Raw genomic sequence first — 121,896 nt, forward strand, 5'->3', positions numbered from 1 at the left:
ATGGCCCTTTTAAAGAAATTACCAAAGCCAAAAAAATCTAAAGTCTCAAACATAAAATTGTGGTTAACAGTGTCGAATGCTTTATAAAAATCTACAAAAAATATAAAACTTTCACTATCAATATACTCATTATAATCAATTAAATCTAGAACCAAACGAATGTTATTACTTATATGTCTGCCCTTCATGAATCCTGATTGGCAATCATCTATAATTTGTTCTAAGCAGTTTTTCAATCTTTCTGCAAAAATAATAGCAAATACCTTAATATCATTATTAAGCAAAGTAATCGGTCTCCAGTTGTCGATAAGGGTAGTGTCCTTATTAGCCTTTGGTATCAAACTAATCAATCCCTGGCGTAATGATGGAGGTAACTCGCCACGTTCTATAGCTTCATTAAACACACATAATAAAAATGTAGATAATTGTTCTTGAAATTCCTTGTAAAATTCGCTAATCAAACCGTCGTTACCCGGAGATTTATTATCTTTAAGTTTACTGATCCCAGATCTAACTTCATCTATAGAAATATCTTTGTCGCACAATAACATACAATCCTCATCTATACATTTGGCATTTGCTTTAATGCTATCTAGAAATTGTCTTATGTTGCCATCAACCTCTTTACTATATAACGTCTGATAAAAGGTTGATATATAATTAGAAATTTTAACAGGATCTTCAGATACCTCCCCATTTATATTTAGTTTTAATAGAGAATTTAGCTCAGTGTTTCTCTTTTCTAAATTAAAAAAATATCTGGAATTTTTCTCCCCTTCTTCAAGCCATTTCCCTCTAGACCTTATAAATGCCCCTTTGGCTTTATATTCATACATCTCGTCTAACTGTAACTGTAATTCAGATAACCTGAGTTTGTCCTGTTGATTCGTTACATTATTACTTGTCAAATTAACTATCTCTTTTATTACTTGTTCCTCTCTAGTCCTTTTAGCCTGTGCTATTATTTTCCCTCTAATAATGGCTTGTTTTCTTATAAGATACTTCATGTACTCCCAATTGCTACCAAATTTATTTGAACTCTTTGCATTGTTCCAGCAACTCAAAATAATAGTTTGTACTTCCTTTTTAAACAGGTCATCTTCCAATATTGCCTTATTTAATTTCCAGTGTGTTCGTTTTCTTACATTATTATCAGCATTTCCAGATAAGTCAATAACTAGATAGATGACTTTATGGTCAGTAAGGACAGAGGTTTCTACAGTAACATGGCTTACTTGATCTTCTAGTACACTGGATATGAGCCAAAAGTCTATCCTAGACTGTTTACTTCTGTCACCAGAACAATTTGGATTTCTTCACCACTACTACTAACCGGTTGGATGACGCATTAGTGATACTGAAAGCTGATTGGCCTTGTGGTTATATATGCGGAAAAAGGGCCAATTTAATTAATTTATATGATGTCCGATTTATTCTCCCTTGTGCCTTTTTGCGCGCATTTTCCACGGGTTTTAATAATAAAACTGTTCTGAAAGAATGAATATCATATAAAAGAAAACGTCAACATTAAATTTGTAACTGTTTAATAAATCAGAGTCCATGTGCGCGTGCATGCGTGATTCGAATTTAGTTGCTAGGAAGGTTATGAATTCTGACTGCGTATATATTTACACTCGAACCGATCGCTGTCTGTACGTGCTTTATAGTGTTTTAAAATCTTAGATGCTGTAGCGACGCATGTTATGAATGCTGCCTATATTTACACTTGAATCTTGCAGTGATTCAAATTTTAGTTGCTATAGTGACGCGTTTTATGAATTCTGCAATCTGCATGTATCCACAATTCCCGATCGACCGCTGTCTGTTGTTTGAGAGACGAGGGCGAGGCGACTTAACAGACTTTTGCTGAGAATTTTCTGTGCGAAACTTGAGACTTTGAAGCTGTTTTCTGGATTTCTGAGAGGAGACTTTTATTCTAGAAGGACATCGGAGAATATATCCTTTACATTTGTGAAAGCGTCATATAATTTCTGAGAATAACTTGTTACTTTTATTTCTTTGTTTGATATTTTTTCAGGGGAGTATTTCTGAGGAGATTTATATTGTATTGTGTTGTGTTGTGTTGTGTTTTGTGTTCTTGATTTTATTGCAGTTTGGAGGAGATGTCGATGGCTCACGATCAAATGATGGGCGAAAGAGGAGGTGAGTGCTTTAATTTTTCATTTATGGTTTATGGTATGATGTTGTACAATGACTGACTACATTAATTTGAAGAACCCATTTGATCACATTTATTTGATTCCTTGCATGCGAAATAAAGTTTTGAATTTGAGTAACTTAACTGAAGTAAAAATGTGTAATTGACCACAGACATTGATTGCTGATTATTACTATTATTAAAATATTACTAACTCTGTGATCTGTGAAATATTCCATCCTAAGATCACTCCAGACCCAGGAGCGCTGCTTTCCCTCAGACGGCTGGTCAGGAGGTTTGGAGACCCGGTTCTGGTGACCGTGGAGATTCGCTGCCCAGAGATGGACGAAGTAAGTTACACAATTTCCTTACTTGAGTGAAAGTAAGTTACAGATACTACTGGTCAAATATTACTCAGTTAAGTTACAAGTAAAAGTTGAAAAGAGTTTTTAAAAGTACTTAAGTATCAAAAGTAAATGTCAATGCATTTTATTATTGTTGTTTGTGATAGTTACAGTACCTTGTGCCTCTGAATCTAACGTTATGCCTGCCTATACCTACCCTCATATCAATATGAAATTTATTTCTAGAACACAGTTCCTGTAGTGGGATTGAATGTGAGATTGAATAAGTGCTCTTAATAACATCCACAATAGTTTCGGACACCCTGTTTCGGGCTGTTCCCTCAAATAGTGCCCTATTTAAAGTTTTTTGGCTTTTAGTATGAATATGTCAGCCACTGTTATAAGCTAGTGTGCTCCAAAACAATGACAAAATGTGCATTTAGAAGACCAAACCCAGCGCTGAAAATGAAAATCAGATTGATGTCAGAATCCAACTTTCTACTCAAGGACCTTGACAGAAATGTAGTGGAGTAAAAAATACGATACTCGTCTTTCAAATGTAGTGAAGTTAAAGTAAAATGGAGACACAGACACTATAGCCAGGATGTCCTGATACTATGCCACACACTGTAGCCTATCAGACAAGCAAGTAACATCTCAAAACCAATCATGATAATTGGGGTTGTGTTTATTAATGAAGCCTCAGCCTTCAAATAAAAACAAAAAATTTGTACAATGCCATTACATCTGCATTGAAAATAAAATACAAACTAGATGTACCGCATGGCGGTACAAAATATGACCGCCGCTCAGGCCTGCACTGGCTTTCCACAAAAAGAAATGACGTGGAGCAATTTGGCTGTATTGCGTGTTTATGTATATACCTAAAAAAAGTAGTAGTATGTGCATGTCTGTCTGTGTGTGTGTGTGTGTATGTGTGTGTGTTTGTGTATGTGTGTGTCTGTGTGTGTGTGTGTGTCTGTGCGTGTATGTATGCGTGCGTACATGTGTGTGCGCGTGTGTGTTTGTGTGTGTGTCTGTGCATGTGGATTTGTATGTGTGTGTGTATGCAGTGGTGGTTCTGGACCACAGTAACTGGGGGGGCCAGGCAGGGGCCACTTGTGTTTTTAGGGGGCACACCTTTAACATTCATCTTAACCTATTTTCAGTATTATTTCAAGTCATTTTTCACCATGTCATGCATGACTGCAATCTCTAGAAAAAGCTAATAAATTATATTAGCTAAGCTAATAAAACAATTTCAATTCAAATTAATGTTTCATTATGTTTAATTGTAGTGTGATATAATGATCAATAATAACACATTTTTAGCATCTAAGCACATCTAGGCACTTTTTTACACCTGGGGTGGGCGATATGGCAATAATATCATATCACGATTTTTTTTCAGGAAAATCACGATTTTATCACAATTCTTTTTTCATGTTGGTTTTACTATTTTGCAAGTGACTGAGCATTACAGCCAAACTAATGTCCCTATTTTAAAAAAAACAATGCCTTATAGGTAACAAAATATAAAATAAAAAAGAATGGCAGACATTTAGGCCAAAGTGGCGAAGATAAAAAATTGTTGTCATTATTGTCTTTGTTATTAAAAATTATGAACAGAGATACATATTACACATACACAACTTAATATACAAATGAAATAAACAGTGCTTTATTTTTTCAGCTATAGGTGTATTTAACAGTAGAATTGAAGAAAGTAATTAAATAAACAAATATGAAAATAAAACACAACAGACTTAAAGTTCTCAGTCAAGAGCAGTGAATGATTTCCTCTGTGTGTTTTGTTGTTTTATTAACATTAAAGGGATAGTTCTCCCCCAAAAAAGTCATAATTTACTCTCTTAAGTTGTTTTAAACCCGAATAAGTTTCTTTCTTCTGTTGAAAATAAACGTTATTTGAAAGAATGTGAGTAACCAAACAGTTGATGTACCCCTGTGACTTCCATAGTATATTTTTTTCCTACTATGTATGGAAGTCAATGGGGACCAGCAACTGTTTGGTTTTGGGTGAACTATCTCTTTAAGGACAAGCGGCAGCATGTTTATTATTAGGGCTACTGTCTCTTTAAGAACTGCACGCGACGCGTCTAATATACACGCATATGACAAGCAGATTTTAATTAATTTTCTCTGTTTGCTTTCACTTTAGACATAACCAACTTTGTTTATGTAAACATTGTCTGTATTTGACAGTATTAGCGCAATATAAGACTCAAAAGATAACTTAGTCCAGTAACAGGCTTTTAGTGCATGTGCGCGTCGAATGTACGCGCTCAGTAAAGCGCATATTTGAACAGCGCATCAGCAGCGAATGACATGTTTAACCGGCAAGGCTTTAAAGCACATGCAAATAATGAACTTTTGTGAACTGCAGTGTCCCGTTCCTCTGCGTTAACATTTGATGTGAATATACGTCGTGCTGCAGTGTAGCCTATAGATGAAGGCGCCGCAACTGATAAAATGCGCAGTTGTTTGGTGTGATTTTACGATTCCAAATTTAGGGGGGCCAGAGGGGGGCCAAGCTTGTTGACACAGGGGCACTGGCCCCCCCCGGCCCCCCCCTGGCCCCCCCCTGGAACCGCCACTGTGTGTATGGGTGTGTGTCTGTGCGTATGGATGTCAGTGTGTGTGCATGCTTGCGTTTGTTTGTATTCCTGCATGTGTGTGTGTGACAGTTAGGGTTGCCAACTTCAGAAAAGGAAAATGCGGGACAATCGTGGTTATTTATAGGAAAATGAGGGACACTCAAAATATTTGTACTGTATCACACAGTGTACGTCATTTCAGTGTCTGCAGTTAAGTTTGTGTTTAAAAGGTTATCAGACATAAACACATTTGTATTGCTTAACCTATTTATGTATTTAATTCTAAAAATAATTTTAATGTCATACATGAAAAAAGTCACATTACAAACAAACCATAGTTCAAAATAACAGCATTTATCTAAAATAGAAAGCTTTTTTAACATTATACACTAGGCTTACAGTTCAAAAGTTTGGGGTTAGTAAGATTATTTTTTGGGGAAAAAAATAAAGAAAGTAATTGCCTACTTTTATTCAGCAAGGATGCATTACATTAATCAAAAGTGACAGTTAAGATAATGTTACAAAAGCTTTCTATGTACTTTCTAAAAGCTTTAAAACATTAATAATAATCAGAAATGTTTTTTGAGCATATTATTCCCTCAGGTAGATTACATGTTTTCTTGCGTGGCTGGATGTTAGACTCATGAACAATAATCACGTTGTTTGCATTCGCCAAAATTGATTAGCCGAAATCAAAACGTGGACAGTGAAAGGAAATTACCGTTAGCGCGAGACGAGTCCGGCTTGAAGCGGAAGCGACCAGACGGCAGAGGATGTTCGCAAATCAAACAATGATTTGTCTCAAAACAGTGATTAAAAAAAGCTGTGATTGGATGATGACAGGTGTCGGTGATCATTCTCAAGTGTCGTGGTCAGCACTGCTGCTGTTGCTGTTGTATCAGTCAGTGGTTTATCAGCTTGTCAAAAAACGGGACACGGGAGGTCACGCAAGGGACAAATAAATTAGGCCCAAAATGCGGGACGTCCCGCCTAATTCGGGACAGTTGGCAACCTTAGTGACGGTATCATCCTAAACTAGCAACCCTTCGCTCAACACCACCATCTACAGGCCGATGAGTGTACAGTCACTAAATGTGCACATAAATGAATTTATTTTATACCCCTCCATGGATGAAATTCTACGAAACTTAGCATACCCCCAGATAGGGTTGGGTATCGTTTGAATTTGAACGATTCCGATTCCGATTCCAATTCCTTGTTTCGATTCCGGTTCTTAACGATTCTCGATTCCGATTCTTTTAAGAGGTAGGGTCAAAAAAGTTTAGATCAATTTTAATTCTATGAATTTTTTACTTTTTATGAACTTTACTATGAATTTCTCACAGGGCTGTTTTCAACTACAGTACAATATAAATATCAAATCTATTTTAAACAATTTTTTTAGGATATTTTAAATGAGCTAGCTAACCAACGGTCTTTCTGAAGGAAATAGTCTGACCTAAATGGGCTATCAGGTAAAATAGGCTAAATAAGGTTGTTTACACTCATGTGTAAATGTGTTTTCATCATTTATTTATTTATTTATTTTACGTTCGCCGGCATCGCGCGCAGTTTTCAAACGAACGAGCAGAGGACGAGAGAATATGGTTGTAACTTGCAAGATACCGAAGAATAAGAAAACATCATATAAGTACGTTTTTAAAGTTTAACGTCAGGGTTGTTTGCTCTGAATACATTTTATGAGGCACTGTGAGTTAATAGGGGAACGTGAGTAAAATGAATCCGATCGCTCAAACCACTTCAGGAGGTGGCCTGGGCCGCATTCCAGACGAAACTGGACAAGTGTAAATGCATCTGGTTGTTGAAACCACATATGTAAATTGTCCTCCTCCCAAAAATGCAAAAAAAATAAATAAATAAACGTGTGAGAGCGTGTTATAGGCTATGTAATGTAATAGCCAGATACGACGATACTGGAACACGCGCGTCACCGCAGATGAGAAGCTGAGCATCTGTTCATTAAGCCAACGTGCAAACTATCGCAAAGTAAAGTGAAAGTAAGTCGCAGACGCTTAACACATAATCATCATCATTAAAAGTAAAGAAAGAAATGATCTTACCAGGGCTGTTGTCACTCTCTCTTATTGCGGTCTTTGATTTTGAAATTAGCTGATGATCAATAAAATGCAGCTCATATCTGTTGCTTTCAGTGACGTGCACAATCTGCATATAGCGCGGGAATTGAAGATCGGATTTAAATCCGTTTCGCAAAAACACATTTATGTGACCAGGTGTAAATGGAATCGTTTTGATTAATCAGATAGCTATCCAATCTGAGAAAACGCATGAAGTGACCAGGTGTAAACAGCCCCTAACAGCGGTGTCTTCTTCCGGTCGGCAGACTGGGAATCGAAACTAGGAATCGAACATCTCAGAACTGCATTTTTTGGGTTTGGTGGGGGCCCAGCGCGGGGGGGGAGTGGCCCCCGGGGACCAAACGAAATTTTTCCGTAAAAGTCTAGTGGGGCTACATGCCCACCAAATTTCATGTTCCCCGGTGTTTCGGTGTCCCTGGTATCGTTGACGAAAAATTCAGTAGATGACAAAAAAAACAAAAAAAAAAACTTTGACAATCCCTATATGACCGCTTTCGCTAGCTACGCTAGCGGCGGTCATAATAATGAAATGTCACTGCCCACAGAAACCCCAAATTACACAAACTTGTAATTATAAAACATACATAAACATACAAAACATAAAAAAAAACATACAATACATAAAGTTACTGTATAACAGGGGTCTCCAACCTTTTTCCCTACCTCAAGGGATACAATAATCTTTTTGAGTTTGTTATATAACATGGTGCTTTTTAACTTTACCTTTAAGTTTTTTTTTTTTTACTTTTGACCATAATATGCGAAATAATAAAATATCTTGAGATCTGGTTCTGGTTCAGACAGTTTTAAACAATTCCTGAAAAATTATGAAAATATATATTGATTTTTTTTTCTCTATAAATCTATAGTATGTGTTATCAAAAACAAATATTTAGTATTAATATAAATGCAAAATAAATAAACTGCCATAACTTCTAAACAAAAACATTACTGCATTGATTACATTTAATAACATTACGTTTAATAACAACTTAATAACTTTAATAACATGACTATATATAAAAGCATTTTTAATATGAATATATACAGGCACATTTCTGCCAAAAAAAGTTTGTTTTACTACAGTCTTACTACAGTAAAGTTGTGGAGTGAAATGTTTTCTAACTGGTTTGTTCTTGGAACAATGTTTCGCCTGTTTTTTCATCTGTCTTTTAACTAACTTAAATCACATAGTCATCTGTGGGTTTATAATAGAGAATTCTGCGCTGAATTGAAATGCTTCTCAGTGGATCGCGCAGCTCTGTGTAATAATGTTCGCGTTATCGAGATCAGCCCTGCTTGCTTTGGCCGCGCACAGATCAAACAAGTTTCGTTCCGCTTTTTGAGCGTTTCCCATTTGATGTTTATCAGACGCAACTGCTATAAAGCCTACTATAACTTATAACTATTCAAATATAATGTAAGCAAATTTAAAAGTGCAATAGCTAGGTAAGCCTTATAAAACTATTAAGTCAGTGGCTAGTAGGCCGACTCTTTTTTTTTTACACGTAGCATATAAGTGATCGTATTAGTGCCCCTGCTGTTGGCTGTTCATATTGCTTTATTAGACTTTTTTTTTGTGCCGACGGCCCTCGGTTGGACGGCCGTTCTGGACTTTTCCAGAACGCACAGATTGTCAGTCCGTCCCTGCTCAAATAAATGTACTTTGTTACTGTCCACCTCTGCCGCTGCCAGACCCGACCCAGAGCCAGGATCGTCCTGGATATTTAACATCTCTGTCTTCTGAGTTTTCTGTTTCTGTGTCCACAGGTCAGGCTCGCGGGACGAGGGCGAAGCGGAACCCAGATGATGGACGTCCGTCCACTTCGTCTAAACACTCTCGCAGAGGTCAGAATAGGCTTTTAATAAAGAAGTAATGGCTTAGTTTCTATTTCTATTTTCAATGGCTGATTTGTCAACTAAAGTAACGGTAACACTTTATTTTGATGGTCCCTTTTGAACATTCTGTCGACTATAAGTAACTCTGCAACTACAGATGGGTCTAATAGTTGTTTTCATTTGTTTTTTCTTCATTTCAGAAAAAGCTCCAGAACGTACGAAGAGACCTGGTTGTCTCCTCAGGATCTGGAGGGCTTTGAAGGCTGTTTTCTGCTGCTGTTCCAGTAGTGCTGTGGATGTTGTGGAGCCTTTTATTCTGGAACCATCATCACCTGCTCCAGATCACTCCGGCGTCAAGCCAAGTAATGGTAAATCATTATTTCTCCAACATTTTAAACTGTATTACTTGTTTTCCACTCAAAATAAGGCTTGTTTTTACAGAATATTACAATTATTTCCCCCATTATAATATTATTTTCTCGACCAGCGCTGACTAGCAACAGACACTCTACTGACTATAAGTAACTCTATTCTAACCCTAACAGTCTACTAATACTCTAGTAATGAGAGTTAGTAGACATGTAGGTGTAATGTTACTTATAGACTTATAGAATGTCTTAAAGGGACCAAAATAAAGTGAAACCAAAGTAACAATTTGATGTGACCAGCACTGACATTGATAATTAATATTATAAATAAAAAAAGAAATAAAAAAACAGTTTTTGATGTCTGAAATGTTCCATCCTCAGGCCGCTCCAGATCCTGGAGAACTGCTTCCAGACATTCTTCTCCGGGCATCGCGTCATCCTCATCTTGGTCCCTCTCTGAGACCCATGTCGAGAGGTGGTGTAGAGAGCCGTTGAGTCTGAGCAGCCGAGGCTCGTACTGCGCCGAGTGGAGGTGGAGTGGCGATGGATCGGAGTCCAGGTCCGACAGCCTCGAAGGGTTTCTGTGTCCTCCACTGCCGGGTCAAGTTTCTGTCGAGCCAACAGAGACATCAACTGGCCGAACTGCTCAGGGTGCCGTGGAGGCTTCTCCAGTGAACAAGAGCTCAACAGGTGAGACTGAAATAAGGCTGGGCGGTGTAAAGTCTACAGAGAGAGATTTTGCTATTTCATGCATAACTGAGTCAAGTTTTTAACATGTCCGATTTACTGTTGCTCGACCAGCACTGATATTTTTTAAATAAAACAATGGATCTAGCAAGCTAATAATTGTCTCATATTTTTCTGTTTGTTTTTCAGAGTCCTTTGAGTCTCTCTATAACGTGGAAAAGATGATTGGATCTGGAGGATTTGGAAGGGTGTTCCGGGGAACGCGCAAATTTGATGGCAAAAAGGTAAATCTTACTGAATTGGACAAACATTTTGCTCTTGCATGCATCAAAACACATTTAAACAATTTGCAGATGGTTTAATACTAAGTACAAGGTGCTTGAATACTGTTACTGTCATTGAAACTAGGTTTTTGTGTGTGCAGGTTGCCATCAAGCGGATGCGCAAGATTGACAACGATCGCTATCTTAATATTGTAAGTTGGCCAAAACCTGAATGTGTGTGGAGTTGTTTAAGTGCAGATTACTGTAGTTAATACACCCGTAGGAAGCATTAGGTATAAGGCCCAATCCCAATTCTATTTTATACCCCTTCGCCTACCCCTAACCCTTGCCCCTTGAAACAGAGTGTCAAGGCATAGGGGTGAAAATATTCCCCTAAGAAATGGGACACCACTACTACACCGTTACATGTCATTATACATCGTAGCTAGCACCTACGTCACAGGAGATGCGCCAATGTTTATCACAAACTTCCAAGATGCTGTCATCAGCTGTAGTCTTGCGTGAGTTACAGCTATTTTTTGTATTTTTCTTCTGAAGTTTGCAGAAAACAACAGAGATGACGATATCTTCGACACCTAAAGCTGCGTTCACACCAAACACGAATAGAGCGTCTGGCGCGAGTGATTTCAATGTTAAGACGCGTTTACGCGCATCTGGGGGTCTTGCGGCGCGAATGAGTCGTTTAGTGCGGCGCGGTGGACGCGAATTCGCCTCATTCGCGCGCCCACTTCGCTTCAAACTTTTGCTTTTTACACGCGTCATATTGTTAACGAACTTCAACGATTTTTTTGCAACCGTTTCTTTGAAGAACATGACCGTAAATATGAACACAAGATTGAATGTGACAAAGAAAATTATTATTGGCAGTCATGTTGCGTCTGTAGCCGGTGTATGCAGGTACATTTCTCATACCCCTTCGTTTGAAGTGTGGTCCCGAAAAATCTTCGTTTCAAGGGCTATCTGGCCCTTCCCCTTCACGTGCACACGCAAAACAGAGGGGAAGGGGAAAGTGAAGGGGTAAGGGATAGAATTGGGATTGGCCCTAAATGTGATCAATAAGCCTAGAGGCACCAAATAACTTTGAGCTGAAAAGGCTCTTTTGAACGCATCTAAAAAGATCATAGAATAGTACATTTCAAAATGATGTTTTCTTCAGATTTTTACCCAGCAAACCTTCTATCTGCTTCTTCTCTCTAGCCTGGGCATCCCGAACCTCTCGTTACAGAAGTGGCGCTGCTGATGATGATGAGGCGAGAATCCATAAGCCCCTTCGTCATACAACTGTACGAGTGGTTTGAAGATCCTAAAGGATTCACTCTGGTCATGGAGTATCCCGAACCCTGCGAGAGCTTGCTGGACTCAATCACTCGTCAGCCTTGGAGTGACTGGTTCTCACGGGTCGTCATGATACAGGCTGTGCGGGCAGTGCAACACTGCATCCATCGTGGTGTTTTCCATAATGACATTCATGCGCAGAATTTCCTGTTGAAGAAAGACACGATAGACCTCAAGCTGATAGACTTTGGCTGCGGTCAGCTGTTTAGTAGTGAAGGCTACGAGAGCAACATATACAGGGGTGAGGAAACCTGAAGGTAGTGACTTACTAAATATTTGATGATGCTTTAAAAAAAAAAGCTCAACGATGTGCAAACGTCTTTCTTACAGGAGTTCCGGGTTACTGCCCACCTGAAGTCTTTACAGAACCTCGATTCCACGCCGTCCCAGCAAATGTCTGGTCTCTAGGAGTGTTGCTGTACGAGTTGTCGAACACATGTCTCCCTTTTCTTAATAGAACGGAAATCACACAAGCCAAAGTTATATTTCAGAACCGCAACTTATCCAAATGTGAGTGAATAATGATGATAACATTGATATAAACACACATAAAGCAAATGATTTGTACAGAAAGTTAAAGGTTGAAGTGTGTCAGAATTTTTAGATATAGCTCAACGTATAGCGAAAATGTCAGGTCACATGGTCATGACTAACCAGCTCTCTCCTTATTAAAATGTGTACAGACTGCAGGGATCTGATTAGACAGTGTCTAGCCCGGGATCCAACTAAACGCCCCAGCTTAGAGCAGATGTTAGAACATCAATGGTTTGATCGTCATCTACACTAGATTGGAGAAGTTGAGGAGATTCACTCGATCAGTTTCAGGTGTGAGGAAGTTTAACAGGCAGAGGAGGATTATAATCTTTTGTCTTCAATTCTGGATTATTTGTAGTGAGATTTTCAAATTTGTGTTCATTAGTATTCATCGTTATCTTACTGTGATTGTGCATGTTCTTGTCAAGAGGATACAGTGTTGCTTCCGGTTCCTCCGCCAAAGATTAAGCTCTCACATAGGGGTGAGTAAAATGGCTGGGCTGGTCCAGTGGTGTAATTCAGTCATCAAACTTAAGGGAATGGTTGGCAATATGAGTTTTTCTGTCATTTAAGTTGCTGATGCTTCTGGTTTTGGAATTTCTTTTAACAACCTCAGGACAAAATGCAATGCTGCTCCAGTTACCTGCACCCCCAGAACTGGCTAACACCGCCATTAGACAACCAGAGAGTCCTGCATCTTCAGACAGTAATTTCATGTTTTTATTTATTCTACTTTACAATGCAAATGGAATATAAAGTATTTTTAAGTCTGGGCTCAAAACAAAGTCTTTCAACCTTCCTGTTCCTTTTTCAGTTTCTGGATGTTCTCGTCCAACGCTTCACCGTTCACCCACAAGGTCTGAATCATCAGAAGCATTTAGTCCAGAGTCAGCCAGTAAGTCAGTAAACATTTTTTTTACTACCCTCTACACACACCTTGGCAATAGAATCGCCATTGGCTAGTAAATTTCTTCATGTCCATGATCAGTTGCATTCTTCATAGTTGTCAATTCTCCAACCTCAATTATTGTAATATTACTTTTCAGTGAGCTTCAACGCTTTTTTTGTTTGTTTTTTTCAGGATCTAGAGGTTCTCGCACACCTCAGCGTGGAGTTCGAAGGCCATCACAGTCCGGGAGCAGAAAAGGTAGGGCAGTGAGTCCATGATTAGTTGCATTCTTCATAGTTTTTAAAGACAGCTGCTCCTGCAATAATGTCAATAAGTGAGGTAGGAGAATTAACAACTATTTCAATGAGCTTCAACGCTGTTTTTATTGTTATTTTTCTTCAGGATCTAGGTGTTCTCTCACACCTCAGCGTGGAGTTCGAAGGCCATCACAGTCCGAGAGAGGCTTATTCCCCATGTCTCAAGCTAGTACGTCCATGGTCAATATTTATTATTTAGTATCATTCTTTAATAATCATAAAGTAAGATTTATAAAATACTTGACAAAAATAAATGAATGTATTTTCTTCCACAGAATACCAGAAGTCAGTGCTTGGAAAGCTAGTTGAAATTCTAGATGAGATAAAAAGAGTCGGGAGGCACTATGAGCCCCTGAATTCTGCTGTCCATGTTGCTAGAAACCTTAGAAGAGTTTGCTCAAGAAGAGGCACATCTCAAGGACCGCAACCTCTGGGAACAAAGGGTAAGATTTATACAGAAATTGGACTAAACTATGTCAATTAGACTAGACCCCCCCAGTCTCCAAAAAGTCTAAATGATCTATATTGTACAAAAATATTCTTTTCTAGTGCATCTGTTAACATGCACAGCTTTATAGAATGTGTAATTGAGGGACACACAGTGAAGGCGTATTTTCATGCCTTTGTATTAGAGGTGTACTACTGTCCCATAATATTTTGCATGGACTCAACATGTATGGATGAGTCAACATGACCAGTTCCCATTTAAGCTCAATCTGGCAACAATCAGTATATTACCAACACCATGGGTTTATTCATAATGTATTGAGTGTCTTTTCATGTGTCATGTACAGGTGTCCCAGCTCTCAATGGTGGGAGGGAGGAATGATAAAGACTGCGTCCATAAAGTGATGGACAGGTATTAAACAACTGTCACATGCTCAGAATATAGAATGTAATTATGCAGTTACATTTTTACTCATTGCCTGCTCTGTTTGCCCTCCTCTTAGCACATAGAAAATCAAAAATGCGGAAAGAGATGATTCATTAGGAATAATGCAAGCATAAAGGAATATTTGTAGAATGTAGGCGTGGACCTCACCCTATGATTTTGTGCATGTATTCTCAGGCTTTTCACCAACAGCCTAATGGCTTCTTTCAACATGAAGGGGCGCGGGGTAGCAGTGCGAAACAAGCCTTCCAGGATACCATTTTTTACTCTGTGGTAAAAGGTAACTGCATTTTTCATGTTTATATATATATATCTAATTTAGCTTACCAATTGTATTTCTTTTGGGAAGGTATGCAAATCCATGCAATTGTTAATTGATTAAATGTAAATACAATGTGTAGTGGGAGCCTTAATGATGTTATTCATGCACCATCTAATATATTTTCTTTTGCAGCTGCAGTAATGAAGTGGAGTAAAACTGCCACAGAAGTTGAAATCAGGGCTGCTATGGCTGAGACACTTGAACATGCTCCCGGGAGAGCTGGAGCTGGAGGTCGCAAAGTGTGAACATTTGTAGTGTCAATTTTCTGAGTTGTGTTTTGTGTTGACTCTTGGAATGTGAAATCCGTGTTTTATTGCACTATATTTTATTTAAAATGTGCTGTTTTAAGTATAATAAAGCTATTCTCTCTTTAAAGCATTTATTTCATTCATATTTTAATCTAAAATGTTATTTGGCATGTTGATGTGTTGGGACTTGAGAATTGACAATTGTCAATAGGCATCGAGTAAACGTTGAAGATTGACGTGTTTTCAATGTTGAAAAGTTGAAAAATGTTTATATTTTATTTAACATTTGTATCTCTTGAATTGAAATGTTGCATGTATATTTGTAATAAATGTGAAAGAAAATCGTAAATGGGCTTTTTCGTTTGGACTTGTTTTGGGATCCTTTATTAATTTGGATGTATTTTTTTATTATTAATATGGATTTATTATTATGCAACAATAACAAATACAAAACAGTAACAAACAATAATAGACAAAATAGATACAAATTAAATGAAAACAATATCACAGGCAGAAAAATGGCACATCTTTCACACTGTTTACATGTCTGACATTTATGTATATTGTGACATTTGTTAAACGCTATTTATGATGGTTTATTATTAATTTTGACCATCCTTGGTCGTCAGTGATATATTGACTCACTCACTCATCGCCATCTACTGGTGTAATGATGGAACAGAGAGGAGAAGAAATCAGGAAAGGACTCTGAAATATGAGTGTTTTTGCTGCTAAACAGACACTGAAGAGGACATAACTGGACAACACTATTACATCACATAATTAACTATTATCTTTCAGGTCATTAGTGCAGTTATTCAAGTCATGGTCCCGCAATAAAAATAAGAGTTACACAACTGGCTACTCGTGGCCATACACAGATTGGAGGAGTTTCACTTTTATATTTTATACACTTTTTTTATATTTAGTTTTAACGAAATGTCCCTACAAAGATGACAGTATCGGAAATCCTTTTCCCTCTAGAACCATTTTTGGGTCCCCATGAGGAAAACAGCTTAAAGGCGTGGTATAATGGCCTTTTCACAAGATGTAAAATAAGTCTCTGATGTCCCCAGAGTGTGTATGTGACGTTTTAGCTCAAAATACCCCACAGATATATTTATATAGCATGTTAAAGTTGTTACTTTTGAGGGTGAGCAAAACCGCGCCGTTTTTATCTGTCCCTTTAAATGCAAATGAACTCCTGTGTGTGTGTGTGTGTGTGTGTGTGTGTGAGAGACTTTTGACCTGAATACGCACCGCATTATGGGGACATTTGGGTTTATGAGGACAGAGGCCATGTCCTCATAAATCGACAGTGTACATGATCTTGAGGGGCACATTGTCACGTGTGACATTTTTTTCACCTCCTAATATGCTCCTGGCACAGAGCTCTTACGAAGAAAAATAAGGATGCTGGGTACTGTGCGAAAAAGAGGGTTTTCACGACGCGTCATCAGGCCGGAAGTCGCCATATTGGAGGCACTCCGCATCACAACAAAGCACAGGCACTGAAGTATATCCCGAACGTCGTCAAGGAAAATGTTTCAGGTTGTACCAATAGGACAGATCGAGAAAAACATTTGGAATATTATCGACTTCCAAAAGTTATTAAAAACCAGGGAGAGGAATGCCAGAAATTATCAGAGGAAAGGAGGCTTTTGTGGTTGGCAAAGATCTAACTTACGTGGGAAAAATCTGGACAACATCCGGATTGGTTCTGCACATTTCTTGTCAGGTATTGTGAAATGTTGATTGCAGCGGCTCATAACATTTCCTATTGTAATGATAATAATATTTTTAATAGTAAGTAGTAAAAACAATTATTGCTTTTATTGTTTTTACTGTGTGCTTATTTTACTGTAAAGCACTTTTTAAAATTGCTATATAAATAAAGCTGACATTGACATAATATAATTCATATCAAGCTACTGCATGTGGCATTAATGACTTAATATGTTATTCTTATCGTTCTTAAAATGTAGAGCTAAAATGTGCTGTATTTCTCATTATATTCCAGGTAAAAAGTCTGACCTTTACCAAAAGGATGACCCAGATTGGGTGCCATCTGTTGGACTGACAGGTCAGCACGGAGGTTCACCTCAGTCAACCAAAGAAACAGGGAACTCACGCTACAAGCGTCGCATGAACCGAACCCAGCAGAGACTGAAGGCTGAGACTGATGATGACCCCACCACAAGTGATTATGTCAGTGATCATTTTTGCTGCACAGGGGCTCAAACTGAATTGACTGGTGATGTCATTGAGGCTATGACCACTAAACTTCAAAGTCTTAGAACTGAAAACATTCAGTTGAGCTCTGATGTTGCACATGTGTCCACTTCCTATGACCAAAGTGCCTTTGTTGATAAGGATGAAAAGGTTTTATTTTTCACTGGCCTACCTACATACCAGATACTGTTAGTACTCTTCACATTCCTTAGTCCCCACCTCCCTGTGAGGAAGTCACTTGATAAGTTTAAGCAGTTGATGCTGACATTGATGCGTCTTAGGCTTAATGTTTCCACAACCTTCCTGTCATATGCATTCAACGTGTCAATAGCCACTGCTTCAAGGATAGTCACTGATGTTTATTCGCATGAAGCCACTTATCATATGGCCAGAAAGAGATCAATTGCAAAAAACCATGCCAATGCAATTCAGGAAACATGTGGCGTTATTATTGACTGTTTTGAGGTTTTTATAGAACGTCCGTCTAACCTTATAGCCAGAGCAGAAACATGGTCTTCCATAACACAATTAAATTCTTGATTGGTATTACACCCCAGGGCACAGTCTCCTACATTTCAAATGCATGGGGAGGGAGAGTAAGTGACAAATACATAACTGAAAACTGTGGACAAACTTTTTGGACAACATACTTCCTGGTGATCTAGTTCTTGCTGACCGTGGCTTTAATATTCAGGCCACTTTAGGTTGTAGAATGGCTCATGTACAAATTCCAGCCTTCACTCGTGGAAAGTCACAGTTAGCTCCTGTTGACTTAGAAACCACAAGGAAAATTGCCCACGTCAGGATTCATGTAGAGCGTGTGATTGGTTGTGTGCGCCAGAAATATACTATTTTGGGCGGAATATTGCCAATTGATTTCTTGATGTGCAAAGATAGTGATGGGTATTGTACCATAGATAAGATTGGACTTGTCTGTTGTGCTCTGGTGAACTTTTGTCCATCAGTAGTTGATTTTGACTAAAGTATATTTTTATATGGACTTTGCCAATAAAAATATAAATTAATCTATGTCTGGACTTGTCTATATAGCCTAAAATGATCTATAAATGATTGTTAATTTACAGTCATTAAGTCATTGTTTTGTTGTGGACGACAACACACAGCATATCACTATCATCAGAACACAGATTTATTAAAGGAAAAACACACTTTTATCAGAACACTTATAAATTATACACTACTATAAATTATACATTATAATATAGTGCAATACACTAACTGTAAACACAATTTTGTATGTAACTTGAGTATAACTTTTTTTTGTCAGCATAGCTTTACAAAAATCTCACCAACTTGAAATCAAATGCCAAAAATATTTAAAGAACGTCACATTTTCAAAAAAGGTGCACAATTCTAAATGAATTAAATATAATTTAACCTACATTAAAATGAAGTGCAAAACTTCACAGCAGCCAACTAAAAGTTTTATTTTTCGTTTTATTACTTTGGAGTAGGGTTGCAAAGGGGCGGAAAATTTACGGTAAATTTGGGAAGTTAAACTGGGGAATTTTGGAAATATTCCATATTAGAAACTTTCCATGGGAATTTAGGGGAACTAACTGGGAATTAATTGTAATGTAATCGATCATTATATCATATCCAAGCATAAATGTAAACAGAAGTCATAAGAAAACATCCATGCAAAATGTTTTCAACAGATATTTTAACAGATTTTTTTGTAAGTAGTACAGAACAAGTTTTAATTATTTTATTGAACAATCACTTGTTTCATGGAATAACAAAAACAGGAATATTGGGTTAAATTAGAGCCCGACCGATATGGATTTTTGGGCGCCGATACCGATAAAAAAAAGCCAGATACCGATATATCGGCCGATATTATTTATGTGTATATTATAATACAGTAGCAATATTATTTATGTGTATTATAGTACAGTAAGTTTGGACACACTTTCCAATTGGTGTGTACAAACTTTTGATGGGTACTGTATATAGAATACACAGTATAAACAGAATAAACATATAAACGTTTTGCAATGATCACTCAAATGTGGTGATCAAACACTTGTGTGACAAAGATATGTAATGGGGGCAGGGTGAATGATAGAATGAGAATTTGAGCTGTAACCAAACTAGTTTGCATTGCATTTTATATTATATTATATTCTAAATACTGTTGCATAATTTTCACTAACGACTTTGTCTTTTAATTTAGTCACGTTATTTAAAACATAACTTGTATCAATAAATATATCAAAAGTGTCACTGACAAAACCTTATCTTCTATTTTTAATCTTAATTTCTCTAATATCTACCAGTGGAGGAAGAACTCAGATCTTTTTAGTAAAGTAAAATTAATAATATCATAATGAAAACGTTTATAATTACATATGTACAGTAGTTTTATACTATTTTAAATAAGTAGCAAGCAAAATGTACTAAACGTGAAACTAGGCTACTCTTAATGCAAAATGGCCCTATATAAAGTGTTATAATTATATAAATTATTGGAATATTGCTTGATGTTGTAACGTAGCAGAATGAGCTTTAACACTGTGTCTACTCTACACCGGACGCGGCCGTTATTTTTTGCCACTTTTGCCAGTTCTTTGTGACAGCTTTTAGGTGCTTTATTGGCAGCGCCATCCTTACATAAATCACCGCACGCTGCATTTTTTTTAAATATTAATTTATCGGCCATTATAAATGCCGATACCGATAGTTAGGAAAATGCCTAATATTGGCCGATAATATCGGCCCGCCGATATATCGGTCGGGCTCTAGGTTAAATATTACTCATCCCCCAACCCCACTCAATCAAAAATGCACCCCCATCCAAAAATCCCCACAAAGTCCCATTCAAAACATATTGCAGGAGGCAGAGAAAAACAGCCATATGAGATAGCTAGCATCTGCCTTATGTGGTAAATAAAGTTATGCTAGCTTATTTAGCATCTAACTTATCAGCTTGCTATCTACTAGATGAATACATTTGTATGTGATATTTGCAATTTAAACATTCACTAAATATATTTCCCCATAATATCATCAAAACTTACTTCACTTTGTTTAGTCCACAGGCTCAAATGTGTGCCTTCAATAGTCTTGTGCTTTGGGCTTCTGTACATGTGATGGAGGCATGCACAGTGCCAGTAGGGGGTGTGGCCTCAGTAGCCATGCAGTAAGCAGTGTGCTATGTGCATGTGATTGAGGAATGGCATGGATATTCAAGTGTATTTGAATGGCATCTGTTTGTTTTAGTCAAGATTATGCTAAAATATACTTTCTTCAACTATATCTAAGTTCCCTATGAAGAGCCAACCCTCAACTTTGAAAATTCCCAGTTTATTCCCGTTTATTCCCATAAATTCCCTTAAATTCCCATTAATTCCCATGGAAAGTTTCCATCTTTGAAAATTCCCAGAATTTTGCAACCCTACTTTGGAGGTTTCTTTCCTTTTTTTTGGCAGAGACTGGGGTATCTTTTGGCACTGTGGGCAATACCATTTTCCCTTTGGTGCAATCTTAACATTAATGCACGAGTAGTGAATCCACTTAATATGACATTTTGCATTATCACATAGAATCATCTTTCCAAACTCAACCTGGCCACAGAAACACCAGGTTTTTTCTTGGTCACTGGCACTTGCAGCAGCACAACCAGAGCCATGTGATTCAGCTGAGGCAAATATTCCAGGTTGTGAGGACACAGTGGCCATGGTAGATGAAAGCCTTGTGTAAAACTTGCCAACTAACTCTGGCATAATGGCTGTGTCGAAAATGTTCTTGCTTTTCTGGCATATCATACCCCAGAACTCTTCATCAAATAAAAATTGCTCAACATGCAAATCCTTTTCTGTCCAAACCACAAAATAGGCAGATTCCAGTTTGCACACCCCAAGTTGAGTTTGCACCTGGTAGAAATACTGGTGGTTTCGGTTAAGTGTCAGTTTCCCTTCACCGTCCTTCTCCAAGTAAGATACACTCTCTAACTTGTCACTTTTCACACAGAATTATTCTCAAGGCTATAGCCTACAACACAGTCCTTGCTTCAATGTCTTTTTACAACAACAACTTCTTTTTAGGTTTAATAGCGGTTGTCAAACTTTCTTTTAAGTCACTTTTAATGTTGTAATTATGTTGTATGATGTAGTTTATATTACCCTTGGCCCTACAGTATGTGTGTTTTGTTTGTCTGTTTAGTTTACTTTTGTCCCTTTTAATGTTGTTGTTTACTAGTTGTTGTCAGCAACGGTTGTGGTAAAGCACACGGAGATGAAGATTCAGGCAAACAGCCTTTAATAAACTCCAAAGACAAATCCAAGAACAGGTAATCAAAGTAAACACAACCTTAACACAAATGAGATCGGACAAATGACAATTGGAAAGACTGTCTGCAACTAAAATACAAGGCAAATGAGGGTAATAATGACAAACACCTGTGATCATTAAATGAATCTCCATGACAACTTATAAGTGGCGGGAAAACTGGTCAAAGGAAATCAGGAAACGAATGAAAACGAACTAAAAGTGAATGAAAATGGAACTAAGACAAAAAATAACTGAATGTCTGAAATTTGTATACATTTGTACTTTTGTTGATAAACCTAAAAATAATAATAATAATAAATTCTTGTAAACGCGGGGGAAAAAAACACACAACTTTCACACATTCTAATTGACAGATTGTTGTTGTTAATGTTATTTCAACAAACAATTTGCTTCGTACACTTCGTACACTATCATTCAACTGAACTGGGCAAATGCATGTCGAGAGTTTACACAACACCTTTTTCAACAAAAAACGTATAACCAGAGAATGTCTAATAAGGCGAGAAGTTTCACTCTCAGTACACTTCCGGCTTCTGAACTGTTGCAGTTCCACTCTGATTCCATATGAGGGCGCTCACAGGACGAGTGCAGAATGAATGGAGGTCTATGGCGCTATACACATCAAAATCCACTTTTCTCAGGATATAATTTTTTGTCTAGTAATTTGAATGTTGTATTCGAAAGGAGATGCAAAGAAATTACACATTGCTGCTGGGTGTTAGATTTTTTAGAGTCACTTATTTGCTTTAAAAAGTATTTTAAAGTGTCAATGACGTCATACACATCGTACGACCAGAGATACTGCTTTACGGCAATCCTTCAGTCACTTTGGTGCTTTCGCGCTCTGCACTTTCTTTTCACTCGAGGCATCGACAACACAGCTGACACAGGTAAACACACGTGCTAGAAGAGTTTTTGTTTTGTTTGTTTCTGGTCCCGCTTCAGATGCCACGATGCCATCAAGCGGTATCTCTGTTCGTAATCAGTCCTTCACTGACCAATCAGCGTTCATTAGCAGAATGCTAGCGTGTTATGGGCAACAACAACTCTGTCGTATTCTCTAGTTTATTGCGTGAGTAAAAAAGCACACACCTCCCGTGACCTCTTCCAAGATTCACATTTATTGAACTCCCCCACAATGCCCCCTCCTGGGCAGAAACAGTACTCAGGATCTAAACCATGTAACATTATGTTATGTAGTACACGTTAGTTCCACTACATAGATTATCCCACATCTCCCCTTTTAACAGAAGCAATAATAAATAAAAAACAATGACATATTTTCCTTAGTAGACATCGCTTAGAGAACAACTCAACGAAGAGCAATAAACAATATCTTTTGTACAGATAAACATTACCTGAAAACTGTTCATTCCAGGCTACGAAAAGTTATGAAAACACATTATCAACAGATACACATGTATATATTTTTTTTCAACATACATCAGCAACATTTCTCCTTTCTTTCTTTTTTCTTTTTTTTTAGCCACTGAAGGGGAGTAGTAAACTGCTTGACTACTGTAAGAACAGTCCCCTGAGGCTACAGTGGAGTGACTATAAATCCAGTCTTTTAGGTTTTACGACTGGCCTCCCAGATCTGGTTCTGGTTACTGCTCCTGTTGGACTGACAGAATATGTTTGGGGTGCCAGTGCATTTTGTGTCTCTGTACTGTTCTCGGACAACTGGGAACCAGCATGGGTGTCACACCCACCCTCCTTTACATCCATAGGAGAGAGGAAATGACGGTTCCTACGAACAGTTCCATGAGGCACATCCACTCGGTAAGAACGGGGTGTTGGATGTTTCTCCACCACAGTTCCAGTCACCTTTTGATCTGTGACCCACACCTTATCGCCAGGTGAGAGCTTATTCAGGTCATGCACTCTATGCCGTTTGTTGAAATATCTCATATCTGTACTTCTTTTCTCTCTCTCTCGAACACTTATAGCGGTGCCATCAGGTAACAAAGGGTCCAGCAGTCTCGGGAGGGTTGGCACCGTAGTACGAAGACGGCGTCCCATGAGCAACTGGGCTGGGCTGTACCCATTGTGAAGTGGAGTTGACCTATATGACAGTAAGGCAAGGTAGGGGTCTTGCTCTTTTTTGAGGAGGTTTTTTACGGTCTGTACAGCCTGCTCAGCTTCTCCGTTGCTGCGTGGATGCTTCGGGCTACTGGTGACATGTCTGAATCCATAAGCACCTGCGAACTCTGAGAAAGTGCTGGATGAGAACTGTGGCCCGTTATCACTCACTAATGTCTCCGGGATGCCGTTGCAGAACTGGTGAGTGAAAGATCTGCCAACTCAACATAACGTGAATAGTAATCCACAACTAAAAGATAAGTTTTCCCTTTCAGGACAAACAGATCTGTCCCTAGCTTTTGCCAGGGCCTCTCAGGAAGATCCAATGGGATCAACGGTTCAGTGTGATTAGTGCGCTCTTTAATGCAAGCATGGCATTTCAGAACCAGCTCGTTCAACTGCTGGCTAAGTCCCGGCCACCACACACTTTGCCGTGCACGTGCTCTGCATTTAACTACGCCTTGATGCCCTTCGTGGAGCCTGTCGAGAACATCATTCCGCAATGCAGAGGGAATGATGAGTCTTGTACCTTTCAGAAGAAGACCGTCATGAACAGATAGGTAAGCTCGCTCAGACCAGTAAAGCTTCTCAGTCCCTGTACAACAACCTGACTCAGGCCATCCATCCTGACACATTTTCATGACATTTGAGCAAACACTGTCTGATTTGAGGTGCTCTCTCAGGTTGTCCAGGAAAGATTGACTTGCTGGGAGATGCTCCACAATGCTGTCCACGTAAATGTTAGTGCTCTCCATAAACTCGTCATCCACGATTTCTTTATGAGCAGGTAGCGGAGCATGTGACAGAGTGTCAGCAGTCCATAAGCTCTTTCCAGGAACATGAGAAATCTTGTATGAATAGCGCATCAGTCTCATACGGAAACGCTGGATGCGGGGAGGAAGGGCATCCAAATCCTGGCCACCAAGGAGACTCAACAGTGGTTAATGATCGGTTTCCATATCAAAATACTGACCAATCAAAAAGTCACGAAATCTCTCACATGCCCAGGTCAGCCCAAGGGCCTCCTTTTCTACTTGCGCGTATCTTTGCTCAATAGGAGTAAGAGACCGTGACGCGTAGGCAACAGGTCTCCAATCGACACCTTCTTTTTGCAGCAGGACTGCTCCCAGTCCATACGATGATGCGTCTGCAGATACTTTGAGTTGCTTGTTTGCATCGTACAAGGCCAGCACTGGAGCAGATGACAAGTCTTCTTTCAAGTTCTTAAAAGCTTTAACTTGTTCTTCCCCCCAGAACCAACAATTTTTCTTGGACAGGAGATCTCTGAGTGATTTATCTTTTTCCGCCAGATGGGGAATTAATTTTCCCAGCTGGTTGACCATACCAAGAAAACTCCTTAGCTCACTGACGTTTGTTGGCTCTGGCATCTCCTGGACTGCTGCGGTCTTGGCTGGGTCTGGTTGCACTCCTCTGTCTGAGATAATGTGGCCAAGAAACTTGACTACACGCTGCGACAAGGCACATTTGTCTAAGTTAAGGGTGACGCCAGCATTTTCCATCTTTTGGAGCACTGCGTGAAGGCGCACATCATGCTCCTCTTGAGAACGCCCCCACACCAGCACATCGTCCATGTGACAGACCACACCGTCCAGGCCCTCAGTGACTTCAGTTACCATACGATTTTGGAAGTGCTCAGGTGCCGATGCGATACCGAAGGGCAAACGATTGAAGAAATACCGCCCAAACGGTGTGATGAAGGTCGTCAGCTTGGCAGACTGCTTTGCTAGAGGTATTTGCCAAAATCCCATGTTTGCATCTAACTTGCTAAAAACACAAGCTCCCGCTAACAACCCAAGAGTCTGTTCAACTGAAGGAAGTATGAATTTCTCCCTTCGCACTGATTCGTTGAGCTTTGTTAAGTCAACACAAATGCGTGGATCACCTGACTTTTTAGGCACCACGACAATGCCTGCACACCACTCTGTGGGTTCTTCCACCCTGCTTATGACCCCCATCCGCTCCATGCGTTGTAGTAGCATTTTTTACTTTTGGCATGAGTGGAAGAGCGATGCGTCGTGGAGTTTTGAGGGAAAATGGCACTGCTCCTGGGCTCAGTTCAATGGTGTAAGGCCTCTGTAACAGTCCTAGCCCACTGCACAGCTTTGGATATCGTTCCTGTAGTGTGTGAATGCTTACGCCATCGACACGTGTGACAAGACCCAGTTTGGTGATGGCGGGTCTACCCAGCAGTGGTGAATGAAGACTCTTAACAACATACACATCCTCCAATATGTGCTTGTCTCCTTTCAGAAGCAGCATGTTTGAAACTCCAATCACGCTAAGTGGTGAACATCCAGGTCCAAGTAAAGGCTTGGTCACTCTCTGGAGTGCTGGTTTGTTGCCTTCTTTAAATATCTTGTGGAACACATGGTCTGGCATAACAGTGACATCAGCGCCTGTGTCGATTTTGAACTGTACTTCACAGTCTTTTATTTTAATATTGATCAGCCAGGGGTCACCCTCGGCAACCACAGTGCCTAAAAATATATCAGGGTCTTGTTCTTGAATCTCATTCATCTTTTTGGATGAAGCACACACCTTTTGGTAATGTCCCCTCTTCCCACAGGCATGACAGAGTACCGTATTTGCAGGGCAGTGCGCTTTCAGATGAAATGGGCTTTTTCCACACTTGTGACATCTTGACTGACTGTTTAAATTTGTCTTTTGCTCCATGAGCATTTTTGACTCTCTGCCTGCTTTGAAATGGCTTGCTTTTACTTATGACTCTATCAACAGAGTCAGTTTTGGCATTAATGCATTCACCACGCAAGTTACTCTGCTGCTGCTTCACTGCCTCAGTCTGTCTCGCCATATCAGTGGCCTTTTCCAGCGTTAGATCTTCATCTAACTGCATTCGCTCTGACAGACGTATATTAAACCAACGACTAACCTGTCTCTGATTAATTTGTCGTGCAGTGTCCCATATTTGCAGTGCTCAGCCATGGAATACAGTGCAGTCACAAAGGAGTCGACTGGTTCGTTTTCTCCTTGTTTTCTCATGTTGAAACGTGCTCTTTCATAAATTACATTTTTCTTCACAACAAAGAACGCGTGAAAACCCTCTTTCACTGCGTCGTAACGCTCACTGTTTTCATTTGTCAAATTCAGCCCCTTCAAGATGTCGTCCGTTTCATCGCCCATACAGTACATGAGTGTATTTATTTGATTGGCTTGCGTGGAAGTATGGAGATTACTGGCCTGACGGAAACGTTCGAACTGTCGGATCCATTTTTCCCATTCGGTAGGTTTGGAGAAGTTAAATGGCTCAGGTGGCTGGATGCTGAACGCACACGGGCTCGGCGCAGGCGGCTCTCTCCCCCCGGCAGCTGCATCACCTAGAGCGCGTTGTCCTCCTGCCGCTTGTTCCATGACTTTGCGACTTCCAACTTATAAAACTTCACTCTACTCCGAAACAAAACTTCTTCCGCAAGCTTAGAGTATCCTACTCTGACACCATGTCGTATTCTCTAGTTTATTGCGTGAGTAAAAAAGCACACACCTCCCGTGACCTCTTCCAAGCTTCACATTTATTGAACTCCCCCACAATGCCCCCTCCTGGGCAGAAACAGTACTCAGGATCTAAACCATGTAACATTATGTTATGTAGTACACGTTAGTTCCACTACATAGATTATCCCACAAACTCAACCTGTAAGAAATCGAAAGGACATAAGTACTCGTTCATTCAACTTTCAACCTATAACCCATGAACTTGCAAAACCTACAATCAAATCTGAGATTTCTCAACGGCAATCGGGTGAAAGAGACAAATTTAGCCGTCTAGCCCCATAGACTCCCATTCATTTTGCACTCATGGGCGATCGCCCCCAGTGGAACTCTGGTGGAACTACAACCAAAATTCGGTACAATAAGACTTAATAGGGTGTGGGCAGGCTCTCCGTAGATGGGCTCTGGTATAACTTTTTATGCGTTTTGGCCGTTCATTTACACGACAACCATCGTTTTGGGGGCCTGAAAACACAAACTTTTGAAAATGGGTTTCAAAATGCAAGCTTTTGAAACCGATACCATAACTGTCTATGTGTAAACGACAAAAACTTGAATTTGTGAAAACAGTGACGTTTGCTTACATGTTCAGTCTGTCGGCGCTAGTGTTTCTTTACAAAGTGACATCGCCAACTACTGGCGTGAGATAAATGAACATTCTTTTAAACGAAAGAACCCAAATTAAGATCAGAAGAACATGGGTTAACACTTTCATTCCAGCCATCTAACTACTCTCATCTCAATTTTCTTTCTTTTCTTAGTTTTCCTTTTTACTGTAATTTATTCCTGTGATGCAAAATGTCATACTTTTAAATGTTTCTGCTCGTCTACATGGTTGCTAGTCTGTCTGGTCTCTTCTCCCTTCGCTCTCTACCTTTGTTCTTCCAACAAAGCTTTGTTCGGGTCTAAGATTTTAAACTCAAATGTTTGTCCAACCTCCTGGAAAAGATCTGACCAATTAGACACTGTCTTTATTTGAGAGGTGGCATTTTCTTCACTTCTCATCGTAAATCATGCGTTATCTGTGATCTCCTTGCTCTCCAGCACTAGCAGAGAGAACAGAGGCCACAGTTTAGACATCATTACTATAAGAATACAAAACATTTTACACAGATTTCAATCAAGCCATCTTTTGAATTAAGAACATATGATCGTATTGATAGGAAACAAGACACACTTTCATTCAAACATCTAATAGTTATAACAAATCATGACTTATATATGGGATCTAAGCCTATTAGACACACATATAGGTGGTAGACACAACATAGAATTATGTAGTTGCATGATGTTTGATTATAAGTCCATCGAAAATTGTTCTGGGATGATTTTATGTATTTTTGTAGGTAAAATCTCAGTCTCTGTGGTTTGAAGAGATTTTACACCCTGGGTCATTCAGAGGTCCTTAAGAAAAAAGGGGTCTGTTTTGTATATCTGTCGTGGGGTCACGCAACCTCTGGTCGGGCACTGAGCTGTGCCATCTCTGAACCAATCAGTCTTTTCAAAACCATCTAACATTGACAACGGTCTTCCTTTAGTTGCTTTAGTTGCCCATAAAGTTCTTAGACTGGCTGGAGCCTGGATTTTATGGCTCTGGATTGGTGATTTGGGGTCTGTAATGTTGAGTTCTGTGTGGAATTATGTTTGAACAAATCACCTGGAAGATTCATTTGTGTTTGGTTCGCCCTCAAATCCTACACCAACATTGTAAATAAAAGAGCAAAGTGTTGATTAGAAAAGTTAACACGTCATCTCAACTGCCGTTAGAAGCTCCGGTTGCTCTAGAAATAAATTTGTGTGTATGACTGCTCATGACCATTGGCTGCTCCAGTCTGAGAAGTTTTTTGTTTTTCTTTATATTTTATGGGAAAAAAATGATGAGATTGTTGTTGTCAGATTTAATTGGTGATTTCAAATCTAACAGTTTTCTAATTTAACAGTTTTGGAGAATTGGATGTTTCCCCATTCAGAGAGATAGGAGCTGCACTTGGATGCCCAAGAGGCATTTCAAAGATGGCCGCTGAGTGAAATGACTTTGGCTAAAGCCAGTACAATGAGCAAGGAACAATGCAAACTTGAACTAAGGCTAAAAAAATGTTTTGTTTTACTTCACAGCAAGTCAGCTGTCAACATGGCAGCAAAGAGAAAGACACAGGTATAAAATGTTATACAATACAGTTAGCTCTTTGCATTGCTAGTCTATTACACATTGTCATCCATTTGGAAAGTTCTCATAATATTGATGTTTATATTTGTTTCAGTGCTGTTTAGATTTTTAGATGTTTAACAATTGTTTTGCATTTTAACATTTAGACATTCTCTGTCCAAGTTAAGTAATTAGTTCATTTCTAACCAGATTTTACATTTGTACAGAATGTCCATTCCATGCGTCTCTGGACGTATTTCCAGTGGAATTTGTACCCAAGATGCTTCTCAGAAAGGTTGGCATTAATCTGTATTTCAGTCTGTTAATGTTGTGTGTTCCATAGAACCGGTGAAGTTTTCATGTACAGAACATTAATTTAAATAATTTATTAAATTAAGTCATTACTTTATGTTTTTGCTCAAACTATGAATGGATCAGTATCCAAAAAATATTTAGCTCTGTTGTAATGTTAAGAACTCCACATTCACTGTATGTTAATGTGTAGGGTACTTTATTGCAAAAAATAAACATCTGGAATGGAATTCATATTTGAGAGCATACGGTTAGAAGATCACACACCAATACCCAAACAATGATTAATAAGGTGAAGAATTGTAAATTCATATTTTAATATCAAATATTCTGTACATTACTACAGCGAATATAACATATAATCTAACTATATAACATGTAGAGTTCAGGTGTATATTTCCATTGCTTCTGAATATGTTAACAGCAGTTGTTGAAGTTGCTCTTCAGTCTGAGTGGCATTTATGGGTCAGTTTTGGTTAAGATGATAAGAATCCTAAATGATGAATTGGACCAAAACCTGCTGTAGTGTGGGTATGTTGGAGCTTTGCTTGTGGAGAAAGGTCTTTTTAAGTGGTCGTGAAAGCTGTCTGTGAAGGTTAGGGGTTAGTTTCTGCTGTAGTAGCATTCACCTTTCAGCACGCCACCTTTCGTTACGTACATCCCTCGACCTGCAGCGACCCCTGCCTCTGTCTCTGTGCTGGTGGTGTTGCTGTACCACAGTAATGACACATGAGGATGGTGGCTTTCCGTGGTGCTTTGTTAAGTTTTTGATGAGTTACGGTAAATGCTTTAAAAATGTAGTAAGTGATGTAATGATATGTAAAGATTGAAATGTAATGATGATTTGCTTTGTAATTGGCTCTTTATTTTTACCTAATGCACAGGGACGTAAAGAGGTGTTGGTGCACTGGTTGCCTTGTCCATCCTGGTAAGAATAAGTAAACCTACATGGCATCTTAATTCACCTCTGTACATTTCTCATTTATTGATTGTTGTTTTTACTTTTTTCCCAGTAAGAAGACATGGCCACACACACCTGGCAGCCTGAAGATCATGTTCAAATTACTCTCACTCAATGTTAAGTTACCGGTACATGAAGACAGTTTTTTGTTTGTTTGTTTGTTTTTGAACCACAGTTTCTGTTATAGTGGACAAATAAAGGTTTGTGTTTTCACTATGTCCATTTACATCTTTTGGCCTTTAAAAAAACACCACATTTTTATGCCTGAAATATCCAGGAGCTGAGCTAATCCCGGCTACCACAGGCCAAAGGTAGAAAATCACCCTGAACAGGTGACCAGTCTGTCACAGAGATGACACACACAATAGAGCCTCTAGTTCCTGATTAACTATTCCTGCATGTGCGGAGGACACTGGTGAAACCCACAGCAACACTGGGGAAAATATCAATCAGGAAATATGGAGTCATTTGTAGTCTTGCTCATAGACATTTTTGAATGTAAGCCCATTGTGTGTGTACAGTATAATATATATATACTTGTCTATTCATTAAATATATGGATATGAACAACCATATTCTCTCTAGACTAGAGGCTAGATGTACAAGGTATATTATATTAGCACATAGACACAGATTGCTCCAAATGGGCCCAGTGAGTTGAGTCTAGAGAAAGTGAAGTACCACTACTGCATTAATGCATAAGAACATTTGGTAAATGCCATAGTAGAATTATCAAATATTTACCCTTGTATAGTCAAACAATGCTTTTAATAATACAAAACAGAGAAGTTTTTCAAATAATAGTGCTTACACATCCCTTCTGATCAAATTCAGTTGGGTGACAAAAAGTTATAATGTATAGAAATTTGTGGGAGGAAATAACTGTTTTGTAAAAATATTATTTGTAGTTGTGATAGCAATCCGTCTAAATTTCCATCTTTGTTGCTTCTCCGTCTTTGGGTGAGCGTGATTTGAACTCGAATAACATACCGTAGTCCAGCAACTTCCTTTCAGCAAAGTTTAATAACAAAATTAACTGGAAAATGTTACACGGTCAAAAAACTGTATCGCTCCAACATTGCATCACAAGAAAAAACTAACCGTCATTGCCGGAAATGACATCATCGTCAATACGAAATATTATATTACACATATAAAATTATTTACTCTTAATTATTTACTGATTGCTTGATACACACAATTATTTATTCCACATCTACATAAAGAAATGTGATTTATGGCTCTTACACATCCGGCCCCTAATTGGTTGGGCAGGAGAACAAACAATTACTATAAACATTCTAATACTAAAGAGCCATTATACTTGAACATTTATGCATAAGAAATAGCTTAGTTCTTCACCTTTTCTTTGATTATCTTACTCTTGATAGTTCTGTTAATCTGCAATCTTAAATTGCCTCTTGAATTAAGCACAACTTATTTACAGGTCTCTCCAGTGTATTTGTCTTGGTCTTTAACTTTACACGACGTACCGTTCCATTGGAGTCTGGTAAAGTTTGAATTACTCTTCCCATTATCCATGAATTGCGAGGTGAGGAACTGTCCACAACTAACACCACATCACCAGGTTCAAAGTTCCTTTTAAATCTTGACCATTTGCTGCGTTCCTGCAGAATGGGCAGGTACTCACGAGTCCATCTTATCCAGAACAAGTCTGCTAGATACTGGACTTGCCTCCAACGCTTTCTCACATATTGGTCCTCCTTGTTAAAGACACCTGGTGGTAAGCTTGGTTGAGTTTTCAACAACAATAAATGGTTAGGCGTCAGAGCCTCAAGGTCATTTGGATCTTCTGATGTACTAGTTATTGGTCTGTTGTTGATGATGCTTTCCACTTCACACATGATAGTATGTAGACTGTCATCATTGATAGTTTGTTCCTTTAAGAGAGTGTTGAGTATCCTTCTTACAGTACGGATTTGCCGCTCCCAAACACCACCTTGATGAGAAGCAGTTGGACTGTTGAATATCCATTCGATCCCTTTTTGTAACAGTGCATTTTCGATTTTGTTATGGTTCAAGTTGCTCAGTGCTTCTCGCAACTCTCTTTCTGCGCCGACAAAATTTGTGCCATTGTCCGAGCGCATAACTGACACTTGTCCTCTTCTACTTATAAAACGCCTTAAAGCGTTTATGCATGAATCAGTGTCCAAACTATCAGCTATCTCAATGTGTACTGCTCTGATTGTTAGGCAAGTGAACAACACTCCGTACCTTTTTACAGTACTCCGGCCCCGTTTTACCTCGAAGGGTCCAAAGTAATCCACGCCCACGTTCGTGAAAGGGGGTTTATCAGGTATCAATCGGTCTTCTGGCAAACTCGCCATTTTTTGCTCTCCAATTCTTCCATTGAATCTGCGACAAACTGAGCATTTATGTATAAGCTTCCGAATTGCTGAGTTGGCTTGTGGGATCCAGAATTTTTGTCGGAGAGTGGATAACATGTAGTTTCTACCAGAGTGACCACATCTTTGGTGAATGTCATTTAAAATGAGAGTTGAAACCCTGGAACCTTTTGAGAGGATTGCAGGATGTTTAGATTCCTCTGGCATGGCTGCTCTGTTGAGTCTACCACCCACTCTTAGTATCCCATCTTGAAGCACAGGATCAAGCTTGTACAGCTGACTTTTCCTCTTAACAGGAATATTTTTTCTCAAGGCCTCAATTTCATTCTGAAATTGTTGTTTTTGACTGTATTGAATGAGCTGAATTTCAGCTTGATTCAAGTCCTTCAGTCTCAGTGACTTTTTCTCCATTGTTGATCTGTATTGTTGCATCTGCTCCTGTAAAAGGGATGATTGTTTTTCTGGATCTTTCTCTGATTGTGCAATGGATTCTTGAAACTGTCTTCTTGCTTTACATAATTGTGACAGTGTTTCCTTGAGTCTTAACATCCATGCCACTGCCTTTTTCAGACTAAACCAGCTTGAGTAGTAATGAGTTAACTTACTCAGAATATCATTGTTTTCTCTAATGTTGAGAACGTTGACCTTAAATTCACCTTTGATTTCAGGGTCTTGTTGTGCACCTTGACTCATTTGATCCGGTCTTTGTGGCCATTCTTCTTCTGGTTTCAACAAAAAGTTGGGCCCTTTAACCCACGTTTCCTCTTGTATAAAGTCCTTCGCTTTAAGACCTCTGGTAGCTTGATCTGCAGGGTTTTGTGTTGTTCTGACATACCTCCACTGTAACGGAGTAGTAGCATCTCTTATCAGTGAGATCCTGTTTGCTACGAACGTTTTGAAGCGTGCACTCTCATTGTCAATGTAGCTAAGCACTGTAGTGCTGTCTGTCCAGAAAACAGATTGCTGTAATGGGATTTGAAGCTCTTGTCTTAGTATTTTGTCTACCTTGACGGCTATGGTTGCTGCTGTCAATTCAAGTCTAGGGATTGTGATTTGCTTGAGTGGGCTAACTCTTGACTTACCCATCAACAACGAACAATGTTTTTGATTTTGTTCATTGGTAAGTACCAGATAAGTTGCTGTGCCGTAAGCATTCTCGCTGGCATCAGAGAAATGATGCAGCTGCGCTTCTGATGTATTACCAAACTTCTCTGGTTTTACACACCTTTTGATCTGGAAGTCTGAGAGGTAATTTAGATCTTCCAACCATCTGACCCACTTATCAGCACGCTTGCCCTCAATTTGTTCATCCCATCCATATCCTTGTTTGCACATATCCCTTAGAAGGAGCTTGACTGGTAGGATGAGTGGCACCAGAAAACCAAGAGGATCATAGATTGAATTAACAACCGAGAGGATACCTCTTCTACTCAACGGCTTCTCCTGTACCTTGATGTCGTATGTGAAGGTGTCTTTTTCTGTACACCACTGCATGCCAAGTGCTCTCTCGATGGGCAGAGAATCCTGATCCAAGTCCAGGTCCTTTATTCCACTGGCCCTTTGTTCTTCTGGGATGGACAATAATACTTTCCTACTATTGCTTACCCACTTTGTTAAGCAGAAACCTCCTTCAGCACACAAATTTCTAACATCCTTTGCTAAGTCAATTGCTTCTTGTTCTGTAGATACAGATTTCAAGCAGTCGTCCACATAGAAATTGTGCAAAACTGTTTCAACAGCCTTTGGAGATGCTACATCCTTTCTGTCCTCTGCTGTCCTTTTCAATGCATAAGAGGCACAGCTAGGTGACGAAGTGGCTCCGAATAAATGCACCATCATCCTAAATTCTTCTATAGGTGCGTCTAGATTGCCCTCTGGCCACCAAAGAAAGCGAAGCAGATCTGCGTCCTCCTCAGGAACCCTCACCTGATAGAACATCGATTCCACATCTGCCATCATGGCTATTGGTTCTTCTCTAAATCTGGTAAGGACACCAACAAGCGTGTTTGTGAGGTTTGGACCTTGAAGCAATTGACCGTTCAGAGACATGCCTTGAAATGAAGTAGTACAATCAAAAACCACTCGAATTTTGTTTTTCTTTGGGTGGTATACCCCGTGGTGTGGTATATACCACATTCTGCAGTCACTGCGACCAAGCTGTTCTGTGGGAACTTTAACTGCGTATCCTTTCTCTATTATGCTCCTCATAAAGCTACTGTAGTCTTCAAGCAAACTTGAGTTCCTTTGAAGCTTTCTCTTCAAGTTAGCTGCACGCAGTTCAGCCACACTTCGATTGTTTGGCATATTGACTGCTTCATTTTTCAATGGTAGTTTCACACAGTAATGTCCATTCTCAAACGTAGTCTTTTCCTGCACCGCTTGAATGAACTGTTTGTCCTCTAAGGACATTTCCTCTTTCTCTTCATAGTGGCGCTCTGGAAAATCAGAATTGTACTGCTGAATCAACAATTGCTCTATTTCCACCACTGAGAGCCGATTAACTGAATGATGAGGCAGTTTGGACTTTTCTGAAGTGTTGCTTTCTTTTTTGATGGGTCCGTTCACTACCCATCCCAGTGCAGTTTTTACAGCATACGGTCCATCTTGTTGACTGTTTATGATGTACCACGGTTCCATTGCCTTTGAATTGTTGGCTCCAATTAGAAGATCTACATTTGCATCGATATTAGGTATGCTTACTTTGCTTAAGTATGGCCATTTTCTGATGTCTTCTTGTTTAGGAATGTTCTCATTTTGAACAGGGATACTGCTGTGTGTGAAGACTTTAGGTAACTCAAAGTACTTTGTGTCTTCCAATGCACACACTTCCAAGTCTGTAAGGATGAAACTGTTTACCAATTTCTGCTCTCCTGGCTTATCTTGACACATAGTGCTCAGTAGAATCTGCGTTGGCTTCCCTTTCAGGTTCAGTTTCCTTTGCAATTCCTCAGTACAAAATGTAGCTGTACTTCCTGCATCCAAGAAAGCATAAGTTTCTACATATCTGTCACTCCTGTTTGACTTAACCTTTACTGGCACAATTGACAGCACACAGTTATCTCCTCCAGATTCTGTGTAATCACCTGATTGGTGGTTAAGCGAGACTTGGGCACATGAGATCTTCCTGTCTGGTATTTCAACATCTTTTGTTCCTTTTTGGTTCTCCTTAATGTGTAGAATGTCTGGATGTTTTTGGGAACATTCTTTACATTCCATTCTCTTTTTGCAAGTTTTACTAATATGGCCTTGGGTTAAGCATCCAAAGCATAAGCCTTTAGACTTCAGAAATTCCACACGCACCATATGTGGCTGCTCCTTTATTTCACTACATGACTCAAGAGCATGATCCTTTGTGCAATACATACATGGTTTCTCAAAGGCATTGAGCATTTTGGGTGGGCTGACCTGTTTCCTTGACACATATTGAGATTTTCTTTCCTCCAAGCAAATGTTGGTAGCAAAGCTACTCCTTGTTATTCCTTTTTTAGTAGGATATTTCTCTTTCTGATTCACTTTAGCTGCCACAACATTGCGATGGTCTATTATGTCACCAAAGAGGGGGTCCATGGCCACTTTAGCTTGACGATCTATGTAGTCAACCAAATGAGTAAATCTTGCTCTTACTCCTTGTCGCTCTTTGATGTCGTAAGCCTCTGATCGCCACCTTTCTTTCATCTTGTATGGTAGCTTTGAAAGTATAACTCTCATATTAGTAGGATTGTCCATTTCCTCCCTGAACTCTCCATCTTCCATTGTATTCCGACAACCAATCAGGAACAGAGCATATGCACTCAAGGCCTTTCCATCATCAGGCTTAATCTGAGGCCACTTTAAAGCTTTATCAATATAAGCACTTGCTATGATTAGCTCGTCTCCATAATGCCTTTGTAGCAATCGTTTTGCTTCTTTAAAACCTTTGCTTGATGACATATATTCACAGCTTCTAACTATCTCTTGTGGCTCTCCAGCGGTGTATTGTTCGAGATAATATAGCTTGTCTTTTTCATTGTCTGTCTTATGTTCTATGGTATGCTCAAAGGACCTGATGAAGGATTTGAACGTCAGTGGATCACCAGTAAACACTTGGATGTCTTTACTTGGAAGCTGAATTTGTGTCTGCTGTTTCACAAGCAATTCTGTTAATTCATTTTGCTTCTGCATAATTTGAATAATGCTGTCATCTGCTTGACGATTACTACTGTAGTCTGTGACTCTTGATGTGTCTAATTGTAGCGGTGCAAGAAACACTGGACTTGGAATGGCCTTCATTTTACTTTTCTTCTCAGATAAATGACCTGGTGAATCATCAGTCTGCTCTGTTTTCAGTTCTTTTGGCTTCTGGTGGACTCCCCTTCTTGACTTAGATTGCATGCTGTGGCTGCCATCTTCTGAGATTTCATGTTCTTTCAGTACCTTTAATTTAGCATTGCTTTCTGCAAGCGCTGTTTCTATTTCAAGTTCCTCCATTTTGGCTATGAGCTGCATCTTTTCGATTTCTAGTTGTTGTTTTTTCTTTAGGGAAGCTGCCCTTGCTAGCAGGGCTGCACGTTTTGATTCTTCACGTGCATATGCAGATGATACGGAGGAGGAAACAGATCGACTTTCTATATCTGAATCACACTGCTTTTTAGATTTACTCTTGTACACAGATACTTGTGAGGCACTGTCATGAGGCGAAACATCATCCTCCATATCAACATTGTCATCTTGGCCTTTTTTATCACCAACAGCAGCAATCCAGTTTTTTGTTTTATTTTCAAAAAGTCTCATGGAATCCATTTTAGGCTGAAACCAATTTTGTTGATCTGCAATCCTTTCATCTTGAGGCAAAATATCTTGAACTTGTACATTTAAATCCTTAAACTCGGTTAGCAATTGTACAAAGTCAAATTGCATCAAATCTTGTACATTCTGCAGATTATCCTCATCAATCATCAACTTTTCAATGGTGTTGATTTTACTGGTAAGAGATGATAATTTCGCTCTTCTCTGTCCAATGCGTCTGTGTAATTGCTCCTCTAATGCTCTTTCAGTTGGTTTAGGCGCCCTCTTGTGTTCAAAAACTGCAACGTTATCCTCTTCTCCTTCAGCCATCTTAATTCCACTAATGCACAAACTGCTTGCACACGATTAAAAGCACGTGTGCATTTCAGCTTCTTCAAACATGCATTTGTAAATTTAATAGCTCAGTTGTTTAAAGTCCGTTACCTCAAATAATGGAACTTCGATGAGTGACAACGCTTTTCTCTGTGACGCTGTTTAAATCCACCGTAGCATTTAAGCACCAATGTCCACTATTCATAATCCACGATACGTTAAAGTGTTCATTCACAGACGAGCCCTTTTTAACGTCCTTGTCACGGATTCAAATGCGCGCCGTCCGCGCACCTTCAGTTTCACTTTCCATATCCACCGAGCGAGTTTTTTGACTTTCAATGTGATAGCAATCCGTCTAAATTTCCATCTTTGTTGCTTCTCCGTCTTTGGGTGAGCGTGATTTGAACTCGAATAACATACCGTAGTCCAGCAACTTCCTTTCAGCAAAGTTTAATAACAAAATTAACTGGAAAATGTTACACGGTCAAAAAACTGTATCGCTCCAACATTGCATCACAAGAAAAAACTAACCGTCATTGCCGGAAATGACATCATCGTCAATACGAAATATTATATTACACATATAAAATTATTTACTCTTAATTATTTACTGATTGCTTGATACACACAATTATTTATTCCACATCTACATAAAGAAATGTGATTTATGGCTCTTACAGTAGTCTTATAACATTGTATGTTATTATAGTTTTTTATATATGTTCATTTTATATATATATATATATATATATATATATATATATATATATATATATATATATATATATATATGCTCATTATAGTTCAACTGGTGAGATAATAATGGAAAGGTTGAAGGGTCCATTTCCAGGAATACACTATAGATACACTAAATATTACAGAAGCAGTTTGGTCAAGAAATACTGCAGCGCTTTAATAATTATTACTATTACTATTTAATAAAAATGACTAATTTTTTGTAAGCAAAGAAAAAAATCTTTTGCTGCATCAGGTTAAACCCACAATGCAATCTGTCGTTTTAGTTTGATATTTAATGGGGGCAAATTTATCAAGTTTATAGTTAACTGGGTAGCAATTGTGAACAATTTTAATAGAAAATTCAACAATAATTTGGATTTCTTCACCACTACTACTAACCGGTTGGATGACGGTGAATTTTATTCTAGAAGGACATCGGAGAATATATCCTTTACATTTGGAAAGCGTCATATAATTTCTGAGAATAACTTGTTACTTTTATTTGTTTGTTTGATATTTTTTCAGGGGAGTATTTCTGAGGAGATTTGTATTGTGTTGTGTTTTGTTGTATTGTGTTGTGTTTTGTTGTGTTGTGTTTTGTGTTCTTGATTTTATTGCAGTTTGGAGGAGATGTCGATGGCTCACGATCAAATGATGGGCGAAAGAGGAGGTGAGTGCTTTAATTTTTCATTTATGGTTTATGGTATGATGTTGTACAATGACTGACTACATTAATTTGAAGAACCCATTTGATCACATTTATTTGATTCCTTGCATGCGAAATAAAGTTTTGAATTTGAGTAACTTAACTGAAGTAAAAATGTGTAATTGACCACAGACATTGATTGCTGATTATTACTATTATTAAAATATTACTAACTCTGTGATCTGTGAAATATTCCATCCTAAGATCACTCCAGACCCAGGAGAGCTGCTTTCCCTCAGACGGCTGGTCAGGAGGTTTGGAGACCCGGTTCTGGTGACCGTGGAGATTCGCTGCCCAGAGATGGACGAAGTAAGTTCCACAATTTCCTTACTTGAGTGAAAGTAAGTTACAGATACTACTTGTCAAATATTACTCAGTTACAAGTAAAAGTTGAAAAGAGTTTTTAAAAGTACTTAAGTATCAAAAGTAAATGTCAATGCATTTTATTATTGTTGTTTGTGATAGTTACAGTACCTTGTGCCTCTGAATCTATGCGGTACGGGCGTCACGGTTCGGTGCATGAATATACACGGAGAATACACGGTATAAAAATAAATATAACTCGCGTGCAAACTAATTAATGCGGAACTACTGTTAGATACACGGGTTCTTTAGGGACACTTAATTTGTAGCTCCGCCTTAAGCTCTGAAGCAGAGCTGTGTTTTTCAACGGCTCTGCTCTGAAGCTCCGTGGCAAGATGGACAGGCTGCGATGTCAAGTTTGCAATTGTGTGTGTGTGTGTGTGTGAGTGAGTCCGTGCTTGCGTGCTCGCGCGTGTGTGTGTGTGTGTGTGTGAGAGAGAGAGGCGCGGGCGCGATCGAACAGTGGAAACATAAAAACATACTCCTCATTTTGTTTATAGGATCTCATTCAAACTGCAAAGTGTTTACTTATTTTTACTCGCAATAAAACACAATTGTGCTTTTGTCAAACTGTAGCCTACTACAACTGTCACCCAACACAGTAAGTTACACCTTCTACATTGATTAAAAAGAAAATCAAATTTGTTGATAAAGTCAAATGGTAGTAGGCTAATATTTTATACAGAAATAAATTATTTATAATTCAGATGAGAATAAAGTTAGTGTTAATTAAAATTGTAAGGAAAAAAATATATTGATCTGAAATATAGCAAATTAATTTTAAATTCATTCAGGTACAATTACCAAACATATCTCAAGGTCTTTTTGTCTTTTTATTAATTTAATTAATAAACCAATTATATAAAACCATTGTCAATGCACTACAAATAAACTGGTTCTATGCCTTCACTTTATTAATAAAACTTATTTAAAAAATACAAGGCTTAAGGCATTTATTTTCCTTTGGTGGTACAGCCTGAGACATGCACAATTAAAAAAAAAGTGCCTTCTACATTTTTGTTTTGCTTTTCCCTCCATTGTACCGAACCGTGATGTCTGAACCGAGGTATGAACCGAACCGTGACTTCTGTGTACCGTTCCACCCCTACTGCCTATACCCACCCTCATATCAATATGAAATTTATTTCTAGAACACAGTTCCTGTAGTGTACCAACCTTTTTGTGGGCTACCTCTAGGGATACAATAATCTAGAAGGGCTACTTGTTTGTTATACTCAAAAATATTTATTATACATATAACATGGTGCTTTTTAACTTTACCTTTAACTTTTTTTTTTACTTTTCACCATAATATGCAAAATAATAAAATATCTTGAGATCTGGTTCTGGTTCAGGCAGTTTTAAACAATTCCTGAAAAATTATGAAAATATATATTGATTTTTTTTTTTTCTATAAATCTATAGTATGTGTTATCAAAAACAAATATTTAGTATTAATATAAATGCAAAATAAATAAACTGCCATAACTTCTAAACAAAAACATTACTGCATTGATTACATTTAATAACATTACGTTTAATAACAACTTAATAACTTTAATAACATGACTATATATAAAAGCATTTTTAATATGAATATATACAGGCACATTTCTGCCAAAAAAAGTTTGTTTTACTACAGTTTTACTACAGTAAAGTTGTGGAGTGAAATGTTTTCTAACTGGTTTGTTGTTCCGCCTGTTTTTTGCTGTTTCATCTGTCTTTTAACTAACTTAAATCACATAGTCATCTGTGGGTTTATAATAGAGAATTCTGCGCTGAATTGAAATGCTTCTCAGTGGATCGCGCAGCTCTGTGTAATAATGTTCGCGTTATCGAGATCAGCCCTGATTGCTTTGGCCGCGCACAGATCAAACAAGTTTCGTTCCGCTTTTTGAGCGTTTCCCATTTGATGTTTATCAGACGCAACTGCTATAAAGCCTACTATAACTTATAACCAGGGGCGATTCTAGGATTTTCATTTTAGGGGGGCTCAGCCCCCAATGAGGGTATGATTTAAAAAAAAAAGTTAGTTTATGGTCTAATGCGCATTATTAAGTAGTTTCATTCAATCATCCAGTAACTTGCATATGGCAGGGTTTTATAATCACTGAGGTGCCAAATGCGAGGTATTTAGGGGGGTTCGGGGGCATGCTCCCCCGAGAAAATTTTGATTTCTCTGATCTACATATGTGCATTTTAAGATGTTTTGAAGGCCAAAAAAATTGAATAACAACAGCTTTAAAACCATGTGCGGGTAGCTGTTTTTTTTCTCTCCTCATCAGCATCACACTCTTTTTCTCTTTGTTTTTATCTTGCTCTGTCTCTTCCCCTCCTAAAGATGAGCTTTGACTGATATAGGCTTTTCATTTTTGTCTGTCAGTGAAGAAAGTAAACATAGGGTCAACTGATAGGTTGATTTATGAATCATTTTCTCAGACAAAGCTACCAGGAAAGCTAGGTAACTAAGTTTATTAAATTCATTCACAATATGTACACATTCATTATTGATCTAGGCCTAATACATGGCCGTAGACAGGGCTTTATAATCAAAGAGGTCATAAATGTGAGGTTGTTATGGGGTTAAACATTTTTATTTCTCTGATATGTGCATTTCAAGACGTTTGAAGGCCAAAAAGGATAAGAAATAGATTTAATACCTGCTCTCTCCTCATCTCCATCACTCTCTTTTTCTCTCAGTCTCCTGATCTTGCCCTGTCTCTTCCCCTCCTAAAGCTGAACTTTTTTAATTTACTGAAGGCTACAAATTGTATTATATTAATTCTCAACATGTACACATGCATTATTAATCTTGTGCCTATGAAAACAGCTTTGTTAATGTTTCTTGTCCCCTCACAATGACATAATTACACGTTATATAGGCCTATTTTCAGCTCAAAATGGCGAAATTAGACACAAGTTTATTAGTTTTCTAATTATTTTTGTCATTCGTTTAACATTTATGACCTAAAAAACTGTCAAATATAAAATGTTTAGTTTAGCTACCTCAGTGTCTTAACTCGCACTTGACCGTAAACTGAAGCGTCAGTCGTGCTGCTAAAATTCCATGTAAAATTCGCGCTCAGCAGCTTCTGTGAACATAAAGCCCGCCTACTTTGATTTGATTGGTCATCTCAAATATTCTGACACTGACGAGAAGTGAAAGACCAATGAGGCTCAGATGAACAAACACACACACACACACACGCGCGCCTGTTTCTGACCTGCGCTCTGCTTGGCGCTGCTGCCGACTGAAGATGAAGAACATTATTTAACCTTGTCAAAGACAAAAAAATATATATACAGTATATATTTTTAGAATAACATTTCTTACTCCAAGTTTTAGGGGTGCTGAGCTCCTTTTTAGGGGTGCTGAAGCACCCCTAAAAAGGGGCTAGCCTCGCCCATGCTTATAACTATTCAAATATAATGTAAGCAAATTTAAAAGTGCAATAGCTAGGTAAGCCTTATAAAACTATTAAGTCAGTGGCTAGTAGGCCGACTCTTTTTTTTTACACGTAGCATATAAGTGATCGTATTAGTGCCCCTGCTGTTGGCTGTTCATATTGCTTTATTAGACTTTTTTTTGTGCCGACGGCCCTCGGTTGGACGGCCGTTCTGGACTTTTCCAGAACGCACAGATTGTCAGTCCGTCCCTGCTCAAATAAATGTACTTTGTTACTGTCCACCTCTGCCGCTGCCAGACCCGACCCAGAGCCAGGATCGTCCTGGATATTTAACATCTCTGTCTTCTGAGTTTTCTGTTTCTGTGTCCACAGGTCAGGCTCGCGGGACGAGGGCGAAGCGGAACCCAGATGATGGACGTCCGTCCACTTCGTCTAAACACTCTCGCAGAGGTCAGAATAGGCTTTTAATAAAGAAGTAATGGCTTAGTTTCTATTTCTATTTTCAATGGCTGATTTGTCAACTAAAGTAACGGTAACACTTTATTTTGATGGTCCCTTTTGAACATTCTGTCGACTTTAAGTTACTTTGCAACTACAGATGTGTCTAATAGTTGTTTTCATTTGTTTTTTCTTCATTTCAGAAAAAGCTCCAGAACGTACGAAGAGACCTGGTTGTCTCCTCAGGATCTGGAGGGCTTTGAAGGCTGTTTTCTGCTGCTGTTCCAGTAGTGCTGTGGATGTTGTGGAGCCTTTTATTCCGGAACCATCATCACCTGCTCCAGATCACTCCGGCGTCAAGCCAAGTAATGGTAAATCATTATTTCTCCAACATTTTAAACTGTATTACTTGTTTTCCACTCAAAATAAGGCTTGTTTTTACAGAATATTACAATTATTTCCCCCATTATAATATTATTTTCTCGACCAGCGCTGACTAGCAACAGACACTCTACTGACTATAAGTAACTTTATTCTAACCCTAACAGTCTACTAATACTCTAGTAATGAGAGTTAGTAGACATGTAGGTGTAATGTTACTTATAGACTTATAGAATGTCTTAAAGGGACCAAAATAAAGTGAAACCAAAGTAACAATTTGATGTGACCAGCACTGACATTGATAATTAATATTATAAATAAAAAAAGAAATAAAAAAACAGTTTTTGATGTCTGAAATGTTCCATCCTCAGGCCGCTCCAGATCCTGGAGAACTGCTTCCAGAGATTCTTCTCCGGGCATCGCGTCATCCTCATCTTGGTCCCTCTCTGAGACCCATGTCGAGAGGTGGTGTAGAGAGCCGTTGAGTCTGAGCAGCCGAGGCTCGTACTGCGCCGAGTGGAGGTGGAGTGGCGATGGATCGGAGTCCAGGTCCGACAGCCTCGAAGGGTTTCTGTGTCCTCCACTGCCGGGTCAAGTTTCTGTCGAGCCAACAGAGACATCAACTGGCCGAACTGCTCAGGGTGCCGTGGAGGCTTCTCCAGTGAACAAGAGCTCAACAGGTGAGACTGAAATAAGGCTGGGCGGTGTAAAGTCTACAGAGAGAGATTTTGCTATTTCATGCATAACTGAGTCAAGTTTTTAACATGTCCGATTTACTGTTGCTCGACCAGCACTGATATTTTTTAAATAAAACAATGGATCTAGCAAGCTAATAATTGTCTCATATTTTTCTGTTTGTTTTTCAGAGTCCTTTGAGTCTCTCTATAACGTGGAAAAGATGATTGGATCCGGAGGATTTGGAAGGGTGTTCCGGGGAACGCGCAAATTTGATGGCAAAAAGGTAAATCTTACTGAATTGGACAAACATTTTGCTCTTGCATGCATCAAAACACATTTAAACAATTTACAGATGGTTTAATACTTAGTACAACGTCAGGTGCTTGAATACTGTTACTGTCATTGAAACTGGGTTTTTGTGTGTGCAGGTTGCCATCAAGCGGATGCGCAAGATTGACAACGATCGCTATCTTAATATTGTAAGTTGGCCAAAACCTGAATGTGTGTGGAGTTGTTTAAGTGCAGATTACTGTAGTTAATACACCCGTAGGAAGCATTAGGTATAAGGCCCAATCCCAATTCTATTTTATACCCCTTCGCCTACCCCTAACCCTTGCCCCTTGAAACAGAGTGTCAAGGCATAGGGGTGAAAATATTCCCCTAAGAAATGGGACACCACTACTACACCATTACATGTCATTATACATCGTAGCTAGCACCTACGTCACAGGAGATGCGCCAATGTTTATCACAAACTTCCAAGATGCTGTCATCAGCTGTAGTCTTGCGTGAGTTACAGCTATTTTTTGTATTTTTCTTCTGAAGTTTGCAGAAAACAACAGAGATGACGATATCTTCGACACCTAAAGCTGCGTTCACACCAAACACGAATAGAGCGTCTGGCGCGAGTGATTTCAATGTTAAGACGCGTTTACGCGCATCTGGGGGTCTTGCGGCGCGAATGAGTCGTTTAGTGCGGCGCGGTGGACGCGAATTCGCCTCATTCGCGCGCCCACTTCTCTTCAAACTTTTGCTTTTTACACGCGTCATATTGTTAACGAACTTCAACGATTTTTTTGCAACCGTTTCTTTGAAGAACATGACCGTAAATATGAACACAAGATTGAATGTGACAAAGAAAATTATTATTGGCAGTCATGTTGCGTCTGTAGCCGGTGTATGCAGGTACATTTCTCATACCCCTTCGTTTGAAGTGTGGTCCCGAAAAATCTTCGTTTCAAGGGCTATCTGGCCCTTCCCCTTCACGTGCACACGCAAAACAGAGGGGAAGGGGAAAGTGAAGGGGTAAGGGATAGAATTGGGATTGGCCCTAAATGTGATCAATAAGCCTAGAGGCACCAAATAACTTTGAGCTGAAAAGGCTCTTTTGAACGCATCTAAAAAGATCATAGAATAGTACATTTCAAAATGATGTTTTCTTCAGATTTTTACCCAGCAAACCTTCTATCTGCTTCTTCTCTCTAGCCTGGGCATCCCGAACCTCTCGTTACAGAAGTGGCGCTGCTGATGATGATGAGGCGAGAATCCATAAGCCCCTTCGTCATACAACTGTACGAGTGGTTTGAAGATCCTAAAGGATTCACTCTGGTCATGGAGTATCCCGAACCCTGCGAGAGCTTGCTGGACTCAATCACTCGTCAGCCTTGGAGTGACTGGTTCTCACGGGTCGTCATGATACAGGCTGTGCGGGCAGTGCAACACTGCATCCATCGTGGTGTTTTCCATAATGACATTCATGCGCAGAATTTCCTGTTGAAGAAAGACACGATAGACCTCAAGCTGATAGACTTTGGCTGCGGTCAGCTGTTTAGTAGTGAAGGCCACGAGAGAAACATATACAGGGGTGAGGAAGCCTGAAGGTAGTGACTTACTAAATATTTGATGATGCTTTAAAAAAAAAAAGCTCAACGATGTGCAAACGTCTTTCTTACAGGAGTTCCGGGTTACTGCCCACCTGAAGTCTTTACAGAACCTCGATTCCACGCCGTCCCAGCAAATGTCTGGTCTCTAGGAGTGTTGCTGTACGAGTTGTCGAACGCATGTCTCCCTTTTCTTAATAGAACGGAAATCACACAAGCCAAAGTTATATTTCAGAACCGCAACTTATCCAAATGTGAGTGAATAATGATGATAACATTGATATAAACACACATAAAGCAAACGATTTGTACAGAAAGTTAAAGGTTGAAGTGTGTCAGAATTTTTAGATATAGCTCAACGTATAGCGAAAATGTCAGGTCACATGGTCATGACTAACCAGCTCTCTCCTTATTAAAATGTGTACAGACTGCAGGGATCTGATTAGACAGTGTCTAGCCCGGGATCCAACTAAACGCCCCAGCTTAGAGCAGATGTTACAACATCAATGGTTTGATCGTCATCTACACTAGATTGGAGAAGTTGAGGAGATTCACTCGATCAGTTTCAGGTGTGAGGAAGTTTAACAGGCAGAGGAGGATTATAATCTTTTGTCTTCAATTCTGGATTATTTGTAGTGAGATTTTCAAATTTGTGTTCATTAGTATTCATCGTTATCTTACTGTGATTGTGCATGTTCTTGTCAAGAGGATACAGTGTTGCTTCCGGTTCCTCCGCCAAAGATTAAGCTCTCACATAGGGGTGAGTAAAATGGCTGGGCTGGTCCAGTGGTGTAATTCAGTCATCAAACTTAAGGGAATGGTTGGCAATATGAGTTTTTCTGTCATTTAAGTTGCTGATGCTTCTGGTTTTGGAATTTCTTTTAACAACCACAGGACAAAATGCAATGCTGCTCCAGTTACCTGCACCCCCAGAACTGGCTAACACCGCCATTAGACAACCAGAGAGTCCTGCATCTTCAGACAGTAATTTCATGTTTTTATTTATTCTACTTTACAATGCAAATGGAATATAAAGTATTTTTAAGTCTGGGCTCAAAACAAAGTCTTTCAACCTTCCTGTTCCTTTTTCAGTTTCTGGATGTTCTCGTCCAACGCTTCACCGTTCACCCACAAGGTCTGAATCATCAGAAGCATTTAGTCCAGAGTCAGCCAGTAAGTCAGTAAACATTTTTTTACAACCCTCTACACACACCTTGGCAATAGAATCGCCATTGGCTAGTAAATTTCTTCATGTCCATGATCAGTTGCATTCTTCATAGTTGTCAATTCTCCAACCTCAATTATTGTAATATTACTTTTCAATGAGCTTCAATGCTTTTTTTGTTTGTTTTTTTCAGGATCTAGAGGTTCTCGCACACCTCAGCGTGGAGTTCGAAGGCCATCACAGTCCGGGAGCAGAAAAGGTAGGGCAGTGAGTCCATGATTAGTTGCATTCTTCATAGTTTTTAAAGACAGCTGCTCCTGCAATAATGTCAATAAGTGAGGTAGGAGAATTAACAACTATTTCAATGAGCTTCAACGCTGTTTTTATTGTTATTTTTCTTCAGGATCTAGGTGTTCTCTCACACCTCAGCGTGGAGTTCGAAGGCCATCACAGTCCGAGAGAGGCTTATTCCCCATGTCTCAAGCTAGTACGTCCATGGTCAATATTTATTATTTAGTATCATTCTTTAATAATCATAAAGTAAGATTTATAAAATACTTGACAAAAATAAATGAATGTATTTTCTTCCACAGAATACCAGAAGTCAGTGCTTGGAAAGCTAGTTGAAATTCTAGATGAGATAAAAAGAGTCGGGAGGCACTATGAGCCCCTGAATTCTGCTGTCCATGTTGCTAGAAACCTTAGAAGAGTTTGCTCAAGAAGAGGCACATCTCAAGGACCGCAACCTCTGGGAACAAAGGGTAAGATTTATACAGAAATTGGACTAAACTATGTCAATTAGACTAGACCCCCCCAGTCTCCAAAAAGTCTAAATGATCTATATTGTACAAAAATATTCTTTTCTAGTGCATCTGTTAACATGCACAGCTTTATAGAATGTATAATTGAGGGACACACAGTGAAGGCGTATTTTCATGCCTTTGTATTAGAGGTGTACTACTGTCCCATAATATTTTGCATGGACTCAACATGTATGGATGAGTCAACATGACCAGTTCCCATTTAAGCTCAATCTGGCAACAATCAGTATATTACCAACACCATGGGTTTATTCATAATGTATTGAGTGTCTTTTCATGTGTCATGTACAGGTGTCCCAGCTCTCAATGGTGGGAGGGAGGAATGATAAAGACTGCGTCCATAAAGTGATGGACAGGTATTAAACAACTGTCACATGCTCAGAATATAGAATGTAATTATGCAGTTACATTTTTACTCATTGCCTGCTCTGTTTGCCCTCCTCTTAGCACATAGAAAATCAAAAATGCGGAAAGAGATGATTCATTAGGAATAATGCAAGCATAAAGGAATATTTGTAGAATGTAGGCGTGGACCTCACCCTATGATTTTGTGCATGTATTCTCAGGCTTTTCACCAACAGCCTAATGGCTTCTTTCAACATGAAGGGGCGCGGGGTAGCAGTGCGAAACAAGCCTTCCAGGATACCATTTTTTACTCTGTGGTAAAAGGTAACTGCATTTTTCATGTTTATATATATATATATATATATATAATTTAGCTTACCAATTGTATTTCTTTTGGGAAGGTATGCAAATCCATGCAATTGTTAATTGATTAAATGTAAATACAGTGTGTAGTGGGAGCCTTAATGATGTAAGACGTGGTTTATTCATGCACCATCTAATATATTTTCTTTTGCAGCTGCAGTAATGAAGTGGAGTAAAACTGCCACAGAAGTTGAAATCAGGGCTGCTATGGCTGAGACACATGAACATGCTCCCGGGAGAGCTGGAGCTGGAGGTCGCAAAGTGTAAACATTTGTAGTGTCAATTTTCTGAGTTGTGTTTTGTGTTGACTCTTGGAATGTGAAATCCGAGTTTTATTGCACTATATTTTATTTAAAATGTGCTGTTTTAAGTATAATAAAGCTATTCTCTCTTTAAAGCTTTGTTTCATTCATATGTTAATCTAAAATGTTATTTGGCATGTTGATGTGTTGGGACTTGAGAATTGACAATTGTCAATAGGCATCGAGTAAACGTTGAAGATTGACCTGTTTTCAATGTTTTCAATTTTCATTTTCAACCTTCAGTGGACCGTAATTAGACGTTGAAGATTTACGTCTATTCAACGTCTAATAGACGACTTTTTGCTAGCTGGGAATGTTCTTGTTATAGTCAAAGCACCTTCATTTATATAGCGCTTGATACTATACAGATTGTTTTAATGCAGCATCCCTGTAGTAAACAGCAAAATAACAGAATCAGTAAACCAAACAGAATTCAATTCTGTTCTAGCTCTAAAAAAACATTCATGAGTTGACTTGTTCATATACTCTTTGTTTTGGATAGGAAATAACATGCTTGCTGAGAGCTCCGAGCTCGAGACTTGACCCGAAGCCAGAAGTCCAACACCAACCTGACAGAAACTCAGAACGCGTTTATTTTGTTTAACGTGTTTATATTTTATTTAAAGGACAAATCCAGTGAAAAATGAACCTGGGGGTAATTAACACATGGTTACCGAGTCGATCGTTCCCTGCGATGCGTTTTCATGAAAATCGAATGTAAAGAGTTTTATCTCTAAAAACAGATTAGCTCATAACGCTAGTATATGGGGCACAGAGTAAGTAAAAGTAAATCGCTAGTTAATACCACTAACAAGGCTCAAAATAGCCTCACACTAACACGGTAGCATAATGAGGGTCCCTACATGCAAACCGAAGCATTGAGAACTTTGTAAGTGTACAGACAGTTTAATAAGAAGATACTTTATAAAGACAGTACATTACGCGTTTACATGCAGGAGCCATCTTGGAAAACAGTCTCGACTAATCGATGCATGCTATGATTTTTTCTCATATTTCATACTGCATGACAGCATGGGCACAAGCCGCTCCCACTACAACTAAATGCATAGGTTCTGCATACAACCGAGCAATAAAAATTATGGATAAAAAACCAATACGCCACCATCACTGTACTATCCTTAAGAAATATAATTTAATGAATTTTGAGAGCTTTAGTAATTTTAGCTTTCTTAAATTAATTCACAAGTGCATTATCATTTAGCACCTGAGCCATTAAGTTCATTTATTGAGAGACAAAGCAGCATTCGAGTCACTAGGAGCTCCACAAATCATGACTGTAATATTCCATACTGCAGAACCAGCTTTGGTCAGACGACCTTCTCTGTGAAGAGCTCCAAACTTTGGAACTCAATACCATTTGACATCAAGACTGTACTTAACTTTAAAGTGTTTACTTTCAGGCTAAAAAACTGGTTAAAAACAAACCAAAAGTGTACTCATTTTTAATTATGTAAGTAGGTAAGAGTTGTATATGATATGCATGTCTATACATCATGTTTATATATCTTTTTTTTTTTTTCTCTTTTTTTTTGAGGTAGTGTAGTATGTAAATTTTACTGGTAAATGTTATTGTGTATAAAGGCCCAACCAGGGACAGGAGTTGTTTATATATCATGTTTATATTGTTTTAAATTGAAATAGTGAAGTATGTAAATTTTATTGTGTTTAAAAGCCCAACCAGGGACAGGAGTTGAAAATTAGCTTTTGCTATAAACTTTTTATGCAGCACTTCAGTGACAAGCTTTGCTTTGACACTATGTTTGTTTGCATTGTCCCTGTCAAATAAATAAATAAAAAAGAATTAAAAAAAAGAATTGTGAAAATACACAATTCTGAATGAAAAAAGACTTTGACATGTCAGTAAATATGCATCTTATGGCAGTTTTATTTACACAATACACACAAAGGTACAAGATTTGCAGACAAGCCACCAATAGGCTTTCGAAATGTGCTCACATGTTCTCAATTCACCATTTAGGTTTTTTTTTTAACTTCATGCTTAAGTTCATATAAATATCTTTTATCTTTACATCCAGACCCAAACTTAAAAAAAAAAAAAAAAAAAATCTCATTTAGAAATGAAATTCAAAATGCTTTGTGATGATTGATGTACACTATAATGTTCAAAGGGTTGGGGTTAATGTGTCTGAAAGAAGTCTCTTCTGCTCACCAATACTGCATTTATTGGACCAAAAATACAGTAAAAACAGTAATATACTTTTGCAATTTAAAAGAACGGTTTTCGATTTGAATATGTTTTAAAATGTAATTTATTCCTGTGATCAAAGCTGAATTTTCAGCATCATTACTCCAGTCTTCAGTGTCACATGATCCTTCAGAAATCATTCTGATTTGATGCTCAAGAAACATTTCTGTTTATTTTTGTTCAGCTTCACATTTCTGAGAAAACCATGATGGATTTTCTTCAGGATTCTTTGATGAATGGAAAGTTGTTTCAAAAAGATTTTTCTTTACTGTATTTACTGTCACTTTGATCAATGTAATGCATCCTTCCTGAATAAACACATTCATTTCTTAAAAAAAAAAAAATTCTTACCTCAAATTTTTTGAATGGTAGTGTAAGACCAACATAAACTCAACATGCCCAGAATCTCATTCAAAGCATAAAAAAAGTCTCAAAAAAGTTGCCACAGAACATATGCTTTGGAAGAAACTTCATTTTCAATCGATTCCAAACTCTAAAACACCATGTGTCAAACACAATCTGAAAATAAGAGGCAACATCTGATCTGTGGCAAAGGTCATAAACCGAGGTCCAAACGTCCTGCAGCCGAACACCGAAACGAAGCCACGCTTTCACACAACCAGCCAGAGAATGGAAAGCCCTTGAGCCGAGACATGTTTGACTGGATATACGCTGATATACGCTCATATACAGCTATAGCTTATTCACTGGCAGAGGTAAAGCAGCACTGAAGCATCAGGACCGGCGCGGCTCGATCCGGTGGGACAGCTGGGATAGCGTGCGCTGGTTGTCAATCACACCAATGTGACGCACATAGCCTCGCACATCCTGATGGCTTTTACCTGTCACCTGTGGCGCTTCTTGATCTATGGATACCAAAGAGAGAGAGAGAGAGAGAGAAATGCATCAGAATCAGCTGACCTGAAACATGATTCTGATATGAAGTTCACTGTTGTCTTACTGAATGGCTGACTTCGGCAGTATCTCATGATTCGGACTGTGTTAGCAATCATTCTCTGGAAAACACACACAGAAACATTCAGGACGTCTCTTTTAAAACTGTCTCTGAGATGGAGAGATAGATTCCTTTGCCAGACTCACCATTTTCTCAAAGTTGACCAATCTTTCGGTAAATGTCTTGTTGCCCTCGTGTGTGAAAGTCATATCTGAAAGAGCAATAACGCAGATGTTCAACATTTTAAGCACTGATGAAATCTGCATATTTTCTGGGTCATAATTAAACTATACAGTTCTTTGAAACATTCTGTTGTTTGTTTTGTGGATTTCATTGAAATGTTGCAGTTACTGTAGGCTCTCATTGCTTTGTACTGCATGAATTATATATCCCAATGTACAGCATGGAAGAAGTGCAGGAGTGCGAAGTTAATGTCTGAACACAGCCTTTTCATTGATTAAGAATGATTTTTAATAATAACAAATAACACATTTTTTAAATCAAAATAATAATTATTGTTAAATTATCTTAAAATATTTTCAATGATTTGACCATTTAACCATAAATATTAACACCAGTTTTAGATCAATTATAAAAAATCTAATTATCTAAAACTCAATAATTTAAATTAGAAACATTTAAATTTGGACAAAATTTATATATATATATATATATATATATATATATAAATTTTGTCCAAATTTAAATGTTTCTAATTTAAATTATTGAGTTTTAGATAAATATATATATATATAATTTAAATTAGAAAATGTATTTATTATATATAAGATTTATTATTTATGTTTAATTATATATCTGAATTTATGAATATTTATTTATATATAAAAAATAATATAATTATCTAAATTATATAATTATCTAAAACTCAATTATTTAAATTAGACTAAATTTATTTATTTATTTATTTATATTTACATATATATATTATCTAGAGGTGTGTGCTGTATTCATTTATTAGTGAATTAATTAGAAATGTGGAAAATGCCACTAAATCATGTAAATCATGAGAAAATGTGTGACACGCTTTAATAATTAATTTTATAAGAAATGTAAACAAATATATTATGCCTTATATTATGCCTTAATTAATGTATGAATTTCTTCATGAAACATTTAAAATATAGAGTTCCCATACTTTCATTTTTCATAGCTGTGCTGACTTTACTATTATTCAAAAGTGTTGAAAATGCCACTAATAAAGAGCATGTTTTGTTGGTGCTTGTGATTCCAGTGTAAAGTTCACCTTTAATTAATAAAGGCATGAAAGGGATGATCGGCGGCTCTAACTTGGCCATTGTAAGTCGATACGCTCTGTGATTTCTGGAGGGATCCTGCAATGAGAAAAACAACGTTCTCTTTAAGCATCTGTAATACTGGGTTAAATGCTTAGCTTACCAGAGGCTGCCATGTTGAACTCACCATCAGGTTTTCAAACTCTCCATAAAACTTCTTGAACTTGCTGGGCAGTTTCTGTGAGAGAGCAAACTCTTATTCTGTGAGAGCTGAATCAGTGTTAAACATGCCGTGTCTGTTATGTGTGTGTATGCTGAAGTTGTGCGCATGTGTGTAGTGAATGCTCACCTCCCATGTCTGACTGAGTCGACAGACTGCAGGGTTTCCCAGTCCCATGATAATGGCAAAGAAGGAGTTCAGATTCTTAAACTCTTTACAGCTTAAAAAGAGCAAACACACAGAATTTAGAAAAGTGCAGTCTGAACACCATAGTATCTGTGCTGATTAATCCTTACACACACGAATGCTTCGCCAATCATTTTTACATATTCTTTAGCAACACAGATCTATATTAACATGGACGGATCTTTAACTGTCACAATAGTATACAACTTTCCTGATATTTTAATAACAATTACAATAAAATTATAAAAAAAGAATTATAAAGATATTTGCTACATTTTTGGAACTTGGAATGGTTCACTTTGAGCGGATGCTTTTTACATTCATCACTGTCCTCGGCAGAGCTCACTTCCCAGTACATTCAGCATCTGGCTCATATTCGCCATCATTTCTCAAAATCATCGTTTTCAACATTAGTTGAACGATCATTTTTACTGAGTCATCAGAGATTAGATTTTTGTAGCGCAGAAAAAAATAATACTTACACTACTACATTTAGCGGGTTGTGGAAGCTTGTTTCCACCCCAGAATAAAACATAATTATTACGTTAGAATTACGTTATATAAAGTCGCTATTGTGTGTTATAGAAATGAACTCGCAATTATGACTTTATAACGCACAATTGCGACTATTCTGAGAAAATATGTCAGAATTGCGAAATATAAACTTGCAAAAAAAAGTCAGAATTGTGAGTCTATATCTCGCAATTTTGACTTTATAACACACAATTGCGACTTTATAGCTCACAATTGCGACTTTATAGCTCACAATTCTGAGAAATTAAGTCAGAATTGCGAGATGTAAACTGTAAAAAGTCACAATTATAATTTACATTTTTTTTATTCTGTGGTGGAGACAAGCTTCCATAGCGGGTCGCTAGCAACCCTACAAACTGTCATTCTTTTGTAAGTTCATTTTTTTCTTGTTATATTGTTTAAAATGAATAGTTTCAGGAATACATTAAAAAATGAGGGGGGAGAGTAGTGAATGACGTCCCGGGTCGAAAATGACCCGAGGTCTGCGTTTTCAGGGTTAATACACATCACACACTCTCTACTGTGACACACAACTTAAAACTATATTTAAAAAAAAGATAATATAATATTATTGAAATAAAAGTCCACTTAAGTATACTTGAAGTACACTTTCATGACTGTTTCTTAACACAACACACTTAAGTAGACTTTTAAAAGGTGCCCTTTGTAATAATGTCAAAGTACAAATTTTACTTTAAAAGTACATTTTAAATGATTATGTTTTAATAAAATTTAAGTACACTTATTTTCAGTTGTGAGTTCATCACTACAAATGCCTAATTACAAATATATTTAAAGTTTTACTAGAAATTTTGTTAGTTTATTTTAGTTTACCATAAACACTTATCAGTCCATTTGCAATACACTTTAACCATAATTTAAGTAATTATGAAATTACAAGATGCACGTCCTATACTTAAGTGGGTCAAAAAAGTTCAACTAACGTCATTATATGTCAATTTTAACTTTTAACATTGCAGTTAATTGTTAAAAAAATATTACATTAACTCTGCAGAATAAAATGATTCATCACACACATTAACGTCACATGTTAGTAAAAACCTCAGAGACTCACTGTGCTGCGATCTTGATGAACTTCTTGAGCAGTTGTACGCGTTTGCTGAGCGTGGGACACAAGCAAACCTCTGTGACCACCCAGAGCTGCACCTCATTAAACCTCCGCAGGAACAGATCCAGGTTAGCCGTCGTCTTCTTGAAATGCGGACGGCCAAACGTGTGGTAGATCAGCTCATGCTAAAACACACATGCATACACATTTACTAAAACTGACTACCAGTTTAGACCTGGTGGTTAATAAATGTAGGTAACACTGTGATTGTTACACGTTACATGTAGTTACTATAGTAATAACTATAAATTATGCATAATTACATGCAACAGAGCCTAACCAAACCCTATGTAGTAACTAATATTACTCAGTACTTAAATGTATAATTACACTGTAACAAGGAGACACCTTAAAATAAAAAGTGTAACCTTCTTTTGAAAAGAGTACTTAAAGTCCCCCTGTGCTGAAAATCAAGTTTTTAATGTTGAATATGTCTATGTGGTGTTTTTAATATGCTTTAAGACAAACCATGTGTAAATTCATAAGTCGACACCATTACTGAGTATTTTCTCCTTAAAACTGCAGTGAACCAAAGACAGTCTCAAAAACACGCTTTGAAATCGCTGGTGTTTCTGACGTCACAAACTACCTTGTAACCAATCAGATCAACGTGTGATCGTCAACCAGTGGATCTCTGAGCTGAGTGAGTGAGTGGAGGCGGGGCTCATTTGCATATTCATAGAACCGCGCATACTAAATGAGGCAAGAGTGTAGAGTTACAATTCAAGCTATTTTAAGGCATGAAGATTTTTTTCAAGGAAAAAACGTTAAAATATGGTGATCAAATATGAGTTTTAAGGGATACAATTATTGACTACAGGGGGACTTTAAGGAAATTATATACTTTTTTATAAGAATATATGCAATTAGCTGAACTAACTGCACATTTATATGTAATATGATAATTACCGTACTTCTATTGTCTTTGAAATATGGTTAAAGTTTACTGCTAAATGTACTGACAAGCATTTATGATAAACTAAAATATACTTTAATGTAATTTCTATTGAAAAGTGTAAGTTATGCATTTAAATGTTTGCAATTACACAGTTAAGCTGCAATTAATTATCATGATTCAACAATACAGTAACAGTAACACTTAAGGTATTATTGGTACGGTGTATTTATATATTTGAATACTGAGTTATAATAATTAACTACATGTTCTTACTATAGGGTTAGGGTAGGATTGGGGTTTGGTTGAGGGTTAGTTGCATGTAATTATGCATAATTTACTGTTATTACTATGGTAAGTACATGTATCATATGAAACAAGGACACTAAATTAAAGTGTTACCAAGAAAATTGACATTAAACATTATTAATCTGACATTATAACAATTTTGACATGGTTGCTGTCAGGCTTCTGGGTGGATGATGAAGTAGGAGGCGAACACGAAGATGAAGGATCAAAGGTTTTAATTCTCAATAACAACGGTACACGGAACAGGGAGCGTGTGCTCAGGAACAGACTACCTAACATTAAACAAACCTAACATAAACATTGACCGACCAGTGATGAGTGAACAGAAGGAACTTAAATACACAGACAGATGAACACAAGACAGGTGATGCAGATGATGATGATGACGAACAGGCGGGTAATGAAGGGAGTGAGTTCAGGTGTGGAAACAAGGAGGATTCTGGGAACTGTAGTGCAGACAGGACGATGACAGACGGTGAATGTGACATTACTCCCCCCTCCCGGTAGGCGCGTCCTCGCGCCGTAGAAAGACCAAAGGGGTGGGAGGGTGGGCGCCCTGGAGGCTGACGGGGAAGACAAGGCAAGGGAGACAAGGCAGGAAGCCTCCAGGGCGGAGCAGACTGTGGGTGTGGTCACGGTGGAGCAGGCTGTGGGCGTGGCCAGGACGGAGACGACCCCTCGGGCGGCCACGGCGGTGAGGACCCTTCGGGTGGCCACGGCGGAGAGGACCCTTCGGGTGGCCAGGGCGGTGATGTCCCCTCAGGCGACCACGGCAGTGAGGACCCTTCAGGTGGCCATGGCGGTCCGGACCCTTCGGGTGGCCAAGGCGGAGAAGACCCTTCAGGTGGCCACGGCGGTGAAGACCCTTCAGGTGGCCATGGCGGAGAAGACCCTTCAGGTGGCCATGGCGGAGAAGACCCTTCAGGTGGCCATGGCGGTGAAGACCCTTCAGGTGGCCATGGCGGAGAAGACCCTTCAGGTGGCCATGGCGGAGAAGACCCTTCAGGTGGCCATGGCGGAGAAGACCCTTCAGGTGGCCACGGCGGTGAAGACCCTTCAGGTGGCCACGGCGGTGAAGACCCTTCCGGTGGCCATGGTGGTGAGGACCCCTCAGGTGGCCATGGCCCCTCGAGTGGCCAGGACGGAGCCCTATGGCCCCCCCCAAAAAAATACTTGGGAAAAGTCCCGGGTACCAGAGAGGGTTCGGTGCTGGGCAGCGACGAGGGCTCGGTGCTGGGCAGATCCAGCGACGAGGGCTCGGTGCTGGGCAGATCCAGCGAAGAGGGCCCGGTGCTGGGCAGATCCAGCGATGAGGGCTCGGTGCTGGGCAGATCCAGCGACGAGGGCTCGGTACTGGGCAGATCCAACGATGAGGGCTTTGTGCTGGGCAGATCCAGCGATGAGGGCTTTGTGCTGGGCAGATCCAGCGATGAGGACTTTGTGCTGGGCAGATCCAGCGATGAGGACTTTGTGCTGGGCAGATCCAGCGATGAGGAGGGCTCTGAGCTGGGCGAAACCAGCGGCGAAGAGGGCTCTGTGCTGGACTGGACCAGCGGCGAAGAGGGCTCTGTGCTGGACGGGACCAGCTGTGAAGAGGGCTCTGTGCTGGACTGGACCAGCGGCGAAGAGGGCTCTGTGCTGGACTGGACCAGCGGCGAAGAGGGCTCTGTGCTGGACTGGACCAGCTGTGAAGAGGGCTCTGTGCTGGACGGGACCAGCTGTGAAGAGGGCTCTGTGCTGGACTGGACCAGCGGCGAAGAGGGCTCTGTGCTGGACGGGACCAGCTGTGAAGAGGGCTCTGGGCTGGACGGGACCAGCGGTGAAGAGGGCTCTGGGCTGGACGGGACCAGCGGTGAAGAGGGCTCTGGGCTGGACGGGACCAGCGGTGAAGAGGGCTCTGGGCTGGACGGGACCAGCGGCGAAGGCTCTGGGCTGGACGGGACCAGCGGTGAAGAAGGCTCTGTGCTGGATGGGACCAGCGGCGAAAAGGGCTTTAAGCTGGACGGAACCAGCTGTGAAGTGAGCTTTGAACTGGACGGAACCAGCTGTGAAGAGGGCTTCGAACTGGACGGAACCAGCTGTGAAGAGGGCTTTGAGCTGGACGGAACCAGCGGTGAAGAGGGCTTTGTGCTGGACGGGACCAGCGGTGAAGAGGGCTTTGTGCTGGACAGGACCAGCGGCGAAGAAGGCTCTGAGCTGGGCAGGACCAGCGGCGAAGAAGGCTCTGAGCTGGGCAGGACCAGCGGCGAAGAAGGCTCTGAGCTGGGCAGGACCAGCGGCGAAGAAGGCTCTGAGCTGGGCAGGACCAACGGCGAAGAAGGCTCTGAGCTGGGCAGGACCAGCGGCGAAGAGGGCTCTGAGCTGGACAGGACCAGCGGCGAAGGAAGCTCTGAAAAAAGGTCAATTAAGTCCTTCTCGTCCGGACTCTGGCTGAGGACAGGAACAGGAGACACTGGGTGGACAGTCTCTGGCTTGGCGGGCACGGCGCATACTGCTTTGGACTCGGCAGATCTAGCGTGAAGTGCGGGCTCGGCTGGACTGGCGTGAAGTGCTGGGTTGGGTGGTGTTCTGGACCGGGTCGCAACACTCTCCAGACACCGGGTTACCGTCTCCTTCCAACTCAGTCCGGTGGTGTCTGGGAGGTTGAGAGGACGATGGAAAGAGGCCCCGATCCAGAACAGGGTGCTGAGGGTTTCGTCCTTCAAAGAGCTTAAGAGGGCGAGCTGCCAAAACTCCTTGGCAAAGCTCAGGATGTCGTGGTTCTCCTGAGCCACGAGGATGAATTTGAGGTGTTCATCCATTACCTGGGTCGGTCAATCTGTCAGGCTCCTGGGTGGATGATGAAGTAGGAGGCGAACACGAAGATGAAGGATCAAAGGTTTTAATTCTCAATAACAACGGTACACGGAACAGGGAGCGTGTGCTCAGGAACAGACTACCTAACATTAAACAAACCTAACATAAACATTGACCGACCAGTGATGAGTGAACAGAAGGAACTTAAATACACAGACAGATGAACACAAGACAGGTGATGCAGATGATGATGATGACGAACAGGCGGGTAATGAAGGGAGTGAGTTCAGGTGTGGAAACAAGGAGGATTCTGGGAACTGTAGTGCAGACAGGACGATGACAGACGGTGAATGTGACAGTTGCAAAGTGCACTTTTTAAAAGTGTGTTAAGAAACAGTCATTAAAGTGTCCACTCTTTAAGTAAACTTAAGTAGAGTTTTATTTTATTAATATAATACTATTATCTTTTTCACAAGTGTATGTATGTGCATTGATTAATGTTTAACTGTGAATGAAAGCCTAAATTAAATATGCTTATCATATAAAGCGATCATGTCTGTTCAGCAGATTCATACACATTACTTCTACAATCTCTTTATGAACTTTTTAAAGCATCAGACTTTTAGTGGAAAGAACTTGCAATGGGGGGACAGAAATCTCTCAGGTTTCATTAAAAATATCTTAATATGTGTTTCGGAGATAAATGCAAGTCTCATGGGTTAGGAACGACATGAGGGTGAGAAAATGATTCTCATTTTTGGGTGAACTAACCCTTTAAGTGAGAGGAATGTTAAAACAGCAGCAGAACTGTGTGTATGTACCTCATGTACACAGTCGAAGAGCTCCCAGTCATAGAGAGTCATGTGATGAGCCAGATCTTTAGAGCTCATGAGCTCAAACGTGGACATGGACCCCGCAGACGGGCCCTCCTGCTCCGGCAGTGGAGTCTGCACAAACAGTCAATCCATTTATCAGTTCATCAGCCAATGCATGTGTGTTTACAGCAGATGCGTGTTTTAAATGCGGTCTCCAGGGGCTCTCACACACCAAAGTGTCGATCTGGTCCCTCGAGCAGACAAACAAACGGCCATTAATACTCAGAGATGAGAAGATGGACACATCAGATGGCTTTAAAAGCTCTTTATCTGAAAAACACAAATATACAGTCATCAGTCAGTGTCACAGAGTAATCTACTGTTAAAGTTGGTGCTTTTCAAGAATGTGGAAGCACAGATGTCAGTTATCAGCTGCTTCTCAAACGACTAAACAGTGAAGTTATGCTTAATACAAAAATAAAAAAAAAGATAAGTGAAGCTTTTTTGCAATATTTACATTCCAAAAGTTTAGGAAACTTAAGAACAGTGTTTAGCACCACTCACATATTCATCTGAAAATGAACAAATCTAGTTTAATATGCACTATTAGTTACTGTGCATTATGTAAGACAGTCACCAAAAGTCATAAAATCAATCATCATCATCATTTAATTTCACATTCAGACATTAACTTTAAACAGTATGGAGGAAGCTTTTATGTCTAAGGTCATTAAATACCAACCACTCCAAAATACCATCTCAGAGTTAGGTTATCGGAGCCATTACTTGTGTTCATATTTGGCAGCTTAGGACACACACACAGGCTGGTTGTAAGAGGGCTTCATCAGCTTGGGATGCCCAAAAACAGGGTTAATCGGCTAGCAAAGAACTGTGCTCTGTCTGCTATTATAGGCAGCCGCCATATATGGCAGAGACGGTGTTAATTGTACCCATAACAACTGAGTGACATGCTTCATATTGTGAAGATATATGCCATTGTATGCCACTGGGCCATGATTTTGTACATCTATTTGACTGCATCTATAGTAATTATGTCCCTGTAAATCATTTATTTTAAGTGGACTTAAATAAATTGTTAAAATGTGTCCTATTTGTTTTTAAAAAAGAATGCCCCTTCCTTGCTATATTTTATCTAATGATATTTTATCTTACACATACACACACACACACACACACACACATACACACACACACACACACGTACACACACACACACACACACATACACACAGAATCTGAAATGCTAAAGCAAGATGGGAGCAGCAAAGAGCTCATATTGTCAGCCAGAGGTCAAAGAGATAAGAGTCAGTACAACAGCACACTCTGCAAACATGGTATTAATAAACCTGCAATTAATCAAACACAAATGAAAACAGAGGAAATGGCTGTCAATACAGCGATAAGCATGGGAAAAATGGTTAGGCAGTGAGTGTGTGTGTGTGTGTGTTTTTACCTCCGGCGGAGTTGAGGTGGATGAGAAGAAGATCATCTCCTGACCCCAGCTTATCGGTAACCGCGGAGATGACCTCTCTGACAGACGCAGCGACAGGCACTCTGATAGTGGAGTAGGTGTGATCACTGCAGTAAACCTTAAAGAGGACTACAACAACACACAGCTTTTAAGACACTGGTGAATCACATTTTAAATAATAAAATGGCTTTAATTAAAGATACATGGCTTTGGATCACATTTGTTCAATACTGTGGACTTTTGCTTAATTTTTGCAGAAGTGAAACAACATCAAATGATAATTTTCCTAAACTCTTAACCTCTTTTTGAAACTTTGTCGGACCCTTCCGGTCTATTTTTAGTTATTTCACTTTTGACTCTATGACTGATGTCTCTCTATCTTTTCTGATCTGCCTCTAAATGAATAAATGACTGAATAAATAAATAAATAAATACCTTTTACGTAAGTTAAACCCCTATGATCTCTATATACTCTATATAGTATATGTGTCATACTCTTAAGACCCGTTCACACCAAGGACGATAACTAAAATCCTAACGATAAAGTTCTAAAAATCATTCTAAATATGAAAGAACAGCAGAGCCCACACCACAACTATAACGATAACGCCACAGAGGAACAATCTAGTTTGAATCACTTTCAGAACAATTTTTTCCCTGCTGATGAATGATAAAAACATTGACAGCCAATCAGAATCCATCCTGCTTTATAGAGCTCGAGCATTTAAAGCGACAGACGGTAAAATTGCAGCACTCGCTTACAATAAACCGAATGATATTGTGCATTGGTGTGAACACTGATATATCGTTATAGTTATCGTTCTTGGTGTGAACAGATCTTCGGTCATACTCATGTACTGATGCAACATTTGAACTGGAGAGCAGACCCGGACTCACTCTCGTCTGTGCTTTTGATTGGCTGTCTCTTCTGCAGTCTGTCGTTCCCAGTGCTGAACTGACGCAGAAGGACTTTGTGCTGCAATGAGAGAGGACTGTCACATGACACTTCTTCAGCACTGAAGGAAATACTGCAGAAACTGTGTTTGTTTTTATTTTCCCCTCACCTTTTTCTGGGAGGGCCGGCCATCTTCGGAGCTGCGAAAAATGAGTGTTATGAATATGAGCAGATAAAAGGTTTCTGCGAACTAAATCTGTCAACCTCATGAAGCACACTGTACTTTGTATACTGTACTTCATACTTTCATTTCAGGAAGCTACATGCATTTAGTATAATTGTAACAAGTCCACCTTCAGGCTGGGTTCACGTGTCTTTTTTCACATTTTTAACATAAGAATAACTTTTATATTGTTAGTAATACATCAAGATGAACACTTACTTACAGCAAATATGATCCATCAGGCTTTTGAGGAAGGTTTATTTGTTAATCTCTCACTCATCATTGTTTTGCACAGCATTATATGTTTTAAAACTTCCTAAAGCTAAGCATTTTAATATTATCTTACTAAGACATTATTGGCAGATATTGAGTGATGACTGATATTTATATGCATTTTATATAAGTAGTCTGTTATACTGCTATAAAGATCTCAATGATTTACATTACAAGCATCAATATTTCATCTTACCATTTGGTCATCTAAATATCAGCAACTGCACCAAATTTGATATTTTTGCTCAGTTTGTGGAATAAAATTGAGACATTTTTTCCTCCTCGAGAATGAGCCCCATATTCTCAAACTTATCAAACTATATGAGTCATAAAAGCCTGATGTATCATACATGACACTCGACAAAAAACACGTATACTTTTTTATTTAAATTTAAAAAAAGAAAGAAATTTCATAAATTTTTAATAATCTGTTCCATTTAAAAAAAAATATATTATTCTGACTATTATTTTATATGTCAGGCTTTCCAGGGTTAAAAACTTATGTCAGACTCTGCTCTTACTTTTGCTTTATGATCTTCTCTAGTTCGGGAAGTTGATCTTTCAGAGCTGGAATGAGTCTTGAATCTTCACACACGGTCTCATAGAACTCCTGCAACAGACAATGACAATCAAACACACACTTCCTCACAGCGGGACCAGAAAGCCTCCGGTCTAGACCAGAGAGGAGTGAAGCTGCTGACCTGGAGGAAGTTGTAGGAGCTGTCCTCCTCCTGGAGATGGTCTGTGTTGATGGCGGCCCACTGTAACACCAGACGAATCACCCTGCGCTTGTTATTGAGAGTGTAATCCATGCGCTCCTGTTCACTGCCCTGGGACGCCTCAGCATGATAGGTGCGCGAGCGCTAAGGACTTCACAGCCAAAAACCAGAGACACTCGCACGCAAGCGCAAGCAAAATAAAACAATATTCATGAAGTACACAGTTTAACCGGGCTGATGCAGAGCTTTTGTTACGCATAGATCTACAACTACTTGTTTCAGCCAGTACAGCTGTGAAGGATATTGGGCCACGAGCAGCGGACACAGCTGACTGTTCGGGACAAAGACACAGTGCATAAGCAAGAAGTCATCCAGAGCAGGGTCTACAGGGATGGAGAAAGAAGGAAGTTAGTTAGGAGCGCTCAAGGGAAGCGGCAATTTGTGAAGCATGAAGCTTGGCTAATAGCTACTTCTGGTTAATGATTGGTTTCTTCACAGTGCATGTACAGTAAATGCATGTTTACAGGCTTCCCACTCTTGTTTTTCATGGCATTTCCAGTCATTTGTGATTTTTAATAATCATTTTTGATCAATGATTCAGTAAAGAATCATTCAGACCATTTGTTCAACCAGTTTGAATGATCCATTGAAAGTAAACGATTAAAAAGTGAGTTTTATGAAAGCTGCACACAAGGGCAATATCTACACCTTTCTACTGTTCAAAAGTTTGGGGTCGGTAAGATTTGTTCAAAAATACAGTAAAACAGAAATGATTTGAAATAGTATTACAATTTAAAATAACTGTTTTCTATGCGAATATACCCTGCCGTTCAATAGTTTTGGATCGGTATGATTTTTAATGTCTTTCAAAGAAGTCTCTTCTCCTCAACAAAGCTGCATTTATTTGATTAAAAACAGTAATATTGTGAAATATTATGAAATTTTAAATAACTGTTTTCTATGTGAATATATTGTTAAAATGTAATTTATTCCATTTATCCATTGCTCCAGTCTTCAGTGTCACATGATCCTTCAGAAATCATTCTGATATGATGATTTGATGCTCAAGAAACATTTCTTGAAAACAGTTTCTTGAAAACCTTCAGTGAATTATTAGTTACAGTTTCCCTGTTTAACTGCGTCTCTGAATGCAGTGTAAAGTACCTGGCTCTGTGAATTGGGAATCAAGTTTCACTGTCTCCAGAAGATGTTCCAGAATCTTCTCTGGAGTTCCTGACATCACAGTGTACCTGAAGAACAGGTCAAAGGTCACGGTTCGACATGTAGTTTGAAGTTGTTGATATATAACAGATCATAGTTTTTCCATAGTAGCCTTAAATCCCTAATGTTAACATTGACAGGAGAAGATAAATGTACTTGAGAGGAGAAGAACTGGAGCTCCTGTTGTTACTCCTCTCCAAAACTAACACATCCTCCTCATGTTCCTTCAGACGGACAGTGTTTGCCTCCACATCCTGAATACACACAGATGAAATACAGTGTGTGGATGAGATTAATCATAATCAAACTATGTACTTTTTCTGATGTCCTAACAAAAATGACTGGTTAGGTACACACAGAAAACAGATCACAACACATGGTAATGGTGAATTAGTGCTGTTGTGACTGTGTAAAACTAAACTACACTAAACTCATGGTTACACAGCACTGAACTGAGAGCCCAGATCACACAGCTGAATTAAGAATGGAGTCAAGAGCAGGTGTTTGTCCTGAAGATCTCCTCAATGTCACTTCTGTACTGTATTGTTGTAATGCAGTATCATTACCAGTAGAGGGAGACTCACACTCAGTCTATAGCAGGGGTTTCAAACGGTTTTTATCAGTTGAACTAATGTGATTTAAATGACCAGTATTTACTTTAGAATTTACTTTTAGATAGTAGATATTTTAAGTAATGTTGTATAATGAATTTAATGACACTTTTTTGCAACATGTGCTGCTATATTTTATCAACAGCATATTTTTCCAATGTGATAACGGTTGAAATATTCAGTAAATTGTATTCAGAACTTTAAAGTCCATAGAGAAATTGATTAGAGCAAAATGCTTGGCAACACTTTATTTTACAGTGTCCCTGTTACATATGATACATGTACTTACCATAGTAATAACAGTAAATTGTGCATAATTACATGCAACTAACCCACAACTAAATACTTATCCTACCCTAACCCTATAGTAAGTACATGTAGTTACTTATTATTACTCAGTACTTAAATATATAATTACACTGTAACAATGACACCTTAAAATAAAGTGTAACCAAATGCTTTATTTGGATTTATTAACATTTGACAAAAAATAAAAAAATAGGGTACAGTCTGTATTTAAATGGCACTGTCCTTAACCATTTCTATCTGTTGCAGCCATCATATAGACTAACTGATAAAATGAATACAGAGTTTTTGTCCAGTAGCATCATGTTGTGCGTAACTATGCAACAAATGAGCATAGAATGTGAAATCTCACTAAATCTCACTATATTTGTTTAGATAGACGGCATCCTGTTAGACACTAACACCCACACCCTCACTATCAGACTGAGCTTCCGCTCCCATTCTGTTGTGGCTTTCCTGGGCTGAGCTTCCCATTGTCACAGCGCTGGGAGAGAGATTCCCCTGCACTGGTGATGATGGGACGATTATACCACACACACACGCACACACACACACACACACACATACTCACACACACACACACACACACACACACAAGCACACAAGCACACACGCACACACACACACACACACACACACACACACACACTCACACACACACACACACACACACACACACACACACACACACACACACAAGCACACAAGCACACACACACACACACACACACACTCACACACACACACACACACACACTCACACACACACACACACACACACACATGCACACAAGCACACACGCACACACACGCGCACGCACGCACACACACACACTCTCAAATGCAGAGACAGCATGAGAAAACAATTAGACGATAATTACATAGTCATTAAGCTAAAAGTACACTAGCAAAAATGGAATTAGGGGAATTATGTAGTAACTTTTAAAATTGAGCTTCTTCTTTGTTTATTCACTTTGGATATTAATTTTTGCATCCTGGGATGCTTTTAATCAATATTGAAGGAGTTCGCATGTTGCCTGCTTTTTATTCACTATCTGTTACAACTCACCCATTTAAAATGTTAATTATTTATTTTTAAAATAAAAGATTTGTGTTTGTAAAGAAAATGTTAAAGATATGTAGGTACCAGGGTTATTATCGTTAACTTTAACTAAAATAAAATAAAAAATAAATCGTTATTTGAAATGAAATAAACGCAAAACTTATTTTATTTCAGCCTGCTGCCAAGGCAACATTTCTCATTTGATTTTAATTGAACTAAATTAAATGAAACAAAATTAAACTAAATAAATTAAAACTGATAAATATAAACTATATATAACTACATATTACAGGAAAAACAAAAACTAATAAAAATGAAGAAAAAAACAAATACAAAACAAAATTACTTAAAAAAAGAAATGAAGACAGAAAAAAATCTAATTTAAAATATTAACAAAAAATACAGTAAATAAGAAATAAATTATAACTATAATACATTTTCAATAGTACTAAAAATAGCACTATTAAGCTGTTATTGTTAACTAAAACTTAAGTTATTATAAATATTTTTAGTAAATAAATAAATAAAATATTAGATGAAAACTTTAAAAAACTAACTGAAATAAAGTTGAAGTTGCAGTACTAGGCCATGAGTTTAGCTGTAGTTATGAAGCACACACACTGACCCTGTGGATTCTGTTGAAGTCTTCTTTGTCCACTCTCAGGAAGTGGCAGTTGTCCTCTCTCAGCACGATAGACGCTGCCCGAGGTGCGTCATTCACCAGAGCCAGCTTCCCGAAGTCATCTCCCTCATGCAGCGTACAAACTACACCCTGCACAGACACATTGCATCTAAACCAGCAGACAGCACAGACACTTACGAAAACATATTGAATTAGCACACACACACACTTTCCTGGCACAGTTTGCATGTACTATAATTGGCTTGAGAGTCATTACTGGCCAGCATTACCACACATTAAACGCTTAATTAGTCTGTTGAATGTAAAGCATTAGTAGGGAATTACTAGTCTGACCTTTCCATAGATCACCACGTTGACGGAGCCCTTCAGGATGATGTACCATGACGTCCCCTCTTCCCCTTGATTAAACACTAGGAACAAAAGAGATCAATAATCAGCATGAAACCTGTCTGATCATAATAGCACAAGATTATTCATAACTCAGATTACCAGCAGACATTTAAATCTGTTTGTTTCTGTATGGTTTGACGTGATTTGGAGAAGTTAGCATGTACGTGGTATAATCATTTCAACACTTACACACTGTGCCTGCTTTTGCGTGCGACTCAAATATTAGAACACCAGCGAGTTCCCTCTTCACCTGAGCAGGAGAGAGAACACAATAGACTCTATATTACAGATGAAACACATGCCACCCGGTAATTATGAAGACATTTTTAACAATACACACATTAATGCTCAGCGTGCTATTCATGCATTAAAGGAATAGTTAAAGGAACACAAAAGGAGAATGTAAGAAACAGACATAAATTCATTATTTGCTGAAAATCATACCTTTTATATCTCATTCATGTACATTCACATGTGGCGTGTCAAGAAACGCCACACCAGGTTTGATGTTATTGACATTGTTTGTTCTTGCATATCTCATTACTGAAGTCAAAGCTGGCTCAAAGGTCTTTTTCAGTGAATAATGACTTAACTATAATACAAACTCGTGAAAACACTATCTCACTATACTTGTGAGAAGTACACTTATGTAAAGAGTACTTATGGATATAATATAATTAAGTGTGAACCAAATATATTGTTTTCAGACACTTAACTGCATGTTGACTACAATTAAATAAAAATGTATTATAGTAAAATGTATATTAAATTCAATTCAATTAGATTAGAGTGCTTTTTTGAACACATATTTATATGTAATTTTTAAAATGACTTCTATTTACTTTGGAATAGTGTTAAATTGTAATGTTGAATGTACTGACAAGCATTTATGGTGAACTAAAATATATTGTAGTGCAATTTATATTGATGCTTGTTTCATGTATTTCATGTATTAGAAATTTCACATTTGCAATACAATAAATTTAAAATATATTAAATTAAAAATTATCAAGTAATGCACTATAGTTAAAATTACAATAAAGTAAAATGTATTTTAAAAGTTTAATTTGACTACTACAAAGTGCACTTTGTAAAAGTGTGCTTAAGTGTACACTTAAAGTACACTTAAATGGCCTTTTATTTCATTAAAAAATATATTATCCCAAAGTACAGTTTTTATACTTTTATACATATTTTATATGCTCTTTAAAAAAAAATTGTTCACTAAAATTGCTTATTTACTATAATAAAGGGCACTTCTTTTTCACAAGAGCATGGGTGGGCTTCTTTTCTGTCCTTTATGGAGATGAACAGAATCAGTTTGCACAAAAGAAAAAAGAGTTACAGGTGATGATAGAATTTTCATTTTTGTCTAAATTCTTCTTTTACTTAAAATGTGTGTATACAAAACTAATTTCCTCTAACTAACCTCGTTGTTAGTTCACCTTTTAGCGATTAAAGCAGTCGTGGACTAATGGTTAGAGAGTCAGACTGGTAATTCGAAGGTTGCGGGTTTGATTCTCAAGGCACCTAACCCCCAATCGCTCCCTGGGCGCCGCAGCAAAATGGCTGCCCACTGCTCCGGGTGTGTGTGTCCATGGTTTGCAGTGTGTGTTCACTACTCACTACTCCTAATGTGTGTGCACTAACTTGGATGGGTTAAATGCAGCGGACAAATTCCAAGTATGGGTTACCATACTTGGCCTTCACATGGCACTTTCAAATGCATGTAGTGATATTTTCAAAAATTCTACATTGTGTACGAAACCAAACTGAACAGCTAGTTGTTTATGAAGTATCAGAGATGTGTCTCTCGTCTGTATGTGCAATGCAATAAATCACTTTCACAGTGAAACGAGCCTTGACTCATTCGTGTTGCCAGGTCTCGCAGTTTCGGCAGTGAGTCGTGTTCGATTCAAACAGGGGACTCACTCCCGTATTTAAATGCGGTTGTCAGTCCAGACACTTTACAGAGTGTATGAGGCCATTATGCAGACTTACAGTGGTGGAGAGATGTGATAAGGCTTTAATATGCAGCAGCTCCTCGTAAATGATCTCCAAGTCATCTACTGTCCTCTGGCCAGGCCTGCAGAGAAGAGCAGAGAGGGCAATGATGTCATTGGCCAGTAATGACACTGGAACTTATTCTGACATTTTAAAAAGTTTTTGTGGATCAAATTTGTGCACCAAAAAAAGTCCTAGTGCAGATCTTCCAGGACCTTTAAAAGGTCTCTGCTTCAGTTACAGCATGCATATAAAAGTGTAATCTCTCTTTGGTAACAGTAGCAGATACAGATCAGATCACGTTGAGGCACTTCTCTTTATAGCCCAGAGTCCTCGGGGGGACGTAATGACTCATATTAGCAGGCGCTGATGTTTCTGGGGAAGAACGTACAGTTTCCGCAGGATCATTCGAAGATGGGCGTCAGGTCCGATCTGAGAGAGGAGCAGGAGGGTGTCCTGCAGTTCTTCATCGCTCTCTTTCTGCTCTTCCTCATTGGGGAGGGGTGCCTCCTCTGTCTCATCGTCAAGGAACCGATAAAACAGATACTTATCTTGGAAACTCAGCTCCTGGTCCACTGCAGCAAAACACCGAACAGGAACCACAAAGAACAAATCAACCATTAAACAAAGAAAAACATTCGACCACATCGCATTTATAGTGTCAATCCAATGTGAAATTATCATCTGGATAATAGATCTTAATTAAGAGCTCTCAAACTGGTTTGTGATCATATATTTATATATATATATATTTTTTTTGGTCATATTGTGCAGTGTTTTACTGCCTTAAGCAGTCACTGACCTTTGAAAGTGAACGAGTATGACACACTCACCGTGGTTTAAGACTCCCTCCTCCAGCAGCACCTGCCACATCCCCACAGCCTGAACACGAGAGTGCACACAGGAAGTGTGCTGTAACAGCCAATCAACAAGCTCTGTGCCCATACAGCACCGCCTACAACAAACACAGGTTTGCAGGATACTTAAAGGGTAACTCTCACCAAAATGCAACCTAGGGTCTTTTTGTTAATCTACCCGAGGCAAACTTTCATTTTAAAAGCATAATTAGGATGGAAACGCCACTTTTAAGTTTGACCGTATTTTTGTTTTCGGTCAAATTGCCTTTTGAATGGGAGTTCTTGGGGCACGATTATGATAGCATCAAAAATCGCTATTTTTAAAACACTAAGAAGGCTCGACACAACATGAAACTTTGCTGGAAGTATCACCAGGGGCTCTACACATGAACTCGAGCATTGAGAACATTGTTTGTGTACACAGAGTTTACTAAAAAGAAAGATTTTAAACAACTCACTGTAGCTGTGTCCGCCCGCATTTTGACAGTCAAAAATAGCCGATCTCCGAATGCAACGTAACAGGGAGGAGAGTAAAGATGGAAAGCTCCTAAAGCTTAGTTCCATATAAATTCACGGATAATTTGTTGTTTTCTCGTTAGTGAAAATCAATATTGACCTTGTATTTGAAAAAGGATCCTCATATAAGAAACAATACTAAAATTCAGAGTCAGTTCATTCGCATATCGACTATTTTTGACTGACAAAATGCCGGCGGCATTCGTGAAGTGGAGTGATCCGACTGCATTTATTCTCGAGTCAACAACACACCGATTCAAACGATCCAGTCAGAGCAAGTTTCCAGTTGACAAAAAATCTAAAATCACCAGATTTGCAACTTATCAGTCGTACATGAATAGTTTTTAATATATATGCATGTACATTAATTGATACTTCGAACATTATCAGTAATGTTTATGGTCTTTTCGGGCAGTATAAGCGATTTATATAAATCGTTAAGATGGGCATGTCTTTTTGTTGAGATTTCCTGTTGACCAACATCCACTTCTGACTCTTGGAGAATGTGATATTAAGTATAAAATGTATAAAATGTATTTTATATATATATATATATATATAAAATACTGTACCTGTATTTACCTGTATGTTTTTAGGTGATACTTCCTGTCTCTGATCATTTGAGGTGCTCGGAACAAAATTGTGTTTCTTAACACTTCACCTGCCCGTAAGATCTTTTCTGACGGCACCTGAGAGACAAACATTAATGCACAGAAACAAAGAGAGAGACATAAACCACTCTATACATAACATAATGTTACACAATTCAACACTGTGATTGACAGGAGTTGGACTAACAAACAGGATGGTTGAATACCTGAGTAATGGATTTGGGGTGATGTTTGATGGGACTTTGAATTAATAACTTCTGGAAAACAAAAGGATGAGAATGTGGGACTATTAGGTTTATTCTTCAGTGTTTTGTTTAACCTTTATAGAGCACAAATACACAGTGAAATAGTAACAGAGTAAACTTTAAATCTTCTGAATAATAAAGGACGGCTTTCTGTGAAATATTCAGAATATATTCAGACTAACTATCTATATATGGGAAAATGCAATATAACATCTCATTTGCTGAGGCATGACATTCCCAAAAATAATTAATTATTAATTAATTATAATATGTTTAATTATTGAGTTTCTTTCATTCATTTCTATTCATTAATTGCTATAGAATAATGAAATCCCATGAATCGACTATTTAAACTATATTTACACGTCATTAACGCGAAGATAAGTAAATTATGGTTGCAAACATACATTGATTACTCTGTACCCTATCCTTGGAATGTGCCAATTTATCATAACAAATCCATTAGCCTGTGCTTTAATATCAGAACAAATGTCATCACAAGCAGCTTGTGTAGAATTCTGCTGTCTTCTCATATTACATAAAAATGTACATGTCATTATGTTAAGCAAGATTCGTGTCATACTGCAGTCTTTATCAGGGCTTTGAACAGAAGGTGCGTCTGTGGCTCTGCTTTCCCTCCTGCCACACTGGAGGAACAACTCTTGGCCAAGGCCAGTGTGCTGTATCTTTAACCAAACTGTATTTTTAACCAATTTTTTCCAGTCCTCACCCAGGCTGTACTTCTACAACAACACATTGTCTTGGGTGCTGTTTTGCCAGTAGAATTAACACAATACATTTGAGGCAAGACATTACAGGCATATACATGTTTTTTCAAGTACTGTTCAATTTTGAGATACACTATATGGACAAAAGTATTGGGACACACCTCTTAATTCTTGAATTCAGGGCTGTGTCCAAAATCGCCCCAATACCCTCATTCCCTATTCCCTATTCCCTACATTAGTTCAAAATGGATGGATGGATGATTCAGCTCACAGTGCTTTATGGGTATTCTCTAGCAGTTGAGCATTCATTGGTTGTACACTCATTATGGCAGTGCATTGTGGGATTGAATGAGTGCACTTGATAATGTCCACTATAGTTTCAGACACCACTACAATGGCTGTCCCCTCAAATAGTGCCATATTTAAGGGTATAGGGGGCGATTTCGGACACAGCACAGGTGTTTCAATCAGACCAATTGCCCTAGCCATGCAGTCTGTTTAACTAACATTTGTGGGAGAAAGGGGTCGTTCTGAGAGCTCAGTGAATTCAAGCGTGGTACTGTGATAGGATACCACTTTTGCAATAAGTGATATTTATATCTCATCCCTGCTAATAGTGTTAAGAAAAAAAATGACTATATAATTTTTTTCTTAACACTATTTTCAGTGCATATCTTTTGATTCTTTATTTCGTTTCCTTTTTAATATACATTAAAATGTATATTGTAAATGTTTTATATATATATATATATATATATATATATATATATATATATATATATATATATATATATTGTAACGGTCACCAGCTGGAGTGCCTTTGAAAGCCACCAGAGGGCACTCCACACCAAACTATCATATTCACTCTCAGACTACATTTCCCATCCTGCATCTACCTGGACTGATTACTCCATACACCTGCACTGCATTACACACCTGCACCTCATGATCAAACACCCCATATAAGCCTGGTTCACCCCTTCACTCACTGCGAAGTTTTGTATGTTGTTGCACTGCACTTCTGAGCGTTTTTCCCTGGTTTTGTGTCTCTTGGTTTTTGGATATCTTGCCTTGTTCCCTGGATTACTCTCTTGCCTCTGGTCCCTGGATTACTCTCTTGCCTCTGGTCCCTGCCTGTTTTGTTTGTTTGTTTGTTTGGACTGCCTTCCAGTGTATGACCTATTGCTTGTTCTTTGGATTACCCCTAAATAAAGCTGCGTTTGGATCTTTACCTTCGAGTCTCGGAGCAGATCGTAACAGAAAACTTCGCCACATCAAGATCCAGCAGCGATGCAAACCATGGACCCAGTAATCCGTCTCTTCCGTCTCAGCCAAGGTGACCGCCCGATTGAGAACTATGTGGAGGAGTTTTGTGAGCTCTGCCATGGGGTGGACCTCAACGATGAGGTCTTAAAGGACATGTTCCGCTATGGGCTTGAGGACATGTTAGAGTACCTCATGCCTGACAACACCCCTCAATGGACTTTTATACAATATGTCGACCTCGCTCTTCGGATAAGCGGCTCGTCGTTTACTGTGGGCTTTGTGGATGAGGGGTTCCACAATCTCACAGCATCCCCTGAGCCTGCACTTCACGCCAGTCCAGCCGAGCCTGCACTTCACGCCAGTCCAGCCGAGCCCGCACTTCACACCAGATCTGCCGAAGCCAAGGCAGTATGCGTCATGCCCGCCGCGCCTGAGACAGCAAGCGACATGCCCGCCAAGCTAGAGTCTTCACCGCTGGTCCCGTCCAGCACAGAACCCTCTTCACCGCTGGTCCCGTCCAGCACAGAGCCTTCTTCACCGCTGGTCCCGTCCAGCACAGAGCCCTCTTCATCGCTGGTTCCATCCAGCACAGAGCCCTCTTCGCCGCTGGTCCTGCCCAGCACAGAGCCCTCTTCATCGCTGGTTCCGTCCAGCTCAGAGCCCTCTTCGCCGCTGGTCCTGCCCAGCTCAGAGCCCTCTTCGCCGCTGGTTCCGTCCAGTTCAGAGCCCTCTTCATCGCTGGTCCTTTCCAGCTCAAAGCCCTCTTCATCGCTGGTCCTAACCAGCTCAGAGTCCTCTTCGCCGCTGGTCCTACCCAGCTCAAAGCCCTCGCCGCTGGTCCCGTCAAGCTCAGAGCGCGCTGATCCTGAGCCAGAGACTGTTCACGTCACTTCTGCCGAGCCAGAGACTGTTCACGTCACTTCTGCCGAGCCAGAGACTGAGCTTCACGTCACTTCTGCCGAGCCAGAGACTGAGCTTCACGTCACTTCTGCCGATCCAGAGACTGAGCTTCACGTCACTTCTGCCGATCCAGAGACTGAGCTTCACGTCACTTCTGCCGATCCAGAGACTGAGCTTCACGTCACTTCTGCCGATCCAGAGACTGAGCTTCACGTCACTTCTGCCGATCCAGAGACTGAGCTTCACGTCACGTCCGACCGTCAAGAGTCTCGTCCCGCCGAGACTGAATCTGTTCCTGAGCCTGAATCTGATCCTGATACTAAGCCTGAATCTGTTCCTCTTCCTCTTTCTGCGCCTGTGTCTTCGGACAAGATGGCCGACTCCACGCCTGTGTCTTCGGACAAGATGGCCGAATCCTCGCCTGTGTCTTCGGACAAGATGGCCACCGCCGAGCCAGTGTCTCAGAACAAGATGGTCTCCGCCGAGCCAGTGTCTCAGGACAAGATGGTCTCCGCCGAGCCAGTGTCTCAGGACAAGATGGTCTCCGCCGAGCCAGTGTCTCAGGACAAGATGGTCTCCGCCGAGCTAGTGTCTTTGGACAAGATGGCCGCCACTGTCCCTGTGTCTGTCCCTGTGTCTGTTCCTGTCCCTGTCCCTGTTCCTGTCCCTGTCTCTGTTCCTGTGTCTGTTCCTGTCCCTGTGTCTGTTCCTGTTCCTGAGCCGATGTCTGTTCCTGTGCCATGGTCTCCTCCCTGGCCGCCTGAAGGGTCGTCTCCTTCCTGGCCGCCTGCACAGCCTGCTCCTTCCTGGCCGCCTGCACAGCCTGCTCCGCCCTGGCCGCCTGCACAGCCTGCTCCGCCCTGGCCGCCTGCACAGCCTGCTCCGCCCTGGTCGCCTGCACAGCCTGCTCCGCCCTGGCCTTCCGCCCTGCCGGAGTCTTCAGGTCCTCATCCGCTGCACGGGCCTGGCCCTCCATCCCGCCCCCGGGTCCGCCTCCGCTCCACCTCCCTCCTGGACAATTTTAGGAGCGTCTGGAATCCGCTCCTTAAAGGGGGGGCTATGTAACGGTCACCAGCTGGAGTGCCTTTGAAAGCCACCAGAGGGCACTCCACACCAAACTATCATATTCACTCTCAGACTACATTTCCCATCCTGCATCTACCTGGACTGATTACTCCATACACCTGCACTGCATTACACACCTGCACCTCATGATCAAACACCCCATATAAGCCTGGTTCACCCCTTCACTCACTGCGAAGTTTTGTATGTTGTTGCACTGCACTTCTGAGCGTTTTTCCCTGGTTTTGTGTCTCTTGGTTTTTGGATATCTTGCCTTGTTCCCTGGATTACTCTCTTGCCTCTGGTCCCTGGATTACTCTCTTGCCTCTGGTCCCTGCCTGTTTTGTTTGTTTGTTTGTTTGGACTGCCTTCCAGTGTATGACCTATTGCTTGTTCTTTGGATTACCCCTAAATAAAGCTGCGTTTGGATCTTTACCTTCGAGTCTCGGAGCAGATCGTAACATATATATATACACAAATACATACAAGTAAAATATTAAATATGAAAAAATATTTAATATACTATAAAAATAATCTTTTGAAACTAAGAGTTAGGAAGCAAAAATATCTCAAATTTGTTTTTGTTCCAAAGAAACACATTCTGTCTGTAATTCAGCCAAGCTATGCAAAGCTCAACTAGTGCAGAACAGACTCTGAGCAGTATTAACAGTGAACTCATCCGAGTTCAAATCAATGTAAGTGTGTCAGTCTGCTGAGATCTTCAGCATCTTACAGCATGATTTGTACACTCGGACGAAGTGTGTTCCTACATAACATAACGATTATGTGCATCACATAAGACAGATTCTGCCTTCTGTTAACCAAAGCCACAAACAGACTTAAGTGAATAAAACAACACCATTATGCAAATCACAGACACTCTGTTGTGGCCAATATTGATCACCTGCTATTTGGATGCATCATTATAGAAACAAAAAAAGAAAAAGGAAAAACAAAGCACTTGTGACTGTAAAAACGAGTAGTGGACGGGAAATGACCTGAGAGGTCAGAGGAACAGGAACTCCAAATGGGCACATGCTCAGAAATGGGAGAGAGGATGCCAGAGCTGCCTAGTTCATTTTTAAATTTCAAACAAATGTTGTATTCTGTGGAGGAGATGGTGGGAAGGAAGGATGTATTTTTATCGGAACTGACGCAAACAAGGAGAAATAACAATAATCAAACTCTCTCTGTTCATCAGGTGAGTCCAACACTGTCTTAAATCCCATTAGCAGACTAGGAGAAATTCATTTTCTGTGCAAGTTTTTAGAAATTGCTTATTTATAAAAGAAAGGCTGAAGTTGTTTCACTATAAGTTTGCTTCCTGGTGTCAGGCATGAAGCTATCAGATTTTACAGTAGCACTAGATTTTTCACAAACCACCTCAAAATGAAGGCAAAAATGATGTCTTGAAAAAAAGTTATTATGCAGACAGACGTGAACATGCACAGTCCTACACAGCAATAGTATAATATTGTTGAATGAGGAACATTTCAAATAAAAACTCAATCAGCATTTATGTATTTCACTTATGTGCATCTTTACATGTCATACTTGAATGCAAGTTAACAGAGGAGATTTGACAGCTGTGGCAGAGGGGAAGATTATCAGTGAACTGCTTAAGTTTTAGTTGGTTCTTCACATATTATAATATATGATTACAAACAACTCCGAGAATAGGGTGAAAGAGTCATATGGACTACTATTTTGATATTTTTATGGTATTTTATTTTCTATTCTGGAGATCGACAGCACCAGTCCCCCATTAACTTTCATTGCATGGAAAGAGCACTCCAGGCATTTGTTCAACTGAAGAATTATTTGGAAAGACATTAGGATGAGTAAATGATGACAGACCTTTCACTTTTGGGGTTCACAAGATGACAATCACAGAGACTGTCATCAGATGGTCATGACTTCAGACAGGATAGTGAACATGTGTCCTGATGAACAGTGGAAGATTTCAAAGATAGATGCTTGTATTTTGGAGTTAAAACCAACCTTATTTAAGTGTTTGGATGATGATCCGGGTGAACTCAGATTCTCTTTGTCAGGCATTCCTATGGGGAAAAAAAAAGTGACAAATACAATTAATTAAATAAAGATCAAGTCTTTAAAATCTAATATGAGCATCAATCATTTAGTCAAGGCAAGATTAAAATGCAGCAGATTCGGCAGAAGCGAAGGTTAAGCAAGAAGATTAAATATAGTATAAGTCATCATGGGGATGCAGGATGTGTGTAATCTTCAGTAATGGGCCCTGAGGGGCAGCGGGGAGCAGGGGTGGGTCATTACCCACACCACAAAAGCTTTCTCCTCCAGGAACAATAACTCTCTTTAAGTATCCAGTCCTGGAAGACTCTTATCTATGATAAAACAGCACACCCCTCTTCATATAAATAGAGAGCAATGATTCTTACTGAATTCTGCACAGCAACATAGAAATATCTGTGACAATTTACAATAAGGTCCTATTAGCGTTAAAAAATACAGACAAGCATACAAATACAAGGTCCTCCCTTTCGGGTTGTCCCTGTCTCCTTGTCCCTGTCTTTACAAAGGTCGCTGAGGCTGCCCTTGCCACGGTAAGAAAGGTGGGCATTCACATACTCAACTACCTCGAAGACTGGCTATTCCTAGCCCACTTGCGAGAGTTGTTGTGTGTGCACAGGGACTTGGTCCTTGAGCACCCATTGGGACTTCGGGTAAACTGGGAAAAGAGCAAGCTTTCCCCAGTGCAGACCATCTCTTTTCTCGGTGTGGAGTTGGACTCCTAGAACAAGTGTCCAGGCATGTTGTTGTTACAACAGACGCTTGCAACAGGCTGGGGCGCTGTATGCAACAGGCACACAGCCTCGGGACCATGGACTCTGCCCCGTCTGCACTGGCACATCTAATACCTTGAGTTGTTGGCAGCGTTGCTAGCCCTGTGGAGGTTTTGTCTGTTGATTCAGGGCAAGCACGTGTTGGTCCAGACGGAAAACAAAGTGACAATGGCGTATATAAATCACCAAGGCTGTATCTGTTCTTGTCGCATGTCACAACTCGTCCTGCCATCTCCTCCTTTGGAGTCAGCATCACTGCAAGCCACTCACGTCCTGGGTGACCTCAATCTCGCAGCCGATTTGCTCTTGCATCAGGCTACGCTTCGGGGAGTGGAGACTACATTCCCAGGTGGTCCAGCTGATCTGGAGTCGATTCGGGGAAGCACAGGCAGACCTGTTCGCCTCCCAAGAATCCTCCCACTGTTCACTGTGGTATTCCCTGACCGAGGTCCCCTTGGCACGGACACACTGACTCACAGCTGGCCCCTGGGGCCTGCGTAAGTATGCGTTTACCCTAGTGAGCCTCATTGCACAGACACTGTGCAAAGTCAGGGAAGAAGAACAATTCCTAATGGTTTTGCCGTACTGGCCCAACCAAACTTGGTACTCGGAGCTCACGCTGAAGGTGTCGGCCTCTTCCTGGCAAAAGGGACCTTCTTTCTCAGGGGCAGGGCAAAATCTGGCACATGCGCCCAGACCTCTGGAACCTCCATGTCTGGTCCCTGGATGGGACGAGAAGGAATTCAGAGGCCTATCACCAGCGATGATAGATACTATCACATTCAGGCAAGAGCCCCCTCTTCCAGGCAGCTGTATGCCTTGAAGTGGCACCTCTTCACTACATGGTTCTTCCTGATGTGAAGACCCATGAAAATGTGGTGTCTGGTCTATGCTTTCCTTCCTCCAACAGGGCCTGGAGAGGTGCCTGTCCGCCACCACCCTAAAAGAGTACATTTCTCCGATAGCAGCAAACCACGACACTGTGAGTGGCAGGTCTTTGTGGAAGCATGACCTGATAAATTTGTTCCTGAGAAATGCATGCAGGATCGCCTCGTCCCCTCATAGGATCTTTCTTTGGACCTACAGGCCTTACAGAAAGATCCATGCTGATTGAGCTCACCTCTGTCAAGAGGGTGAGGGACCTACAAGCCTTCTCTGTAAGTGAATCGTGCCTGGAATTCTGGCCGGCACACTCTCACATGGTCCTGAGACCCCGGCCTGAATGTGTGCCCAAACTTCCCACTACTTCAGGGACCAAGTGGAGAACTTGCAAGCAATGAGGGAGACCCAGCCCTGACTCTGTTGTGTCCAGTGCACACTTTGCAGATATACCTGGACCGCACACAGAGCTTCAGAAGATCTGAGCAGCTCTTTGTCTGCTTCGGAGGTCAGCAGAATGGAAAGGCTGTCTCCAAACAGAGATTGGCCAACTGGATTGTGGACGCCATTCTCTGGGCTTATCAGACCCAAGGTGTACCGTGCACATTGGGAGTGAGAGCTCACTCCACAAGGGGTATCACAGCCACGTCGGCTATGCTGAACTGTACTTCACTAGCAGACATACTGTATGTAGAGCTGCGGGCTGGGCTACACTCAACACCTTAGCGAGTGTCAAGTGTTCTTCTTCTTGGCTGTGCTTAACCCTCACTTGATAGGGAGGCACCAATCCTGAACAATTAAACTGGGTTTCACTCAATAACCAGGCCTCTGTTGCATCTTTGACCTTTTATTTGTCTTCACTTTTTGCAGCCCAGATATTTACAGGTGAAAAACCTTAAAACCAGAAAACACCAATGATTTACCAATTTGCACATTTCTTTTTGTAAAAACAGACATACAGGGCTCAAAATGATTAATTATCAGAACTTCTCTAAACACATATGTATATGTATATATAAATAAACAGATTTCTAAATGAATTATTTCAATTTGAATTCATCACAGATATTAAATTACAATTTAAACTACGGGAGGCACAATTAATTACGTGAGTAACCAAACAATAAATCGCTCAACAATTAAATAGTCAAGCAGTGAGTTTAACACATTTTTTACCCATATAAATATTTACAATACATATTCACTCCCATTGAACTACAATCTACAATTTTAGCACTTAAATTCTTGATTTCCATTTTTAGACAAATGTTATATGAAAGTAGGACCATGCACACTCTTAAACCATGTCTTTACAAACAACCAATTCAATATAATAGTATCCCACATATCAGAACACATATCAGAATTAAATCACTAAATTAAACAAACTGGAATAAAATTGACCAACCACTATTAACACAATACATTCTGTGAACTACCACATGAATATTTACAACACACAGATACCACAGCGCACAAACACAAGTTTCATCTCCCGCCCGCATGTCAACGCCTCATCAGCGTGCAACAATCAACAAGTGAACGCTCGCAACAAAGTCTGATTAACGCGGTGGTCTTACCGGCTGTCTGTTCAGTCTTTTGAATTGGTACCAGATTCCGCACGGCTTCACAAAGGTTTGATGAGAATGCCGCTTTCCTCTCTCGCGCTATACTGGCGTTGTTGCCGGTTCTAGCTGACACCTTGATAAGGAAATGCGTGCGTCTTTTTCTGCTCGAGTGCACACAGGTGAGTGATAATTCGTTCCGCCTGATCGCTGACGAGAAGGGGCGTTCGCCGCGACAGCGAGATTCTATAATCTCAGTATGGAACCAGTTTCATCTTGAGTCTTGGGTAACAACATGCAAAACTTGGACAAGTGGTTGAGTGTAGTGCTTGCATAGGCGCCCTCCCCCTCTCTGAGGTGGTAACGTGTGCCTTGTCGTCCAAAAGAGTTCCCCAGGTTGGTGAACCCGGGACATCTTTTCTACCTCCTAGCACTCATCAGTAGTAAGTTTGGTACTCACTACCAGGCCCATTACTCATGGTATGCCCCTTTCAGGTGATCCCTTGTAATCTGGCTTGTACTCCGTATGTAGTGTCGCTGTGCCCAGTAGTCTCCCCCTTATCAGGTGGATTCCTCCACAGGGACTCTTCCCTATGGAGTACTCTCCATCTGGTGAGGATGTATTTTCCACATACTAACCTCCCCCTTTGGGTAGGATGTGGTCTCCATAGTGTTCCTTCCTCAACGAGAAGGAAAACGCTTCCCAATGTTAACAGCCAGGTTTACTCAGCCGTCAAAAAACACAAAAAAAACCTTTCTTTTGAAAAATCAGAAGAGGCCCTATGGCTGGAGTGGAAGAGGTGAGGAGGTCCCTCTGATGGGGAGACCGGGAGTCAGACAAAAATAGTCGTTTTACAATTTTAAAACATGCTAATTTATTAAAAAAAGTATAAACTATAGATATAAAGAAACTTATATAGTATAAACCTCTCGAAAGTATAAAGAACATTAGCTTCAGCAAAAACCCTCAAGAACTGATCGCAACGTGCCAAGTTTGATTATACTGAAGCACAACTGAGAATAAGAGTTACAGCATAGCTGCCTTTTTTAAAAAGAAATTAATACTTTTATTCTGCAAAGGATGAATTATATTGATGAAAAGGGTAAGTAAAGACTTTTACATTGTTACAAAAAAGGCCTACAAAAAAGGGCTTCAGAGGACATGTAAAAAGCACACAAGTTGCACTACTTAAATTATACTTTCAAGGAATTTTTTGCTTGACAGACTCTGTTTACAATATGCTTTAATTTTATGAGAAAATAGCAGTTTAGAGATTCTGAAAAACTGTGTTCCACAGAAGAATGACAGTCATGCATGTGTGGAACAACATCAATGAGTACATTTTGACAGAATTATCATGGTTAACAGGCCCTTTAAGAACGAAGACAAGTGTTTGTACTTACTGTCAGCATTTGGGACACTATCCATCACACCATAGGGAGGGACCAGTAGACCAGCCATACACTGACGATAATTCTGAAAGATACAAACAGTGCAGTCACAAGACAGCAAATACAAAGAAATTGAGTAAATGAGAAATAAGTTACTAAAATAAATGTCTTAGCGTGTTCCTAGTCTTTTTGTGTAAGCTTCATCAGTTATTCCAAAGAAAAACATGTTTGTTTTTTCAATCTTTCATCATAACTTTCCTTTTCGTTGAGCATCACCAATGCCTTTTATTTTCAATCCTTCCCTACAAATCACCTGCTATATAGATACTGTTTTTCGTGATCCAGTCAACTCCTGGATAAAATCAAATCCTTTTCAAAATGTGGATTGGGGGGGATGGGAAATATCCTATTTCACTTGGAAATACATCAGATAGCAGAGGTGAATGAATTTCTTGTTACCTTAAAGCATATTGGGTAAAATAGTTTGTTGTTCTGTATATGAAAACTATATGCACATACACACATGCTCAGTGCTATGTAAATCAGAGATAGCATATAATACACACATGAAAAAAAAACATAAATCTCATCCCCCAGCTGAGTCTGTTTTTTCTTTTTAGTACCCAAACATCCAATGAAGTTTCTTGCCATAGTCGCCTAAAATCTAGTTTTTCTTTAGAGTTGCAGCCCAGAACGATGGACTCATCTAAGAACACATAAGGAAAGCAGTTTCAGAAGAGTTAGGAGGCAGTACCGTCAGTAATCTCTTAAATCAGATCTGACTGCAGATCAGAAGGGATTATGCTGGATTAAATCAATATTTTTGAATCAAAGACCAGACAGCACACACAGGTCACACACATATGCACATTTCTGTCACAGAGCTCATGACATACACACACTTGCAGCATTTCAAATCCTATTGCAGGTACCACCTCTTATACCTGTAGTCTCATTTTTTATACCTCTATCAAATATGTCTTAATATAATGGACCAAATCTTAACTTCACAGTGTTAAAGATAGCCCTTGAGAGAAAGAAGTACTTATGGATATAATATACATTAAAAGAATATACTTAAGTGTGAACTGAATAATATAATATTACAGGTAAATGATCATAGGGTTGAAAGAATTTTGATTAAGTTAATTTCATTAGTTTGAGAGAATCTCAATTTTGTCATTTGTCTGGTGTTCTGCACTAACAACAAGTACACATTATTAAGAAATATTGCAGTGTTCATTTTTATTATTTTCCTTTTCTTGAAGCAAAATATTACAAACAAAATGTGTTGCAGAAAAAAGGATGATAATCAGAGAGACAAAACAGTCAAAGTTATTAGAGAGTTCAGTTAGTATCTACAGCTGACAGCAAATTCAAGATAGACAGACAGATAGCGCCATTGGGGAAGGCACTTAACCTTGGATTTCTCTGGAGGAGAGCATTAGTTTACTTTACTTTATTACTTTGGACAAAAACATCTGCTAATTATAGACACATGAGAGAGATTAGTGCCCATTTAATGTTTGGCGAGAGAGTCCAGCTCGTCCAGCGAGGTCAGGTAATGTGTTTAAGACCCCACCACATGCAGAGGTTTCGTACATCCCCAAAGACCATATTCAATATGTCGATTAATTCAATTAATACTGTATCTGTTTTGATCCATCAAACCCAATACAGAACGGAAGACCTTAACTTTATACATCACTGTCTCTATAGGATTTAGAATTGAGAAAATGCAATTCAATAACTTTCATAAATATCCTCATATAGAAGGAATGTGACAGAATAAGTAGATTTTATCACTCTCAAAGCGATGAAAGAAAGAATGTTTTAGTAACAAGAGGTGCCAATAAATGAATCTCAGTGACTAATGACACAGAGGCGGCCTGAGCCATTAACCAGGACACCTGGGACAGTTAATGCGGCCTTTCTGGGGCACAGATGTGAGTGTCCCGCTCTCTGGGGAGTGGAAGTCTCTCTAAAAGAGGACAAGTCATTATCTCTGACTGATACATCTCATAAATCACACAAACCTAACCTAATATGTCATTATGTCTATCGATAAATCCCACAACAATGAACACAACAGTCAGAGAGTGAGTCTGCATGTGGTGGGCTTCAAAATGTGTTTGGACACTTAAAGGGATAGTTCACTCAAAAATCATGAACCACTTTTTTGATATTTTTCTGTTCTTTTTTGAAGATTGAAAGCTTCAGTCCCCATTCATTGTTCTTGAATGGAAAACAGTCTTAATTTTTTTCCTTTTGTTGCATAAAAGAAAATCATATGAGTTTGATCTGACATTAGGGTAAATTAATGATTTCAGATTGCCATTTGTTATCTAATGCAACAACATCAAAAGTGTCAAAGTGTGTCTTCAGAGTCTAAGGGCGTTCTTAGATCGTTTGCTTTGTTCCAAAACTGGGATTAAAATGCTGCAATTTCTTCTCGGTTCAGTTCGCTTTCACAAGGCAACATTTCTTAATAGACCAAAATCTGTTAATACAAGTCACATGTGAGTAAACTGTCCTGCTCTCATTGGTTAGAGTGCACCTGTTTATCTTCTGGGATTCTGCTCATTGCAGTTATCATCAGGAATGGATAACAACAACAGCTCCCCTGGCTTTATTATGGCTTTCTTTTTTTTACTTTTTTTTTTATTTGCCCTTTATTTAACCAGATAAAACTTTCTGAGATTAAAAATCTCTTTTACAGAAGTGACCTGGCCAAGATGAGCAGCACAACATTATCAACAAAATAAAATAATAAATAAATAAAAGAAGAAAGAAAATCACCATGACATTAAAACATATCATCAAAACAATTAAAAAACATTTACAAATTGTTTTTTCCTTTAACAGCTCACTAAGCAAAGATTTTAAAATATTCATTGACACCAGGGTCTCCAATTTCAGGTCATTTTGTAAAAAGTTCCAATCACTGGGTGCGACATTCCGAAAAAAGCTTGTTTTCCAAATTCAGTTCGGGCGAGTGGAACTGAGAGGGTATACAAATCCTGTGAGCACAAAGAATAAACTCCAACAGGTTTGTCTTGAGCAAAGAAATGGAGGCAATAGAACCAAAATTGATTTATAAATAAACAGGTACCAATGTTTACATCTGCGTATTGATAATGACGACCAAACAACTCTGTTGTACAGATCACAGTGGTGAGTATTGTATTGCCATTTACAATTTAAAATAAACTTAAGTACACAATGATACAACGTATCCAAAGAGCTTAAGAGTTTAGTAGTTGCCGATTTATACAAAATATCCCCATAATCAATGACAGGCATAAAAGTGGCCAAAACTAGTCTTCTTTTTGCCTCAAATGAAAAACATGATTTATTTCTATAATAAAATCCCAGCTTTATTTTTAATTTGGTCCTTAATTGATTAACATGGGAATCATCAAATATATAACCGAGATATTTATATTCTGTCACAACCTCTATTATAGTACCCTGTAAGTATTTAAGTGATAGTTGATTTGACACTTGTTTCTTTGATCGTGAAAATAACATTACTTTAGTTTTGGTCTCGTTCAAAGTCAGGTTTAGGTCACAAAGCCTTTGTTGCACAACATCAAAAGCACACTGTAGAAAAGACACAGCTTGGTGTAATTTGGGTGCACTACAATAAATCACGGTGTCATCAGCATAAAAATGAAAATTGACATTACTAATATTGAGATCAAGATTATTAATATAAATGATAAAAAGTAACGGCCCTAGAACGGACCCCTGAGGAACACCCCTCATAATCTTTAAAGGTGCGGATGGAAGGTCCATCCGCATACACTGTGTCGTGTCCAATAAATAGCATGATTGATAAAGACCTAGGGTCAGGCCTTCAATAAGGCCTCCCTAGTACAATGGGTCTTTTTGGGCAGGGTAAGGGCCATCTTTCGCTCTGCGAAGAGACCGTTTTTTGTTTGTTAGACCCCGCAGTGCAGAGCTAGCATATGGACTTGGGCCTCCAGAGTAGGCTCCACTCAGCGAGCTGAGCTACTGCTCAAGCGATGGGTTGAAGGTGGTTGGCTTGCAAGAAAGCCCCACTCCCCTAGCCTGGGTGCAGGAAAATTTCTGTCACCTCTAGAGCCACTGGCAGGCCCGCACCCTGTTAAATTCTCAGGGGCAGATGTTTGGTACTCCCCTGTCGATACAAGGTAGTTCTGAGTACTCCACTTTCAGCTCTGTATCATTCTACCTCACACCACTATGGCTCGGGTTGAGCAGAAAGATCTAACCTTCACTTCATTTTGGTTTTCGAAGTATGCTCCCTTGAAGCCAAAGCATTTCCATGAGCTGACGCCCATGTGTACAGATGGTAGGCCCCTGAATCTGGGGCCTCCATTGAGGCAGGGTGGCGTAGTATGGTTCCCAACGCTGTTGTGTTCGTAGCAGAATAGACTTGCTATCAGCTAGTAGGCCCTACAAGGCCTCCTTGAAAGTGAGTCCACAGCAGTATGGGTAGATAGCTGACAGCAGTGGCGTGCTTCAGGCAGAGTAGGCCTCTCAATCCTCAAATGAGTTTTCGAGTGACGGGGTACACAGCCAGCAGTATTGATGGTCAGGCACTGGCCTTAGCAGGCCATGTCTCTTAGATCCAGGCCGAGTGGATCACTGTCAGCTTGGAGTCCCTCGGGTTGGATGCCTTACCTAAAGGCAAGTGTCCAGAGGCTCTGTCTTCGGACAGACAGGAAGTTGGCCAGACTGAAGTGTCTCATGTAAGTGATGCCAGGACAGGCCTTCCTGGTAGCATTTCGGGTGAGTATGTTCCCCTGAATAGTGATTGGCTGGGGCTCCTTCGAGGTCCCTAGCCACATTCCCTAGAAGGGACCTCTTCTAATTTGAAGCTGTGGTCCTAGGCCCTTGAGAAGGCCCAGGTAGGCCTTTCATTAAACTAAGTTTATGGAGGTTTTCCTGTGAAGCGTATAGCTTGGGCTATGACCGTAGGGAATGCTGTCACTGACAGCCCAGTGTGACCTGAGGGTGAGTGGTTCTGGTATTTCATTTGAATTTGCTGGTTCTGACAGTTGTCACTGCCAATGGGCATACACTCCCCTTAGCATGGTGGCATTGATATATCGTTCCCCAAAGCGTCAATCAACGCAGTGCGAGTTCGCTTTCGAAAGGGAACGTCTAGGTTACGACTGTAACCTCTGTTCCCTGAGAACAGGGAACGAGACACTGCATCTTTTGCCATACCTCGTGCCTGCCTACCTAACAGTCCCTTCAGACGATAAGGTGATTTTCATGTTTGCAGCGTGCCCTTATATACTTCCGGATCGCACGTTAATGAAGTCATGGGCTGTCACCGGACAATAGGATTGTCGTGATCTGATAGTGATTTCAGACTATCAGCTGACTTATTTACATCCAGTAATTTAAGTTTTTTTTTAATCTGGCAAATTAAGAGTGGTTTAAAACTAAAATTAAGATCCAGTAAATGTCTTCCGCTATTATCCATATCAATATTCGTATCTATAATTTTAGGTGCCTTGAGTGTCGACCCTTTCTTTGTAGCTGTCGTTACATTACTTTATCATTTAATCAAGGCTTCGTCAAGACAACATTCTTACCACATACATATTTTGAATAAGAGCAATTAGTTGGAATTTTAAAATGAAAAGGTGCGCTTTAGTTTTGAATGGTGATAACATGCTCATCCACAGAATTCATTTTGAGAACCATTAGCAAAACAAATACGGCTGCTTTTCATGCAGCGTATGTAATTACCCATCATACATTGTGATACAGCCCTAAAATTGTTCCCAGTTCATGCGGTGTGAAAATGCCAAAAAGCGGGTGCTTCCGCCATTAGTTCTAGGAACTATGAAAAGGTTCCTCTGGTGTGAAAGCCCTTAGACACAGGCCTATATAACGGACTTCTCTCCATTAATTCATAGACAAACCTTTCTATGGATGAACATTCATATCCTCAGGACATTGTGGGTATTATTACTGTTTTGTATATTGACTTTTGTATTGTGTACTGTTTTATGCATGCTCCATGATTGAACACCTAGTTAACGTAACCTCTACTATATCATGCTTGATATAAAAAAGAATCCTCATTTAGTACCTTACACATTGGTACAGACATCATCTCCTTATGCATTGAATGCTTGTTATATTAATCAAAGTATAAAGGGACACAACACTGCCAACCCACTGATGCAATCATGCAAATGAGTTCACTTTCAAACAAAGGAACTTTTCCTGCTTGAAAATGACCCCTTTCTCATTGGTCAAGCCAAACTCAAGAGGTGTAGCCTCCACAGAGGTTAAAGGGCACTGTATCTTCCTTCTTCTGATTGCTGTTCATGTGAAAAGACTGGAGACATCGGGTCTGACCACGACACCATGGGACCCAGTGTGCGGCCGGAGGGGCCTCAAGTTACAAAAAAGGTTTGTAACCTTGTCACCCGTAAACGCGTCAGACTAACACCGCTGAAGTTCATCATTCTTCAACCCGGAATAACCAGTTGCAACTTTTCCACCATCGAACTAATGAAGCATCAAGATCATGAGTGGTTGCTCAGCTCAAGGTATGTATGTGGTGGCCCTGGCAGCTTACCAAGTCCCTTTACGTGGTGTGTCTTTGGGGAGACACCCCTTCGTAACCCATTTCCTTGGTGGCACTTTGAGGCTTAGACCTGCAGTCCGCACGAGGGTGCTGGCCTGGAATTTGGCCATTGTTTTGGAGGGGCCTTTCCTTGGCTCCCTTTGAGCATATTGAGGAGGTTACTGAGAAGTTTCTCACTCTGAAGACTGTCTTTCTCCTCAATACCTCTGCTCTCTAAAGAATTGGAGACATTCAAGCACTCTCGGTATATCCCTCATGCCTGGAATTTGTGTCCGGTATGGTAAAGGCTTTTCTTCACCCTAGATCAGGTTATGTTCCTAAGGTTCCTACTAATACTGTAAGACCTATAGTACTGCAGGCTTTCTGTCCTCCTCCCTTCCGGATGTCAGACCAAGAGAAACTAAATCTGCTCTGCCCAGTTAGGGCCTTAGATACTTATGTCCACAGAGCTGCCCTGTGGAGGAAATCTGAACAGCTGTTTGTTTGCTTTGGGTCACCCAGAAAGGGGTGCCCAGCATCTAAGCAGAGGATGATCAAGTGGGTGGTCGAGGACATCTCACTTGCTTATGAGTCGGCCAGTCAGCCTTCACCTTTGGCTCTACAAGCTTACTCAACTAGGAGTATGGCTGCATCCAAAGCATTACTGTCAGGAGTTTCCCTCCAAGATGTTTGTGATGCGGCAGTCTGGTCCTCGTCGTAAACATTAGTGAGGTTGTATGACCTCGACCTCGGCTCCACTCCAACGGTGCTTTCTTGTGAATGCGCGCATTGATTTCACAGACAGACACTTGCTCTTATGGCGGCGTAGTGTTCCCACAGCGTCGTTTCGACGCAGCTTAAGTCTCGATTACATATGTAACCTTAGTTCCCTGAAGAGGGAACGAGACGCTGCATCTCCTTCCATTCTCCTGACATGCCTGTGATCGACTTGCTTCAGCCTATCAGAAGCTGACATTGTTTGGTTCAGGTGTGCTTTATAGTTTCCTGGTCGATGACGTCACCAGCCTATGACGTTCCGTCACGCCATTGGACTGATTCTATACGTGCTTCACGACGCAATCACGCAGAGGCGTTTCCACAGCGTTTTGACGCAGCGTCTCGTTCCCTCTTCGTAAATGTACCCAAATTTCCTGTGAAAACCATCCTGCCCGGTCTAAAAAATAAACCCTTATAATATTATCATAGTTAATCAGGGTAAGACAAAATCACGTTTTGGTAGAAGGATTGATTATGCATTAACTCATTTAAACTTCATTAATTTTTAATTAAAAAAAAGTTACATAATCGTAGTGTACCTTTAATTGCAAATAATGTGCAGTTTTGTGTCCAAAACGATTACATTCAGTGTAATTTTAATTGTTTAAAGTATACTATTTCTGCAAAAAGTACTTTTTTATTTGAAATTACTCTAGTCATCCATGTGTCCAATCATTTCTGCATCTCTGGAGAGGAACGGCTCACGTAATACAGCTAATGCGTCTGACAGTCCAGTGCAGAGCGCTAATTGAAAATGACTCTGCTCTGCCTCTCAGTCATGTTTCTATTGTATTTGTAATGATTAATCTTTGTATGGTAATCAGTCTAACTGCACAAAGCGCTTCTTCATATGAGGAGCTTCTGCAACAGTTATATTTAATGATGATAAAGACAGCTTGTGTGTAAAAGCTCATTATTCCACAGATCATAAAAAAAGGTCTCTTGAATAATTGTGTGAACTCAGTAGTGTTAACAAAGTCTCTGTCAACGGTGGGCAGACCTACAAAAAATTTCACATTTCTGTACTGATTTTTAAAGAATACATACAAAGTTTTCCATACTGTATTTTAAACCATGTATAACAGACCTGAGAGCTGAAAGCACACTCAAATTAGACTAAATACATTATAAGCACAAAAGGAGGGAGAGATATGGAGAATTGTGACTGACTATTTAACTTTGCTTTGCTTCCTGCAGATACAGATTGCGTGTGGGTTTGGAGAAGTATACAAGCACCAGGCACAGTGTCAAAGGTTTCAATTCCAGCAAGAACAGACTCTTCATAAAAATAAACAACCGACTGTCTTTTTGGTCACGCTCAAACATAAGATGCAACTGTGATTGGAGTTCGAGTCCAGACTCTGATCCTTTACCACTGTGTCCTGTCACTCCTACTGTCCTGTACAGTAAAGGAGACAAATCCCCAAAAATGTACTTTGCTAAAAGACTTTGTCTTTTAGCACTGATGAGCTGAGCATGGGTTGCTTTATCACTGTAGTCATTTCCATGGTGATTGCACAGAATTTGGGGAGAATCAGCTTGAAGTAGTCTGGATTTCTTTCTTTTACCGTATCAATTCCAGCAGAATTCAAATCAATCACTGAATCATTCGAATCAAACTCTTCCAGTCTCAGCTACAACTACAGTGTTTGAGGGCGGGACAAAGTAGACATTGCCAATCAAGACCATAGGCTGGCATTATGCAAATTTGTTACATTATTATGTAGGTATGAAACAGGAAGTGATTGAATTGCTTATGACTCGTTTCAGCAGTTCAGAATCTATTATTTCTTTTACTTTTACAATTACTTTAACTGTTGAGCACTTTGATCTTTAAAACTTTGCAGACTTTTACATTCACACACAGCTGTATTACACACTGTACGAAACTAAGGTATATTGAAAAAGCATAATAGGGGCAATTTAATTAGAATAACCCAGTAAATATGTACCATATATAGCATATATGTTATACAATAAACACTCATGACCTTAATTATGTACAAACAGCAACAGAACATGACAGATTACCCAGCATCCCCTGGGGCTTGAATGGGGTGCTGTGATTGGAGGAGACTTGACAGCCCAGAGGTGTTTAGAGGAGGCTGATATATAATTACACAGTCAGATGCACACACAAAATCACAGATTTATACAGTGTTTCTGCAGCATAAAAAAAAAAAAAAAAAAAAATTTGAATTAGATCACTGGCTGTGCAGTGCTGTCAATTTAAACTAGCAGCCTGACAGTAATGAGTTCAATTTAAATTGAGTTTTCAATAGCGGGAAGAGACAGACCCTCAAATCACACACACACACACACACACACACACACGTTTACTTAGTTATCTAAATGGGGACATTCCATAGACGTAATGGTTTTTATACTGTACTTGCGTATATTCTGTCCACTTACACTCACCCTACCCCTAAACCTAACCTTCACACAAAACTTTCTGCATATTTACATTTTTTACAAAAAAACCCTTTAATAACTTTATTTTTATACCAGATTTACAAATGAGGACATCAATAAAGGGAGGTTTTTGGAGATTTTGGTCACTTCTGGGTACAAATTTGTACCCAAAATATAGTTCAGTAGGTACACACACTCACACACACACACACACACACAGAGCTGGAAGGAGACAATGAAATACTATGTGTGAAATACAGCATATCACTTACTCATGTCCACTCACTCAAACATATAACTATGAGACACAATAAATACAATCACGCTAGACAAGCATACTTGCGTGCACAAACATACACACACACATACACACACACACACACACACACACACACACACACGTGTGCAGTGTAGAGTGATACTGAATGTGGCAGGCTTTGTTTCTTTAAGTTGCAGGCATTCAATCTGAGCACAGTAATGAGTAATGAAGCGTTCGTGCTCAGGGTGTGTGAGTATCTCAAGCAAACTCTTACATAACCCACAACTACACTCACACAAGCCACTGAGTATCCAATCTCTGAACAGACAGAAACAACACAGATATTAAACTCGCCAGATTAGTGAAAACAGATCAAGAGTAGACCACAGTGATCTAGCTTAAAAAAAATCTATATTTTCCATGATATTCAATATATGACCAAGAAGTATATTTTGATAGTTTTATAAATGTATTTGTTTGTTTTTATGATTGGTTTTTAATGGAAATGCCATTGATACAAATTTTAAACATGTTTAACTGCTAAAAGTGTATATGAACATACACAGGTTTGGGGTCAGTAAAATATTTTTTAAAGAAATTTACTTGTATTCACCAAGGATGCAAAACTCTAAAAAATTGTATTATAAATGTTACAAAAGATTTCTATTTCACATAAATGCTGTTCTTTTGAACTTTCTATCCATTAAAGAATCTTGAAAAAAAAAAATGTATCACGTTTTCCACAAAAATATGAAGCAGCAGCACAACTATTTTCAACATTGATAATAATCAGAAATGTTTTTCATCATATTAGAATGATTTCTAGAGGGTCATGTGACACTGAAGACTGGAGTAATGATTTTAAATTGTAATAATATTGCACAATATTTCTGTTTTTACTGATCAAATAAATGCAGTCTGAATAAACGCAGGTGAACATAAGATACTTCTTTCAAAAACATTACAAAATCTTACATGACCTCAAAGCTGACAGAAATGAATGCCTAAAAGCTACAAAATTCACATTTTGATTTAATAGGATCTTTAAACAAGTCTTTATTTGCTCAATTTTATCTCATTAAGTTTAAGAGAAACCCTTGAGATAAATAAAGAGATGATATTTATGATTTGTCTTTCTTTTGGAAAGGGGTATTTTGTGATAGGTCTTCTACATTGATTCAGTTTTTTAAGGGTTTTGCTTGTCTCATAGATCTGAGATTTCTCCGCTCACATATAAATCATCAGGCGAGTTTTGTGAGTGTGATGAAAGCTCATATTCAATAATCTCCTCATTAGTGCTGCCGCATGTGTTCACTGTAAACTCGGGTCGATTGCATCTGTATTAATGCAGAAACCCAGTATATCAACAGGAAATTAAAGAGCTCTTCACTGAAACGAGCCATTGTGTCTGCACAAATGCTATACAGAAAAAGTTTATGAAAAACCAAAGACCATCTGTTAGATATATGCCACCCTGACAATAATATTCAGAACTAATAAGAGTGTATCATCGCCATGACAACAGCAGCCCGCTTCATGCACTGGGATAATTAGAGTTTGACTTTGGAGTTTTTCTGACTGTAAGGATGAAGGACTGTTTCCAGCATCAGCGGGGCCATTAGAAGACATTCTGCTTACTGGAAAACAACAATATAGAGTATTCAGTAGCCCACCTCTCTTTGATATGTTTCTCTAAACAACAAAACCTAAAATTAATCATTTCAACCAATAAATAATGAAAATATCTATTGTATTTTCTGGATGAACCCAGTTACTGATCATTAGGGTCATTATTCAGGTTATAAATCTGCAGGGCAGAACATAAAAGTAAAGTCTTAATTAGGAAGAAGGTACAAAAGCCAAATCATCCAGAACAAGCAAAGTTCAGAATCTGAGAACGTATGAAAGATGCTGCGATCGACCATAAGAAAGATGCCATTACTCAAAAAGATCCCTGTCTGGGGCTAAAAAGCACAATAATGACGCAACTGAGATGTTGTGTGAGATGAGAGCAAGATTGAGCAAACTTCAAACCTATACAGTGTGTGTGTGGACCAAATCTAACACGGCCAGAGTCAAATGTGGAGGAGATATGGCTGATGCTGGATATATGGACACATTTATTAACACAGAACTGGCTCAGAAACCAATAGGTACAAGTCAATTCAAACAGCAATATCCAGCATTATTACAAAACTTGAATTATTATCCAAACCTGAATGAAAATAAGCTAAAACTCACAGTGTACCAAAATTATTTACAACAAAAGTCAGAAAGCTGTCAAAAAATGTGACTTAACGAAATATATATTCAAAAATAAAATTAAAAAAAAGATAAATGAATGCTTACTTATGTGTCAATACAGAAATTGACTTTCAGAAATAGACTTAACCTGAGATTATTATTGTGAATGAGACAGTGTCTCGTATATTATACACCAGCACAGACAGTAAAGTACTCTCACTTTGTATTATTTAACGTGTCAAAATGTGGACATTGAATGCTCTATATACACACATAATACATTTTTGGTAACACTTTAGTCTAATTTAGGGTCTAATTCTCAATATTAACTAGTTGCTTATTAATATGCATATTACTAGGACACTGGCTGTTTATTAGTACTTATAAAGCACATATTAATGCCTTATTCTGCATGACCGTATTCTATATCCTTTAGTCTCAATACCTAAACTTAACAACTACCTTACTATTAATAAGCAGTAATTAGGTGTTTAATATCGTAGTAAACTAAACACTAAACTAAAGTGTGACCTAATTTTTTTTTAAATATTTAAAAATATATTAGAATATAATTATTAAAAATGTTTTTGTGTTCAGGCTGCTGATTTGCTAATCAGACTCTCTGAACGAGACAAAACTTAAACATTAAATTAATTCATGCAAAATAAACATTTTATTACTGCGTTTTATAATACCGCACTGTATTGCGGTGTATGCCGTCATATCTGAACATGAATATGTTTTGTAATTGGTAGGATTTCTTCAGTAATGGAGGTGAAGTGACAGTAAACCTTTAACAATAACGAACTGTCTATACCACTATCAGCACACAGTTCTTCACCAAACATTTAGATGATTTAAACCTAAAAGTACTTGAATCCACGGCATAAAGAAGAGTAGAACTGTCTGTCTGTCATATTACTTGATTTATTTCTAAAACATTTTTTTTTTTTTTATTTAGCAATTAACTAGAAACATTACATTATACACTAAGAAAGTGCAGTAAAAATAGAGCCCAATGTACTGTGTTAATATGAAGGAATTTTGTGTGTGTGAAAAGTGTTTTACACATACTTTGAATTGCGCACTGCATTCTGTGGTGTTTTAGGCTTAAAGTAAATGTCCATCAACTTAATATCACCAGTGCCTAGTGTGATTTTCCACTGATTTCATTCCTACAGTGTTTACAGCAATATGAGAGAACTGTGTTAAATAGGCTCTCTTTCATGCTTGACATACAAATGCATCTCATAACCGCGCTTCACTGCACCTTTTCCCCCGCTTAAAACACATTCATTACATAATTCACATCCAGACACTCTCAGCATAACCTATTCTCCTCAACTCATCGAAAGCAAACACAGGACCTCCTCAATATCACACGCGTGCATGCCGTCCTAAACCTGAGAGTGCAGAAAGTTACATCCTAAGATCAAAAAGCACACAGAAACACAGAAAAGCAGACACTGGCACTTACCTACAGCAGTGACCGACCCATGAGTGAGACTGAAGCAGTCAGTGCTACTCTCTCTCTCTCTCTGGTCACTTCAGCTATTAGTGTGTAATACAGAGAGCTCTATGACAGCTCAAGCATGCTTTAGTGTGTGTGTGTGTGTGTGTGTGTGGCGAGCGGCAGCCAGGAAGAGTGCTGATGTAGTGAGCGTGCGTGTGTGTGTGTGTGTGTAGGGCTGAACGGGCAGCTGAACCCCCCCCCCCCCCCCCCCCTCCTCCCTTTGAGAGCGGAGTGGTTGCTAGGCGATTGGAGTACTCCTCCAATCATCATGGTCTGATGACTACCGACTGCACATGCACACACACACACACACACACACACACAAGCATACATACATATAAAAACAAGCACACTCACAACCTGACATCATAGTTTTGTCCAAAAAGGTCTTCAGTAATAATTCAAAGCAATAATTTCATATTTAAGATGAACCTCTGCACACAAAGAAAGTTAAACACTCAAAAACAAGCATTTTGACAGCCGAACACGCTTAAAATTGTGTTTGCTTCTTCAAGCATGTTAAAGGTAACAGGGCTTCGCTCAATAATTCAGTATTTTCATACGCAGATGAACACAGGCATGAAGTGAGAGCACTCCATCTGTACTGATGTCTTATATGATGAGACTCATTCAGATTATTATTATTTTTTTTAATCAAATCTCTTTCAACGACCTGAAAATCATCTAAATCTAGTGGATCAAAGCCTATTCAAACAAGCATTTATAGAGGGGAGACTGGGGCAAGTTGGCACACTTAACTCCAGTGAATATTTCCAAGAATAAGTATTTTTTCTAAAAGTACGGTAATTCTTTTTAAAGTCACCATGAAATTGACTAATGACTACTCTCATTCTTTATAGAATATTTCAGTATTTATTATAAATGATTTATCCATGCACATCATGTTATTTTTAAATGTTCTCCCTCATTCTTCATTTCCAATAGCTCAGCTCTGATTAGTTGATATTTCTGAGAATAGTTTATCGTATTTATATTCATATACATTTATATTGATGATAGTTGTTAGTGTGAGTTTGTTCTCATATAGGGTTGTATTTCTCAAATTCATCAATTTTTTTTTCTCTGCTCACATTTAAATACTCATTTGTGTGTATAAAGAGTGTGTTGCAGGTCTGTGTTTTATTGCTTGTTTTCTCACCTCTTCCCGCCCTCTACACTCCCACTTTTTCACAGATTTACAAGTGCCCATTTTTCGAGTCTTCTTCAAATTTGAGGTGTGAGCGACTGAGCTAAAACCAGTTTTCTTGACACTTTAAATTAAGAAACGGATAGTTTTGTTCAGGTGGTTCACTGACTCGTTTCCATAGCTTCAGTCTGTTTCTGTTTCATGATCTGTGTGCATGTGTATGTACAAACTATGTACTTATTATAGTAATTGCAATAACTGGGTAATAATCCTGAACCTACACCTAAACCCAACCTTAACCCATGTAGATACCTTATATTACCAGTACTTTCTTAGAAGTACACTGTACACGTACTGTAAAATAAAGTGCAACCGTGTTTAGACTAGTTATGCATTCATGATTTAGTCAAATCAAACTTTTGTGCACATTCATAACGATGCGATCACAGTTACTCACTCCACTGTACCCAGTGAGAAAGAGTTATTTTTCTGTGGCCACGAAAATAACCTTTCGGAGAGTTGATAGACAATTAATACGTTCGCTGGAGGAACAGATTAATTTATTGTAATATCAATTCTGCTACATCGAGTTAATTCTATTGACTGATCCAAATATTTATAATATGCAATTATTCATATTTCCCTTTTGAGCTAATTGGCTACACTAGTACATCTTAAACATATTAACTTTAAATGTAACATCTAATAACACACTACAGTTAAAATTATTATCAAGTACTTTACATGTGCTTTAGTATGTTAGTCAACACATTAAAATAAGTGTACTTCTATAAAGCATGGCAAGATTATTAAAACAATGATTTAAAATGTACTTTAAAGTAAAACTTTTAATTTGACATTACAAAGTGCACTTTTAAGTTATTTAAGTGTGTTAAGAAACAGTAATGAAAGCGTAAAGTTACTTCATTAATACTATCTGCAAGTAATTTAAAAAAAGAAGTATATTTGCAGTGCACATCAAGTGCAATTAAACACACTTAACACTGTCTTGAGCAGAACTTTTATGATCAGACTGAATGAGAGACACAGAGATGCTCTTTCACACTGAGGCTGAACTTCAGATTCTGCAGTAAAAGGAAACGTCTGCTATTATGGCAGTCGTCTGAGCAGCTGTTAGCGTTGCTCTGGGCGACGGCCGTGAGCGCTGATGAGACGCTGGCATCAGACACACCTGCTCTCCATCACAGATCATCAAAGCACTGGACAAAAGTAGCATCAGTGACCCAGAGAGGTCATTCATCCTGGACATTCATTACCGTGCACTAGCGTTCAAAAGTTTGGGCTTCATGGGATCTTTTAATGCTTTTGAGTCTTTTATGTTCACCAAGGCTACATTTTTTTAATAAAAAATATAGTAATATTGAGAAGTATATTATTACAATTTAAAATAGCTGTTTTTTATGTGAACATATTGTAAACTTTATGTTTATTCCTGTGATCAAATCTGAATTTTCAGCATCATTACTCCAGTCTTCAGTGTCACATGATCCTTCAGAAATCATTCTGATATGATGATTTGATGCTCAAGAAACATTTCTGATTATTATCAACATTGAAAACAGCTGTGCTGCTTTATATTTTTGTGGAAACCATGATAATTTATTCAGGATTCTTTGATAAACAGAAAGTTCAAAAGCACAGCATTTATTTGAAATAAATTTGTCTGTAACTTGTTTATGTATACAAATTGAAATTTTCAAAAATGTATATGTAAAAATCTTTAAATTATAAAAAAAAAAAAAAATTGGAAAATTCTGCCATCATTTACTCACCCTCAAGTTGTTCCAAACCTGTATGAATTTATTTAATCTGCTGAACACAAAAGAAGATATTTTGAAGAATTTCAGTAACCAAACAGTTGATCGACCGCATTTGTCACAGCTTGTTGAAAATAAAGATGAATGAAAAGGATCTAAATGCAGCAGCTGGACTTTATTTACACAATGGGCCCTATCATACACCCAGTGCAAGCTAGTTTCAGCCCGACGCAGTTTTATTTTTCACGTCCTACGCCACGTTGTTAAAATAGCGAATGCATTTGTGCCCATTTGTACGCCCATGGGCTGCTGGTCTGAAAATGATCCGCCATGGCACGAGCGCAACTGGCTTTTAAAGGGAATGGGAGATGAGACTCTGATTGGTTGGTACGTTTACGCCCAAAACACACCCATCACTCATTAAGAGAATTGGGACAACCCTTTTAGACCATGCGCCGGGAGCGCCGACCATTTTCCTCAATCGTTAAACTAGCAAAAGTGGATTCCGACACGCCCTAAGTGCACTTGCGCCATGCGCTTTAGACCATGCGCTTACATCGTTAAAATAGGGCCCAAGAACTCAAAAACACTATAGGAACAGAATCAACTAAGCTAAACGTGATGACAACCGTTACGGACAAAGAGCTGAAATGAACACAGAGCTTAAATACACCCACTCTAAAATGTTCTGGATTTTTTTTTTTATCCAGACTGCTGGGTTTCTGCATGTTGGTCATTTCACTGAGTTATATTCAAACTGTTGGGTAGTTGTGTGTGTAACCCACTGCTGGGTTAAATTTCACTGACAGTAGAAATGATGCACCCCCTCATAAACTACCCAGCCTGCTGGGTTATAGTAAGGAACCCACTGCTGGTTTACCAAATTTGATTAAACTGGATTTGTAACTGCCATTTTGTCTTCTGTCCTGAGAGAAAACTTACTGATAGCCTAAATATATAAATAGCATTTGCTGCAAGGAAATGAAAATAACCATTAATTAGGTAAAATTAGCCCAGCATTTAGTCAAAAAAACAGAATTTGGGTTAAATTCCCAGCATGTGTTCTGTCCAATATTTACCCATCGCTGTGTTGCCAAATTGGTTGTTTTTGACCCAGCCATTTTTGAGTGCTGAAACAAACTAATGAACTAAATGTAAAATAATATGTTTTAGTCGCATAACATCGGTTAATGGAAACCGTCATTTCGCAATAGTTTTTTATCAACATTTTGAAAATATCGCAAATCTGTATTGGAAACCAGGCTACTGATGGTGCTGTGCTGGGTCGCCACAGGAGAACCACTGACAGAGAGCATTGTTCTGGCCCATTAGTCTTAAGTCACACACAACCAGTGCTGTAAAGTGCTCAGGTAACACTTTATTTATTATACTAACAAAGTACAAAGTACCTTTGCCACTACATGTCAACTTATTCTACTAACCCGAACCCTAACCTAACAGTCTACTAATACTCTAATGAGAGTTAGTTGACATGTAATTGTAAAGTTGCTTATAGTTAGTAGAATTTCTAAAGTGGACCATCGAAATAAAGTATATACTGTATATGCTGGTCTTCATGAGTCCCGGCTCACATTAACAGTCTTTCCATAAACTTTCAGCAACGTCAACTGACAACAAAATGCTGACACACAAACTTCTTGATCTTAAAAGTTTTGGGGAAATATTCTGGGGTGAATTAACCCTCCTCGAACCTTGGATATAAATATCGGAGCAGCAAAGCCACATTCAATTTGTGCGGTTCCTACGGACACGCTGTGTCTGGATTCGGGTTTAATTCAGAGACAGGCGGAGTCTGCGCTGTGATAGGATCTGTGTTTGCCTCAGATTAAAGGCCAGCTGTCCCTCTATAAAGGCACAGAGACATGCTGCTTCAAAAGAGACAACTGTCATTCAAGCAAACATCACAATTACCCAGCGCAGAGCTTCAGGCTTTGAAATAGAAATGAGTTACTTACAGGTGCTGCTGGTTTCTGCCAAAGCGTTCTTTTATCTATGAATATAGTTTCCTCTAAATGCCAATGAGCAGCCAAAACAGGAACACCGGGTACTATTTATAACAGCGTTATACAATTATAATTATATAGAGAAATAAATACAAATTAGGGATGCATTTGGTATTGACCAAAACTGTTATATCAGCCATCATATTGGTTAACAAAATGAACTATTTGACATATAATTAGTATAAAAAAACATATTATAATTTTTTCCCCGTAAAATATGCCTGTGGTATTGTTTTCTGAATCTCTGAATATGATGGTAATTGTATGGTTTAAAACAGTAAATATATTGCAATGTCACGGTTGGTTTTGGGTTTTGTTTGTGTTCATGTCTTTTATTTTGTAATTCACACTCTTCGTTATGCTTCCTGTTTGTCATGTGCTTACCTTGCTTCTCATGTGTCTTGCAATCATGTAAAAAATAATGCTTGCTTTATTATAAACTTTAATAAATTTTCTTTTATCCATAAATGTAAGTTTACCAACAACAAACCATTTTTCCTGTGTTTTTGAAAAAGTTAAAATGCATCTTAATACAATTACATCTTCACTAAATAAAAAAGCAAGTAGAACGTCTTCAATTTGTAAGGACTTTAATTTTGTACAATGTAACTGATGTATAGATTAATATCTTACCCTCATGTTCTTTTTCTCAATTTTTTTATTTATTTGTATTTAGTTTCTTTACTTTGTTAACTCTTTTATTTCTGATGCAAAATATTTTATAAAAATGATATGATTTGAGTGTGAACCAAATCTGTGTTGTCATATCAGTTTATTATCTATTTCACATTCAGATAAAGTTTAATGATGATATAATGAATGATAATGTAAGATGTTGATGGTATTGTACAGCTCAAGATTTAAAACATTTCAAAAGCTCAAAGAAACATTCTAGAAACTTTCGTTTTAAATCTCCTATGTGTGTTTATATGTGTTTGTGTGTAACCTGGTGTGGGTGGGATGGGAACATGGCCATCCTGCCCATCCCAAAATACACACACACACACACACACACACACACACACACACAGACAGACACACACACACACACTCAGTGTCTCTCTGATTTCCCGTTAGTCAGCTTTCTCTGCATCCCACCCAGTGACCCAGCATTACACTACACACCACACACACCACAACACACACACACAAAAAACACACCTCTCTTTCCCAGCAGACATGTGATTAAAATCTATAATTGTACAAAGGAAAGGAGACATAAATCATTTGAGCAGTCATTCGCTATTTAGTTTTGACTCTATACAACTTTAAAACCATGGACAAAAGTATTTTTCTTGCTGTTTTGTAATAAAAGAGTTTTTTAATCTAGACATCTATTCTAAAATTCACAATAAAAAACACCCTCCCAGTCCAGAAGATTTAATGAAACCAAACTGCAAAAACAACGCACAATATCACAGCCATGAGCTCATTAACATATGACCACCCACATTTGCATATCAACACCTATTCAGTATTCAGCATTACCCTTGTGAAAAAGAAGTACACTTTACCATAAATGCATAATTTTCATTTCATTTTTGTTTAAGTAAAATATATTTTAATGTGATTTCTGTCATGTTTTAAATATAACTGTAATTACACATTTATAATGATGTTGCTGCAATTTAGTACATTTAAAATATATAAACTTTAAATGTAAAACTGGATAACTCACTACAGTTAAAATTACTCAATAGTACTTTACATGCGATTTAGTATGTTAGACATCAAACCCCTCAAAATAAGTGTACTTCTTCAAAGCATGACATAATATTATTAAGGCTCTAAATTATATTATTAAGGATCAGCTCCTTTTTTAAGTGATGTATAGGTTGGTGTAGACCTGAATCTTTCGATCTTTACCACAATGCAAGTCATTTTAAACCACGGTAAGGAACACCATTGCGTCACAGTAATGCTAGCCATATTTCTTAACATTAAATGACTTTTAATTAAATTTGTAAAATGTTAAAGACCTGACTCTTTAATAACCGGCTAGTTTTCACTAAAAATCGTATCTTCCGCAATGCTTTATGCAAAATTGACTTTAAAACTTAAATCTAAAATCTAAATCTCTTATTTAGTTCTAGCATCACTTTACAGATTTTTTCATCAGACCTTATTTTCATTAATACTTTTTTGAGAAACACTTACTCTTGCTTAGCACAAAACTGACACTTAAATCTCTTAATTAAACGCTCAGATGTATGTCACTGATACATGTGCTATAAATACAATGTAAATCTGTAAATCTTTCTGTAAAATACAGTCAGCCAGACACAAAAATGATGAGAAAAGAAATCACCTTGGAGTTATCAGATAGAGCAGATCTTCTGCTGGTCCTCTCAGTTCCCAAGTGTGCTTCTCACACACACACACACACACACACACACACACTCTGCATGGGACAGTCCCTCTCAGGGGAAACTCTGTGTCTCTGTCTCTCTTCCTTCACTCTATTTGTTTGTTTCTCCTGTTTCCCCGTGTCTTCCTCTCATTCTGCTAAAGCTCGAGGCTGCTCTGTCCTTCTCCGACCTGCTCCAGTAAAAGCTTCCCATCAGGCACACAATTTCTGATTGCCCACGGGCCAGAAAGAACAAAATGAGAGAATGAAAGCAGAAATAAACTCGCGGCCCTAAAGAGCAGAAGCACTGCCGTCTTTTCTGCCAAAGATAGAAAAGCTCTCCATTCTTCTTCTGTTGTGCTTATGGGGAAGTGAGTAATAGAAAATTCCTTCAGTATGAGTTCTGGGAACTAAGTAAATGATGTATTTCTAATGTCACATAGAGACAATGTTCTCAACCTTTTTGACTCCAAGGCTCCCCATCATCCATGACACCATTCAAAACCATGTAAGATATTTCTGCTGTAACAACAAAGCTCCTTTTTTCAACCAACTAGGAGTGGCAATATATTACAATTCAAATATTTATGTTCCAGAAGTTTCAAGAGCAAAATGCTTTTCAGAGTTCTTTATAAGCAATGAATTTACACTTTTCTAGTAGTCTGTGATTGATTACGGATTAAGACTGAATTTTTTTTTAGTTAACATCTTGATTTTTCGCTGTTTTAGCTTATTTTAAAGCTTGTTTTAAACCCTCTTGTGACCCTTAAAACTGTGCTCTGCCCCCTGGGAGAACCACTGCACTTAGAGGATGACTTCAAAATATCAAGATCAGAGAAAAAACTATATTTCTTATACTTCCACTGCCCCCTGCTGGCCAAAGGTGATAAAGCAGCTAAAAATACATTTCTATTATTTAATTTTTTTTCAGAAGTTGTCCCAGTCTAGAAAATTGACCTTAGGACAGATGAATGAGTGACAGGCCAAATAGCCAATCAAATCACTGCACTGAGAAGCGTGATTCTGTGATGTTTTATCTATTAAATAAAAACAGTGTATGTATAAAGCGTGTCTGTTTGGACAGTCTTCATGACCACTAGATGAACTTTAGCAGTCAGTGCAAGGATTTAAATCAAAGTCAGAAAACATTTAGCAGGATTTCCTCCATAAATTTCTATTAATTGTTAGAGTAAACAGCTGGATATCAACATTAAATGCACATGGTCTTCATCCAAGATACTTGCTCATCTGTTGATTTCATATTATCTGTGGATTATTTGAGAAACAGAAGCATGCTGAATGGACTCAAGTGTGAATCCAGTTTCAACAGCTCTGATAAGTCATAAATAATGTGACATGCTGCAAAATGTAACTTTTATTTTAAGAAAAACACAAAAAACACCAGATTGTATCTGCAAAGTGCACATTTTTGTTAATGGTCATGAAATGCTGGATTTTTTTTTTTTTTTTTTTTTGTCAAACATAGATAGAGGACGTGCCTTGAAAAGCGTGCTTAAGTAACTGCTGTTGTAAAGTCAAACACGGGTGAGCCAGTGTGGATTCAGGTCCCACATGCACAATTTAGTATTAAGTGAAACATCTGACATCACAATTACATCCAACAGAATCGAATTAATTCTAGATGAATATAATCAAGGCTCATTCTAAATATTCCCGTTTAATATCCTGTTCAACTGAAGAATTGCATTACAAGAGTAAAATGTGTTGGGAACATCGTTTCATATTGATTTCACGTTGTTCTTGTGGCTTGTTCTTTTTATGAGGCTGCCTTTGTGAAAAATAAGTGTGCTTAATTGTAGTGAAAGTGCACTTGTAGTGTACTACAAATATTAAAAGTACATTTTTAAAACACTATACTTGCAGATAATATAATATTAATGAAATAAAAGGCCACATACAGTAAGTGTATTTAAAGAGAGTACGCTTTCATCTGTTTCTTTACACACTTAAGCACATAAAAAAAAAAAGTGCACTAATGTCAAATTAAAAGTGTTACTTTAAAGTAAATTTTAAATCAGAATCCGTCATGCTTTATAGAAGTGCACTTATTTTGATGTGTTGACTAACATACTAAAGCGCATGTGAAGTACTTGATTATAATTTTAACTGTGTTATTTAATATTACATTTAAAGTTAATATATTTTAAATGTACTATTGTATTGCAACTTGTGTAATTACAAATAGACAAAAGAATTATGAAATGATATATAAAGATGTACTAATGTCCTAATTAAATGGGTTAAATACACTCTTTAATTGGTAAACTAATTGCATTTAATATAAATATAAAACATTTTCACTTAATTGCAATTAGCATGCATTGAGTTTGCACTTAAGTATATTATTTTTAAAACTATGCTAAAGTGTAGTTATTTTTCAAACAGGTGGTGATCTGGTGGTGTAAATCAACCTTTAATTATTATAGAGACAAACACAAAATAACTCTTCTAAAGGTATTCCGATACGCAGATACATCAAACTCTGTAATATGATTATGTCACTGGTATATATTGTCGGTAGACTGGCATACCTCCCACAGGGTCCTAAACTCCCTCTGCTCAATCCGCAGTAGTTCACTGAACTCCCGGGTGACGATGGTGGCGTGCCGTGGCGTGTTGTCCAGAATGGACTCCCCGAAAGCTGTGCCGATGCCCAATGTACAGATGGTGACAGCATCCTTAACATGAGGGAGAACACGGGTCAGAGCAAAACTCTTCCAGAGAGGAAGAGATAAGAGGAGAGGAGTCATATGACCATCTGAGATGTTCCTGACTGAGAGTGTGTCGTACCTCCACTTAGATTCAGGCCTATCTCAAGGACTCAACACAAACAGAGAAAGAGAGAGGTCAGCTCATTTGTCCCTCAGGTTTGTAAGACGCAGCTCAGTTAGGAGTTGCTCTAGTTTTCTCCTGCAGTCTATAATAAGCAGCTGCACTCAATAGAGCACTGCCACTGTGAGCAGCTGAATAATGTACGTTCATAATACTGTTCACTGTGGGAGAGTTTAACGATTCTGGATCCGATTCAGATTCTACCTAACAACTGAAACACCTTTGTGAATCCATTACATTTATTTATTTATTTTTTGCAAAGAAATGTATTGTCCACACACTGATATTGCAGCAAAATATAAATTTTACAGATGTGAGATCTAAGTCTAAGGAGGCCTGTTAATGTGATATATTAACAGTTGTGTGAATTACAAAAGTTTCTGTTTATCCATGATGATTAAACTAGTGGACACACGAGCAAGCATATGTCCTATTATCAAGTCAAATTTATTTGTATAGCACTTTTCACAATACAAACTGTTTCAAAGCAGCTTTCCATGACGTTAATGTTTACATTTTTAAATATTTATGCCTTATCGTTGCATTTAGCAGATTAGAACTCGGAGATAATATACTTTACTTTTTTGCGACGATATACACAATCAAGCAATTGGGAATGGCTATATAGTACATTTTGCTTTATGTGAGTTCACAGATAAAGTTGGATATAAATTTATATGAGGACCAGGGCAATAATAAAGGTAAACACTTTGCAATGATACAAGCAATCAAGCAGTTGAGATTTAATATATAGGTATATACTGTATATATATATATATATATATATATATATATATATACATATACTTTACGTGAGTGTATTGTATGTATTTGTCAGAGTTATGTTCAGTTCTGTTAGTTCATTTGTGTTTTAGGGGCCATTTTCACAAAATCATTTTCAACTAAAAATGGAAAGAATGTTATGCGTTTTGGCCGTTAATTTCACGATAATGCCGTTTATGGGGCCTGAAAACGCGAACTTTTGAAAACGGTTTTCAAACTGCACGTTTTTAAAAACTATATCGTTATTGTCTCTGTGTAAACAACGAAAACACAAATTTGTGAAAACGGTGACAGTCTATAGGCGAGTAGTGTTTCTTTACAAAGTGATATCGCCATCTACTGGCCTGGCAGCAGAATATAGCGTTTAGTTTTTAGTTGTTTTCGCGGATCCATGTGAACTGGGCTAGTTTTGACAGCTTTGTCGTCTGTACACGAAAAACGCAAAGGAAAAACTATTTAATTTTTTCATTAATACATCATTGTTGTGTAAATTTGTCTGTTTTTGTTCTGTTCCTGTTTGCCTGTGATCCCTGTCATTGCTACTTACTGTTTTGAGTTTCACACCTGTTCTCTTCTCCGGTGATATATAACTTCAGTAGCATTTGAAGAGAATGACTTACAGTCATAAAACCAATAAAAGAGTTTATATAGGTGCCAGGCATGATGCACACCTTTTAGATTTTTGATATTTAATCAAATAAACTGTCAAATCATGTGTAAATATTGCTATTTTTCACTAGGCCTACCGCATGCTCTCATATTTATTTTAATATCAACTATCTAAAAAGTGTGCATCATGCCTGACACCTACATGAACAATTTACAGTTGGTTTTATGACTGCAAGTCATTCTCTTCAAATGCTATTGAAGTTAGAAACGTGTACCGATGTCATATGTAACTTCAGAGACGGTGCCTAAATGTGCGAATATTGACCAAGCCAAGCCAACTTTATGCCAGTATTTCACTGGGAATCGTTCAGCGTGAAACTTTGCGTGTTACGTTCATATTCTGAGTCCGCTTGCCTGTTCCTATGTCTGGTATAGCCTACATCCCCAATAAGGTGCGAGTTTGGTCTTTTATACCACTGTATTAGTCCAGTAGGCGTAGAAATAGAAATAGAAATATATGTCTACCTCAGATTTAACGTTTGATATGTATATCAGCATCAGGGAATAACATTATAATCTCGTTCACGGTAGAGAAAGCTGCTTACATGTGCAAAACTAACTGTGAAGACATAAATGTAAACACAGCTTTATCTTTATCAGCTTTTCCATATATATATATACAGTACTGTGCAAAAGTCTTAGGCATGTTTATGTTCAATTTATAACAATTTGATGTAGTGACAAGCTTAATTACTATTTGGTGATGTGTCTCACTGCCACTGGTAAATGTAAATGACAGGGTTAAATTTCTTTGCTAGTTCAGAGAAAGGATGAGCTCTGTTCTCTAGCATTTAAAAACAGAACAGAACTGAAGTGATATTGTACCTGATGGTTTGCTGTTTCTGAGACTTTGACATCCAGAGAACCAGACAGGACAGTGTACCAGTTAGTGCCGATGTCACCCTGCCTGTATACTAACACACACACACACACAAACAAACACACACGTAAACAAACAGAGGAGGTAGTGCTTGATTTGAGAATCATCTTGTAACACCAATCTCAGTCAAAATGCAACCTTACAGTATTTGACTTTTCAAGTTAAATCGAAGTAATTCTGTCAACAAAAAAATATTTTATACCATGTATGCGTGTGTGTGTGTGTGTGTGTGTGTGACTCACATGTTATGCCTTTCTCCAGACATTCATAGAAGCCACACAGACAGATCTGCTGAAGGAGAGCAGGGTGGAACTTCTCAAAGGCCTTCACACTTTTCAGACGGGCCAAGATAATGTCCACATCCTCCCCCGAACGCTCCTCTCGACTGACAACACACACAAATGAAATTACAGGAATACTCTACCCAAAATTAAAAGGTCCCATGCACCAGGAGAAAAAAAACGGCCTTTAAAGGGGTGGTATAATGCCCTTTTCACAAGATGTAAATAAGTCTCTGATGTCCCCAGAGTGTGTATGTGAAGTTTTAGCTCAAAATACCTCACAGATATTTGTATATAGCATGTTCAAATTGTCACTTTTTAAGGGTGAGCAAAAACGCACCGTTTTTGTGTTTGTCCCTTTAAATGCAAATGAGCTGCTGCTCCCGGCACAGGGGGCGGAGCTTCAAGAGCTCATGTCCTTAGCAGCTTCGATTACCTCACACAGACATGCACTGAATTTCAAAAACTTTTAGCCTTTTATGTTCAGACCAGAGTCAGAAAGATGGAGAGACTCAAGAAGAACAACATGTAGAAGCAACATTTCTGAATGGTTAGTTGATGAATTTATGTAGCTCATGTGTAGTTATCTTCTAGTCATTGGTTAGCATATTCTGTCATGATAATCTATAAATCACATTCCCAGGGGCGGGTTTATGTAAATTTTAGGGTTGTGATGTCACTAACCCGGGAGGAATGTTGTGTAGTCCCTACCAGCCGTTTGTTGTAGTCCTTAAAAAGCTATTTCTTTAAAAGCAAATATCTCCCTTTGCTTTGAACTTTGAGCATTGTAACTTTGCAGATGTTGTTTATGCTCAAACGGCAACATTACACACTAACTAAAGTTAGAAAAGTGAAATCATAATCAACCACCCCTTTAAAGAAATGCAATTCAAATCTACAGACGGAAATAGATAAAGTACAATAAAATAAACATGTATTTTGCATGTTTTCTTTCCACTAGTCTGAACAAAAACATTATGAAAAGCTATATCCAAAATCTCAAAACTGATCAGTGCATGAAAAACTATTTTTTTTACATTTATTTTTAATTCCACAATCCACACTATGGTGGAGCTGGTCTGTGTGCTAACAACACCTTTGAAGTTCTGATCATGAACCAAAACCAGAGGACATACAAAAATATGTGCCAATACAGTGAGCTAAATGAACCTATCAATATGTGAGACTGGGTTTATAAATGTTTAAGGGACCTCTGACTGCTGCTGTCGCCTGAAGCCGGTCAAGACCTGAAATATAGCAGGCCTGATTTATTCAGCACCAGCTCAGAGAGAGAATGAACATTATTCATGGACTGATCACAAATCAGTGAGAAACACAATATCACACAAATCATGATGTATATGTGACACAAAGCTAGTGGTGGAGTGATATGGGATTTTGATGACTAATGCTAGTGCTGACAGAGCAGGTTGAATGTTGGCCGATACAGTATAGGTACTGTTAGTAACTACCATGTCATCAGAATGGCACTGAGATCGATCACGTGTGAATGCTTAAGGTTTAAGCAGCATAGAGTAATGAGATATTGACAGTACCAGCTAATTAACACCTCACACACACACACACACACACACACACACACAGCAAGTCAAGCATAACACTGCACTCATAGCATGTCTTGCAAACTAAAGAGGTACAAGTTTGTGTGACCGAATCTCTAGGTTTCACTCAGATCAAAGTGACAACAACATGATCAGTCTTGCATAACGAGAACTTTTACAACTGACTTGAAGTCATAAAGTCATAATTTCAAACAGCGTTTGTTTTGACGTATGTCAACAACGTGATGCAGATTTTCTTGTCCTATTTATTAATTTATTAAAACATACCCTAAAAATACAATTAATATACAGTGACTTGAATACAACTCTTCTATGATAAGAATAAAAAAAAATTACAATTAGTTTTTATATTTCTTCTGTCAACTTGATACAACTGTCCTAATATCATTGTCATGTTTTAGTTTTGTTTTCATGTACTTTTAGTTTGTTTCTCATTGTTTCCTTGTTTGCCATGGTGGCTAAGCATGTTTTCTGGTTGTAATATTTAATTATTGTTTGTTTGACTGTCAAAGATACTAGAAAAGGCAGTATCCTCACAACTATGTTCCTTTTTAGAAAGAAATGATATCTGTGAGGATTTCCAGTCAGGATTTAGACCGTACCATTGTACTGAGACAGCTCTCAGAGTCACAAATTATTTGCTCTTATCATCCGATCGTGGTTGTATCTCTCTATTAGTGTTACTCGATCTTAGTGCTGCATTTGACACTATTGACCACAACATTCTTTTAAATAGACTCAAAAATTATGTTGGCATTAGTGGAATTGCATTAGCATGGTTTAAATCATACTTATCTGACCGTTATCAGTTTATAGCAGTAAATAAAGAGATGTCTTATCGATCACAAGTTCAGTATGGCGTACCACAAGGCTCAGTACTAGGACCGTTGCTGTTCACTCTGTACATGCTACCATTAGGAGATATCATTAGGAAACATGGAATTAGCTTTCACTGTTATGCCGACGATACTCAGCTCTATATTTCTTCAGGCCCTGACGAAACTTACCAGTTTACAAAATTAACGGAATGGATAGCTGATATAAAAAACTGGATGACTAGTAATTTCCTACTACTTAATTCTGAAAAAACAAAACAGATTCTAATTATTGGACAAAAAACTTTCTCACATAATAACCTAGAATACTGTCTAACACTTGATGGCTGCTCTGATAAGTCTTCGTAGTCGGTTAGGAACCTGGGTGTGCTCTTTGATACCAATCTTTCATTTGAAAGTCACGTGTCACATGCTCTCAATGACAAATGTGGAACAATTAGTTAATGCGTTCATGACATCAAGGCTAGATTATTGTAATGCTTAATAAATAAATTACAGTTGGTCCAAAACGCCGCCGCTAGAGTTCTAGAGTACCAGAACCAGGAAGTATGACCATATTAGCCCGGTTCTGTCAACACTGCACTGGCTCCATATTAAACATCGTATAAATTTTAAAATATTGCTGATTACTTACAAAGCATTAAATGGTTTAGCTCTGCAGTACTTAAGCGAGCTCTTAACACATTATAGTCCTTCACGTCTATTACGATCTCAAAATTATGGCCAGTTGATAATACATAGAATATCAAAATCGACTGCTGGCGGTAGATCCTTCTCCTATTTAGCACCAAAACTCTGGAACAGTCTTCCTAACATTGTCCGGGAAGCAGACACACTCTGTCAGTTCACTAAAAACACATCTCTTTGACCTAGCATACACATAACACATCATAAACTTCTATAATTCAATGTTAGGCTGCATAGATTAGGTCACCCGGAACCGGGAACACTCCCCATAAATCCTGATGTACTTGTTACATCATAAGAAGAATGGCGTCTACGCTAATATTAGTCTCTCTGTTTATCCCGAGGTTTACCGCAGTCCGCCGGATCCAGGCCGTATCCAGATCTGATGAAGGACCTGCGCCTGGACACGACGACAACACCGTCCTGAAGTGTCAACTAGTCTCTCCCCTGTGAAGACCTCCTTCCCTTCCCTTTAACTCTGTACAGATAAAACATTGTCAAATTAGTTCCGGTTCACATGGCTACTCGGAAGCACTAAATAATTCTGTATTATACATTTTTAAGGCCAGACAAGTAGTTTGTTGAGGTCAATTTGTAAAGAAGGACTACACGCCAGCGCACATATATATTCAAACGGGCATACCTATAGACTAAACACGTAATACACATGTGCACGCCGTCAGCATTTTCACAGGTTTGCATTTTTAAAGCTTGCGCAGAGATAATTTTTTTTTATAATAATAATAATAATAATATTATATATAAATCTTTTCTTCAAGGCTTGACCCTTGGAACCTATTTCAAGGTTTGCGTTCTCGAGCCACCAGGCACTGTTGTTGTGCGAATGAGCAGCCCGGAGCGCGTTAAGGGTTTTCTGTTAGAATGGTGTTGTGCAAGCGGCTCCTAAGTTAATAACTAATGATCTTTGCAACAGAAGTGAATCAATCAAAACTAACTTTAAAAGCTGGACAATAACTTTATTCTAGAGCTGCTGTAAAGCCAAAACAATCTCTGTTATTTTCATTTCCTATTATTACTGTAAAGCTGCTTTGAAACAGTCCATATTGTTAAAAGCGCTATATAAATGAAGGTGACTTGACTTGAGTTGATTGATTTCACCCACCTGTTCCTCATTTAGATCATTAGTTCCTAGAGTCCTCAGTTTCAGTTGTTCTTTGTCTGATGTTGAATGTGCCTTAGCACACTGTTTTGTTGATTCTTCATTTTGGACGTTTTTGCTGCCAATTGATCCACTACGCTTGCCTTGTCTTCTTCCTCAGCCCGAACCTTACAGAACACCAGACCACAGAAAGGATTATAACATGGATACAGCAGCAGCATTTACATTCCATTTCCTTGCTCACGTCTACCATGGACCCAGATCCAGAGCCCAAACCAACCGCGGATAATGAGCCTGAGTCCACCATAGACCCAATGCCAGAGCCTATGCCCACAACGAATCCTCGTCCATTCCGGAGACAAAGACTGCTGCCCAGTCTGAACATGTGTGAGCCGGTTCCTACATCCGTCCCAGTGGGAGTTTTGGTGGAGCTGGATGAAGAAGTTTGTGGTCGCCCCCATCCTCCAGAATCTGAGTTTAGCCTACCTCAGACTTGAGTGATCGATTTCCTGATGATTTCCTGTGTCCATGCCCTTCCTTTTCCGCTGGTTTCACCCAGCCCCAAGAGTTCTTCAGCTTCTCCTTCGTCTTCACCGGCCCCACCCAGCCATAAAGTCTGCTTTGTCGCATCTGGATCCACCCAGTTCCAAGTATTCTTCGCCACCACTGGTTCCGCCAAGCTCCAAATCTCCTTCGTCACTGATAGTCCCATCCAGCCTCCCACTCCCTCCTCCTCCAAGTAAGCATTCCAGTTCCACTGTGTCAGCTCTGCTCCTTGGCTCTTCCGCCTACTCAGCCTAGCCAAGCAGCTATGCCTCGGACCTCCCGGTCCCCAGCTCCACCTTGGTGTGTGGATTCCCTGGCTCTGCCCCGGGCTTCCGACCCCCCTACTCCAACTTCCTCCATTGATCAGTTGGCTCCACTTTGGCACCTCACTCCCTCAGCTCCACCTGGGACTGCCGTCCTTCTGACCTCACCAGGCTCCCTTATCCCTCCGGATCCACCTTGGTCAGTCGTTGCTCTACCTCCACCATGGACTTCTAGGTCTTCAGCTGCGCCTTGGTCTTCAACCACTTTGACTTTGTTGGGTTCCTCCTTCCATTCGGCTCCTCCTCAGTCCTCACTCCCACTTGCTCTGCCTCAGTCTTTCGGCACCTTGGCTCCACCTTGGCCGCTTGTCAGCGTGGCTGCGCCTTGATCTCCAGATCTTCCAGTGTTGCATCATCTCTTGGCCCATCGGACTTCGCCTGGGTCTCCACAACTCTCAGCGTCCCCTTAGTCAGTCAGGCTCATGACCCCACCCTGGCTCCCTCTATTGGTTCCTTCATGGGTCACCATCCTCCTGACTGGCTTCAAAAATACAGTAAAAAGCATAGACTGTAAAAAAAAGATGGACGACGCCCCTTCACTCTCTTCCATTGGTGAGAACTGAAGCCGCCAGTGTCCCGATATGGCGCTGACATCTTGGAACTTGAGTCTGCGCAGTAGCGATCTCGGGACCAGACCTGCGCAGTAGTGAGCAGGAAGTAAAGCCGCGAAATCAACGCTCCGCCCTCACTCTCGCAGAATGCACTCTCCCTGAGAGCACTTTTTTAAAAATTGATTGCAGTACGACAAGAGGCTTGTTAAAATCAAGTAAATACAATCTCCTCAGTCCTCCGAAGATTCCGAAAAAAATGTCCGTTGGTGCTTCAGTGACTACTTCGCTCAGAGAACCTGTCAATCACAGCTGTCAATCATGACGTTACACCACCGTTTTTATAGCATCACGTAACTAACTAAAAACAAACTTATTTTTGAAACAGACACTTGAACTTACATCAGCGTGATAAAAACAACAGAAAATGAAAGAAACCACCTTTAGAAAAAAGATATTTGAAGTGTAAGTTAATTGTTTAGTTGATCTCACGTCCCGTTGAATAACACGGGGAGGCGGGGCTTATGACCTATACTAGGACCAGTCACCAGGGGGCAATCGAGACGTTTTGGCTTCACTTTTCAGGGCTTGTGCGGCACGCTTGGTAAAAACAAAAATATTGTGAAATATTATTACAATTTAAAATAACTGTTTTCTATTGTAATATGTTGTAAAATGTAATTTATTCCAGTTATCAAAGCTGAATTTTCAGCATCATTACTCCAGTCTTCAGTGTCACATGATCCTTCAGAAATGATTCTAATATGCTGATTTGATAATCAAGAAACATTTATTATAATAATAAATAAAAGGTAAATAGGTTTAAATGTTTTCTATGTAAAATGTTATGATTAAATATTATATAATTCTGTGACTGTGGGGCTGATACATCATGTCCTCTGTGAACTGCATATGTGAATATTCTGTAATATTTAGATCTATTTTTTACATCAAATTCATGCTTTAGCAGTAGGATAATCGTCGCATCAGTCGTTTTATCAGTCCAGACTGTTCGTTTAATGGCTTGCAACCATAAACTTCTGCGTTTAGCTTCAAAGGGTATCTTCCTCCCCTCGTTACTGCTGTTTTTCTGTCACCATAGTGCGCACGCAACTGCAGTGGCGTAATCTGACAGTCATTGAACAGACTGAAGCTGAAACTAAATTTAATTTAAAGCTAAACATTTTAAATATAAGGTTAGTCTAAGCTTAAAATTAGATGTCCATTTTTTTTCTACTAAAAAGCACATGTCCACTTAAAGGTCAGACACACCTGTGCAAACAATAAGCTACGTATGTGAGCATGTGCCAGTGTGTGTCTGTGCGTGTTTAACAGGGACTAAAAATCCATTTACTATGCAAACAGTTCTACATCAAAACCTAAAAAACACTGTAAACGTGACCAACATGTTTAACCCAAAGTTTTCATCGGAACAACACGGTTTGAATTCAGATTCTCTCCTAACCCAAAATATATGTTCTGAATGTTTTGATAAAAGTTCCCATTAAGTTATGAAAACTTTATTTCTGATTGTGCTCTGAACATTCAAAACATCAACATTCAAAACATCTTTAACAGTGTAGTTAGATTACTGTACTAATTACTCTCTCTCAAAAGTATTGGATTACTTTTAACCAATTACTCTCTAAATCCCACATCAACCTCAACCATTTAAACAACACAAGAACAGACACGAAACTGCACTTTTGATTCTTTCAAATAAACAATCTACAACTGCATAAATTATTCTTGAACTGACCAAAATGTGTAAAGGGAGAAGGTTACAATAAAAACATACATTTTTACATTAGACATTGCATTTTGATGTTAAATCCACTATTGTTTTATATAGTCTATACAGTATTTAATGCAATTACATCAGTAGTAACTGTAATTAAATTACAAAATTACCAGAAATTTACAGGATCAAAGAGTATTATTTTACAAAAAGAATTACTGTAGTCAAAAATTCAGTGTGAAATGGTCATGCTGGGTCATGTTACTTTGAAACAATAGCAGAATGATGATATAATATCACAGTAATGTACTGCTCTTGTTTTACTGTGAATTCACATTATAAAGTTATATTTAACCATGCCACTTTAAGAAATTTAATTGTTTACCACTGTAATTTTGAAGTCATCATAATGGGAATTCAAATTTGTGATCAAGCCATGTTCAGACAAGCTAGGACATGAAATGAATTGGCTAACTGGCTGATTTTAAGTTAGTCAAACTATTTTAGTATGAATATGAAGATTCTATTTTTCTAATAAATTATTTCAAATTCGTAACTGTCTGTATTTCACAATAGTGACGCAAATGCTGAGGTACTTCTTTGAAAGATGTGACATTTTTGTCTAATAAGCATCACCTAATGATGCACAGACATCAATATTCCACATACAAAACAACAATGGTGCCACTCAACAAATAATAAAAACACTTGCAACATAAATTGACATTATAAAATAAACCAATAACACAAACTGCTAAAAAGTGAGCCAAGAATAAATTCAGCAGCACAGATAAAGCCAACACATATCAAATAACTCCACAGCATAATCTATTCATGCCGCACTGCATGCTGGGTGCCTTCATTGTACATATGCACTGCAGAACTACAGTATGATGCTGTTTGTTTACAGTATTTTGTGGCAGGTTTTCTTTTGCAACACTATAAACTCACAGTTAAAACAAACTATTTTACAGTACAAATACAAAAACTTGACAGAAATTGCCAGTTGATTTTACTAGAAATTTCAGAAAGAGCAGTTAGATATAGGAGAAGTCCTACTGTGAAAGTATAATGCAATTGTTAACCTGAAATATACTGTAATTTTACACTAAAATTGTGGTAGCTCTTTATTTTACAGTCCTGTTCCCCATGTACAAACTATGTACTTATTACAATAACTGGGTAATAACTAGGTACTAACTCTGAACCTACACCTAAACCTAACCTTAACCCATGTAGTTACCTTATATTACCCAGTACTTTCTTAGGTACACACTGTAAGTGAACGTACTGTAAAATAAAGAGCAACCAAAATGATTAACAGTGCAGCCAAAGTTCTGTTTCCTGTTAGCTGGGTAGCAAGTACTTTTGCTCAAACTAAAGGGTTAATGATTTGAACAGCCTCCTAACTTCAGGTGTTAATTAAACTTGGGCATTTATGGACTTCCTCGCCTTATTCTCAATCTTTTACTCAAGATTTGCATTTTAAAACAGTCTCACTTGAAACAGTTAAACGCTCAACTATACTTTCAGCCTCAATTGTTAAATTTATGCCATTCATATAATTCAAACAGCAATCAATCTGTTGTCGTCTGAGTCAGAGGGGAAACCACTGCAGTGGAAATCAAAGACAGCTCCACTCAACACATCTGGACATTGCTGTTATGCATCCATCTCTCCATCAAAACAATGTAAAAGGAGCTAAAGACAGGAATGGAGAGTTGAGTGCTGGCATATTTCCTAATTTCAGCGGGCATGTGTCCATATGCTTTAGATGTGTAAATATTGATCTACAGCAAGATGGAGCCATTCATTGCAGGAAGAGCCGGTCGGAGCCCATTAGAGTGTGTCATAAACACATTACACACAAATCTCTGCTCCGTGTTTGATAACGAGACTATAATGTTTGTTAACTGCTTTATAATGTTGTATATATTGTAGATGTCTTGTTTCTAGGCTATCATGGGCAGAGTCCATAGACTCACTAAAGTTCAGCACATCTGAACTTCCGTATGCCATATTTGATGTGCTCTGTGTATGTGTGTTTGTCACTGTTTATAGCCTATGTCAAGAAAAGCCTAAATTGAAACCATTCATCATACAAAGCAATCATATCTCTTCAGAGGGCTTGGATTAAACCGCTCGATTCATATGGATTACTTTTACAATGTTTTTTTTGTACTTTTTGAAGCTTGGAAATATTGGTTGCTAGGAAACTTTTAATGGATGGATAAAATTATGAAAGAATATTAAACATATCTTTATTTGTGTTTAGAAGATGAAAAGAAGTCTTAAATAACTGTTTAACAAAGAGAATCGAAACTAGCAAATCACATTAAAAAAAAAAAAATGTAGGGCTAACCCACTCCCATGAAGCACTGTGAATACTTAAATATTTGTATACAATTATCAGTAGTTTGAGCATAGAGAGACTGATCTTATCATGTCATTCATGGTGCCCTAAATTTAATGTTTATAGCAGAATATTGTCATGGGTAGCTGTGCTGAATGAAGCCCACAACAGGAATAGTCCAAGGAAACAGTTTAAACTAAATCCAACTCAGGAAAACACATTAAGGGGCTGTTTATACAACACCGTTTTAAACAAAAAAAGTTAAACTAATGAGATAATTGATTAACAACAGGTGAACTGAATGAGGATGACAGACTAGAAAACTAGGTCACCGGATACAGAAACACAAAGCATACTCCAGTAACACTTTACAATAAGGTCTCATTTGCAAACATTAGTTAATGTATTAACTAACATGAACTAACAATGATCAATACATTTTTGTTACAATATTTGTTAATGTTAGTTAATACAAATCCAGCTGTTCATTGTTTGTTCATGTTAGTTCATTAACTAATGTTAACAAATACAACTTCTGATTTTAATAATATATCAGTAAATGTTGAAATGAATATTAACTAAGATTAGTAAATGCTGTAGAAGTATTGTTCATTCTTAGTTCATGTTAACTAAGGTAGTTAACTAATGTATCTTATTGTAAAGTGTTACCCATGCTCCTGACAAATATGCATAAATATTTACTTTGCAATAAATGTAAAATAAGTGGTTTCTATTATACACAAGCAACATCTATAAATCTATAGTTTTATATTTCTTTGTCATCTTTCATTTGAATGTCATTTGCAATGCTTCATAGGATTTAAGTTCTTTCCCTCATCAATGCTGGTAAGACGTCTTGAGCCACCAAATCACATTCATTATTATTTACTGCATCAAGAGCACCCTGGACATTCTGCTAAACCTCTCCTTTTGTGTTCCTCTGAAGAAAGAAAAGAATACAGCAGGGTTTGGCATGACATGAGGGTGAAGTTTCGTCTCTATTACTAAAGCCCTTCACACACACAGCAGAAAGCGTCTGCAGTAACACAAGCACTGCAGCACTGATGACCTCTTCCAGGAGACAAACAAACAATCCTTTACAAACTACACTCACACACACTGGATTCACAGACGTGAAGCTTGCAATGAATCCATCTGTCATCTAAAATCAGTCGCGCCGAGAATGCTGCATCTACTGTATATCAATTACACTGACAATCGCATTTGACATATGACATGAAACTTATACTCTAATATGGTTTAACAAATCAAATGTGTTTTCCATGAGGCACTGATGTGTAAAAGATTGCTGCAGGTCGATCAGAAGAACACCATGAAGTTTGTGTCGGGTAAACGATGATAGCTACCTCTTATCCAGACAGATGATCCACTCAGCAGAAGAGGACGGGTGGCTGGAGGAGTGTGTCGCGACCATCTTCGGTGAAATCATGGAGTAAAACTACAGTTCGCATCGCCCGCACCTGATCATGAGCAGCATGAGACTTTACTGAGGCAGATCGAGTTTGAGTCTCTGAGCGATGAGCGACCGCTGCCGCCCACACTGCTGCTGACACACCGAAACACACCGGGGCTAGTTGTCACACGGGGAAGAGCAATAAGGTGTTTAGTTAAAAGTAGCCTACGTATCATATACAGTTGTTTTTGTATGTTTAACCGCCTTGTGCAATTATTTTTGGGGGTCTAAAATTCCAGCGTCATTTGCTATAGGCCTACATAATATATAAAAGTGATCACAATTAAAGGGATAGTTCACCCAAAAATGAAAATTCTGTCAGTAATCACTCTCCCTCATGTTGTTCCAACCCCGTAAGACTTTCGTTCATCTTCGGAACACAAATTAATATATTTTTGATGAAATCTGAGAGCTGGCTCACTCATCCATAGGCTTCTATGGGATCGAAACTTGCCAGCCCAGAAAAGTTAGTAAAGACATCGTTAAAATAGTCCACGTGACTACAGTGGCTCAACCACAAGTTTATCAGCGATGAGAATACTTTTTGCGCGCAAAAAAAAAC

At 38.9% G+C, this 121,896-nt stretch overlaps 1 protein-coding gene and 2 long non-coding RNA genes across 6 annotated transcripts; 2 read left to right on the forward strand and 1 right to left on the reverse strand.

Annotated features, from left to right (window-relative positions):
- The first annotated feature begins 13,657 nt into the window (after positions 1-13,657).
- LOC311088645 lies at positions 13,658-15,053 on the forward strand. The gene is made up of 4 exons (XR_014607542.1): positions 13,658-13,930; positions 14,282-14,346; positions 14,557-14,659; positions 14,834-15,053. It is a non-coding gene; the product is annotated as an uncharacterized lncRNA (long non-coding RNA).
- A 33,178-nt stretch (positions 15,054-48,231) lies between these two features.
- On the forward strand, positions 48,232-49,518 carry LOC311088568. The gene is made up of 4 exons (XR_014607525.1): positions 48,232-48,504; positions 48,856-48,920; positions 49,131-49,233; positions 49,427-49,518. It is a non-coding gene; the product is annotated as an uncharacterized lncRNA (long non-coding RNA).
- A 1,938-nt stretch (positions 49,519-51,456) lies between these two features.
- rapgef4a (Rap guanine nucleotide exchange factor 4a) lies at positions 51,457-121,295 on the reverse strand (the record flags this gene model as incomplete). Of its 4 annotated transcripts, XM_084121445.1 has the most annotated exons (31): positions 51,457-52,667; positions 52,763-52,817; positions 52,903-52,967; positions 54,021-54,108; positions 54,197-54,247; positions 54,359-54,449; positions 56,025-56,203; positions 60,900-61,025; positions 61,126-61,223; positions 62,368-62,514; positions 63,283-63,361; positions 63,450-63,480; positions 64,298-64,386; positions 64,478-64,628; positions 64,800-64,878; positions 65,660-65,745; positions 65,873-65,970; positions 68,322-68,468; positions 68,673-68,749; positions 68,919-68,979; positions 70,731-70,815; positions 71,125-71,308; positions 71,567-71,688; positions 72,689-72,795; positions 72,924-72,974; positions 78,920-78,978; positions 83,592-83,664; positions 107,213-107,359; positions 109,791-109,879; positions 110,088-110,230; positions 121,228-121,295. In XM_084121445.1, 31 exons carry the CDS (start codon positions 121,293-121,295, stop codon positions 52,537-52,539), a joined length of 3,057 nt encoding a protein of 1,018 aa, XP_083977571.1. In that variant the 3' UTR covers positions 51,457-52,536. The 4 variants fall into 4 exon arrangements, with proteins under 4 accessions (XP_083977571.1, XP_083977573.1, XP_083977572.1 ...); XM_084121447.1 differs by lacking the exons at positions 107,213-107,359; positions 109,791-109,879; positions 110,088-110,230; positions 121,228-121,295 and adding an exon at positions 104,622-104,713; XM_084121446.1 differs by lacking the exons at positions 107,213-107,359; positions 109,791-109,879; positions 110,088-110,230; positions 121,228-121,295 and adding an exon at positions 97,329-97,519.
- Between the last annotated feature and the right edge of the window lie 601 nt (positions 121,296-121,896).

This window comes from Abramis brama (assembly GCF_963993115.1).
Source record: "Abramis brama genome assembly, chromosome: 8".
Taxonomy (NCBI): domain Eukaryota; kingdom Metazoa; phylum Chordata; class Actinopteri; order Cypriniformes; family Leuciscidae; genus Abramis; species Abramis brama.